Source organism: Perognathus longimembris, chromosome 1 (genome assembly GCF_023159225.1).
Source record: "Perognathus longimembris pacificus isolate PPM17 chromosome 1, ASM2315922v1, whole genome shotgun sequence".
In the NCBI taxonomy this organism is placed as follows: domain Eukaryota; kingdom Metazoa; phylum Chordata; class Mammalia; order Rodentia; family Heteromyidae; genus Perognathus; species Perognathus longimembris.
Window position 1 is genome coordinate 155,340,852 of NC_063161.1, and position 118,028 is coordinate 155,458,879.

General features: G+C 54.4%; 2 protein-coding genes and 1 pseudogene across 3 annotated transcripts; 2 read left to right on the top strand and 1 right to left on the bottom strand.

The window, feature by feature from the left end:
- Nucleotides 1-505: 505 nt before the first annotated feature.
- On the top strand, nucleotides 506-4,436 carry LOC125353162 (vegetative cell wall protein gp1-like). The gene is made up of 5 exons (XM_048348657.1): nucleotides 506-658; nucleotides 1,239-1,295; nucleotides 2,607-2,788; nucleotides 2,871-3,528; nucleotides 4,224-4,436. Exons 1-5 carry the CDS (start codon nucleotides 506-508, stop codon nucleotides 4,434-4,436), a joined length of 1,263 nt encoding a protein of 420 aa, XP_048204614.1.
- Nucleotides 4,437-4,509: 73 nt separating this feature from the next.
- Nucleotides 4,510-73,938, top strand: Lmx1b (LIM homeobox transcription factor 1 beta). Of its 2 annotated transcripts, none has more exons than XM_048343027.1 (8): nucleotides 4,510-4,671; nucleotides 5,478-5,664; nucleotides 69,933-70,165; nucleotides 71,322-71,503; nucleotides 71,649-71,726; nucleotides 71,892-71,958; nucleotides 73,141-73,305; nucleotides 73,523-73,938. In XM_048343027.1, the coding sequence occupies exons 1-8, from the start codon at nucleotides 4,533-4,535 to the stop codon at nucleotides 73,678-73,680; spliced, it is 1,209 nt and encodes a 402-aa protein (XP_048198984.1). In that variant the 5' UTR covers nucleotides 4,510-4,532; the 3' UTR covers nucleotides 73,681-73,938. The 2 variants fall into 2 exon arrangements, with proteins under 2 accessions (XP_048198984.1, XP_048198994.1); XM_048343037.1 differs by having other exon boundaries at nucleotides 73,141-73,284.
- On the bottom strand, nucleotides 30,207-30,859 carry LOC125349179 (annotated as a pseudogene).
- Nucleotides 73,939-118,028: the final 44,090 nt, after the last annotated feature.

The following is a 118,028-nucleotide window of genomic DNA, read 5'->3' on the forward strand; positions in this document are numbered from 1 at the left end:
CAGCAGCTCTCGCTAACCTGGCCTGCTGGGACAGCTCTGGTCCAGAGGGGCTTCCGCAGAGCAGAGGCCCCGGCGGCCCCGGGCGGCTTGGGCGGGCGACCCTGGGCGCACTCGGTGCAGGCTCTGGCGCCGGAAAGTGCAATCTCAAGTCTTTTCGGATCTCCCGTTTGGCTCCTTCCTGCCCAGGCCCCGGGGCAAGGCTGCGCCCAGGGCTCCATCCCTGCCGCCATCCGCGACTCCAGCCGGAGTTCTAAACCACGACGGGGACCTAGCTCTGGCTCTGGTCGGAAGCACAAAACACCCTGGACAGCCGCGCTCGCCGCCGCGCGCGCGCGCGCTCGCAGGAGGCGGGTCGCCCCGGGGAGAATCGGGGAGACGTACCGAGCCCCAGGAAGAGTTGTCCGGGAGGGAGCCGGGAGGGAGCCGGGAGGGGCGCGGTGGAGACGCGGCCCCGCACGCTTGGAACGTGCCAGGACCCTTCCGATCTTGCTTCTAGAGAACGAAAATGACCCGGAGACTCGGTCCTTCCGCAGGTGGAGGTAATCCCGAGCTGTTTCTGCAGCTGAAGTCGGAGCCGTCGCATCCCGGGTCGGACGGCAGGCTCTGTGTGAACGGCCGCTGGCGTCGCGGGTCCCCGAACTGCGGGTGGACGCGAAGGGTACGCGGGCGCGCCGGGATCGGGGCTTGGATCCCGGGGGGGGGGGGCAGGTGCCGCTTGACCACCTCGGATGGAAGACGGCCGTGAGGCTCAGGTCTCTGCCCTCCCGTCTATTCTTCAGCAAGCATCCTGGTGATGTTCAGGAAAAAAATCTGGGGGCCTCCGTGTAGCCGCGTGCGAAGGACCCGGGATGGCCAACTCAGCAGCAGGACTGGGGGGATCCAGGGAACGGAGACAAAGGGCAGGGAACGGGGCCGGCGAGGAGCGTTGTGGAGCCGTGAATAGAGGGGAGACGTGAGGGTACGGACTGAGCGCCCCCATCCAGGCCAGAGGAGGCCGACCGTCTCCCCTGTGCACGGAGTGGGCACCGCTAGGTCGCGGCCTCGCACTTCGGGGCCGTCCTGGTCACACGGGCTGTGATTTGGACAGGGGCGCGGGAATCTGTGAATCGAATCCAGCCGCCCGGGACATAGAACCGCGGTGCCACGCCGGGGTAACGGGTGCGTTCTCGTGAGCTAAGACCAGGCCTTCAGGCGTCCCCAGAATGCGCCCTAAACACCATCACTGACTCCGATCCCAGTCGGAGGTTCTGGAAGCCTCGGAAGCGGGGCCACGGGGCCTTCACTCAACCAAGCGGGTAAGGAGACGTATGGGAAGGAAGAGGGCAGGCGCAGAGAAGGTGGAAAGGGGGAAACAGGAGAATGGCAGGCTGCATAGGAGTTAGGGGCCAGGGTGGATCTGCAGGGCCCGTGACAGGACAGGACGGTCCCACGCGCCCCAAAGGAGAGGACGGGGGATCTGGGCCTGGAACTAAGACTTTCGCCCACAGGCGGTGCCCAGCAAAGGCTGTAAGGAGTCACGGTAGCCAGCAGAGGGCGGAATGCGTCCGGTCCTCCCGCCAGCTCCGCGCGGGGTTCGGCGCCTCCCGGCTCTGCACGCCCCAGCCTCACGCGCCCGCCCGGCTTCTGCCGCAGAGGCGCGCCCGGGCCGCGATGCCCGGAGAAGGCGGCCCAGGCCCAACCTCAGAACTCAAGGCCTAGGGCTTTCCAAGCTGAGCAAAGGCAGGGGAGGAAAGGCGTGTGAGGGAAACTCTTCACCCACTTATCCATCCTCCCGATACCTGCACACAAAGGCGATGAGAAAGATGCAGAACACAAAGACACACACACACACATTTAAAAAACAAAACAAAACAAAAACACCTTTGGGAGATGCATAATCATTCAGAAACTCCAGGATAGCACAAAGGTAACATGGAGATAGGTGTGTATACACACACACACCAAAATCTCCCAGACACATTAGAGAGGCTGAGACTTGCACAAAGATGTAAGTGCCCTCACAGAGTGACACAGCACAGACACACGGGGACACTCACAAAGACGTACACAAACCCCTTAAGACACAGGAATAAGGGGGGGATCTGCAGGTTTGTGTGGCACGCACAGGGATGCGAGGGAATCCGATACCGATTCACGGAGCCTGGAAAGTGGCAGGGATGCACACACACAAATGCCGGGTGTAACCGGGTGCACACGTACGCAGTAGACTCGGGCGGGAGCTTGGACACACACGGTTCCACACGGATACCCACCAACACACACGCAGGTACTGGGGTGGGACGGCAGCCTCTAATCCTCCACAAAGCCGGGCCCGCTCCGCGGGGGCCCCCCGAGGCACGGGAGGCCACTTCTGACCAAGTCTCCCCTAGGCTCCAAATCCGACCCGCCCTCTCGCCTCCAGCGGGGTCAGGGGACCCGCCCCCCCATGCCCTCCGCCCCCCACCCCCGCTGACTCCGCGCCGCGCCGCTGCACCGGTCCGGGAGGGGCCCGGCCGCCCCGCGGCGGCGCACAGGGCCCGGAGGGGGAGAGGCGGGCGGAGGGGCAGGGGACGGGGGGGGGGGGGGGGGGAACCAGCGCTTGCTCTTGGGCCGCATTCGCCCTGCAGCGCGTGGATGGGCCGTTGTCGGGGGCCGGGGGGGGGGGCCACAGCCGGGGCGCAGTCCTCGATAGCTCCGGACGCGGTGTCGTCCTCTCGCATCCGACGCTGATGTTAGTTAGGCCCAACGGGCGCAAAAGTCGCCAGCCGAGTTCCGAGGGCCTTGACCCGCGGCGTCGAGGCCCACTCCGGTTCGGCCGGTCAAGGCACCGTCTCAGACCCGGAGCAGAAGCACAGTCCCCACGGCCACCCTCCACCCCCCCCCCCCCCAAGGCCTGCCCCAACTGTCCACCCCGGGGTCCTCGGAGAGGCTGAGCCCACGTCCCTAAACCCCGCGCACCACCGCCGCCGCCACGCCACGCCTCCGAACCCCAGGAGGCCCAGCTTTCCGCCCCCGCCGCCCCCTCGGCCCGGACCCCTTCCCCATCCCGAGGGTCCTCGCAACCCCACCCCGGGCCCGCGCCTGGGCCTGACCGTCCTCCCCACCCCGCGTCGCCCAGGCTCGGCCTGGAGCCCCTTTCGGCTCACCTCCGCGCCGCCCGACCTCGGCCAGGCCCGAATCCTGGCCGCAAACCCCCGGGGGTCGCCCCGCTGGCCCCATATGTGTGTGGGGGGGGGGGGCAGGGCCACTTTGGCAGGGTCCCGGGACCAGCAAGCAGTCCTCCCCTCCGGTCCGCCTGGATGGCGGCTGCCGGAGCCTTCCTCCGAGCGCTCGGCCGACTCGTCCCCCTCGCCCTCGCCCGCCCCCCCCCCCTCCCGCGTCCTACCTCGATTTACCTCACCGGCACCCGGGGTCCCCCGGGCGGCTGCTTCCCCGGCGGCGGCGGCGGCGGCGGCGCTGCGCAACCCGCCGTCTGCGCGTCTGGCCTCGCCGCGCTCGGGGCCACTCCTCCCCACGCCGGAGCCTTACGAAATATTAATAATAAAGAAGGCAAGAAAGGAAAAAGAATGCCTTCGTTCCCCAGCTCCCAAATCAATTTTTCAAGGGGGTGGGGCAGGGGATGTGTTCCGCGGGAGACCTAAACTTCGGTGAGGGGCCGAGCGGGCCGGGCGGGCGGGCGGGCCGGGGCTCCCCTGCCCGGCACTCGGGGCCGGACGCGGCTCGGGGCGCCGGCCGGGGGGCCGCGGGGAGCCCGCCCGCGGGGCGGAGGAGGGGGGGGGCGCGGCCCCGGCACTATTTGACGTGGAGCCGCCGGCTCATCCCGGCGCAGGGATACGAGGCACACCAATGAGTTCAAATGTCAGGAAGTTTGAGGAGGGGTGAGGCGGCTCCCGGCCGGAGTATCCCTCCGCCGCCAGCCCCAGCTCTAAACCGAGCGGCTCCTCAGGCGCACCATGGCACTGGAGTAGCGCGGGGAGCGCGCCCGGAGCCCCGCGGCCCGCTGCGCCCCGCCCGGGACCCCGCTGCGCCGCCCGCGCCTCTCCCTCCCCCACCCCCCCGCTCCAGCCCGCGGGGCCGCCCTTGCACACCCGCCCCCTCCCCCGCCCGCCGCCGCCGCCGCCGCCGCCGCCGCTGCGGCCGCCGCCTCCTCCCCGCGGCTCCGTCTGCTGCCGCCGCCGTCGCCGTTGCCGCCGCCGCCGCCGCTGCCGCCGCTGCCGCCGCCGGGCTCCGGGGCTGACGAGCAGGTGACAGAGGAGCCGGCGCGCGTGGCCGCGAGTGCCCGGCAGAGCGCGGCGCGGGCTGCAGCCGCCCCGGCCCGCCCGCACGACGCCGGGGCCCGGCGGCCAGCGCGCCGCCGCCGCCGCCGCCGCCGCTCCACGGAGCTCGCCCGGAGCAGCGGGCGGCCCCGGCCGCAGCCCGAGCCCCCGTGGGGGCCGCGCCTCCCCGCGGGGCTCTGAGGCCGCCGCCGCCGCCGCGGCGGACGGGCGGACGGGCGGGCGGGCGGCGACGGGGAGCAGTCCGGCCGGCGAGGTCCACGGCGCGCCCCGCGTCCCATGGATATAGCAACAGGTCCCGAGTCGCTGGAGAGGTGTTTCCCTCGCGGGCAGACCGAGTGCGCCAAGATGTTGGACGGCATCAAGATGGAGGAGCACGCCCTGAGACCCGGGCCCGCCACTCTGGGGGTGCTGCTGGGTGAGTGCCGGGTCGGGACGGACGCCCGACGGGGCACGAGTCGGGGGACAGGGGCTTCCCGGCCGGCGGATGAAGGAAACGGGTTGGCGGGACCTGGGGAGCGGGACGGGACTCCTGGAGTGACCGGCGGAGGGGCAGCAAGCGCGGCCCGGGCATGCTGGTGGGGCGGTGGGCAGTGTGCAGGGACCTCACCCGGGAGGAGGGCACTGGACGGCTCCATCTTCCCCGGGGCCCAGATCTAGAGTTGTGGTCCAGGCCGAGGAGTGAGGCGGGACCGAGGTAGTCACCTTGGCGAGGCTAGGGGAGGTGCCGGGGCACCTGGAGGAGGAGGGAAATGTTCCCTGGGTCGTCCAGACCTCGGGTTTGGGGGGAGATCGGGGAAAGCAGATCCCCGCCGCTCCGTGTGGGGCGTGTCAGCCGGCGAAGCGCCCCGGCCTCGCCTCGCCGCTGGCGGTCCCAGCCGGCGGCCCCGCGCGCTGGGCGCCTCCTCGTTTGTAGAACCCCGAGCGCGGCATCTCCGGAGAACCGGGGGAGCGCCAGCGTCGGGCCAAGAGGCTCCAGGCCCGCGGCCTATCGGTGCCAGAGCTCATGGCCCGGGACGTACTGGCTGGAGCTGCCCGGCCTCCGCCGCGGAGGCTCGGGGACCGCTGGCGGCGGGCAGCGCTCCGGGAGCTCCCACCCCCATCTCCCGGGGGCTCCCAGCTGGGGACTGGGGCGGGGGGGGGGGAACACCGCGAGACCGGGACGCCGGGGCTGGGCCAGGCCAAGCGGCGCTGACCGCCGGGCTCTCGCTCTGTGCGCCGCAGGCTCCGATTGCCCGCATCCCGCCGTCTGCGAGGGCTGCCAGCGGCCCATCTCCGACCGCTTCCTGATGCGAGTCAACGAATCGTCCTGGCACGAGGAGTGTTTGCAGTGCGCGGCGTGTCAGCAAGCCCTCACCACCAGCTGCTACTTCCGGGATCGGAAACTGTACTGCAAACAAGACTACCAACAGTAAGCGCTTCTCGTCCTCCTTCCCCGCCGCCGCCCGCCGCTCCAGCCCGGCCAGCTCCCTCCCCGGCCTGCCGGCTTCGCGCTCCGCCGGCCGCCCCCCCCCCCCGTCCCCCCATCCCCGCCGCAGCGCCCGGAGTTCTAAGGGCCGGCTTCGGAGAATGGCCCCCTAGGTGCCATCTGTGGTCCCGGAAATCTGCGCGGGGTGGCCGGGTTGGGGTACAAGACAAAAAGCTCGGGGCCGACTGGCCGATAGGATACCTGGGTGTAGGGAAGGAAGGGCTTTGGCCCCACTGAGGCCCGAAGTGGGGACCACGAACTGGTTTTCAAATAAACGCAGTGCTCTGGAGAGCCAAGCCTGGAGCTGTGTGATTCCCCAGGCCAAAGGCAGCTATGTGGGGGGTTTGGGATTCCTGGGACTGGGAGATGGGTACCGGGTGGGCAGTGAAATGTCTTAGCAGGCTGGGAGGGCCCCATCCTACCAGGCTCCCTGCTGCACGTTGAGTCCCTGGTTGGGAGAAACGGGTATCTGTCTTTCCCCAGGCCGTTCCATGCGGGAAATTCGCATGTACAATTTTTCTTGGTTGGGGAAGCAGTCTAAGCTGAGGTGTCTCAGGTGAGGTGGGGGATTGACCAGGCTGGCCTTCCACCAGCTGCCTACTTTGTTGCAGTGTGTTGGGTAGGGGTGGCCCATTCTTCCCTGGTGTACTCCAGCTCTTGGGGATGAAGGGCGTGAGCTGTGGGTTGAGCACTAGCTGCTGACTTGTGTTTAGCCGTGACTCAAGAAGCTGGGGACAGGGCAGACTAGGTACTAGATTTTTTTTCTTTTGATCTGCTGAGGTTTGTGGGGAATCCTCTGGAGTGGCATTGCTAACACAAGTGGGTGCTTGGAGAACTTTTGAGAGATGCTCAGAAAACCTTCTTGATGGGAGTGTGGGGTGGGTAGTTGGCTTCGTTGTTTTTAGGCTCAGAGAGGGCCCTGAGTGCTCCGGTCTTTGAAGGGAGTCTGAGGTACAAAGGCAGATTCTTAATGGTGAGTGCAGTCTACCTGCTCTGCCCAAGTATTGTCTCGGAATCCAGGAGGAAAGGGGAGCCTCAAGACTGCTCTGCTGGGGCCTGAAAACAGTAGCACCTGGTCACCAGAGTCTCAGAGAGGGCCTTGGGTTTTACCACAAAGATGCTTGGCTGTGTCCCTCTGGGACACAGGGACAAGCTAGAGCTGTTTCCTACACCTTGCTTTTTCTGCTGGCTGGGGGTTTCTGTGGGCCAGCACGAGGACCTGCTCTTTTTACTGGTTCTAGAGCACTGCTGAGCCCTCGCTCCCTGTGTTCCCCAGGTTTAGGTACACAACAGCTATTGGTCTGGTCTGTGCCATGCCCTAGTGCCTGGAACTCTAATTCCTCGAAAAGGAAAAGGCACTGGTTAGTTCACTGGCAGCTGGGCTTAAAGCAGGACAAATAAAATGAGGATGATAGGATTGGGAGCTTTCGGGGATCCAGAGAGCACCATGCCATCGGGTGCCCCCAAACTTGCTTGCCTGCATGGCCCGGAGGTGTGCTCTTGGCAGTACCGCTGACCTCAGCAACTCAGTGTGTGGGGGCGAGGAAGCCTGGAAACCTAGAAATAGGCCTCTGAAATATTTGTAGAGTTTAATTTTTTTTGTTTTAACCTTCGGAAAGAGTCTTTCCAACGACCTGTATGTATTTATGCCTGTAATTGTTAAGGGGCTTCTTTTTGAAAGAAAGCAAGTATCTCCCTTTCCTTCCCCCCAAGTCCTGCTGGCAGGCATACAAGGTCACAAAATGAGAACTGAGTGGCAAACCCCCTCATTTTACAAAAACGATTAAACATTTGCAACGCTGTAAGGTATATTTGTCTTTAAAATAAGAGAAGTCTTTTCAGGTAGTCTTCAGTGCAGAATGATCGTGATGTTAGGAGTGAATTTGTCAGTCTGTGGAATCTCAAGTTGGGAGTCTGGAGTGGGCCTTGTGCTGAAGTCTGGGTGGAGTGAGAGGCAATGCTCTCTCTCCTCAAAGTCCCCTCCTTCTCCTCCTTCATCCCCTTTTTCTTCCAATAATGCCAATTAAGTATCTGCACTAGATGGGCCTCTAGTGGCTGGGCCCGATGGCCTGGCCGTTAGCAAGACAATGTTGGGAACAAATTTCCAGCCAGCTATGCTGGGGAAGCAATGTTCTTTACTCAATAAAAATATTTTTTATTCACCATTTCTTTTTTTTTTTCCCTTTGAGAATCGCAGATGCATATTTGTTTCATCTGTTCACAAATGCTTTTCAGACCAGAATCCAGGCAAGTGGCGCAGAAACGTGCCTTCTTGATTCTGTGGTGTCTGTGTCAGCGTATTGGGAAATTAACACCCCCCCCCCAACTTTCCTAAAAATGTATCCTTACGGGGCTGCAGGGAGCTGCAGGGTCTGTCCTTAGAAAGCAAGGGGTTGACATTTTTAGTGTCTTTCTGCTTTCGTTTTGTTCTCAAAGATCCCGGGCAACCCGAAGTGCAAAGTTATTTTACGCACCACGGGGGTGATTAATTGGTGTTTGTGTACTTTTTAATAGCATTTGATAAAATTCACTCGTTCCTGCTGGTAGAGCCAAAGAGATGGCAGATTATGTCATTGGGACGTTTTCACTTGTAGTTCAACAAATTCCCTTTTTCTCCTGGTGTGTGTGTGTGTGTGTGTGTGTGTGTGTTCTTAACACAAAAACAAACAAAAAGCACCCAGAGCCTCAGCCCCTTTTCCAACACAAAACCCAGTTAGGAATCAGCAGGAAACACCAGCCTCCATGGTGAACCCCTTTTTGCATCCTCCACGGAAAAGCCTGTTTTAAAATAAATAATAACAACAACGTCGTACACATGCATTTGTTTTTCCTTAGCGATTTGGCCGAGTAGAATTATGTAATTCTCGTTTCTTGCCGTCTGTTGCTGGCTGGTCTGGAAAGGGTTTTTATCCTGAGGAGGTGGCGAATTCCTGGAGGAGGCTCCGGAAAGGGGGAGGGTGGGTGGGAGAGTCCAAAAATCTGTCACAAAATGGAGTCTAATCGCTTGTAATACAGCTCCAGGTCTAGTGACCCGGGGCCTCGTTGGTGTGCGCTGGGGGCCTTTGTGCCGGCGGCGCACGGGATGGGACGAGGGGCTCCTGCCCGGAGCGCCGAGGTAGGCTGATGCTTGGCCGACTGGCAAGCCAGCAGGCAGCAGTGCCTGACTGAGTGCCTGGCCTCCTCTGTAGCCCCGATCCCTCCCTAGTTCACAAGCCCCCATGGCAGAAGAAAGGGGCATCCAGACTTTGATGGACTTCTGAGTCCTGGGCTGGTCTTTGGTTGTGTGTGTGTGTGTGTGTGTGTGTGGTTTTTTTTCTGTTTTGTTTTGTTTGTTTAAAAAAATAATCTCCCCAAGCTGGCCATGGCTCCGGTGGCTCAATCGGATTATTCCAGCACATTCCTTTCCTTGGAAGTGTTTACACCGTCATGGCCTTCTTGGGAGGCTCACCTTGCCCGCCTGCCCAAAGCCTTAGCCGTGTGGGGGGGGGGACACAAAACCACTTCCTAGCTGCTTCCCCTCTGCCCTTGGAAGGCCCTGGCAGGCCTTACTGCAGGGCATCATGTCCTGGCAGCACCCCTAGCCAGTGGGGACCCCAGCCCACAGCCTAGGGTAGAGTGGGCTTGGGGTCAGGAGCTAAGGTTTTGCTTTATGTAAAGGCTCTCTTGGCTCTTTCCGAGGACTAAGGGCTGACTCAGTCCGGGACTCTTTGGCCCCTTAGAGGGCGCCTATCCGTTTAAGCCCAGCACCTTGGGCTGTGGGCAGGAAGGTAGCAGGCAGGCCTTCCTGATGCTGCACTCATCTGCTCAACTGAGGCATTATTCACAGCAACTCCTAGTTCACCTCCTATTCCCCAAGCTCCAGGCTGGTGTGGTCTTGTTTGTTTGCTGGATTTTTCTTAAGTGGGGGAAGCAGGCTGCAAGAGTCTGTTCTGTGGTACGTGATTGATAACTCTTCACTCCTTCTTGCCTGGAAGCCGGGCTTAGAGACACAGTTCGGGCACCTACCTGATTTTCTGTACAACCTACCATGGGGAGGGGAGCTGCTACTGGGACAGAAACATTTTTATAGACAGCAGACAAGGTGCCACAATTCTTGCTTACCATGTCATTAGCAGCATTAATGTTGCTTCTGTTGCTGTCCCCCAGAATGCCTTGTCTCCAAAGACACATAGGCTAAGGCAGGTTCCATGACCAAGGTGTGGCTGACAGGCTGGGCTTGCCATGTGTGAGCTTCTTGGTGCAAAGAGGATAAGGGGCATTGCCCGGAGTTAGAGGATACTCTAGGGTCCTGCCTTACTCCCATGTAAAGAGTTTTAAACTCTGAGGCACCGCTGGGTCACCTTCCAGCCCCAGAACTCAGCCTGTCCATCCCAGAGCCTGGGTTCTCGACTGACTGGACACAATGACATCACATTGCAGGGTGGCCATGAGAATTGCATGGGGCAATGACTCATTCCAAACATATCCATTATCCTCTCCTGCACCCTGAGTACTGGAGAAACTTCTGGCTGTGAGGATGAGCACAGACACAGGATGGCAGGGCAGGGTGGGTCTGGTGTACTGCTCAGCTTCCCCCCCACCCACCCTGGGATGGGCGGGGAGGATGCAAGGAGGTTGGCTCAGAGCAGTGATGTTCCCACTGGGAAACATTCGGCATCTCTGGGGTCTGCATATCACTTGGAAAAGCATACTCAATAATATAATTTTATATTTGAAGAACTGCCTGTGCTTATTGTTTTTGTGATTCAAAGACAGAGAATAAAGCTCAGCCTACATTCCCGAGGCTGATCTGGAAGAAGGGACATGTAGAGGAGAGATTCAGGGTTCTGTGCACTTCTTAGAATGAAGGCAATGCTTAAAGGTAGAGAAGAGATTTCCATCCCCCAGGCTCTGTAGCCTTGTGAGGTTTCCACTAGTGCGGGGCTAGCCTGGCTACCCCAGGAGCCTCCTCTGTCCAATGGCCATGGAGTTTTTAAAAGAGAAAGAAATGGAAGGAGGTGGGGGGGGGCATCATTTTGGCTGAAAGACGAAGGATACTCCCAGTGACATGAGTTATAACTTCCAATTTGTTGGACACCACAATAAGGCTTTGGCTTGCAAGAGGGAGGCGGGTGGCTGGGTAGCCTTCCATCCAGGAGTGAGTACAAACTGTCAGTCAGCCAGAGATGACGGGACTCTCTAGGTCTTTGCTTCTCTGGCTCTCCAACCCTCAGACTCTATGCTGATGGCGGCAAAGAACAAAATCAAAATTATGTATATTTATTGCCACTGAAGCCAGAAGTGGGGGGGTGTAGGGAGTGAGACTGAAAACCATATTTGAAAAAGTTGATTCAGGAAGGCAGAGGAAGCAAAGAGGCAGACGTTTGCCATTTCATCAACTGGCTGGTGTTCTCCATTCATGTCATAAATGTCTCCTGTCATTTGATGCCAAAAGCAACATGATTTGGTTCCCTGGTGGCCTATAGAATTTTTCTCTCTATCGCTGGCTTTCTCTCTTTTTTTTTGCAGTAAATGTTTATTTGTTAATAATATACTTTAAACAGCCCAGCCGTGACCTCGAGTCTCCTGAAGCATCCATCTTCTCCTAGAAAAATGTTTCAAGTTTGTGTAATTTGGGGGTAAGGTGTAAATGATGGCCAGTGAAGGGCCTGTGTTTGCTCTAACCACTGCTGTGGTGTGGACCGGTCCTGCAATAAGGGGCCACTGTGCTCTAAATGGTAACTTTCTTAGGTTTCAGGCCTGGCTGACAGCACTTCCTCAATGTCCTTTACCTTCTGCAAAAATTGCCTGATCAGTACAAATAAATTTCTGCAGGAGCCCTTCCTTTGTTATTCCCTGGGCAATATTGTATCCATCCCCAAGTTTTTGACTGGCAGCCCTGGGCCTGCCCTGCTGACCCGGGAACCCAGACGAGGAGGGGAGGAGCCTCGGGTTGTGTGAGTACATACTTAGTAGGGGAAGCTTTGATTCCACGAGAGCCTAATGAGTGCCCTGGCGGATGGCTGAGCACCTGGCCAGCCTGGTATTGGGTGAACTTGCAGAAGTGCTGCTGACAGAAAACCCCAGTGCTTGAGTCTTGGTCCAGAAGAAACAAAGATTTTGCTTTTGGCCTTCCATGGTGTGGGAGGCTTCCCCAGTGCTGGGGGGAGCTTGCTAGTTGGGGAAGAAGGGTTCTCAAGACTTCCCAGAGCAATGGAGGTGCCCATACCTAAAGAAAGATGCTGCAAAGAGGAGCATGCTGGGACACAGGCCTGCCGGGTGTCTCCCCCTCCCTCTGCCCCCCCCCCCTGCCACCTTGCATCTTCCGGGTGCTTCGGTAGGGATAATGATGGGAGGGGAGGAGCAGCAACAAGCTGGATGGGACTGTGCTTCCCCTTGCCCAGGGGACTCAGCGACTCTTGTCATGTGACGCCTAGATTGCTATGTGAATGGGGCTGTGGGCCAGGGGCCCCAGTCCAGGCCGGAGCTGCCTAGACCTGTGGAGATTAGAGGTGCTGTGGGGTGATCTCCAAGTGGAGGGGCTGTGGATACGGCCCTTTCTCAAAGGCAGAATAAGATTCTTGGCAATTACATCTTTAGAATGGAGAACTTTTTCATCTCCTAGTGACACGGCCCCAGGGGCCTTTAGGGAAGGACGGATAGCTGTCTCCCTAAGAATCAGTGCCCTCTTTACCACCGGTGCTAATTCCAACCTCTCAGGGTTGCTTTGGGGATAAAGTGGAACAAACCCGAAGGTGCCGGCCTGTATGAGCATTCAGTCCATGTGCGTTTTCTTTCTTCTTACCGGGAAGAGCTAGAGGCTGCTCTGTCTGGCAGGAATGCATTGTCTGCTTTGCGTGGGAGGCCTAGAAAGTGATGCAGCCTCGAATCTGGCTTCTGAATCTTACGCTCGAAAGGGGAATCGGGCAGGTCCGGCTGCCAGAAGTGGCTCCTCTGTGGAGGGGCAGCTGTGATGGCACCCAGGCCGCTGTGGCATGCAAGGCCCATTTTCCTCAGCAGACTCTTGAGCGGTGAAGATGAACTTGCCGGAGACGCTTGGGGATGGAGAGTGGAGGGTGGGGGAAGCAGCGTCTCCTGAGTGCCTGTGAAGTTTACTGGCCCCATTGCTCTAGTCCTCTGTGTGTGCTTGGGGAAAGGGCGGAGGAGGCTCAACACTTTCTGCCCCTTGAGTTTAACTCCCTAATCCCATGGCGATCCCGAAGTCCTAGGGTCCTGACCAGGTGCTGGGTCTGGACTGTTGTAACTCTCTTTAGTGGCCGCCCTACAAGGTGGGGTAAAGGGTGTCGTGGTCGTCCACCACCAATGCGCCCCCCCCCCCGCCCCCGTTGGCCAGAGGAGGGAAAGGTTAGACTAACTCCTTCCCCTGCATGAGCTTCCTTCCCCACCCAGCTCGGGAGCGCACTGGCAGGCGGCTCTCGGCGGCTTGGGGGCCCCGCGTTCTCCTCCAGGTGATCCTCTCAGCGGCCCCAGCTTCTTGCTGTCCCTCTCCGGGAGTGGGGCGGCCCCGACGCACCTCGGGTTCCAGGGCTGCCGGGCTCCCACGTTCCCGGGCCCCGAGCGCGGGCGCCGCGGCGGTTGATGAATTTCGGTGTCACCAGGGCTTTAGCCCGGATTTGGGAACCGAGCGCTCTAATACGCGCAAGCGGCCCGCCCTCTCCAAAGCGCAGCCCTTTCACCCAGCTGCTGATTTATGAAGGAATCCGATCCCAGACCCCAGACGGGCTGGGCTGGAGCGGGCAGCCGGGGCCCCCGCGGCAGCCTTCGGGTTCCTGCGCGTTTGGATCTGAGATCCTGGGTGGAGTGAAGGTCCTGGCGGAGCGGGGCGGTGCGCGGCCCGAGGAGCGGGTTCCCCCTGGGAGCCGCCCAAGGCTCCGGCAGGAGGCTGGGGGAGAAAGGACGGAATGTAGTTTTCCTTTGGGGTTGAGCGAAGCCCGCCCCTTCCCCCCAAACCCTCCGGCCAAACCCCGCCGTGGGCTGGCCCCAAAGTCTGGGGCGAATTGGGGAGGTTTATTAAGGGAACGGAAAATTGAATGGAAAAAGTCTTAAGATTCGTCCCCCCCATACCTCCCTCTGAGAAATGTGCAAAGTCTCTGGGTTACCAGAGGCACTAGGCTGCCCGAAGCCTTCCCCAGCCCCTTCCTCCAACCCCCCAGCCCCAGGCGGTGGGCAGGGGACACCCCCCTTTCTTTTAGATTTGGTTTGCAGGGGGGAAATGCGGGTTGTATCAATCCACAAATATTTACTCTTAACAGACTTGTATCTGTGGAGATTTTGAACAAAGACAGTTTAGGGGGATTACAAAAACCCTAAAGCCCCGTTTTTTCTCCAAGACTTGGCGCTTTAAATGCCAATTACAGGCGAGTCATATCCAACAGCAACGGGGGAAGGCGGGCAGGGTCCATCCATTAAATGTAACTTTTCATTATGAAAAGGATTTCGCTGGTTTTATCTTCTAATAAGATTATGTCAGGAACACAAGTACCTAGGATGGTGCTGAGTGACAGGGCTCAGTCGTTTAATCACGGGCTGTTTGGCTCAAACCGCAGGGCCCATTGTCCCACCGAGTGAACTACGGAAACTTGCCGTCCTAATCCCCTTATTCATGTCAAACAGAGAAAAGAAGCCGAGCACCTTACAACCGTGTCCCCTCCACCCCTTCCGAGGGCTTTTGCGGGGCGGGGGGGGGGGGCTTGGAGAAGCTATGAGCCCCCTGGACCCTTTCCTTTTGGAGGGATCTGGGCCAGCAGAGGTGAGTGAAAAGATTGCTTTGCCAGAGCCTCACTTGGCAGTATCTGGGAAATGGAGGCATAGCCCCACTTTGGAGGGAGTTTTGTTTTGTTGCCTTCATTAATGAACACAACCTCCTCTTCCCAGACAAGGTGGCATTGGGGGACACCCACCCACCACCCTGGTCAAAGCAGGTTTGATTGACCAGAGGGAGGCTAAGTGGAGATCCCAGTCCTGGGTCCTCAGGGGCAGAGTTCGTTGGATCACTGGACTAACGTTGTAGCCTTTGCATGCCCATGGCTCTGCGGGGTTGGCCATTTCTAGCTTCCTAGGACAGCCAATTCTTCGGAGGCTAGATTTCCTTTTTTATTTTTTTTAACTCCCCCCTCTCCCGCCCTCAGGGAAGCCCACTTCGCTGGGTGCTGGCTTCTTTATCCCTACCCTTCCTATATCTCTTCCCAGGGCATTTCTGGCAGAGCCAACCCAGTTCACCAACCTTCCATATCACTGATTTGTCCAAGCCCCAGGTGTCTGCTTGGACAAGTAGACCTCCAGCCCTGGCAGTAGGCGGTGGAAGCATGGGTTCCAGCCCCTGGCCTTCCCCTCTGGGCACAGTGAGGAGACTCCAGAAGTGGAGAAGCAGCCACAGCCGCAGTGCACACACTTCCGGCACCAAACATCTGCCCCCCCCAAAAAAAAACCCAAAGTGAAACCAATACCCAAGTGAGATCCAGGTGCTCTCAGGGATCCACTTCGTACCAGACCTGCCTCCCGGCCCTGGGGAAGGCTCCTAGGGTTTCAGGCAAGGCCCCATTGTCTCCCGAGCAGGAGGGGAACTCTGGAGTGATATATCTCCAATACCTGCCTCCTGGCCTCCTCTGCAAGCCCTTAGGCGGGGCTCCAGGAATGCCTGACTGCACCCAGTCTGCAGTGCACAGCGGGAGTCCAGGCTCCGGGGCCCAGGGAGGACCTGGCGGAGAGCAGGGTGTCACCTCATAAAAGCAACATGCTAGGGCTGTTTTATGGGGAGGGAGAAGGACAGGAAGTGATGCTTCCATCCCTGGCAGCACTGAGACCTATAGCTCTGAAGAAGGGGGGCCAATTAGCTTCTGAAGGAAGGGGGTATGGTCTGCAGAGAATCACAGGGGCTAGGCAAGACCAGAGACGGTGGGATTTGTGATCCTTAAGTATGGGACAGACCGATGCACATGGGATGCCAGAGCTCACCTCCAGACCATCCTCAGAGCCCCCCCCCCCCCCCCCCCGTGCAGTACTCTGCTCCGCCAACCACAAGCTCTTCCTCTTGGTGACAGGGGTGATGGAGGAATGACTTTCTCCCTCGAAACACTTGATACCGACTTTGTTTTTCTGGCAAGAAAAATAAGTCTTGTTTGGAAAGAGGGGGCATCGAGCAAGGAGGGAAGGAGTGAGCTGGCGGCCGAGCAAACTTTGTGGATTAGGTTTCAGCGCCTCCGCCCTACCCCCAGCCCCACGGCGGTGATTTGTGTGCGGGGGTCTGTGACCCTGCAAGCATCAAACGGCCCGCGGGAACCGGCCGAGTTCAGAGGGACAGTGGGCAGAGGGGCAGCCTAAGACAACGCAGATGGTTCATATCAGCGGGGCTGGCCGCACCCTGGGCTCGCAGCATCTAACCCATGGTCCTGGTTCCTCCACCGGGGAGGAGCCGGGGCCTCAGCTCATCGGCTCTTGGGGGGGGGTCACAGCATGAGCTTTCAGGGAGTGGAGGACAGAAGCAGCCAATGGCCTCTGGAGGAACAGCAAGACAGTGGCTTCTTCCACCAGGCTATCCGGATTCCTCCAGCTCAGGAGGTGCCTGGGGCTCTTTGCTTGCCCAGCGCCAGCATTGGAACAGAGAAGGAGGTTCTCCGGTCCCTACCAAGTGGCCACCCTCGCCTCAGTCCAGCCCTGCAGCAGGCTGGCTAGAACTCTCCCTGGTGCAGTTCGGCTGCATACCCCCTTACACCTCTCCCCTCTGTAGGTCTTATTCACCTTTTCACCCATGGGGTGCCTTCCTAGCCTGGGTTTGGGAGGCCCCCTCCTTCCTGGGACATTCCTTCACAGGACTCTGTGGTAGAATGGCCTGCTGGCTTGCTTAGGGCCCTTCTGCCTAGCCTGACCCAAGGGAACTCTGCTGTTTTCTCCTCCTGGTCTCTCAGGAAAGCTAGACTCACACCCTGGCCCACAGCCTTGTTTGCATGTGGGAGGGGGCTGCTTAGTTGTGGGGGACAGGCTCTTCCTCACCCTCCCACCCCCACCATCGGCCTCTGAGCAGTTAGAACTAGGCATTCAACCTTAGCAAGCGTAGGCCTCCAGGCCAGGTCTCTAGCCCTTCCAAGGACCTGGAGTCCAAAGCAGACACCATGGAGCCACATGTACAAGGTCTCTGGGCTGCTTCAGCATGTCTCATCTGAAGGCTCTTCGAGATCAGTGGGCTGACAGGTGGCCTCCAAATGTAGACTTGGGAACTTTACTGTCTGAATTGGGACATTGAGGAACAGAAGCCAGGTGAGCACGGCCCTGTATCCTCTAGTCCTTGTCTTATCTGACTCCTACACTTCCTGGGCTTGGTTCTTCCTCCCCCCACTGGGTCACTAGGAGGCTGGCAGCCTGGCCAGAGCCCTCAAGGCCACTGGTCCTCAGGGACCTCTCCAGGCTTCATTTCTCCAGAGTCCCTGCCTCAGGGGAAGCAGCCGCCGGGTCACCCATGCACATAAGACACATCTGTCCTCCACATGTTAGAGGCTAAGCCGAGGACATGTGGTTTGGGATGTGTTATCTTAATCATATTTATTAGCCAATCCTGGGGAGGGGAGTTTGATATCGTTACAATTTGGAAAAGTGCTCCAAATCTATGTGACAGATGAGGAAGGGCCGCCAGTAACAACCAAGTTACGGCTGGTTTGGGAACAGCAGCTCTGAGAGTTCTCTGGGTTGCCCTCATGCAGTGGGACATCCCAGAGACTGAGCAATAGCACTTAGCATTTTCCTTTTCCCGAGCAGAGATCTGAAGCAAAATTAATTACCCTGCCTTGACTGATAGATGTGCTGTTGGAATATGCTTCTAATCCTTATTAACATTCTCTAAAGTCAGGCATGAAATATGACTATTGCACCACACTCTTTGGCATATGTTTTTCCTTTCCAGGATCTTTCTCAGGCTACCTCCAAGTCTCACTATTATTCATTATTATTATTATTAATTATTATTATTATTGCCATAGGTCTAAAGTTGCCACCCTGAAAGCCAGAGCACAGCTGAAGGGGGGTGGGGTAGCAGTGTATGACAGGATCCTGCTCCCAATTCAAATTGCTTCTGATTATTGGGCTTTGAATATTTTCCTCCATCATGTTTTTTATTTTAAAAAAAAACCCAGCATATTTACGTTTGATAGTGTCTTCAATTAGGTTTTTAAAAATGTATGGGGGCCCTTTCCATAGCAGTATGTAAGGAAAATAGTTGTTATGACCGCAAAATTACCATCTAAACCTGGTTCGAGTAAAGGCAGCCCTGCTTTGACAAGCCCAGGAGGCTGGGTGCTTTTTCTACACGTTCCAGCTGCTCCAGAGAAACAGAACAGAGAGGGATCCCCTTGCAGTCCTGAATCTGCAGGGTACCAAGGGTACCACTCAGTAGCTGGCACTTCCCAAGTCTGAGAGCCACAGAAGCAGGGCGGCTGGATGGGAGCTGGATGGGAGTTGAAGATGGGCAGGGAAAGCTCTGAGCGGTTACTAGCCTGGGAGCATGCTGGATTAGAGCTTGAGTCCCTGAAGCTCTGCTCTCTTCTGGTTTCTTTCCTTTCTTCTGTGACCCTAAGAGGCAGGTGCTATTCAGAGAAGTTGAATGATTTGGCCAAGGCCACATAGCTAGTGAGTGGAATTAGAACTGGAGCTCAAGCAGGTGGCATGAGGAAACTTCTAGAGCTCTTTTGGAAGACAGGTTCTGGTCTCTTGCTGGGTTTAGTGCCTGGGTAGCAGCCTGGCACACTGCTTCATGTTGTTTATTGAATCAACACTTGGTGATGAATGGCTGGTGTTCCTTGCGTCCATAAGGCTGGTGAGAATTGTCTCACAGACAGCCTCTTCTCACTCCTCTGGGACAGGCTTTCTGCATGCCACTTCCCCTTTTTCCAAGGGGGAAGCTTGATGGGAGAACTGCAGTGATTTCTTTTCTCCCCAAGGTCACACAGCTCCAGAGAGCGAAGTAACAGTGTTGCTGTCTACCCCAGGACAAGAGAAAACTAGGCATGAAAACCAGGACGTAGAAAATGAAGCCTTGGGCTCCTCAAGTTTGAGGAATGTTCCTGAAAGGACTCTTGATTATCTGGGTTTCCACTGGGCTCAGGGGTGAAGCCACACACTAGAGTCAAACCATCAGTGGGGGGTGGGGGGGCTCAGAAGACGTAGTCGGGAGAACATCTTTCTCACTTGACCTAAACTTCCATACTTCCATCCTCACCAATAGCAGAGCACATTTTGGCATTGAGTTGTGTACATCTGTGTGTATATGTGTGTGTGTGTGTGTGTGTGTGTGTGACCTGCCTTGTGTGAATTGGGCAGGGCATCTCCCTATCTTAGCCTCCTTTTACCAAGCAGGAACCAAAAGCACAGGGAAGTGAAGTGACTTGCCCAGGTCACGCAGCTAGTGAAGGGCTAAGGGTTTTGAGGCGGTGAGTCACTGTCTTTAATTGTCACTGTTGATCTCATGCATGGCCAGCCTTCTGCATCTTTGGGGTGCATTGTAAATACCTTAGAAGAAGACAGTGGGCTTCTCAGGATTGCGAGAAGGTGTAGCCAGCGCCCCTGCTCTGGACAGTAGAGGTCCTCTGGGCAGGCCCATGCCCTCAGGGTAAGAGATTTAAAGGAGAGAGCGAGGAGAGGAGCTCAGCCGACCGACCTCCGAGGCCAGGCCCCTCTGTACCTCAGCAGTGCCTTCCTGGCTCCCGACTGACTGCTGGTACGGCAACCCCAGGGCAGGCGCTGTCTGCCCTTTGAAGGGACAGCCTCCGGAGAGTGGCACTTTGAACTGCAGCGGGGCCTGTGGTGAGGGCTTGGCCCCTTCCCACGTGTCCCCCGCTGGCCCACTCCTCCAGGTCTGGCTCCAGTCAGCAGGCTTGGAGCCGGATGGGCGGGTAGGGAGCAGTCCCCAGTGGGATGTCAGCTTGATAAGTAAGCAGTGACAGACCCCTGTAGCTGGTAGCTCACTGGTGGGGCTGTCCCACGTGGCAAGAGTTCAGGCTGGTCACAGAGGTGCCACCCTCCTGGCTGCATGTCCCTCAGCATCCAAGGCAAGTAACAGCAATGAGGGTGATAATATTTTTGTGTGGGCATGTTCCACTTCTGATTTTTTGAGCGGTTAATTGGAAATAAGAGTCTCATTGACTTTCCTGCCTGGGCTGGCTTTGAATTACGATCCTTAGATCTCAGCCTCCTGAGTAAGTAGTATTACAGGTGTGAGCCAGGGCCCAGCTAATAAGAATAGTTTTTAAATGGAAACGTCTTGGGGCTGGGCCTGGTGAGTATCGCTGGAAGTCGACTGCCAGAGCCCACCCGGGAGCCTCAAGTTTACCCAACTCCTCAGCCAGCTGCTGGCTAAGCAGGGCCAGGGTGGCTGTGTGTTATGGAAGGAGCCCAAGGCCTCGTGTGCCCCCTCATAGTTCCTTAGCCATGTTCTTCAGCAGAGCTTTGGACCTTCTGATTTTGGAGTTTGAGTCTAGGTTCTGCTATGTGATCTCCATGACTTACCTTTCTGGACCTCAGTTTCCTCAGTGTCTATTGAAAATCAAACACCTGCCTCAGGATAATGGTGATATTTAAAGGAGAGAGTGGAGGCAATCATTTTGTTAGAAGTGGGGTTCTCGATGATTTTCTTGTGGCTGCTCTAACAGTCCTTGTGCTAGAACTCAGCAATGTGTGTTTGGGCCACAGCAAGAATAGGACCATGATGGGTGCTTATTAGCTAGTACCAAAAGGACATACAGGGGAGGGCTGGGAGTGGCTCAAGTGGCAAAGCACCTGCTTAGCAAGATTAAGGGCATGAGTTCAACCCCTCATGCCTCAAAAAAAAAATGGAGAGAGAGTAAGAAAGAGATAGGGGGAGAAGGAGAAGGGAGGGGAGGATAAGGAAGTGCCTGTTTACCAAAAGATGTATAGGGATCAGTCAGGAGTTAGACTGGCTGGGTTTAGGAATTAGGGGATTGAGCTATTTGTAGCTGTGTGACTCTGGGCACATTTCTCAGCCTCTCTGGATCTCTGTTATCTTTCTGGTAAAATGAGGATAGCCAAATAACCTCCCCTCTGAGGTGGTGAGGAGAATGAAATGGGTTGCCTTGGTGAGGGTACGGGCCTGGGTAGATCTAGTTAGTAACCCAGGAAGACAGCAAGGACCTAAGGCAGGTTCCCCAGGCAGGCGTTTGTGAGACGGGAGGATTGAGGAGGGCCTTTCATGTAAGGTACTGGACTGAGAAAGGTGGGCTGGGCTGGTGAGTCTAGCTAGAAGGGCTGCCTGGGGGCTGCTGGGACATGAAGCTGCCGAGCAGGGCAGGGGCCAGTAGCCGTGCGACAGGGTTTAGTGTTCATCCTGTGGGCAGGAGGGAGCCATTGAAGGTTATTGGACAAGGGAGTGATGGGAACTGGAGAGGCGCTTTATGGAGATGGTGGTGGTGCTGTGTGCATAAGACGAGAGGCTGGTGGCGAAGGCTGATGCCACTCTGGAGGCGGGGACAGTGAAGTGCATGGGAGAGGGGACAGGTCAGAGCCAACTGTTAGTGGCAGTTCTGCGGACTGAGGGAGGATCACAAAGGCTTGGGCCTGGACTAGGAATGGCTGGAAAACCCCAATGTACGTGGGCCTGGCTAAGGCCTTGGGGCCTGAGCAAGGGTGACTCACTTGGCTGGGTCTCTTGAAGTCTGGTGACAGGATATGTGGCCTGTGAAGTCAGCCACTCTGGGCCCCCATGTTTCTGTGCTTGGCTAATTGTTCTGTTGTCCACTAGGAAGGTCTTGATTTGTGAACGGGTAGTCCTGAACTTCTGTTTTGTAGAAGGTGATGAGCCCATGTCGGAGACCCTTGCTCATGCTGAGAAGGCTGCCCAGGTCCTTCTGCTTCTATAAAGCAGGTCTCATTTCATGGGGTCTCTCTGGCTGTACACCCCACCCCACTGTGGGCTGCGCTGTGTCCCAGGCCTGCAGAGGGAACTGGAACTCTCAGGGTGGGGCCTATGGATCCGCATTCCGAACTCACCTTGGATGGAGGGCACTTGTGCACCCTGAGCACTGGGAAGCCCTGTCCAGGGCGCAGAGACTGGCACCAGGGAGTTTCTGGGTGTCCACGAGCCATTTCACTGCAAGAGAATTGATGAGCTGGGCTTCTGTCTGCTCTTGGCCTGTGCAGCCTCCTGGCCCTGTTCCTAGCACGCAACAAAGGCAGCGGTGGTGGGGATAGTATCAGACATGGGACTGGAGGAACTGAGAGGACAGTTAGACGGGCCCGGGGATGGCTGGGAATGAGTCTAGTCCCTGAAAGCCGAGGGCAAAATTGTTACCTGTCAGAAGCAGAGGCTGGCTTGGTCTCCCAGCATATCCTCCCTCCATCTCTCCACTCCTCCAGAAGGGCTGTGTGTTCCAGCCTGCTTCTCTCCACACTGTCTCCTCAGCCTTGACAAGTCTGTCATTGTCCCCATTTCAGGGATGTGGAAATCAAGGCCCAGAAAAGGAAGCTCAGTTATCCGAGGTCATACAGCTTATCAACCCGAGACTCTTCAAGGCCCCTTGGCTCCCACTGGCAATGCCCCAGGGAAGCAGCTGGCATACAGGAGGTGCTGGAGATTAAGGAAGGTGGGAGAAGACAGCCCAGCCCACCTATCTGATCCACACGGGATAGGGATGGTACCAAGATCCACAGTGAGCAAGAGTGTCCCAGCCTGGCATGCCTGGGGACAGGAAGCAGGCTTGTGGGCTTGAGAAGTAGCACTGGCTTTGACAGATGAGCAGGAACTGGGACATTTCCTCTCCCCGAGAAGCCTTGTATAGCAAAGACTGAGAGCCATCAAGGATGGCATGGCTAGCTGTTCTCTGAATGCCACATCTCATTTCACAGGTGGGTGCAGAATCACACCTCTCCCTGCCCCCGTGTCAGTGCCTGTATGGGGGCTTGAATACCTTGGGGCAGATGGGGCCTGGGCGCTTGGCTCTAGCGAAGGGGTGATGCATGCCAGCATGTACTAGATACTCATGGACTGTCCCCACTGAGGTGCTGTGGGCCTCTGTCTGTCTGGGGTCCCTTGGCCTTTCTGAGCCCCCATTTTCTGATCTGTAAAATGACTATAGTGTTGCTCATCCCTCAGAAGTTTAAGGGCAGCGAGGAAGCGCAACACTCAGGACTTTGCATCCATCCCATTTTATAGATGAGTAGGCCGAATGCAGAACTCCAGCTCCTGACCCTCTCCCCGCTTCCTTCCTCCCACTCCAGTCCATTAGCTTGTTGCTCCTGAACTACCTGTCCCACCCACTGAGCAACAATGACCTCTGTACACTCACAAGGCAAGGGGGTGCCCTGTGGGAGCTGGGGGCGGGGCATTCGCCATGCAGAGCAGGTGACACAGGAAGGAAGGTTCAGAGGAAGCTCCATGGTGACCAGGCTCCTGACAAGGCCCAGCTGTGTCTGTGGTTGTCCACACATGACTAGTGACATGCTCAGTCACACACGACAGGTGACATGCTCAGTCACACAAACGACCTTGGTGGCCGAAAGAATGTACATTTCCAGTGATCTTGACCTTGGTTCCAACACTTCTTTCCTTTTAAGGTCATTCTCTTCACCAATAAAATAGGGATTCTAAAAATCTCACATCAGGATTTCCAGAAAACCCAGAAATAATTGCTGTTATAATTGTCATATTCCTCATGTCTTTCAACCTCATGGTGGAGGTACCTGGCTCAGAGATGTTGAGTGGCTGCACCCAGGTCTCCTACCTGGAAGGTGATTGCGTAGTGCCTTGGGCTGCACCTCTTTGCTGCCCTGAGCTACTGCACCCAGCAGAAAAGAAGCTCAGAGCCTGAGCTTATGCAGGTTGAGCCAGGGCCCCTCTTGGGGAGTCAGAGAGGACCCCACTCCTACAGCCCAGGAATGGGCCCTAGGGACAGTGAGTGGAAGAAGTGGCTGCCTCATTGTCCCTCAGTTGCCTGGGCATCCTTCCTGCTGGCCCATCTGCAGGCTTGGCTCTCTAGCATCCTTAGGGCTTCTTCCTCCCTCCTTTCTGATATTTGCTGAGAAGTCAGTGTGTGCCTTGTCCCATGTACTGGGACAGGCACAGCTCTGTCCCCAAAGATCCCACTGGCCAGTGGAAAAGAGAAACACATGTCTGGTGGTGGCTGATCAGTGCTCCCAGAAGTCCTTCAAGGCGGGGCAGGGCTGCTCTTCTTCCCCGAGGAAGGCCGTCTGTCTCAGTTGAGAGCAGATTTCAGTCAGAGTTAGCACGTGCAGGAGCCTAGAGGGGTCATCCACACAGGGTCTCTAGAAGGCTGTGCTAGGAGGCTGCTCTTTACTCCAGTGGCCCCTGGAGGCCATGGCAGGAGTGTAGGTAGGAGAGTGATGTATTGATTCAGAAGTTAGACAAGGCCCTGACTGTAGAGAGAGGCTGGGAGCTGGAAAGGAGTCTCTGGCTTCTCCTTGGGAGAGCAGGGGTGGCTGTCAGCAAGGGGAAGGGGAGCTGCAAAAGTATTATCTCACTGTGTGCACCTGCAGACACACAGCTTCAAATGCCCATGCTGGGGTGTCACTGGCTGGAGTTCCATGAGAGACCCTTGTCCCTGGTTCAGAGTTCCTACCCAACAACTAGCCCAAGGCCTGGCCAGTAGAGGGGACTTGGTGAATATGTGTGACAAATGTGATGGGACACCAGGGGTCAGCATCTATGTATGTGCATGTGGCCACGTGTGTGAGTTCTTCAGCCATGGTGGTGCTGTGTCCCTGTCTCCAGAGGGGTGGGGGGGTGGTGCGCACGCATGCATGCATGCACACAGTGTGCAGCCAAGAGCCCTCTGTCCAGTAACTCACACAGTCAGGAGCCTTGGACAAGAGAACAGGCAGCTGTGGATTATCTAGAGCTGCCCAGCCTGGCATCGACACCACCTGGTCTTGAAACCTGGCACCCAGCCACCAGCACAAGCTCTGCTTAGCATCACTGCCGATGTTGGTCTATCTAGGGGTTATAGCTTCTGTAAATTGTCCTGGCTCTGGCTGCAGTACCTGCTGGCTTGAGCTGACACAGGCAGGTGGCCCCGCCCAACGCCACTCTGAACACACAGCATCTGGAGAGGCAGGCTCTGTCTCTGGAGGGCCGCTGGCTTATTCCCCTGCATTCCAGTACCTGTGCATATGGCGGGGTGGGCAGCAGGAAGGGCAGAGCCTATGTCCACACATCCGTACATGAGTATGCACCCGCAGGCTTCGCTACGCGTGTGTCCTGGGGCTGCCCATCTCCCTCTGCTTATGGCCAAGTGTGCCTGTCTGCCACTGCCACGTGAGCACGGGACCAGAGTCAGTGCAGCTCGGTGCATGGGGAGTACCTTCCCTGGGGTGCATGGCCTGTGTGCCTGCCTGAGCTCAGGACACAGTCATTCCAGGTGGGCTCAGTCGTGGGGTGTAGTAGGGGGGTTGCCCCTGTGTGGTGGATGTGACACGCTGAACAGCCATGCCCTCTCTTGACCCATGATGCCCATGGTCAAGGCTCTGAGGCTGGCAGAACCTCCTCTCACCTTTCTCACTGGTGGTGGTAGTGGTGGGAGGTAATGATGGATGAAGTGGGAGTTGTGGGCAGCTCCTCTCCCCTCCTCTTCCTCCTCTTCCTCTTCTCAGGGGCTGGGCTCAGGAGGGCTTCCTGGCCAAAGGGATGGATACCCAGGTGGGACACAAAACCCTGAGAAGGGCAGACACCCAGCCCCAGGGTCCGCTTTGAGCCTGTGATGGACAGGAATGCCATCAATGAGTACAGACTGGTCAGGGAAACAAGAGGGGCGATGGCAGCAGGGCCTGGAGGCAGAGGCAGGTTCTGTGAAACCCCACCTAGGTGAAGCCCTCGCTGGCGGTGTCCTTGGCAGGTGGGTCACCCAGGTGTGCCCTGGCTGCTAGGTCCTCACAGGTGTGGCTAGCCGTATCCCCCAACAGGTGTGTCCTGTCAGGCGTGCCCTGTCAGTTTCTCTGGGAGGAGCCAGGGGAGTGGCTGGGCCTCCGCCCCCACCCGCGCGGGAGGCTCTCGCACCCGCCCCCCAACCCAGGAGGCCAGTGCCCTCCCAGCCACGGCTCCTGCCCTGCCCACCGCCCTGCCACCCTGGGGAGCTGACCCCAACCCCACCCGGCCCCCGACGTCCCAGCCCGGGGGCGGGGCTCACAAAGGGAGAGGAGGGAAGAGAAAAATCGCAGAGATTTGTCTTGTCTCTGGCTGACAGCAGAGCGAGTGATTGCCAGGCCCGCTTGGCAGTTTTTAATCATTTTATCTCTGTTCTCGGCTCTCGGGGGAGACAGCCAGTGCTTAGCAGTCTGCTCAGAAAGACCTCGGGGCGCATGGCGCAGCGGCGGCTCCGAGCTCCCATTATTAGCTGTGCTCTTCGGAGCGCGCTGCGATCTCTCCCAGGGGAGCCGGTGAAAAATTAACACGGGCCGGCGGCGCGGGCGCCCGATGTAACTGTAATTACTCCATTGATATTCCTCACACAATAGCGCTGTCATCAGTCATTTACATAAACTTTACTCCCTGAGACGGGCGGAGGTGCCTAATCCTGTTGGGCGCTTCCACCGCATGCATTATACATGGCAGCCAGCTCCTAGGTGAGCAGAGAAGGGGAGGGGAGGGGAGGGAGGGTCCTATTGGGAAGGAGATTTGGAGGGGAGGGGGGAGAGGAGGGGAGGAGAGATGAGGAAAGGGGAGGAGAAAGGCGAGGTGGGTTGAAGCAGGGGAGGGGAGAGGAGAGAGTGATTGGGAAGAGGAAAGGAGAGAAAGAAAGGAGCTGAGCCGCAGTAGCTGAGTGAGGCAGGCAAGGCGGAGCCAAAAGCCATCGTCGGCAATGGGGGTCTGATGGGCCGAGTCCAGTGAGGCTTCTGGCCAGGGCCCATCACCCACCCGACCAGGAGCAGGTGAATCTGGTCCTCCAGGGTTCTCCAGCCCCTTGCTGGGCTATGCCCGCCTCTTCCCACCTCCCTGCAGGGCCCATCCTAAGCCCCTCAGAGAATCTCGGCTAGGCCTGAGGCTCTTCAGCTGCTAAGGAGTTAAAACCTCCCTGGAAATTACCCTGTAATGACCTAATTAAAGACTTGGGGGGCCACCTACTCTGGGGTAGGAGCTAATAACACCCGCCCAACAATTATAATCCCCATGGAGCCCCTGTTATTGCTGTAGCCTCGCCCCCCTCCCACCACCCTCACTGACCTGCCTTCCCATTCTCCACCCCCCCTCCAGCCTGTGCAAGCTGTCAGGGACTAGGAAGGGCAGGGGGCTGAGACCCCAGCTGGGACCAGGAGGGCCAGGATGGGACCAAGGGGACGGGCCTGGGATAGTCAAATTTCCGTTGCTGAATATTTAATGAAGCCTGCTCGGTTAATTTGGTTGGCCTGTCGATTTTTATTCTTCTGTCAATAGCTTCTCATATGTGGGGCTGTGATCTTTAGCAGTGCCTCTCCAGGGACGGCTGCCACTAAATGCAATTATGGATTTTATACCTCAATGTGTTTGATATTTCCACTGATCTAATTTGCAGCCTGGTAGTTTATTGTTTGGCATTTTAATGGCGTTCAAATGCTATGGGAAATTTGATTTCTTTTTATAATTTCTCTTTAACACAGTTAATGCGGATGGCGGGATGGCCCAGATTTTAGAACTCAATGTATAGAGGGAGGGGTGGCTAAAAATAAGAGTACACCTTGGTATATACTTCAAGATATGTGCATTGAAGGAGGTCTTACTTTGGACCATGGGCCCAGATGGGTACCAGGTATGGGGAATCTGTTTGTACCAACCAAGGGCAGTCCTCTATGCAAGCTAGCTGAGCTCCAGCCCCTCTTGTAGGTCTTATCTCCAAGTGGTTTCAGTCCCTTCCTTGTCCTCAAGGAGGCCAGCCTTCCTATTGCCACCACTTTTTGTGTTTTGAATTGAGGGCAGAGACCTGGGACCAGGGAGGCTTCTGGGACAAGCCTATCACTTGGGACAAGTTCACTGCATTCAGCAAGTGTTCTAGGTTACGGGCATCTCCCTGTAGCTCCTGCCTGTACCTCACCTTCCCCTTCCTGCTGCGTTCGGAAGGTCAGGCCAGAGCTGGTTAGCATCCTAGACTTAGCTTCTTGGAAGCTGGGCTGTCCTCCTTCTCCTCCTCCTCCTCCTCCTTCTGGATAGACCAAGAGCAGAGAGGTCACCCAAGTCCTCAGAGCAGGCTGCAGGTGCTGGAGGTCCTCTACCTCCTTGGGGTAGGTGCCTCAAGCTGAGCCACTTGATAGGAAGGCTACAGCTGGCCAAGGGTGGTCTTTGCTCTTGGTTAGCAGAGTGGACCACAGAGCCCAGTCCTGGGAGCTGCCATCCAGGAGCTGCCAGCTACTTTTGTGATTCTGCAAAACATCTCCCCCGGGGTAAAGAAGGACAGAGAGGATCTTCTAAGGGGCCTGCCTGGGAGGGAGCTGGGAGAGCAGTCAGGGTGAGCGGATTGAACCCCTCTAGCCTAGGCTCCAGAACTCCACTGGGTAGAGGGCTGCATAGGGCAGACAGCCTGGTCCAGGGCCTGTTAGGGGAACTCTGGGGGTCTGTGCAAGTTTCTCTGTGCCTTCAGACTGTGAGCTGTGGTCTGGAATATTCTGTTTCCTGGAGCACAGAGAACTGGAGTCTCGGGTTGTAGGATGAGGCCTTGCTGCTCTCTGTGGAGCCCTCACTATATGCTGAACCATGCTGGGTGCTCTACCAATTGCACCCATTTTACAGAAGCACAGACAGAGTCTCTAAGAGTTCTGTTTCAGTCGCCTAAGATCACAGCTAGTACAGGACAGGAAGGACCTCAACCTAGATGCCCGGCCCCCAGTGCTGACAGAGTGATCTTCCCAGGGCTGCATCTATGCAGGGAGAGATGGTCTCCCATTGCTGGGGTTTCCCCCTCCTTCTGCATCTCTTCCACTCTGAGGCCCAAGCTTCTGTCCTGGAGCCAAGTCTGCTCCGTAACGCACAGGGCACTGGCTGAGCCTTCTGCTGGCTGAGCCCCACAGGAATCTGTACCCACTGATCTCTCTCTCTCTCTCTCTCTCTCTCTCTCTCTCTCTCTCTCTGTCTTTGTGAAATTCTCACCTTACTAACCCTACCAAGTTCCTCCTGGGTCCAACCAGGAAAGTGTCTACCTGCCTGCTAACCACACACCTTGCCCCAGCCAACCACTGCCCAGCCACACGTGAACAGTTGGGAAAATTGAGAATCCTGCTCTAGGTCCAGCCCTGGACAGGCATTTCACAAACATTATCTCCACGATGCAGAGGCTGAGGTCACCCCCTCTTACAGAAGAGGAAACTGAGGCACAGAGAGACCACATTCCTGATGGGGGCCTAGCTGAAACTTTCCTAACACTCTCCTTTTTCTCCAGGTAGGCCAAGTATCCTTCCCCATAGCATTCTGTGGTATCTAATGCTGTGACAGTTAGGTATGTGTTTCCAGCCAGCCCAGGAGGCCTGAGAACACCAGGACCAGATCTGTCCCACTTACAGTCCTCAGGTACTGCAACAGGTCTGGCCCTTCACCTCAGACCCCAGGGAGATTCCTAAACACAGGACTAAATGGAAGAATAGGTGGATGGGGTGTGAGCAGGAAAGCCACCCAGTCATGCCCTTCGCCTGTTTGAAGCCATCTCCAGGTCTCCTGGAACCCAGATGAGAGATTGAGTCAGGATTCCCTGTACTCATGGCCATCCAGTTTTTCTCCCATTTCCCCCTCCCTTGGGCCCATCGTGAGCCCTCAGCTGTGTGCTTTCCCCCAGACATGAAGCTCTTGCACACCTTGGTGCCTGTCTGCCCTGTCCACCATCAAGGACACCCCTTCTCCCCACCCGGTAAACGGCTCAGCCCACATCATCCAGCCCCAGCGACCACCCGCCGCTCATCAGGTACCCAGCCCTTGTACATGGCTCTGCCACCCTGTTCCACACACACCCTGCTGTTACCCAAGGATGGGTACACACCGTAGCAGACACTGGGGAAGAGTCCAGTGAGGGAAGGAGCGTAAGAATGGAGAGGAATGTGGGAAAGAGCTACACTTGTGTGGGTCACCTGGGCTCTGGCCTGGGTGTAGACGGGAGCTCTGTCAGCAGGTGATAGATAAGCGGCCCTCCCTTCAGGACCTGGCCCAGTGTCTAGGTGTTAAGTGGCTGCCCCCTTCCCACCTCCAGAAGGCAGTGAAATCAGAGCTGAGTAATCTGATGTTCCACTTAGGAAAGAAAACAGGATTCCCCAGCCTGGGAAGGGAGGAGCTGAGGCTGCAGTGGGCAGAAGTAGCCTGGACTCTGATAAGATCTCCACAGCTTGTTATCCTTGTGTGCACAGCTGGGGGGTGGGGCTCTCCAGGTAGCTGACCTGCTCTCTGTGACCTGCCCTGGCGGTTAGGGGATGTGTGTATTTTTGGAGACAGCTGCAGAAGGAACTAGAGTTTCGGGGCCCTTGTCTGTCCCTGGGAAACCAAGTATCCGCCTCTGCTGCTTTTTTTTTTTTAATTAATGTTTTATTTAATTTTTTTTTAAGGATGGTAGATGACTTTATTTGCCTTTCTGGGCTTTAATCTTCCTCAGATAGAACTCCAGCTCCTTGCCTTCTAGCACAGAGCCACTGGCTGGGCCACACTGGCCTGGTCCGGATATGGTGCGGGCAAGAAGCTTCCCCCGTTTGGAACTGCTCCTCCAAAAGACTGCTGATTTGGGCATTCTTTTTCCTTTCATCGTATTTCTTCCGAATTTCCTTGGATCGCTTCTTGTTTAAAATCCCTTCCTCTTCAGGAGTCAGCTTGGCCCCCTTCATGCGGCCCAGGGGCCGTGCATAGTGGGATCCGTGCCACAGTCAGTACGGTGTGCTGTCAATGAGCACCAGGTAGTTAGTTCCTCACAAGGGTCTCGGTGCGGACCAGCTCATTACTGGATGCATTGTAGACAGCATCAGTGATCCTTGTTTTACCAGTACAACACTCAGGGCCCCAGGAAAAACTGCCCACGTCCAGCCTCAGAGCACGGTATTTCTTCATGCCACCTTGAACTCGACTGTGTGTATGCGACGGGGCCAGTCTGTTGGCAGCAGGGCACCCCAGCTCATACTTCCACTTCCTGTAGTAGGGCTTCCTCTTGCCCTCAGTCTTGTGGCACGTGTACCAGTTGTCCTGAGAGATGCCCATCACTTGGCGCTGGCTGGAAAGAGATTTTTTTTTTTTAATTGAGCCACTAGAACTGATGAATGCACACAGCACAGAGCCTTGGGTCCTCCCTCCCCCCTCAAGTGGGGATCAGTGTAAGCCTGCCTAGCTTCCATCACTTCCTTCTGCATGTCCTTGGGCAAGTCACGCACCCTCCTTTGAACCCCTCTTGTCTCCTTTGTAACTCTACTCCCCGATCGCTGATGAGATTTAGTGATAGCCTCTGTCCCAGCATAGCTGAGCAGCTCAACAAATTAGAGACCCTATTGTTCATTGTCCAGCAGGGAAACTTTCAGAGTGTAAGGGGGGGATGTTATTAATTAATACTGATGCCATAACCATAGGTATAAACCAGGATGGTCCCAAGCACCTAGGACCACCTATGAGTAATGTCTCCTACAGGTCAGTGACAAGGTGCCTCTGGGAGTATCTGCAGGCTCCCCTCTCTCTGGCTCATACTTTCCTGCCCTGGGGTCTGAATGAAGCCCTATTGTGCACCCCTCATGGAGCACTTGCATATGCCAGGCAGTGTATTCTCTGGATAGTCATGGCAACCCAACGCTCCTCTGTTCACTTTATAGATGAGAAGACCGAGGCTCAGGGGATCCGATGCGTGCCAAGCCCTGGCAGCTAGGAAAGGGGTAAAGCCGACAGTGGGTCCTGCCCCCTCTGAGCTGGAAGCTAAGCCATGGATGACACTGCCCTTCTCCAGTGCCAGCAGCAGGGAGGAGAGGAGGCTGGGCTGGACACGGCCATCTGGAGGCCAGGTGGGAGGCATCGTGCCCTGCCAGGTAACCAGGCTTAGCGGCCTCCCGGGCCCTCGCTGTCCTGTACCTCACCAGCGCTCTCTCCGGCTGCAGAGTCTCCTCCATCAGCTCCACAGCTGTCAGGCTTAAAGAATGAGATGAGGAGAGAAATCTATAAAAAAAAAAATACTGTGCTTTGAAAAACCTGTTTGCTGGTGAGCTATCGATCGCCCGGAAGGACCCTCCCACTACGCTTCCTGGCCACAGAGCAAAGTGGGATCAGGCACAAACAGGGAGAGGGGAAGGTGGGACACTCTTATCCTAATGCCTTGCTCCTTCCCCTTGTGGGGTGACGGTGGGGGGGGGGGCCCTGCACCACCACCCACAGCCCCAGGACAGAGATCTGTGGAGACCATTTGATCCCTAAAACTGATACTCCCTACTTACCTCCAAGCCCCGTGGCCCCCCAAACTGTGGCTTCCCAGTTGTGGAGTGTTCATAGGGAACCCCCCCCCCTCACCAAAACTGGGCAGGAAAAAGAATAAGGAAGCCCCACCACCACCACCACCCAGATGATCCAAGTGAAGATGCTGCCCTGCCGCTTTCTAGCCGTGGCAGCTGGATGCACGGCTGTCCCTCCCTGGCTTCCTGCGCTGTGAAGCGGGGCTCCTTGGCCATGCTGTGTGTGGGTCTGGGCTCTGGCAGATGCTGAGGGAAGTCCCTGGATGGGCCCTCTGGCGTCAGGCGCTGGTGGAGGCAGGCGTGTTGGCTGGAGATTCTCTCAGGCAAGACAGGCCCTTTCAGCATGACATGGGGTTCCTCAGAACCTCTGCCAAGCGCTGACAGGGACAGAGGGCCTGGGGCTCCTCCTGCCCTTCCAGTCTACCTACTGTCAGTCTTCCCCCCAAAGAGGCTCTCAGGGGGGCCCCCTCTCCCACCTGGTTTCCTGTCTCACTGCGCTTTTCCAGCTCCCTTGTAGTGTGTGTGTGCATTTATTTGGACCTATTACCTCTGCCCCTGAGGGCCTTGGAAAGAGACCCTCAGACCAGGGAGTCCACCTCTCCAGAGTAGGTGGGTACTGTGGAGTGCCACGGGGAGGACTCAGACAGGGCCCTGTCCCCAGGGAGGCAGACATGGGTTTTCCATTTTTTCCAGACCCAGGGTGATTACTACTGTGCTTAAGAGAGGCCCCAGAGCCCAAGAGGGCACAGGACCCTCTCTGACCGCCCCTCCCCTTCTAGAAGGATCTTGGTCAAAAGCATGCTGAATACAGGTTTTCAGCCAACACACCCTTGATGAGCTGCACAGCCATCTAGGATGGCCTAAGAGGGGACACACTCCATGGGGAAGACAGTAATATAGACCCTTCAAGCCAGATGGTGCTGGCAAGGCTGGAGGGCAGACCTCCTCCCTCTAGGAGCCTCGAGCATCCAAAGAGGGAGTGGAGAGATGGTGTCACTAAGGAAACAGCTCCAAGGGGCATTAGGGAGTTTGCCTCAGAATCCTTGCATGCCATCTTGAAGAGTGTGAGTTGACTCTAGGGCCCAAGGGGAGCCACAGAAAGATTATAAGCAAGGGAGAGATGGTACCCCAACTGCTTTATGGAGGGCAGGTTGGGAGGAAGCTGATGGGGGTGGGATGCAATGTTTCCTGGGATACAAGACCAGCAAGGACAGGGCTGCTCCATTGTGCTATGAAGTAGTAGGGTAGACTATGGATGGTAAGAGGGGTGTCTAAGTGCTGAGAAGAAGAAGACAGTATGAAATCCCCTGTCTTCAGTTATCCATCTATCCTTTACACACCTATCTGTCCATCCGTCCATTCATCCATCCACTCAACTATCCAGCCATCTATCTGTCCATCTGTCCTGACTTTCCATCCATCTACTCATTCAACTGTCAACCCTAATATATATCCATCTGTTGTTCATCCTGAGCTTTCACTCCAGAACAGGTGGGCACCGTGGAGGTATACGGGGGTGGGAGGGGATTGTGTTATACAGATGGAGATACAACAGTAAAACCCTCAGGCAGAACCTGTTCTGGTGGACCCCGGCACCCAGCGGGAGCTGGCTGACTGGTGTAGCTGTCACGGGGGCTGGCTCCTGGGGGACTGGGGCTCATACGTGTGTAAAATGAATCCCTTGGGCCCCAAAAGTCCACTTGTGGCAAGTGAGCACAGTCTGGCTCTTGGAGATGAGGTTTCCTGAAGTAGACGTTTGGCCCAGGTATACGTTTTTCTTGAGTTCCCCACTATGCCAGACCCTGCCCTCCTGCTGGGACAGAGTGGACAAGGTCCCTGTCCACCTGCTGTGTGGCTCTAGAATTGCCAAGGTGAAGCGAATGGCTCCTAATGTTGAGAAGGTCGTGGTTTGATGGAGACATGGTCCGTGTGATGTGTTCATACAGTCAGGACTTGGCTAGGGAGGAGAGGCGAACACATTTTGCTCTGGTGGATCAGCAAAAGTTTTATGTCAGAGGAAACATCCTTTAGACAAACATCCTTTCTAAAAATGTTTATTATCAAAGTGGTGTATTTTAGAAAAATTCAAATAAAACAGGCTGTGTTTTGTTTTGTTTTATTTTTATTTTTGTCGGTTGTGGGGCTTGGCCTCGGGGGCTGGGCACTGTCCCTGAGCTCTTTTGCTCAAGGCTAGCCTCTACTACGTTGAGCCACAGCGCCACTTCCAGATTTTGAGTGGTTAATTGGAGATAAGAGTCTCATGGGGACTTTTCTTCCCCGGGCTGGCTTTGCACTGTGATAGTCAGATCTCAGCCTTTTAAGTAGCTAGGATTACAGGTGAGAGCCACCAGCGCCTGGCTAAAACAAGTTGTAGTTAAAAGAAGGTGGGGGGGGGGGGTAGGGCTGGGAATGTGGCTTAGCGGTAAAGTGCTTGCCCAGCATGCATGGAGCCCTTGGTTTGATTCCTCAGCACCACATACACAGAAAACGCCGGAAGTGGCGCTGTGGCTCAAGTGGTAGAGTGCTAGCCTTGAGCAAAAAGAAGCTCAGCGACAGTGCCCAGGCCTTGAGCTCAAGCCCCAGGACTAGAGGAAGGAAGGAAGGAAGGAAGGAAAGAAGGAAGGAAGGAAGGAAGGAAGGAAGGAAGGAAGGAAGGAAGGAAGGAAGGAAGGAAGGAAGGAAGGAAGGGGGAGGGAGGAAGCCTCCCTTTCTCTGGGCCTCTAGCCACATCCAGCCACTGAGATGAAGTCCTGTAGAAGGTGAGCCAACCTCCAGACACTTGGGGCCGGGTTTCTCGCGCAATCCGCTTGACCGTGTGCCTGTTTCCCTTTGGGGGCCGCTCCTTCCATGGGACTCTCGGCCCCTCCTCACTGCCTCCTGGCCCCTTATTTAACGAGTGTTGGTGGGGTTTGCATCCTGGCCAGGTGCTTTGTCTGTCACATCGATCTGCCCGCTTTGGAGAAGTGGCTCCAGGAGGCTGCAGTGACGTGGGCCTCGGGGGAAGTCTGTGATCCACACTTCCGGGAAGCCAGAGAGGCCACGTAGAGTTTGCAGTTCCTGCTGCCGGAAGTGTCTCGGCCTTCGCGTGAGGTGGCTGCCTCCTGGGAGAGCAAGCTCCACAAGCCGCGCTGGCTCCTTTGGAGACACCTGCAACTCCGGGGCAGCCGCCTTGCAGAGGCTGCAAGTGTGAACCGGGCGAGTTCATGGGGACACGGACTTCTCTCCCCAGAGATCCGACATCTGCCCCAACCCTCCATCCTCCTGTCCCCAAGGAGCCACTTTGGCTCCTGTCCTGACCCTGGCTGCCCCCTGGGAGACCGAAAGGTCACTCTCTAGCGAGTGGCTCGGGCTCTATGCAGTATACGTTTTTATTCTTCCAGCACATTGTGAAATCCATAACACCCCGGTAATGACTTCCACAGTGGACTGGATAAAGGGAAAGCGAGGGGAAAAATAAAAAGAAGCTTGGAGGAAAATGAACCATGGCAGGCGTGGACTCCATTTGTAACAATATGGAAATTGATTGTTGAGTCGGAGGAATATTTTGTAGTTTGCTTAGCTGTGCTCGGCACTAATAGCCAAGAGCATTAGTGAGCCCAGGGAATGAATTATGGGCACATTAAAGAGGCCTTGAGGCTCCGGAGCCTCCCTGGAAGGCAGGTTCCAGCCTGTGGGGCTGCCCACCCCAGGTGACGGCTGCTTCTGCTGTGGAAGAAGCAGGTAAGCTCAGCAGCTGGAGGGGAAAAACAAAAACTCCACGAGTTAATGGCACGGCAGAGGTGGGACCCACCTTCAAATATCAACTCTTCCTTCCTGCATGCTGTGTTACCTTGAGTAGGTGACTTGACCTGTCTTAGTTTTCACATTTGTGAATTGTGCCAAGTACCGCTCTCTTGTGGGGGGGACAAGATGACAGGGAAAGACCACCATGAATGCGAAGCGAGGAGCAGGGAGACTGGCACCTTGCAGTGAAGTAAACTGGACAGACAGACACGCAGGTTGATGACTGTCTACTGCAGATAATAGCCAGAGTCAGGGGGATTCTGGGCTGATTGGTGGAAAGTACCAGGCCTGAGAAGGCTGCCCGGGACTGTAGGTCACTAGAAATGAGCAAGCTGTGACTGCACAGGCTGCAGGCTAGGACTAGGTAATTAGATGGGAGGAGGCAAGGCCTTTTGCCTCCTTACAAGCAGGCAACTCCTGGATGCTGAGCTCCACCAGGCTCAGGCTTACGGTGATTTCCTGTAGTCCCTCCTAGGCCTCGTCTGAAGTTACTACCACCTAGCCCCACTCAGCCAGAACCTGAGCCTACTTCCCCTACCTTGGTGAGAAAGGCTGACAGAATTCCAGGGTCTTAGGTCAAAGCTTTGTGCGGGTCTCCCCACCCCTCGCCCCCTCCCTCACAGTCACCTGACACCTCGCCCGGCAGGCATACCATCCCCATCTCTATTGCCTTGGCCTCCCACTGACCAAGACCTCCCCATCCCGTGCCTGAACGCCTCCCTTATCCCCTTCCTGAGGTCCAAGCGAACATTTCAGGATCTGACCTTGTCTCTCCCTTGCCTAAAGCATGCCATGGTCTGTCTCTAGCATCCTTCCACAGACTCAGGTCCTCCTGGGGCCACCCAGAGGCACCGTTTCTTCCCTTCCTGCATCTTCCAAGCCTCTCCTGTGGGTTCTCTAGGAGTTCTTTCAAAACTTGAGCAGACACTGGGATCCCTGGAGTCTACTTGGCTTCCTGAGCTTTCGCTCAGCCAGTCTGAACTGAGGCCAGAGCATTTGTCTGTCTATGTGATCCCAGGTATACTGAGGCCCCTGTTCCAAGAGAATCTGCTTTTGGAAACCACTGATCTCTGCTCACACTTCATAGTTTTATTCTGGCCTCCTGGCCTTTGCACCTGTTGGACCCTCCCTCTTCCCGGCCTGTCAACTCCTGTCCATCCTCTCTACATCCTCAGCCTCCTGATGTCCCTGTGGGTCCCAAGAGCTGGACCCCCTGAGTGTACATGGTGGGGGGCAGGAGTGTATGTGGGGACCCAGACCCAGTCCAGCCCTCCCAGAAGCCAGAGGGAGTAGAAGCCTCTGGGAAGCCAAGGCTGGAGCCGCAGCTCTGAGCAGAGTGGTCAGCTGGAAGGCGGGCACAGGCAGCCCATGTTTTGTTTTAATCACGAGATGCTGATGTAGCCCTCCCTGGGGACAGTGAGGGAGAGACCAGCAGCCCCCGCCCCCACCATGTGGTGGAGGTGCTTCTGCAAACAGCCAGGGAAACCCAAGTCAGCACAAGGCAGGGTGGGAGGGCCCGCGTCCTGAATGCCAGGGTGGCTGGTGGCTGGAAAGTCCCTTGGAGGGCTGGCGGCCGCCTCCTTCTGCCTTCTCAACCTGCCTGTGGCTCAGCCCAGGGCCTCCCTGCCGGAGGGCCGTGTGGCCATGGCTGGGACCCCACAGGAGCCACCGAGAAGCTGGAAGTTGTTGGCCACAGCAAAACTTCCAGCGCATCCTTTCTGTGGGTGCCCTGGGCAGCCCTCAGCGGCCGGGAAACTGCTCGCCATACCTATTTTAAACACCAGTGTGATGGTTTATGGCCCATAGAGGGATAATTACGGAGTGCAGAACCCGGCTTTTATGGCCCCTCCTCCCCCGGGCGCACTTAGAGAACAGTATGTGTCATGTAGCCAATTTAGATAATGATTCTGATAAAGATAAACGGAATTGTTTATTATAAGTAATTGGGTCCGCTATGGCCCAGATGAGGCAGTAACGGGGAAGGACTCTCCGTTAAGATGTGGGGACACAGGGACAGGGGCCTGGACAGGGCTCCAGGGCCGAAGCGACAGGCCTGCCCTCTGCCCCCTCCCCATACCTCTCTCCCTCCTCCGTAGCTCCCCCCTCCTCTCTCTCTCTCTCTCTCTCTCTCTCTCTCTCTCTCTCTCACTCTCTCTCTCTCTCTCGGACTTCACAGATCTTCTTCTTGCATCCTGGGCAGAGGCTGCTGCTCCTGGGCATAAATAAATCATAGGTTTTTCTGTTGAGTCAGCTGGGTGGGGGAGGCACCTGGAAGGAGGGGCTGGAGGGGTCCTGCCTGCCTCCAGGCTGGGCAGCTTGGCCTCTGGGTCCCCATGATCTGGAGATCCCAGGGGGTCTTCAGTCCTTCTCATGGGGCAGCTGGCAGGTGCACCAGGGTTTGAGGTCAGCCTGAGATTACTGGTCTGTTTCTGGGGATGGGAGGGGGGGAGAGACAGCCATTCCCCCTCCGTTAGGGTCTTTGTGAACAACAGTAAGCAAAATGAGGGCCTTTGCAGTGTGTGCATGTACACACACACACACACACACACACACACACCTGAGACCTCTAATTCTGCTCAGCTCTAGGCAGGGCCATGCGCTCATTGATCCACTGATCTGACCCCTCACCCCCAGGTCCCAACCCTCTCCAGAGGCCAGACCCAGGTTCAAAACTGCAGGGTGCACAGAGATTAGAGCCTCTGAGAACAGGACCGTGTTGTAGTCTTAGACAGGAGAACTCACAGCACAGAGGTCTGAGCTAGCAATTCATTCAGCAAGCCTGGAGGTCTCACTAGGGTCCCCAGAGTCTCAGATGGAGAACCCCACCATCTAATTTGAATGGGGGGACCCCAGACGTCAGAGACATTGAGACAGAAATGAAGTTAAGAAAGAGGAAGAAATAAACCCTCAGGCCAAGGCACCTGAGACACAGGGAGTCTTTGAAGTGGGGTTCTTCTTGAGGCTCGGGTGTCCCTACAACCAGGACCCCTGCAGCAGGTTCTCTACAACAGAGGCCCCGTGGCCCTGCAGACCCAGGTGTACGGCCCCTCAGGCTTGCCTGCCAGTGGCTGCAGCTCTCCAGATTGAAACCCAAACCGGAGGAGCGGCCTGTCAGGGTGCCTGTGATCCCATGATTGAGAGGGGTTGCGGGGAGGGGGTGCAGGCCCTGGGGCAGCCCGGGGGGGGGCACAGCACACTGAGGGAGAAAGAGCAAGCGGGGATTTTCTTTCTTCCCCTGCTTATCTGATGGCACTGAGGGAAGGGAAGGGCAGGGCTTCCTCGGTTCAAAGGCAGGCAGCCTCCTTATCGGTGGGGGGAGGAGCGGATGAGTGCACCTGCAGGGACCCTTCCTCAGCTGGGGTGTGGGGGGGGCACCTGCAGGTCTTCGTCCTACGGTGGGTCCACAGTGAGCGTGGCTAACGACACACAGGTGTGTGTGCCACCGTGATGTCCTCCTGTGTGCATGCCTGGCCAGGTTGTACTGCCACGTGTGTGTGACTCGGTGCAAGTAGGGGTGGAACACGGGGCAGGCCTGTTGTGCAGACAAAAAGACAGGGCTCGGCTGTGGGCCTGGGATTGGACTGGGCACCGTTTAGCCTCTGTCTTGATGCTGTCCCCCCTCCTGGAGCCTGTGGGAGCCGGAGGGATGGGTAGGTGAGTGGGTTCCAACAGGAGAGGACACGCGGCCTGGAGAGGCAGTGGAGGATGGGGCGGAGTGGAGGGAGAAGCCAGAGTGAGGCAGAGCCAGGCCGGACAGAAAATGGGGACCCAGACAGGGGCTGCCTAGGGCAGAGAGCCTGCCACGGGGCGGGGGTCTTTTTGTGCTGGGAATTCCGTAAGCCTGGTTTGCACTTCATCCTGATTGTGTGCTCCGGGTGGCATTTTTCAAGATGTGTCGTAATTATACTTCACATGTAGCAGTGAGAACTCGCACAGGGCTTCCCGGCCCTTTTCCCCAGTTTGTCTCCGTGGGGACATATCACGTGACATCACAGCTGGTGTGGACATGAGGACCTCGTACCCCTCCCACTCAGATCTGCCCAGTGTCCAGGGATGTGTTCTGTGCATCTGGACCGCATGTCAGCACAGAACACAGAACTGGTCCTTTCCTGCAGGGAAGGCCGGGACTCCAGCCATACCTCCCCATCTCCCTCTCCAGCCCCGACTCCTAGGCTACTTGGTTCTTCTTGACCTTACTTGCGGGGACCTCCAGCCACCAGACCTCCATGCTGGGAATCGGGGTTCCACACTGGTACCTCTCACCTCCCTTCTCCACTGCTTTGCCTTCCATCAGTCCCCAAGGCCTGAACGTTAACCTTCCTGGTCCATTTTCCCCTTTTCTCCACTGTGCCTGGGCGCTGTGCCCCTGGCCTCTGTACTGTGCCTAGCCCTCACTCAGACACCGCACTGCCACATCCCACCTCACAGCCCCCCTTCCTACAGGAAGACCCTCTAGCTCCACCAGCCTCTCCAGCAGTCCCCCTGGCGACTCCCTCACAGGGCGGAGGGAGGATTGTAACCTCTCTCTTTCCAGACTGTAGCCATCTATTCCAGAATGTGGCCTTTCCCGTGTGGCCAGCCCTCTCCCTTGGCCTGACTGCCATGACACAAGTGTCATGGCCGCTGCACACCTTGTGCATACACTGGGATGAGAGCTGGCCGGTGGGAAGAGGAGGGAGCAGGGCCAGCTGTGACACTCAGCCCTGGATCTTGTTTGTGAGCTATGGGACCCTGGACAGGTCCTTTCCCCACGCGTTGTGAGGGCGGCATTGGTGTCCTTGTGCAGCTCTAGGAGAAGCTAGGTGTGGTGGTGGTGTGAGTGGATGGACCGCTGTGCTTAGTTGAGCATGAACAGCTTTAGGGAGGCCCCTAAAGATGCCTTGACTTAACGTAGGCAGAAAGGTGTGCCCAGCCCGGCTCTGACCATCCCTCAGCCCTAGGAGTCCAGCCCGAATGCCCCTCAGCTGGATGGGATGTCCCGGGCCACCTGGACGTCTGCATCCTCTAGAGGACACAGGCCAAATGAGGGAAGACAGCGCAGGTGGGGCTGGAGATGGCGGCCAGAGACACCTGCCAATTCAGTGGAATTCAGTCCCAAGATAGCAGACAGATGGTGGGGAGTTAGTAATCCAAGTTCTCCATGTCAAGGAATGGAACCCTGGCTCTGTCTCTGCAAGCCAAGTCCCCCAGGACACAGCAGCAAGGAGGTCGGGATGTTTGTCGTATTTTTCACCAGCATGTTCTCAGTGCCCAGAACCATGTTGGCACATAGTAGGTGTTTGTGGAACAGGGCATGGTGGTGTATACTTGTAACCTCAGCACTCAGAAGGCAGAGAGGGAAGAGAATTATAAATTTAAGGCCAGCCTGGGCTACATAGAAAGACTGTATTTTTTTTAAGGTGTTTGGGAAACACTGTGGCTTATGTCTGTATGCCTCCTACTCAGAAAGCAGAGACTGGAGGATCATAGTGTAAGGCCAGTCTAGGCAAAAAGCCAGCAAGACAGTTATCTCAACAAATAAGCCGGGCTAGTTGCTCACATCTGTAATCCCAGCTATGTGGAAAGCAATGGGTAGGATTGTAGTCCAGATAGGCAGTGGGCAATACTGAAGACGCTATCTCAAAAATGACCAGTGCAACAAAAGGGCCGAAGACATGACTCAGTGGTAGAACATCTGCCTAGCAAGCAGTAGGGCCTGAATTCAAACCTCAATCAAACCCCAGGACAGAGTGGCGGGGGATGTGAAAGAAGGAGGGAGGGAATTTATTGTATGTGTGAATGTGGGCAAAGCTCTGCTCTTCTTAGCTGAAGATGGCATGCTGTAGCTGTGCTGTTTTATGCATAACCCACATGACATCAATTTCTTTTTTAAGCTGTTTTTGTCTATGAGGTGCTAAGGACGCAGCCCAGAGCCCCACACACCAACCATGAACTCTGCCTCAGAGCTACACCGCCAGCCCCAGGCTCGCTGCTTTGGAGTTGGGAATCCTGTGGGGTGTTGTGTGGTCATGGAAAATGGACAGAGATGAGCAATCGGCAGGGCCCTGGCTGCTCACAGCTGCTCTGTGGGCGGTGGTTTATTTCTTCCTTCCTGATGTACACCAGCTACTTCCTAGATGCGTGGGTGGAAGGAAACTTCCAAAGGAAATAAAACCAGAAGGATCAAATCCCTGGAGAGCACAGGGGAAGTAATTCAAAGGCCAAGGCTAATAGCTCATAAAGATAGAGGATTAAGTTGAGCTCTGAGCATCCTAGCAGCCAAGACAGAAGGGGAAATAGGATGGAGTGGAGAACTTGTTCTGATGGGTGCACTGGGAAAAGTTTGTTTTATTTTGCTTTTCCTGTTATCAGATGTATTTTTTGCAGCTGTTTCGTGTGAGGAAGGAGAAGGGGCTGGTGTCAGGTCCCCAGCGCGGGCCTGTTCCCTGCTCCATGAGGCTCTAGTCAAGCTGTTGATGGAGTGAACAGGATCCTCCCGGACCCTCTCCTTGGCTCAAGGACTCAAGTGGACAGGCAGGAGGAAAGCTTCAGAAACAAGTGTGGAGGATCAGCGAGCACTGCCCTGTGCTCAAGTCTGGGGGTTGGGGTGGGGGGGGAAACACCTCATGGCGGGGGGCTCCAGCAGGCAGGAGGCGGGGAGATGGAGGAGCCCAGCCGGAGGCCCGTCCTCAGGTCCCCACGCCACCGACCCTGGGTCAGTGTCACATGGTAACACTGCAGAGATTCTCAGCCGAGGCTTTGCTGATGCAGGGGTCACATCATGGCCTGGGAGGGAGGCCATCCCTGGCAGTGGGGGTGTCTGCAGCATTCCCGCACCCCACTGGCAAAGGGCCACGGGCACCACACCCATTTGTGACCACCCAACAGGCTTCCAGACATCGCCACTGCTTGTGCCCAGGGGCCCTCCCCTCCTGTCGGAACTCTGAGGGGAGGTGCCCAGCACTCGGACCTGGCGCTCTGATGTGGCCACTTCTGAGGGCGATAGATGCTGAACCCCCAAACCACCACACTCTTCGGAGGAGACACTGGCCATCTCCTGATCCTTGCCTAGTCCTGCTCCACCGTTTCCTCCTTTCCTTTCTTCCTCCCTTCCTCCTTTCTTTCCTCCCTTTCCCCTTCCTTCCTTCCTTCCTTCCTTCCTCCCTTTCTCCTTTCCTTCTTCCCTTCCCCTTCCTTCCTTCCTCCCTTCCTCCCTTCCTCCCTCCTTCCCTTCCTCCCTTCCCCCTTCCTCCTTTCCCCTTCCTTCCTTCCTCCCTTTCTCCTTTCCTTCCTCCCTTCCCCTTCCTTCCTTCTTCCCTCCCTCCCTTCATTCTTCCTTTCCCTTCCTCCCTTCCCCTTCTTCCTTTCTCCCTTTTTCCTTCCCTCCCTTCTTCCTTCCCTACCTTCTTCCCCTCCTCCCTCCCTCTGCCCCTCCCTCCTTTCCTCTCCTCCCTGCTCCCTTCCTCCCTCCTTCTCCCTCCTCCCTCCCTTCCTCCCTCCCTTTGTCCCTCCCTCCTTTCTTCTCCTCCTCTCTCCCCTCCTCCTTCCTTTCCCCTCCTCACTCCCTTCCTTCCCCTTTTCCTTCCTCTCTCCCTTCCTCCCTCCTTTCCCTCCCCTTCCTTTCTTCCGTCCGTCCATCCGTCCGTCCATCCGGCCTGCCTGCCTGCCTGCCTATACCAAGTAAGGTTTTAACTCAGGACCTGTGTTTGCTAGGCAGGCACTACCACTTGAACTAAATATCTGTTTTTCTTCTGCTTAGTTTTAAGATTGTTTCCTACCCAGGTGCATGCCTGAGCCATGATCTGCCTACTTTGATTTAGGGTTCCTGCTGTTTCTGAGGTGACAGGCACACACCACCACGTTCAGCTTCCTCACTGAGATGGGTTCTCCCACTTTCCTGCCTGGGCTGGCCTGGAACTGTGATCCTCCCGTCTCAGCCTCCCACATCACCCGGGATGTCAGATGCATGCCGCTGCGCACAGCTTGGGTTGAAATGAAGTCTTGTAGACGTTTCTGCCCAAGCTGCCCTTTAACTGCCATCCTCCTGTCTTCAGTAGCTAGGTTTACAGGCAGGAGCCACCGGTGCCCAGCTCCACTGCACCTTTTAAGCATTCTGAGCTTTCTTTTTGTTAAGACAAAAAAAAAAGTGGGAAATGGGCAGAAGAAAAACACCTACACTAGTGAGAAGAGGCAGCCTTCTGGCAAGGGCAGATCCCCTCGGCCTGGTCGAGTAGACACCGGGAGGTCTGCCTGCGGAGGAAAATCACAAAGTTAAAAGAGTATAAACCTGGTCGTGTGTAAAAGCTCTGGGGAGTATATTTAAAAGCAAGGAAGATGAATTATAGAGGACTCAGAAAATGTGCAAAATAAGCGAGGCACACGTGGGAATCTGACCACCTCTGAGGCATCTGAGAGTGGAAGGCAGCCCGTGGGGTGTGAGTGCTCCCCCAGTGACCCCGCCTGGCTCCCGCCCAGCCTCACCTTCCCCAGGCAAGCAGTGGCTCGGGCGGGCTGGGCTCTCGCACAGGAAGACCCTGGTGAAGGCCTCCAGTGGGGTTGCTCTCAGGAAGCCTCCTGGAGAGGGTGGCAGGGTACCCTCACTACAAAGCCCTTGCCATTTCCATGGCAGCATGGGTGCCCCGCGTCCAGAGCTTTGGAATTGAGAGGATCCGGATGTGTTTCCAGTCAATAAAACAGACATTCTGCAAGCGGCTAGTGAGGCCATGCTGTGGCAGTCACAATAGTGATCACAGAGCAAGTACGTATGGAGACCTCAGGAAGCCCCCCCCCACTGCCCGCCCCCTGTTTCGTGAGATCACCTTGAGCGGTCATGCGCTGTTGTGCAGGTTGTGTTCCCTGTGCAAGATGAGGACTGGAGCCCCCCCCCCCCCCGCCTTGCTCCCCTGGTTACAGGCCTGTATCTGCCCAGAAGAAGAAGTGCTCTGTCCACTTCGCCTTGAGGTCTAGCAAGGACTAACCATTCAGTAGTCAGAGGTTCTGCAGAAGGCATGGCAAGAGGCGTTGGGTCTTCACTTGGGAGAATCAGCCGTGGAGTAGAAGAAATCGCAGGAGAGAAACCAGCAGACCTGAGCCCTGACAGCCAAGTTGGAGATTCCTTGATGTGAAGGGTACTGCTGAGTGAAGTGTCCAGAAGGCCCGGCCAGGGAGCCTGTGCTGGTGGCTGGGTGGAAGGATGGGGCAGGGAGGGCAAGGAGGAGGCCAGTAGGGCAGGAGGGGCCAAGCCTGCAGAGGGCATAGAATGCCAGGCTTGGGGGAAGGGAATGAGAATGTGTCTCCCAAGCCCTGGCTCCTTTGGCCTGGGCTAGAAGCCACCAGCCTCAGAATTAGCCTGCCCCTCCCCCAGGCCACCAGGGCCCAGGGCACCCTGCCTGCTGACCCCTCTGCCTGCCCTGCCTCCTGTCAGCCCCCTCCCTCCGGTCCAAATTCCCACCTCCTGATTAGATTTGGGAGGGACTAATTAGATATAATTCATTATCCTCAAAAATGAGATCAGAAATCAGGAGCTCTCCTCAGAAGAAGGTGGCCTCGCCCCTCATCCATCATGCCGCTAAGTAACCAATTTAAAGTCAGGCGGACGCACGCTGCAGCATTATTACCTTGTCATAAATAGTTAGGGGAAGGCCCCCGAATGAGGCAGCCTTATAAATGGTTTTTATCACATTAGTTTGCAGTTATTTGTCATCTACTTTGCTTAAGATAAATGCCGAACAAATAATCAAATTATCAAGCTAAAACCTTGCAAAGTCATTTGCATTAATTACGGCAGGAGAGGCCAGACTTCCAAATCCAGAAAGCCTCTGCCCCTTCAGGACCAAGTTTGGTGGGGAGGGAAGAAGGGAAGACTTCCCGGTGGGGACAAGGCATTCATCCATATGGGGACCACAGGGACCCTAGGCACCTAGGGCCCCACGTGGGCTGGGATGCAGGAGACAGGGAAACTATGAGGAATCTACTCAGAGCCTGGGGCTGTGGCGTTTGTGAGTGGGTTGCTGGGAGTCCGCTGTTTCTCACTTAACAGAGAGGCAGACCAACTCCCATAGACACGTACACAGACACGCTCCTTGCTGGCTTTTGCCGGCAATTCAGCCTTTTGTCTGGCCCCAGAAGGGCCCTGTCATAGGCCTGAATGGACCCCCCTCCTCTACAGAACATGACAGCTCTGCCTCAGGCCTGTCTGGTTCCTGTGCCGGCCACCAGTGCTGGGCAGGTGGTGAGGAGCAGCCCGGGCCTGGGTGGAACATGTCCAGGGGCATCCGCTGAACCCCCTCCCAGCTGGGCCCTGGAAGGCTCCCTCCAGCAGCAGCCCTGACTAGAAAATAGCAATTTCACGCTGTCCCCGGGAGGCCCTCCTGAGCCCCAGCTGGGCCTGGGCTGCAACACCTCCGGGCCCCAATAGGACCCGTCCCGGCCTGTCCAGCCTCTTCCACACCCAGCAGGACCCGGCAAGGCAGGGCAGAGCTGTAGCTGGCTGCAGAAATGGACTTTGCTTCCAGGTCTTCCTGTGGAGGGTGTCCACACCAGCCTTGGCCAAGGTTTCTGGGGGAGCTCTACGCTGGCCTTGGAAGCTGTGTAGCAGAGCCACCATGGTGTGTGTTTGTGGTGATGGGTGTAGACCTCTGGGATCTCGCAGGGAGTGGCTTCTGACATCAGGGTTAGCTCTGGAAGGATGAGCATAGGCCTCAAACCCGGCCTGTCCTTTGTGAGACTTTGGAGCAATTTATGGAACCTCTCTGTGCCTCTGTTTTTATCCTCTGTGACCTGGAGTAGCAGCAAGGGGGGAACATTTACAAGGCGCTCCCATGGAAGCCTGGAGCACAAGTGCCCTCGAGGGTGGGGAGATGCCATAGGCTGCGTGAATGTGGAGAGATTTCCATTTTCTTGTTTCACTTGTCTTCCCTTCCTCCCCAGACTAACAGCCAGTTCCCTAAGCACCCGGGGTCAGGGCAGCCGCCTTCTCCAAGTCTGTGCCTGCTGTGGTTCTTAGGTTAGACTGGGCACCCGGACAATACCATAGACAGCGACAGGGCACTCTGAGAACAAACAGGCAGTTACTGAAGAGACAAAACAAGAGCAGGTGGTAGGTGCTATGGGCACACTAAGATCAGGACACCCTCTCACCCCATGCAGGATGAGGGCCTTTGTGGCCTCTGGGACCAGCATGGACCACACAGGGTGTCTCTGAGCCAGCGCCGGCCACTCAGGAGCTCTGTCCGGGACACAAGGCTAGAAACAGTCTGGCAGGCTGGAGCCGGGTGACTGCAGACACCATCTCCTGGCAGCTGCTCCCAGCGAGGTGCACGGAGGGCTGCTGTGTGGGGGCACCAAAGCTGAGCCAAAGCACATGGTTGCTGTCTGTTTATTGGGCAGTGGAGCAGGTTTAATGGGCCAGCCTGAGGCCATGGAGAGGTGGCCTCAGAGGAGCCATACATGAAGGAGCTTCCCCCCCCCCCCGCCTCGTACTGCCCCGTTCAGCTGGGCCTGCCAGCCTGGGGCTCTCTAGGGCCTGCGGAGCCCCTGCTGCCCCTCCCACCCATCAGCCTGTATCTAGCGGACACCCGGGAATGCCTGGCCCTGGTGGGAGGGGCTGGACATGCCTCTCACTCTCTTGAAGCCTCCAGGGCTCCCTGCGAGGTGTGGTCACCACAGTAGGGGAGGGAGGACACCTGGCCAGACGTGACCTCTGCCCTAGCCCGCCCAAGCAGGCCTACAGCACCCCCAGGGCCAGTGGCCCCTGTAGCCCCAGCCACCACCATCAGTCATCCCCACACCGTGCAAACAGCTGGTGCTTCCAGGGAAATTACCTAATGAATCAACAATGCAGGGGCTGTGGGGGTGGGACAGGGCGCGCAGGGGCCTGGCTCTCAGCACCAGGCCCACAGGGCACAGGGAACACCTGCGGGGCAGCGGAGCCCTGACCCCAGCCCAGGGCTCCTTGCCAGATCGCAGCCCGTCCCTGCCCTGCCACCCCCGCCCCCCAGCCGTGGGACCTTTCACAAATCACTTGACCTCTCTTGGCTTTCTAATCTGTGCAGATGGGTTAACTGGGCATCTTGGGCTGGGAAGCTGTTTTTGATAGAGGGGTGTGTGTGTGTGTGTGTGTGTGTGTGTGTGTGTGTGGCTTAGCACAGGCCTAGAAGGTGTGCCCGCTTGACAGACCACTTGATAATCATCATTATCATTGTTACTCTATCTGCCCAGGAAGCTTTCATTCATCTGTAGTGCCCAGTGACCCTTACGGGTACGTTCTCCATGGCTCTCAGTTTCCACAGCTGTAAAGTGGGGCCAGGAACCTCTTGGCTCTAGGACAGCCAGCCTCTGGCTCCTGCCCCAAGTCCTGGCTCCCTGCCCAGCCTCAGTGCTGACAGCCCAGAGAATTCTGCAGAACAAGTTTGCTGGTCTGGCCAACTGCGCTCCCACACCCTGCCCTCAGGAGAAGGGATGCCTGCTCCCAGGGTGGGCACGGGGACCTGGGAGGTGCAGGCGGAAGTATGAGGCTGGGCTGGGAGACGGTGGGCGGCCTGCTAGAGCAGGCCCTGCACTGGGCACAGAGGGCCTATTGTTGCTGGGCCCAGCCAGGCCAGGCCCACGAGAGCAGCCACCACTGCTGAGTTTCTAATGTCTAGACAAGGCACCCCTGGGCCCTGGCCCGGGCAGCCTCCTCATAGGGCTATGCCACCCCAGGCAGGCAGGAAAACTGTGCCCGCAGCTCAGAAGAGACCCGACAGACAGACAGACAGAGGAGACTTGGCCTGAGGTAGGGCTGCCAGGAAGAACAAACAGATTTGATCCAAATACTGCTGGCCAGGAGGGCAGCCTTGGCCACGGTGACGCACTTGGGTCCTGGAGAAGGGCTTGGACTGGAAAGTTAGAACTCCCCGAGCTGCTAATCCCAGCTTTTGTATGTGGTTTGGGACAAGAGCAAACCCCTCTCAGAACTATCCCAGCCCCCACAGGTAAACAGCCTTAGGCCCAAGAACTCTGGGGTCAGTGAGATGAAGGTTCGAAGTCTAGGTCTGTCTCTCCTACAGCTGGGTGACTTTGGCAAGGGCCTTGAGCTCTGAGGACTTCCGTTTCCTCATCTATAAACTAGGGATAGTCAAAATCCCCTCTGCATTTCTACCATGCGATGTTTAGAGCGGTGCCTGGTGCGCAGTGGGCATGCGGTAAACATTGACAACGCACGCTATTGTTACCATCACCATCGTCTGTATTTGTTTTGGACCAAGCCAAGGTTGTGGATCGCTTGCCAGGTACTGCCTGGCACGCGGCCAGTGCACAGTACTCAGCCTTTTCTGAGATGGTGCCCAGGGGCCCTGACCCTACCTTTGGCCTTGGTTGCCTTGCCTGGGGGGGGAGGGGGGAGAAATGGGCTCTTCCGGGACCAGGCCACCCACAGGACAGGGGCGAAGGCCCGGCCTTTTTGGGGGAGTCCCCTCTCATCTCTGCCTCCCCATGGGGGCCTATTTTTAGCCAGGTGGGTAGAAGTTGCTGCTCTTATCTCTAGTTTTGGCACATCCTGACTGACAGCGCTCCTCTGCTCTCCTGTGCCAACCACACCCATTGAGCCTAAGGCATGAATCTTGTGCCGTGCTCTCACCTCCCAGGCCCAGCCCAAAGGGGCCCCAGGGACAGAGGATGCCTGTCCAGCCACCTTTGCCTCTCCCAGCCTCCTGACCACCCACAGCTGGCCTCAGGTCTGAGGCTGCGGGGGTCTCACATCTGTAAAGGGAGCTGCGCGCCCCTCCCCCTCCCTATGCTCTGTGTGGTTTCCATGGTGATGGGCACAAATCCCCCCAGCCCTTCACAGAAGAGCCTTGTTTGTTTTTCCTGCATAACTTTGGAGACCAAGGCACAGGCCCCCCAAGTTCCTTGCCCAGCCCAGCCCAACCCCCTACTGATCAGATGGGCAGGCCCAGAGATGAGGGAGCCAAGGATGAGGAAGCGGGAGGGGGCGGGGCGGGCCTGCACGGTCTTTCCTCACTTGCAGCCTGCTTCCCCTTGTCTATAGGACAGGGACAGGTCACAGAGACAGCACATGGCCCGTACTAGATGCTCAATAAATGTATAAGCTGTGCAAGTCTTTCCTGACCGTGCCTCAGTTTCCCCACCAGTGCACTGGAGGGCTTGAGGAGCCCACATCAGAGGGTTCCAGCATGGGTCCTTAGCATGGAGCTTACCATGAGCAGGTCCCTCTGGGTGGTTGGTGATGGCTTTGCTTCGGACTGCTACTTTCATTGTCATTATTCTGTCCAACTAGGAAGGAGGGTCCCTCCACGCCCTAGTGCCTCTCTAACTTCCTCCAGCGCCCTAAACTGTCAGCCTGGCTGGGTCCCTCTCTTTACCCGCCCCCCCCCCAGCCTGACAGGGGGAGGGGCAGTGCAGCCTGGCATGGCCCAGGACTGGCCTCCTCCCTCCAGCTGAGGCTAGGGCTGTGGGGGTGGGGTTACCAGCTGTGCAGTGACATTCCACAGCCCTGCTAACCACTGCTCCTGACTCTGGTGGCTAAATTGAGTCTCGGTTTCCTTAAAATGACTATTTATTGCTTTAATGCAGTACTGAGTATTTACTGAGTGTTAGAGGAAGGGTTTGCCCAGCACAGGGTTTGGTGGCCGCCCGCCTGCCCCTGTGCAGCGGGGCTGCTCCTGAGGGGCATCTGGGAGAAGCGGGGCAGCCGCTCTTCCCTGGGAAACAAAGGCCCCTCCCGGGCTCCGTGTGCTGGGCTGCTGGGCAGGGTCATTCAGTCTCTGTTCTGGACCCCCCCCCTTTCCCCTGGGTGGTATGTGTTCTGGAGGAAGGGGCCTGCAGGACACTCCCACCCACCCCTCCCCAGCCGTGGAGAATTGCTGGCCTTTGAACAGAACAGGCACCAGCTGCCCCCTACCAGCCCCTGGGTAGACTGCCTCCTCAGTGGGGCCAGCCCATGCCAGCCCGGGGCATCTCAGCTGTGTCCCCCTGCACAAACCAGGGGGGCCTGGGAACCCCCTGAGGGGCTACACCATTGTCTCTGAGGTGAATGCAAATGCCGACCAAAACACAGGAAGCAGTGTGCATGAAGCTGCACGTGCGCGCAGGCCGGTGAAACAAAGGTAGGAGAAGGAGAGATTCACGCAGCCTGGCTACCTACCCGCAGTTGGTACCAGGTTGAGGCGCTGTGCCCCACATGTTGTTGGTCTTCCTTACACCCTGCCCGGTGGATATGATGTTCACCTTATTTTATAGGTGGGAAAACTGAGGTGGTAGAGACCGAGTCTGAACCCAGGAGGCACAGCGTGTTAAAGCAGGAGCAAGAGGGGCCTGGTCCCCAGGCAGGCTCTCTACAGGAAGTGCCTATGCAATCTAGCCCTGGAGGGGCAGCAGGCAGTCTGGGGGAGAAGGGGGTCTGAGGGCAAATCAGAGTTGGGGCCCTGAAGATTTCAGATTCTGGAGCAGCTGAGCTGGCTGTGGAGGAGACCCAGAAGGTTGGGAGCCAGATTGGTTCAGGGAGATCAAGCCTGCCTTTGTGCAACCAGAGCCACAGCCCCTTTCCCCAAAGACAAAAGTATGAGGGAAGAGGATGCGAGATGGAGGGCAAAGAAGGGCCAAGAGGAAGGGGAGCACGGAAGACAGCTTGCTAGAGCCAGGGCAGGAGGGAGTTAAAGGCCCATGGCCTTTATGCTGAGCACTGTTCCGTACAGGAACAGCTTCACGTACAGGAAAGGTTTTGAAAGGAGAGCTCAGGCTGGGCAAGGCCTTGAGAGTCCACACTGGGAAGGCGAGCTGCCCTGCTGGTTGCGGGTGACATTTTGATTTTCAATCCCGGAGAATCTGGGGATAGTAGAAAGGGGTTTGGAGGCCAGAACAGGCAGGATGGATATCCAAGGACAGGGTCCCCCAGAGGTGCCACGCAGATCAAGTGAGAGGGGTGGACAAAGGGTCCGGGGTTCTGGACCTTAGTCCTGGAGAGCAGTTGTGTCACTTCCAAAAGAGCCAGACTTAAGTGAAAATGACGAATTGGTTGTTTTCTGTGTGCATTTTCTTCCTTTTGGTATTTCTTCCATTGCGGGCTATGCGTGTTATAAAAGTCATCGTGGCTCACTGTACATTAGTTCAGGCCAAGTAGAAGTAGGTTGGGTACAACGGGACAGGCTGAGGATGTCTGCCCCTATCCATGCACTCAGACCTACACGATGTAACCGTCCAGGGAATGGGTGAGCTTTGATTTATTAACCCATTTCCCTCTGACAGCCCTCTGGGCGGCTGCCAGAGTTGTGCTGTTCCCCCCCCCCCCTCCATGTTAGGGAGCATTGTGGACATACATCTTTATGCACATGTGCCACATGACAGGAGCCAGAGTGTGAACACAGGGCTCTGCTGCCCTGGGGCTCTCACGGAGAGGTCCAGGAGGCAGGTGGGCAGAGGGCTCTGCAGTCCCAGGAGGAGCGGAGGGGGCCGGAGGAACAGTCAAGACCATAGAACTGAAGGTGATGCTTTGAGGGCTTTTGGCATCCAAGTGACAATGGAAGACACAAGCGGACAAAACCCTGAGGGTTCTGGCCTTTAAAAGCAGGTGGATTTTTTTTTTAATGTGTGTATGCTAGTCCTGGGGCTTGAACTCCGGGCCTGAGTGCTGTCCCTGAGCTTCTTTTACTCAAGGCTAAGGTACTTGAGCCATGGCTCCTCTTCCAGCTTCTTCTTTTTTTTTTTTTTTTTTTTTTTTTGTAGTTTAGTAGAGATAAGGGTCTCACAGACTTTCCTTCATGGGCTAGCTTCAAACCCAGGTCCTGAGATCTCAGCCTCCTGAGTAGCTAGGACACCCTGCTTAAGTAGGTGGACTTCAGTCCCAGCACTTAGGAGGATTGAGAGTTTGAAGCCAGCCTAGGCTGCAATAGCAAGACTGTCTAACACACACACACACACACACACACACACGAGAAAGAGGAGAGACGAAAGGAAAGGAAAGGGAAGAGGTGGGCACCAGGAAGGAGCCTGCAGATATTCAGGGCGTCACTAAGGTTTGGCGCCTTGGTAGAGCTTCCCAAAGAATGGGGCGACTAAAGGTGGTAACAGGCCAGGGAAGATGTGAGTCAGATGTCCAGTGTCTTGCCCAGCATCTTGCTTGTAGAAGCTGTCCAGCAAACACTGGCCGGTGGCCTCCGTGAGCCCAGCATCGACAGAGAGGCCTCCGGGGGAGGTGACAGCTCAGAGAGGGTAGGGGAACTACCTTCTGAGCCTGTGCTGGCTGCTTAGCACCCACCATCTCATGGCACCTTTGTCCAGCAGGTGCCCACCAAGGCAGCTTATAGCCTTTTATTTACAGATGGGGAAACTCAGCTAAGACAAATAGAGATGTGAATCCCAAACCTTACATTGCCCCCACACACACCCCAAATGATGCTGAGAAGGGTACAATGGCAAGTGGAGAGAACAGGTTCAGAGAGTGGGCCCCATACCCAGCCCCGGGAGGCTTTGTTCTTGACTGGTAGGCCGTGGGTGCTTTCCTGGAGGAGGACATCGAGGGGTCCTGACTCTCAGCAGCTGGAGCCGTGAGCACCCTTGGCCCTGGCAGCTTGACAGGCAGGGGCAGCCTGGGGCAGGCTGGGGCAGGCCGGGACATTCCAGGTAGCCAGCCCTGCAGACCCTCAGGAGTTCAGAACCTCAGAGAGCAAAGGAAGCCAGTGGCTGAGGTGGGCACTTTCTGGTATCTAGGGGGAGCCAGGAAGCAAGGGCGTGGCAGCCAAGAGGGCTGGGAGATGGGAGGACGGAGGTGGACGGGGGCTGCCAGGCAGCCAGCAAGTCAAGGGTCCCACCTGGTCACCAGCCAGCCTCAGCCATGGTCAGGCCAGGGGACATTCCTAAGCCTCATTCTCCCAAAAAGCCAGTAAGTGCTGTGTGTGTGTGTGTGAGAGAGAGAGAGAGAGAGAGAGAGACACTAGCCTGTCCTCTCCTGTCCACGTGTGTGTGAGTGCATACCTGGGTCTCTCGTGCGCCCCGCCTGTGTGGGACCTTCTGTATAGCCTGTGTGTTTCTCAGGTGAGTTGCCGGCATGGTAGTGATCCCTGTATGTGTTCACGTGTGAGAGCACAGGCGCGTGTACTGGGGGGTGTCCCTGTGGGCGTCTGTGCCTGTATGGCTCAGGGGTCACTAACCCCCAGAGCAGGGCGGGAAAGGAGGCCATCAGAGTTCAAAGTCCTTCTCTATCTGGACAGCCTGCATCTCTGTTCCTGCTTTGCTCCAAAACCCCCAGATGACCTTCAAGACCCCAGGCCACAGCAGAACAAGAGCCACACTGTGAGGCAGAGGTCAGGAGCAGATGAGAGCTATGGAACCCCAGAGGAGGCTGTGGCGGGCTCCTGGGCAAGAGGCTGGTGACAGCTTAGGGCAGGGCCTACCTGATGGATGGTGGACAGACCCCCAGCCCTGCCCTAGGGTCTGATCTGACAGGACCTTAACCCAGACTTGAACCCCAAGAGTGTCTGTAGGACTGGCTCCCCTAGAGCAGTACCTAGGACCGCTGACACCCCTGCAAGGGGATGAAACTTCCCTGGCAGCTGGGTACACACAGAATACATAAAGATGGCTATCATCCCACAGGCTGAAATGCACGTGTGCCTGTGTGTGAATGTGTGAACATGCTCCAAGACCCGCCTGTAGGCCGTTGAAGTTGGCTTCAGACATGTGCTGTATGCGTGCGAGCACATGTGGCCAGCACGTGTGCACAGATGCAGAACGCTCGATCTGCAAGCTCATTTGCATAGGAGGCATGTGTAAACACACATGTGCATACATGCAGAACACTGAGATGTGCGGGCACATTTGCCTACGTAGCTGTGTGCACACAGCCCAGGCAGCTGCATGTGGAGAGATCTGTGTGCATTGCCGACACGCTGGAGAGCACGGCAGGCGTGTGCAGAGGACTCCGGCTCATGTACAGCACGGGTGTGCACAGGTGCTGTGTGAACATACCGCTGTGGTTGTGTATATGCTGAGCAAGTTCACGTGCTGGAATGGGTATAGGTCTGAGAATCAGACTCCAGCAGAGGAGTACTGAGCAGACACACAGACACAGCCTGGGGCACCCACTGAGGCAGCAGTCAGGGCCAGGGCAGCCTTCGGGTAGAGGGGTAGGGGGTAGGGTTCCCCATTCTCCTGAGCACAGGCCCCCACCATCAGCAGGAAATCAGTCCCACCCAGCAAATGCAGCTCAGCCTGGTGGCCACCGCTGCCTCAGAGCCACAGCTGGGGGAGGGGCCCTGCTCGGAAATCGGCCGTAAATTTCTTGAGATGCTTTAATTTTTTAAAAGCCCCACATAGATGCTTTGCATTGCGAAAACCCACAAATATCAGCTAAATGAGGTGTGCCGGCAGAAGGCCTGGCTGAGCCTGCAAGCCTTCTTTGCCCGCCCAGCAGCTGGGCCCTGGGCTCAGCTGGGGCCCCTGGCCTGGCGTGCCTGACCAGCCGAGGGGCCCATCTTTGTTCCTAGTAGGGCTCAGACTGCCGAGTGCCTGGGTAAATAGTGGCCACAGTAATCGCAGGCTGATTCCAACTAATTAAATCCTGTGCCTAGAGCCCACTCCAGCCAGCATCCCCGAGAGGCCACGAAAACACAGACACCCCAGACGGGGGCTTTGCTCCGGGTCCGGTCTGCAGCTCTAATCCCATATCTTTTGAAAGATAGGCGAGTCCCGGGATGAGGGGTCAGCGGGCCTGCCCTGTGTGGAGCGGTGGAATTTTTCAATAACCAGCAGCTGGGTCACCAGGCACACAAAGGCAGTGTAATATCCTGTGGGCTTACTCGGGGAGAGTGAGCGGCCACGCAGAGAGCCAGCTCCCTCCAGGCCGGGGGCAGCCCCTCCCCCCACCGCGCAGGCCCCCAGCGGCCAGGCCAGGGAGACACCGCCGGGCCAGGATTCCACTCCCCTCCCGCGGAAGGGCAGGAGAACCGAGGCCGGCAGCCTCTGCCACCTCCTCCTCCTCCTCCTCCACGACAGGCCTTCCAAGCAAATTCATCTTCCTTATTAAAAACCAGCTTCCACGCTCCAGGCCCCAGCTGCAGCTGAGGTGGCTGGCCGGAGCAGCACTGCTGGGACTGGGTGAGCGGCTTGAAAAGTCAGAGAGACAGGGTTCAGATCCCGCAAGGCCTGTGTGTCTGAAGAGACCCAGGCTGGTGACCTTGAACGCCAGGGCCTCAAGCTGCACCCTTGGGGAAGTGGGATAAGCAGTCACAGTGCAAGGCATGGGTGAAGTAAAAACTAGGCCAGGACCTGGGGGCTCTCCTGTCCCCCTCCATTTCTTCCACCGTGCAATGGGGTCAGCAATATTTGTCACAGACCCTCGGGGGAGGCGACTTGGTGCCCGGGGCTCCCACCCTGTAGAGGGGCTTTCCACGGCAGGCACCCCCCAACAGCACATGTGAGAATGATTAGAAGTTGCAGAGACTCGGTTGATTTTATTTTATTTTATTTTATTTCCCAGAGAAACAATAGTTGCCCCTCTCCTGAGTCTGGAATGCTTTACGCCCAGGGTCTGGGACCCCTCATTTAAATTGGCTGCGAAGGGACAGGCGCTGCGGGCCCAGGGAGGAGGTTGTTAAGGATGGAAAGCCCGGGGCCCAGGAATTTACAATCCGTTACTTGAGGGGTGTCCTGCCTCCCTCTCGCCCCATCCAGGCCTTCGCAGGCCCGGCATGTGCCGTAAAGATGTCACATTGGGCCGGGGGCTCTGAGGAGCCCTCCAGGGCCTGGCCTTTGGGAGGGGGTGTGGAGGCAGGGACAGAAGCCTGGCTGGGTGAGGCCAGAGAGCTCTTAGAAACTGCTGGTAAGCAGGAGGACTTGCTTTTATCAGACATCCCTCCCCAGTAACACCAGCTGTGAGGCAGGCTCCTTGAGGCCCCCCCCCCCCCGCCCCAGATCTATAGTGGCTTGAGAGTTGGCCTGAGTCAAATGGTGCACCTCTCTCTGTGCCAGGCTCATGGCTAGGAGGCCCCCACCAGTGCCTGCTGGCCATGGCCAGATCAGCCCGGCTTCCTCTCTTACTCCAGGCTCTAGCACCATAGCTGTAGGGCTTGGCAGGGCATAGCCTCTCCCTCAGCCCCAGTGTGCTCCCTTTGAAATGGCAAGAATCATCTCCCAGACTGGTGAGGTTGGAGGAAATGAGATGCGCGTACGGCTGTGCCTGGAGTCAGACACTGGACAGGAGGCTCTGGGAAGGCGGCAGAGCCTCTGTGTGGAGGGACGTCCAGACACTGTCACGCAAGGAGCACTTCCCAGGGGAGCTGGCATGGGGTGGGGGGGTCTAAGAGGGAATGGGGAGCCACCAGCAGAGGAAGGGGGGCTGGACTTTGTGAGTGCCAGGGAACAGGAGGGGCAGGCCCGGGAGCTGCATAGGAACAGACCTGCTGAGGGGCTGAACGTTGGGATGGGCATGAAGGGGGAAAGGAGCTTGGGGCCACGGGGGCAGGGGTGAAAGGTAGCCACCAGTATCATTGTGGGAAGCTGTGAGGAAGAGGGAGAAGGGCAGGAAGTCCTAAGAGCCTCCCTCCCACCCCCCCATGGAAGCTGCACCTGTTCACAACAGACATATAGCTCCGAAGTGGTCAGAGGTGGAACCCAGGCACTCAGGTTCTCCAGGAGAGGCGAGGAGGGCTGTGCCGTCAGCCTCTGCTCCGGGCTGCAGAGAGGGTAGCAATGAAGGGGAGGGGACATTGCTAGGAAGAGCACTGTGCTCCCTCTGCATAGCACCCCAAGGAGCCATCAGCCATTTTAGCCACCAGTCTCTGGAGATCCCAGCCCAGAAAGCTTCTTGCTCAGGGTGGTGGCAGGGGCCAAGGGTGGAGGCACAAACCCCTTGATGAGACTTCAGGGAGATGTGTGTGTGTGTGTGTGTGTGTGTGTGTGTGTGTGTGTGTGTGGCAGGGGACGGGAGCAGAGTAAACAGCCTCTGCCCTGTCCTCTCTGCGGGGCCGTGGCCAGGTACACAGGCCTGTTTGGACAGCTGCCTTGTCTGTCCTTCTGTTTGGGAGATGCTGGCTGATAGATGGTGGTGGGCTGGATGTTAACCCCTGGCTGCCTGCAGGCCCACACCGGCTCAGAACCTCCTCCCCTAGCTCCCAGTCAGGGGTGTTGTCTCTGGGTCGGGCAAGGAGGGGTACTTTGGAACACTGACAGCCTAACCCCTATCTTCATCAGAGGGCCAGGACAGAAATGGATCTCTCCATCTCTACAACCCTGGAGAAACTCCTCTAGGTTTTACAAAGGTGCTGGGCCCGGCCCAGCTCAAGGCTGATATGGGTGGGGCCACCAGAAGCAGCCCCTCATAAATATGAACAGAGAGATGGGGTTTGGGGTTGGCTGTGGGGGCCCCCGAGCTCGCACCTAGTTCCACTACTCCACACCCCCACTTCAGCTGGGGCTCCTCCAGTCACCAGGCACCTGACAGAGTCAAGAGCAGAGCACCCCAGGCTTCTCCACGCAGCACAGACACTGGGCCATCCCTCTGATAGCTCACCCCGTCTCCCGTTTGGGCACCTCCTAAGCCTCTCATCCAAGCAGTGCCAACAACAATGATTCTCCACCCCCCCCCCCCCCCCCGCCCCCGCCGTCTCCCACGCCTGCATGCACTCCCAGCCCAACCCCAAATCCTCACTCAGAGCCAGAGTGATCTTTAAGAATGGAAATAGCTCAAGTCACTCCCCACTTAGAACCTTCAATGACTTCCCAAGGCTCTAGAGATTACCGCCAAATCCTTTAAATAGCCACCCATGGGGTGCAGGTTAAATGAATTAGGGTTTGTGACCACAATGGAGGACCCTGAGATCGTAAATCCCACAGGCCTGCCTTAGAGGCATCCCCCACGGTTAGGAAGGCTCACCCCCGTGGTAGTGTTTGTGTAAAAAAAAGAAAGGAAAGTGGGCAGAACCCCCCAACCAGTCCCCATTACGAAAACAAAAGGCCAGGTGTCATGTGGAGACCAGGATTGGGGTCTCCACACTAACGTAGCGTTACCTACCCGGGAGAAGAGAGAGGCTCCAGACCCTGAAGGCTGGGAGTGGGGTGGAGGAGGCAGCAGCAGCAAACACCTTTTTGAAACATGTCTGTTGTTAATACGTCCCTTTCATTAGCTCTTCACACATAAACCCAGTCGTCCCATCTTCATGTGTGTGGTTTTTCCCTTTGCCTGCGACCCCTTTAGCTTTTCCCACTCAAGGCCGGCACACTTGCAGCTTGCCACTGGTAAATTGGAGATAAAGTCTCACAGACGTGTCTGTGCTGGGCAGCAGGTAAGGTGGGTGGCAGATCCATGCCTCTGGGCTCGGGGAGGTGCCCACCTGGGCTTTGAAGGACTGGAAGAGTTTGGGCAGAGGGCGCTGCAGGGGGCAAAGATCAGGCAGCTGGATTTCCACAGCACCCTGGGGGACAGACTTGCGCCTGCCACAGCCAGCCAGTGTGTCTCGGTAAGTTATCCCCCCCACCCCCACTCTGTGCCTCAGTTTGCCCCATGACAGAAACAAGGTGTTGGCAGGAACCTTCCAAAGTTGCTTGAAGAGGGCCCCCCTGGTCCCCGAGGGAAGGCGAGAGCGCTGGTTAAACGCTGGCGGGGCTGCTCCAGGCGCAGGGAAAGGGTTAAAGCCAGGCGCTTTTTAATTGTCAAATGACTGCGGGCGATTAGCGCTGGCAGCTTCCTCAATAATCGCTCTTCTCTGTACCTGCTGGGAGCTTAATTAAAAAACAAAGAGGCTCAATTTAAAGGCCATTACTATGCTAATGCAGCCAGGCGGGCGGTGATTAAGCGGCTCTAGCGGGCAGCAGGCGGCTGGGGCGGGGCCTGGGGTGATCAGTTACCCACTAAACGGGCGGGCCGCGGTAGAGAGGGTCCCCTCAAAACGGCCAGGTAGGCCCTTGCCAAGCAGGAACCCGGACCTGACCCGCCACACCCGCCCCAACCTGCTAGAGCTCCAGCGGAGAATAGACACCCCTCTCACAGCCCCCCCCCCCCCCCCCCCGCAGCCTGAAGTCCCTTCCGCCCCGCCCCTCGAGTTGGACCCACTTCTCACGATCATCCGTCAGGCTCCGCCGGGGGACGCGCCCGCCCACCCACTGTCGCTGTGACCAGGCAAGAAGCCGGCTCCGCACCGAGGGGCCACCGGCTCACATGCGGTTGCAGGGGCTCCTGCCTGGACAGGGCTCCGTTCCTGACCACCCTCCAGCCTCTCGGGAGTCAGGAGAGTGGCCGGTTGTTGGCCCGGCAGGACCCGGGGAAGGAGCTGTGGCTCTGAGCGCCTGGGGAGGGAACTGCTGGCTCCCCAGGTGGTCCGAAGCCCTGCTGGACAGAGCTCTGAGCCCTGGGCTCGACAGGCGAGTGTGACACTGGGTGCCCCTGGCCACTTAGGACGGGAGCCGACAGAGCTGGTGCTTTCTCGGGCTACATCATGAGGAGCATAGAGGCAGAAGTAAGGGAGGAGATGGCGGCTCTCACCGCTAGAGGAATGAACTACTGGGCCCTATGCCTTAAGGGCTACTTGGACAAACTCCAACTCAGGGTGACCACAGTATGAGAAATGGCCCCCAGGAACCTAAGGAGCATGCGGGGGGTGGGGGTGCCACTACTCTTCGCAAAAAGGAACACAAGTAGGCATTTGCCTCATTTGCATATGACCCCCCCTCAAGTCTGTCTTGACCCCCACAGTTTTGAACATGCTTTCATTAATTGCCTGGTATATTTTGTAATAATAAACTTCAGTAATTTTGTTGCCAGCATGGAAAGAAAACACCTTGCCTGAGCCTGGAAGATTTAACTTGGCTTTCCAAGGGCGGGGGCCGGGTGGCGGGGGGGGGGGTGGGGGGGGGTGGGGGGAGTGGGGAGAATAAAGATCCAGGTGCTTGTGGCTCAGGTCTGTAATCCTAGCTAGTCAGGAGGCTGAGATCTCAGGATTGAGGTTCAAAGCCGACCGGGGCAGGAAAGCTTGTGGGACTCTTATCTCCAAGTCCACAAAAAATTGCAAGTGGAGCTGTGGATCAAGTGATAGAGCACTAGCTAGCCTTGCCCACAAAAGCTGAGGGAAAGGACTCAGGACCTGAGTTCAAGCTTCAGGACTGGCTCACACATGGGCATGCGCGTGCACACACACACACACACACACACACACACACACACACACACATTACATAAAACAGTTGTCAGTGTGACGCCTCCATGGCAGAACCTATGGCTGATTACAGTTCACCAATCCACGAGGTCCAGTATCAGGCACAAACCTAACAGCAGACCAAAGGCCTTATTGAGAAATTCTTCATGAAAAAAATCATTTATCTCAATGAAAATGATTTTAGTAAAATAAAAAATGAAAACGCAAAAAGTTGTAAATTATTTAACTGTACTAGAAAGAAATTGATCAAAGAATTAAATTGCCTTAATGGAGTTTGTTCCAGAAAACACTTGCTCAAAGCAAGTTTATCAATGTTGTTATAACCCTAATTAAAATGCTACTATTCACATATAGGGAGACCAGAATCCTTGGGTCTGAATGAGGGGGGCCACATACCAGCTTAATCAGGTGTTCTGCTTCCATGGTGCCCTGGGCTTCTCCTGGGGCTGGGTGTCCTGGGTCTGCTCCACTGGCTCCACCAATGGTAGACATTTAGTAAATGCAATTGAACCAACAAGACTGATACCGTGAAAACTTTACAAGACAAGCATGCTCAAGAGGAGCAGTCATAGCACAGGGTTTGAAACAAGCAAGTGCTCAAGTATTTGCTGCTGGCTAGATGGATCCATGCTTGCAAGGATGTTTGTATGGATGGGGAAATGGTGGAGATGATCAGTAAATGGGTGGATGGGTGGGTGGATGAGAGGATGGATGGGTGGGTGAATGTATGAATGGCTAAATGGTTGAGATGATTGGTAAATGAATGGATGGATGGATGGATGGATGGTGAATGGGTGAATGAGAGGATGGTTGAACTGGTTGGTGGGTGGATGGATGGTTATATGGGTGGGTGAGTGGTTAGATATGTCAGATGAAAGGATGGATGGATAGATTGATGAATGGGTGGTTGATTGGATGGATGGATATGTGGGTGGGTAGATAAATGTATGAGATGAAAGGAAGAGTAACAGGTGGGTGGATGGACAGATGGGTAAACAGTTGAGATGATAGGTGAATGGATGGATGGGTGGTGAATGAGTGGATAGTAGGTGAATGGATGGATGAGTGGATGGGTGATGAAGGGATGGGTAGATGGATGGATGAGTGAGTTGTGTGGTTAGACTGCTAGGTATCTGAGTGGCTGTGAATGTGATTAAGAACAAAAAAGATCTGGTCTGTTCTCAGGTCTTTAATATTGGAACTCCAGCCCCATCTTTCTTACCTAGCCTGATCTTTCTTACCTGCTCTGACCTGTTTTCCTGTTTCCCTAATTTTGCGAAGGACCTCCATCTTCTTCATGCTTTACCTGTCTTTTTTTCAGCTTCTCCCACCCAGATGGCCTCCCTGCTTTCCTGTCCTTCCTTACTGAACCCAGCTGAAGAATCAGACACACTCCTGGGCCCGCCCCAGCCCCCTTGCTTCCCACAGCAAGTCTTCCCTGACACCCAGCTTACTTTCCAACTGGCTGCATTTGCAACTCCATGGTCTGTTCTGCCCACGTGGGACCCCAGAGAGAAATCCAGGGCTTCTCTGTATCATGGTGTCTGGGTTGTGAGCTCCTCCCTGCCCTCTGGCACCTCTAGCCCAGGGTATGAATTTCAGCGGTAGTGAGAAGACAGGGCAAGCACAGCCTTCCCAGAGGTGAGCTGAGTGGCAGGTGCAGCAGCAGGAGAGGACAGGTGGCCTGGCAGAGTGAGCCACAGGCATCTACTGGGTTCCAAGTCATGGTGCCACCTTGCAGGTCCAGTGCACCGCGGGAAACCCTCAGTCAGTCCTGGTAATCATCCTAGCCATGGCTGCTCAGTATGGCACCGGGGGATTGGCTGCTTCCACGAGGGGCAGGGGGAGAATCTGAATCAGCTCAGAGGGGTTTGATGGGGCAGGGAGCTTAGCTTACCCTGCAGGACCAGTACAGAGTCTGAGCTCAGAGTAGGTGCTCAGCAAATGTGCCATGGCTGATTGAATAAGAGAATCAGTGAAGGAATTGAACTGGCCAGGGAAGTGAAGAGTCAGCCCCTGTGCGCCCCCCCCCCCCCGCAATGCCTCAGCCCTGCCCTCCCGCCCACCTAAGCCCCCAGGCTTCCAACATCCCCATATCCCCATCCTCTGTCTGGCATCATTTAGTGGCCCTGCCCACCTTAAGATCCGGTCCTGCTTGGACCACTTCTTGGCACCTCTCCTACTGTCAGCCCACTCCCACTTGGGCCCCACAGCTGCCTGGAGAGCCCCAAGATGCCAGTCAGATCACATCTTCCTCTGCCTAGAACCCTCCCAGGGCCCCCATGTCAGGTGATCCAGCCTGACCCCCAGTCCTCTGCCTGTACTTCCTGTCCCCTCCAGCCACACTGGCCTCCCCCATTTCCCCAGCACTGCAGGTATCTCTGTCCCCAGGACCTTTGCACTTGCCCTCTCTCTGGATCTGCTTTGCCTCAGGTGTCAGGTGTCACATAGTAGCTTCCCCAGCATCTGCTCCGATGGCTTCTGACGTTTTCTGGCTATCTTTTCCAAAACTACAGCCCTGGCACTCATAGGACTTCCTGTGTCATCGAGTTGCCATCATTTGCTGTGCTGTGTGCGGTGGCCCTGTTTGTTATAGCGGTAAATGCACGTTGTTGTCCCTGCACCTAGGAGAAGGGAAGCGGGAGGAGGTGGCCTGGGCACGGGCTGGCCCTTGTAGCCCATTCTGCCCCTGCCTGCAGCGTGACAGGCACACAGTAGGTGCACATTTGCGGAATCGCCAAATATGTTCCTGCTGGGGCCTGGCTGGCTTTTGGATGGCACCTGGGGCTTGTGGCTGGTTGGTCCCTCCCTGCCCCTGGCGCCTGACCTCCAGCCTGGGCTGGGGGCTCCCCACTGTGCCGGATCAAAGGGCCGAGGGCCTGGGTCGGCCCAGCGTCTTCTGCCGCGTTGCTGCCCGCAGGAAGCGCCTTCAGCCTCCGCGGCAGACCGGGCCCGAGGCAGGCGCTGGAGCCCTGCGAGGCCCATGGTCCGGCGAGCAGCGAGTGCCGGGCAAACTGCACATTCCAGCCGCCTGATTGACACGCACCAGGGCCCCTGCCTGCGGCTCCCGCCGTCACCGCCCGCCTGCCGCATCAAAGCAGATGTTTGCAGCTGGTTTGAGTTGGATCCCCGTCAACAGGCCCCTTTTTGTCTCCAAATAAAAACCAGCTACGCCCGGAATGATAAGGACGCGGTGGGCACATGGGGAGATGATGGGGAGTCTGGTCCAGCCGGGCGGAGGCCGGCAGCCCCCTCTGCTGAGTGACAGCTGCAGCCCCGGCCGGCAGTGTCTGGGACCCTGTCCCTCTGGCTTCTGGGACATCATGGGCATTGCTGCCTGCCTCAGTGAACTAATGCAGTGCCGTGGTGAATTCTTACCCAAGCTGCCACACACCAGTCACCCCCAGGACCCTGCCAGCGACCTGGGGGTGGCCCCGGGGAGGTGACCACCTACCTGCTTATAAGGTGGATCTCCTGGAGCCTCTGCCTTCAAACAGGAAGACAGGTTGGGCAGTGGAGGCAGCCACCCCACGAAAGGCAGCCAGTAGGTGGCAGAGCTGGGATTGGAACCCATTCCTACTGCCTCCAGAACCAGCTTCTTAAACATGTGTCGTGTCCAACCAGACATATGGGGGAGGGGGACATCTGTAGTTTCAGCATGCAGAGGAAGGGAAGGGCAGGAAGATCACAAGTTTGAGGATAGCCTGAGCTATCCTCCCTTTCCTCCTCCCCAAACCCCAACCTCCTCCCAACCCCATCACACTGTGCCGTTCCCACGGGGCTGAGCTGTGGCCTGACTGTACCCAGGCTATCCCAGGAGCCCCAGGGCAGCACCAGAAAAGGCTTCATGGGGTCTTGAACGATTAATAGGAGTTCAGCAGGAAGCAAAGGAATGGGGGAGAGAAGCAGACCTGGGAGGGCGATGGCGTTTGAGGAGATCAGAAGGAGCTGATGTGTGGCAGGGAGTGTGGCAGAGGAAAATCGAAGCCACTAGGGGAGGGCAGCTGGACTCCCAGCATTTCCTCAAGGCCAGGCTCCAGTGACCTAACTTTCTCCCACGAGGCCCCGCCTCCCACAAGGCCCCGCCTCACCTTCTAGTCTGAGCCTTCCTGGGCCTCTTCCACAGGAAGTCCGCATGACTGAGCTGCTTCTCCAAACTCCTTAGGAGCTGAAAAGTGATGTTTGCTCAGTCAGGGGAGTGCAGGAGTCACAGGGCAGGGGAGGCGGGGGCTTAGCTACTGAGGCTGGAGGAGGACATGGGGTGGGATTGTTCTGAGAACCCACTGTGGGGCTGGCGTACGCGGTAAAGTGCAGCAGTGGAGTGTGCAAGTAGGAATGTGTGAGGAGGAGGAGGCAGGGGACCTCCCCCTCAGCAAAGATGGTGAACAGGTGCCAGGAAACTTGGAGAGATGGGGCTAGCACTCATAATTCCCACTGACCAATCCCATGCCTGGTGCCTCGCCCAATCATGAGGCCCGTCCTTATCCCTGTGGGGCCACCGGGACTCCAGCACGGTCCCGGTGCTCGGAAGTGGCCGTGTCAGGCCGTGTGGACCCTCAAGACTTCTCAGAGAAGGTGGAGGGAGCCCGGGTTGCGGGAGGAGAAGGAACCCCGCACCATCAGTGCATCTCTGCTGTTGTCAACGGCGGAGGAGAAATTAATCTGATTCGTAATCCATGTTCAAATGCTCCCAAAAAGATTGGTTTTCAGAATTTTGTTTATTAGCTTTATGAGTTTAATAAATTGAGCATTAAACAAATAAACCAGAACAAACCAAGAGGCGCTGGAGATAATGTACTCACAGCCTGGGACTCCTCAAGTAGGGGTGTCCCTACCCACGGAATTCCTCACTCCATAATCACCGTGGATCTCATCAGGAGGAGAAGTCATTATGCGTTTATAGGTAGGGGCATTCCATTTTTTTTTAAACAAAAATAAAAACCCAGGTGCTCAGCCTGCTTCTGGGGCCAGGCGCACGAAGAGTAGGAAGCGCCGCGTGGGTCGAGGAAGCTCGTGGCCTTGGCAGCAGGCACGGGGTGAGCTGCCCCGGGAGAGGGCGCCCCGCACCCGCAGAGCAGGGGTGGACCCACGGCGCGCGACCCCGCACAGGCGGCCTGCCTGGCATCCGCCCGCCAGCCGTGATAGGAAGCGTCTTCTCTCAGGGTCTGAGCACAGAGTGAGAAGCAGCTCAGCCCTGCCCCCCCCCCCCCAGCAGGCCAGGCAAGGAAGGCGGCAGGGCCCCCAGGCTCGGCAAGGGAGGTGCAGTGGAGTGCCGGCACAGCCTGTCGAAGGAAGCCTGGAGACCCCAGCCAGGGCACAAGGGGGACAGACCCGAGGTTTTTATGCCAAGGGCCCTCCAGGCATCAAGTCTGCCCAGCAGATCCGTCCATAGTCGACGATGGTCATCCCCACGTTCCAGGCGAAGAATTTGAGTCTCAGAGAGGCTAAAGGCCTTGCCAGAGTTACCCAGCAAGGAAACGATGGTGCTAGAGAGCTCGTGTGGCACACGAAGGCCCTAGGTTTGATTGTTTTTTTTAATTGTGCCAGTCCCGAGACTCGGCCTGGGCACTATCCCGGAGCCTTTTTTCTCCAGGCTAGCATTCTACCACTGGACCACAGCTGGCTACTTGGGGATAAGAGTCTCACGCACTTTCCTGCCTGTGCGGCTTTGAGCCTCACCTCAATCCTCAGATCTTGGCCTCTTGTTGAGTAGTTAGGATTACGGGCTTGAGCCACTGGCGCCTGGCTTGATTCTTTTTTTTTTTGGGGGGGGGGGGCCAGTCCTAGGCCTTGAACTCAGGGCCTGAGCACTGTCCCTGGCTTCTTTTTGCTCAAGGCTAGCACTCTGCCACTTGAGCCAAAGTGCCACATCGGTTTAAATATATATATATATATATATGGTACTGAAGAATCCAGCTCAGGGCTTCACGTATACAAGGTGAGCACACTAGGCCTCATTCTCAGCCCCTTGATTCTTTTTTTCAAAAGAGGAAAAAAATGAAGGTACAGAGCCGGGCTCTGTACAAAGAAAATTACACAGCCAGGCTGCGCCTTTGGTACTGCCTGCCTTAAATGGGCAGGACAGGTGGCAGCTTGCCGAGCCCACTACACTGGCGGCTAAGCTGAGGATTGGGGAGGGGAGGGAGTGTTGTGTGTCTGGTCACCAGCCAGCAAATGGGCCTAGAACTCAAGTCCCCCTGAGTCCAGAGCCGTCTTTGGCCTATGGCTGGCCTGCGTCCCCGGGGCCTTGGAGACTTCTTGACGACTGGTTGCCCTCCCCCCCCCCACCCCAGATGAGTGACTGAGGGAGGGAAGGGGGTACGGAGAGGAGGGAACACACACACACACACACACACACACACACACACACGCCCTGCCTGCCGGTGAGCAGCTCTCACTCAGTAGACAAAGGCAGCCCCGTAATTGGGAGTGAGTATTTCATGCGTCCCCCCCTGATGTTTTATTGGGTGGAGAGATGCTTGGAGACCAAACGGATGGCACATTCCGTTTATAAAGTGCACGCCGTTTGTTTTATTTCCCGGGTTTTTGCAATCTAGATAACAGATGACGCCCCCAGTGGCTGTGCTGCCTGGTAATGGCGGCACGGGGCCTTCGGAGGAGTATTAATAATAGATTGTGTTGATGAGCTGGGAGAAAGTAGCAATCGACCCCCTGCTGCCAAGGCATTAGTGCGCCTCTTCCCAAACACAGCAAGTGTGTGGCGGCGGCGGCACCCTCCCACCCTGCCGCCCCCTCCCCAGCCTAGCAAGGTCTCCTCTTCGGGACACCCCCCCCCCATGTGCTGACTTTGACCTGGGCCCCGAGCCCTGCCCCTGCCACGCTGGCAGAGCCTGGGCCTGCCCAGACGACTACAGAGCTCGATGGGCACCTCGGCCAGGCACACGGGGAGTAGGGGCAGGGCTAGGCCTCCTCCAGGATGGGACAGCGGCCTCTGCACACTCTCAGCAGAATGCACGGCCAGCCGGGATCCCAGGGCCCTTGGTCTATGACTGCCGTGGACCGCGGGGCAGGTTGTGTGCTGAGAAGAACATCCCTCGGAAGGGCCAGCTCAGAGCTGAAACCTCCTCTTGCAAAAGCACACCCGTGTGGGTTGGAGAGCCAGACTCGAGCCTCTGCCCACTTCCGGTCTTTGCCTCCCTGCCCCACAGGCGCACACAGGGGCCTCCTTGAGGAGTAGGTGCAGCCAGGCCCTGATTGGAGGGACCAGGTGGAGCTGAGCCTGGCCGAGGCTCTGTGGAGTCACTCCACTGTGGGACTTGGCAAACTGGCCCAGATCATCCAATCCCAACCACAGCCTATAGGGGAGATCCTGTTGGCACCCCCATGGCATCAGAGAGTGACCCTCGGGGCCCAGGGGAGCTCAGGGGAACAGGGGAAGCCACCTTTACTACACTTAGGCATCACAGACGGCTTCTCAGAAGAGGAGGCATTGGAGTCGGGCACTGCAGGATGAGTAGGAGCCTACTGGGTCAAATATTGGCAGGTGGCAGAGTTGCTGGGAGTGTCCCCACGGGGAGTGCTCTGGCCAGTGCCAGGATGGCAGGCAGAGCTGGAGGTGGCCCTGTCTGTATACCCCCCCCCTCAGCTCACCGTGGGTGGTACTGATGGCAGCCCCCCCAGGAAGACAGGCAGGCCTAGAGTCTTGCGTTTATGGCCGTGCCTGTTCCAGAACCGATTAGCAGAGAATTGCAGCTGTAATCTGTGCCCAGGATGGCGGGCCATAAAGAGGGATGGGATGTGTACAGCGCTCCCAAGGTGGCGCCCGCAGACGTGGCCCGGGGACGCGGGGAATGAAAAATGGTTTTAATTCCCTCCCAGCAGCAATAATTTGATTCTTCATAAATTTCTCCATCAAAGTGTTGTTGAGGCTGGAGTTCCCACAGAGCAGGCGCGTGATGGGCAGGGGAGGCATCGGGAGGAGCGGTCAGCCACACGGCAGGAGGGACCGCGCCCGGGATTCTCCCGCCCAGGCTGGCCAGAGGCGCAGAGGCCCCAGGGGCCTGGCTCACGTCTGGAGGTGGCAGATGGAGCCACGATGTGATCCCAAGCCGAGAGTCCCCTCTAGTGCTTGTGACCTCCCTAACCCGTCCCGGCTTCTCTCCACACCTTCGTTTCCTCATCTCTCAAACGGGGCGGTTATTCGGGAGAACATCTCACAGGACCGTTGCAAGGATCAAATGCACATCTGCCCGTGAACTGCACAGCACTAGGCCTGCCCCGCTGGGCATGCTCACTAGATGCCTGTCCACTGGTGACGCCTGAGCTGAAAGGAAGAGCAAGAAGAAGGTGTCAGCCAAGCCATAGGGCAGGGACAGAGCGTGCCCAAAGGTGTGGTGCTGTGTGGGGCCCCCCGCGAGGAAAGCGGAGGATGGTGAGGGGCCCGGAGTGCCAGGCTCAGGAGCTTGGACGAGGGCGCCATGGCAGAGCCTGGCGCAAGGCAGGGTCCGGATTGTGTTTTATGAAGGTCCCTCAGGGTCCTCTGCTGTGCGAAGGTGAAGAAGAGTTGAAGGTCCCAAGGGTCCAGGAGCCCCCAAAGGGGCCTGGCTTCTTTGGTAGGGGAGGAGAGGCGCAGACTGCAGGGCTGGGCAGGACTTTTGGAAGAGTAGGGAGAGGACAGACAGAGCAGGCCAAGGAATGAGGCAGAGGGGACCCCATGTCCCAGCCACTTTGGCCCTGCACACTGCCCTCTAGTGGCCATCATGGCTCTGCGCAGGCGGGTCCTGAGCTGACCCCAGGAGAGACGATCCCGGGCCAGAAGCCAGGTGCCCTCCCCGCGGCTGCTGAGGTAGGGAAGAGGAGGGTTGCAGGGGCTCCGTGCACAAGGAGGTCCAGAGGCGCCCGGGGGAGGCCCCCATTGCAGTGGCCTCTCGGAGAGACACCCCTCCCCCAGCCCAGCCAGCGTGTCCCCCTTTGTGCCCACAGACTCTTCGCAGCCAAGTGCAGCGGCTGCATGGAGAAGATCGCGCCCACGGAGTTCGTGATGCGGGCGCTGGAGTGCGTCTACCACCTCGGCTGCTTCTGCTGCTGTGTGTGCGAGCGGCAGCTGCGCAAGGGCGACGAGTTCGTGCTCAAGGAGGGCCAGCTGCTGTGCAAGGGGGACTACGAGAAGGAGAAGGACCTGCTCAGCTCCGTGAGCCCCGACGAGTCCGACTCTGGTGAGCCCCGGCCCGGAACGGGCAGCTGCTGTCTCCATGCAGCGAGCGTGGCACAGTGCACATTCACATGCACACACCTGTGCACCCTACCCCAGACCTCAACAGGTGCCTCTGGAAGCCAGCCCCAAGACGCACACACACCCACACACACCAGGACACATATACCAGTGTGATCACATATACACACACAGGTATGACTGGGAGCTCACATGCCCAGGTACACGCGTGTGCACACACACGGCGACTGGCACACTCAGGGAATGTACACGCTTGTTCTCTAGGAAGGGCTGCCAGGTGGCTGGCACCCTTGCTGTTCCTGGAGGAGGGGGTGGGGAAGGACCAAGGCAGGCAGCGTGGGAGGTTCTTGGTCTGCTCTTCCGGGGGTGTGAGACCCCACAGTCCAGAGAGCTACCCCTCTGTGGATGTTGCGTAGCCTCAGAGGTCCCAAGCTCCAGGGCCCCGGAAGCCGCGGGTGTGTGCTGGGCGGATGCACACCCCTCCCTGCTGTGTGTGTGTTCGGGTGTGAGCATGCCGGCGCGGCGCTGCCTACGCACACGGGCCGCTGTGTGCTGTGATTGTGGGTCCGTGTGAGCAGCGTGGGCGTGGGCCCCCATGCAGTTCAGGCATGCACATGGGTGCGTGTGTCCATGCACGTGTGTGCGCACATGCGCGTGCTCCTTAGTCTCCTTGGGTAAGGATGTCTGAGATGTCCTTAGCTGTCAGTTCTGAGCCCCAAGGCCCCAAGGCAGAAGGCGGCGGGCCACCTTCTCCTGTCCCCTTCCTCCTCCGCGCCACTGGGAGGGGAGGCCGCCCCTCTGCAGGGGCTCCTTGGCGGATCCGCCCTCACGCGTGAGCATCCGTGGGCCGCTCACACTCGCCAGGGTGTCTACGCCCCGGGCACAGGCGCAGCCGTGGACTGTGCCGCCCGTGGGCCTGCCTCGGTGCCTTCCTGCGTGCGGTGCCCCCGTGTGGCCGTGTGTGCACCTGCCTGGGGCCTGCGACGGGGAGAGGCGGGAAGGGAGGGACAGGCTAGAGGAAGAGGTGGACTTGATTCTCAGGGCGCCCGGGAGCCACAGCAGGTGACAGCTGGGGGTAAGACGCCAGGACGCAGGACTGCCGTCGGCCGTCACTGACGGGCCGCTCGTGTCCCCCACAGTGAAGAGCGAGGATGAGGATGGCGACATGAAGCCGGCGAAGGGGCAGGGCAGCCAGAGCAAGGGCAGCGGGGACGACGGGAAGGACCCTCGGAGGCCCAAGCGGCCCCGGACCATCCTCACCACCCAGCAGAGGAGAGCCTTCAAGGCTTCCTTTGAGGTCTCCTCCAAGCCCTGCCGGAAGGTGAGCGCGCCTGCGGGGGGCGGGGGGGGCTGTTTTCTGTCTGCTGAGTATACCCCACCCAGCTCTCACGGCGGGGGGGGGAGCAGGGTGCTCTCCCTCGAATGGCCGTCCCCAGAGGCCTGACCCGTCTCCTCTCCTGGGCTAGGTCCGGGAGACGTTGGCGGCTGAGACGGGCCTCAGTGTGCGTGTGGTCCAGGTCTGGTTTCAGAACCAAAGAGCAAAGGTGAGAGACTAGGCGCCTGGGCAGACCGGGAAAGATGGGACAAGCAGGGGCCGCGGGGGGCGGGGAGCGACACTGATTAGGGGTGGGCAGGTGGGGAGGGGGTGCCTGGTGGTGTGACTGAGGGGGGCCAGGGAGCCAGGGCCTCTGACCTGTGTCTCCCCACAGATGAAGAAGCTGGCCAGGCGGCACCAGCAGCAGCAGGAACAGCAGAACTCCCAGCGGCTGGGCCAAGGTAGGCTGGCTGGGGCCAGGGGGTACCTCGTGCTGGGCTGGGGCGCAGGGAGCCCCCGGGGAGCATGGCGGCATTCCCGCAGGAAGGGCAGCCGCCGGGACCTGGCTCTTCCTCAGCATCCGCCTGCTCAGCCTCACCGGGTGCGCGGAGGGAGATGGGCACCAGGCAAAGGGGCTGCCATAACCGAGGGCCCCCCAGGCCTGTGCTCTCCCCAGGGTGACGATACCCTGCCACCCCCCCTCCCCAGTGCTCATGGGAAGAGTCCGGGGTATTCTCCACCTGGGTGCTAAGGGACCGCCCCTCCCCCCCAGTATTGGGCTTTGCCAAAAAAGTGAATCTGGGACCAGAGCTGCTCCGGGGTCCCACGGGAGCACTGAGCGGTGAGGGGAAGAGGCAGGGGGCTCTGAGGACTGCCAAAGAAGTGGGGAGGGGGGGGGGCAGGCCAGGGCCACCTTCTCCCAGTGACTTGGAGATACCCCCCACCCCCGAACAGATGCCAGGGCACTCAGGGTGGGGGACCAGGCCTGTGTCCCAAACGTTCTCTCCACTCCTCTCTGCCTGTCCCTTCCCGGGGTCCTGCTCACGGCCCCCAGGCTCCAGGCAGGCCTGCCCCATGCCCTTGCCCGCCCTGCAACCCCTGCCTAAGAACAGCCCACACCCCAGCCCGCTCCAGTCCTCACGCCCCCCCCCCCCCACGCGGCACCCCGCACTCCGACTGCCCGCCATGCAGGGAGTGTTTTTATTGCTCCTCTGTGGGAGCCCCCCCCGCCCAGCCCCGCTGCCTTGGTCCTCAGCCTACAAGCTCCACTCTCCCAGCCCCTCCCCACGCCTTCTCGGTGCCCAGCTCAGCCCCCAAACTCCCCTTCTGACCTCTTGAGGGCACGCTGGTGGCCTTCCTCCCCATCCTGACCCTGCCCACACTGGGGGCCCGTGGTGAACGGCTCCTGCCTGCCAGGGCAGCCACGTCCAGTCCTGAGGGGTGGGAGAGATGGAGAAGAGGGGGCAGGAGGGGCGGAGGGAGCCCCTGGGGCTCTTGGAGAACTGATTGGGGGAGAGAAGCTGGCGGGCATGTCCAGAAGGGAGCCAGACATCTGGACAGACTCGGGCCAGAGGAGACCCTGGGGCCCCTGGGGCACTGGGGGGTGGGCAGGGCCCATCCGTGAAGACGCGCATTGTCCCCAGAGGTCCTGTCAAGCCGCATGGAGGGCATGATGGCCTCGTACACGCCGCTGGCCCCGCCGCAGCAGCAGATCGTGGCCATGGAGCAGAGCCCCTACGGCAGCAGTGACCCCTTCCAGCAGGGCCTCACGCCACCCCAAATGCCAGGTGACCACATGAACCCCTATGGTAAGCCGCCCCACCCCGCCCCACCCCCCGCCCATCCCAGCACTGCCCACTGCCTAGCAAGGCAGGCCCGGGGCCACGGTACCACCTGCTACCCCGAACCCCAGGGCCGGCACCACCCCTGGCTTCCCCGGCCTCTGGCGACAGCACCTGCAGGGCTGACAGGACCCCTGGGCTCCTGGCCTGTACCCCCAGGTCCTAACCCCACCTCTGCCCCCAGGAAATGACTCCATCTTCCACGACATCGACAGCGACACCTCCCTCACCAGCCTCAGCGACTGCTTCCTTGGCTCCTCGGACGTGGGTTCCCTGCAGGCCCGCGTGGGGAACCCCATCGACCGGCTCTACTCCATGCAGAGTTCCTACTTCGCCTCCTGAGAGCCAGCGGGGACACACGGACGCTTGGGCGCGGGCCTGGGGTGGGACTACAGGCCTCAGCCGCCACCCCGACACCCCACACCTGCCGCCCACACGGACTCTGCAGACAGCCATACGGTGCCCTCCCCTGGGCCGGCTGGGGCCTGGCTCCAGTGCTCATTTGAGCACAGCTGGACGGGCAGATGGGCAAAGCGTGGGCAGGGGCTGTCTCCCGCCCTCAGAGACCTTGTCACCCCCAGGGACCCAGAGCTCTCGGACAGCCCCATCTCACCTCCATTGACTCCTTCGCCCCCCTCCCCTCTCTTTTTTGGGAAGCTTAAATTCTCTCTATTTTTTTAAACGTCCTCTCTGTGTCCAGCCAACCTCCATGCCCCCCCCCACCACCATGCCACCCCAGGGTGATGATATCCTGACACTGTGCCTGGTACCTGAGAAGCCTGGGTACCAATGCCCTGTGCTGGTGCCCACTTCCCCATCGGCTAGCACAGGCTCACCCCTCCCAGCTGAGCCTGGACCAGAAGTGGGAGGGGCCAGGCACCTGTGACACGCCCACCGCACTCTGCCTGATTGGAGAGTCATGGGCAAGAGGTGGGGGTATGGGTGGAGCCAGGCAAACACCAAGGGACTGAGGTGCACGTGCAAGGGCATGCACAGATACAGGCACACACACACAGACACACACACACACACACACACACACACACACACACACTCCCGATGCTGAAAGCGGTGGAGGGATGACCTGTGGCTCTGTCCAGCCTTATTAGGAAGCAGAAAGGCAGCCCGAAGGGACAGGGAGCCCCCCTCTTACAGCAACTGGCCAGAGGAGGAGGGAAGAGGCCGGTGGGTTTGGAGCCTGTAGAACCCTTGGACTTGCTGGGGGCTGGCCAGGTGGGGAGGGGCAGCCCTCGACCTGCCTGCCTGGCCTGGGGCGGAAAGAAGCCTGGCAGTCAGAATCAAGGCAGATGCAGAAGCTCCAGAGGGAAAGGCACCTTAAAAGTTGCCTGCTGGGCACACTGTCTGATAGTGGGCTCCGTCGGGGCCCCTCTGCCTCCCCCACGGGAGGCGCCCACTGCTCCCGTGAGCCCCGCCCGTCAGTTCTCCAGCTCTTCCTCCTGGAACTGCACCTTGGCTGGGAAGTTCGGGGCCGGGCTCACCTGACTCCCACTGGCGCTGGGCCGCGGGCTCACAGTGAGCACGCCCGTCCCCTCCTCTGCCGGCACCCCGGCTGGCCCTAGCGAGTGTTTGGGGCCATCTGACCTGGGGAACTCACCGTGCCCTTCATCCCAAGGCCCCCTGTCTCTGTGAAGGGCCTCGGGGTCCTTGTTTATGGCCGCCTTCCCTCCACCTGGTTCAGTCAGCCTGTGGACTTCTCCCCCACCCCAACTACTTTTCCTTCCTCCATCCCAAGCCCTGTGCCGCTGAGGGGAGAGCGTGGGACCTCTTCCTGCGTGGCACGGGTCCCTTGCCTCCTCCTCGGCTGGTGAATCCTGAGGCCGTTTTGGCCCCTGGGCCGCAGATAGCTGCACAGATGTCAGGTGTCGTGCTGCAACAGTGTCACACCAGCTCTTCCCCCATCGGACGATGGATCGGGGTGGGCTGGGGGGCTCAGTGGCCCCACACGGGCCCCTGGTGACCTCTGTGTCCGTGCCCAGGTGCTCCAAACCCTGCCTTGAACTCTACAGCCAAGCCCTAGGCCGGCACACCCTTCCCACATCAGCCTGGCTCGGCCTCTGCGTGAACGAGATCCGGTCCCGCTGCCCGGCCGCCCCCTCGGCTCAGCCCGGGGGTCTCGAGTCCTCCCCCCTCGGCAGGTCGCACACTGACCGTCAGAGGGCAGGATGTGGCGGAGCAGTCTCCCCCTGACCCCCGCGGGGGAGCCCGGCCCTGTGCTCTTCATGGCACAGAGAGACCTTTGCCAGGAGCTCCATCGATGCCCGCAGCCTTCCGGGGCTAGCCCTGGTCCTCAGGCCCCACAGCTCGTTTCCAAGGACCCCTCCCCACCCCCGCCCATTTCTCCCCTGTCACACGCATGGACACTGAGAAGGAGGAAGAGCACTCGGTGCCCCTCCCCCGCCCTGGCCTTCCCACACCCTCTAGATTGCAGCCAGCACCCATAATGTCTCCTAGCTCACCCCTCCCTCGTGTTCCAGCCCAGCCAGCAGAGGGGAAGGCACCTGCCGGAGGCCCGACAGCAAGCTAGTGACCGCTGGGGGCGAATGAGGACAGCATGCCACACCGGCCCCAGGCCCACGTCCCGAGTTCAGCCCTGGCCTCTGCCCTCTCCTTGCTGGGGTGGAGGCGATGGTGCCAGAAGGGACCTCTGTGATCCCCTGGTGTCACAGCCGAGCCGTCGGCTGGGGGCCGGTGGCTCGCGCCTGTCATCCGAGCTACTCAGGAAGCTGAGGTCCGAGGAGCATGGTTCAGAGCCGGCCCAGCCAGAAAAGCCCAAGAACCGTACTGGAAACGCTTATCTCCAATTAAGCAGCAAAAAGCCAGAAAGCACAGGCGTGACTCAAGTGGTAGAGCACCAGCCTTGAATGAAAAAGCCAAGGGAGGGTGCCAGGCCCAGAGTTCAAGCCCCAGTACCAGCACACACACGCACACACACGTACACACACACACACACACACACACACAGAGGACAGGCCCCATCAGCGGGGCTCAGGTGACTCCTCACTGTGGCTCCCTAGGGCTCCTCACACACCGAACCACACCCCCCCCCCCACGTGGACCGCCCAGGACAGGCGGGAGAGGCAGCTACACCCAGGATGCAAGGCTCAGAGAGGGGGCGGCTAGCTGGCCAAAGTGGGGGGTGCCTGGCTCCACAGAGGCCCCTCGTGTCCAGCACTTTAGGGCTAGGCCAGGGGCTAAGAACGCCAGTAGAAAGTGAAGTGAGGGCGGGGCGGGGGGGGGAGGCCTTGAAAAAAAAACCAAGTTCCACCCCCTACTTGGGAAGTAGAGGCTGGAAAAGAGGGAAGAGCCCGGCCCAGGTAACAGGCGGCGCAGGCACAAGAAGCCAGGCCGTGCCCAGCCAGGGCCTTCCCTGCAGCTCCTGACACAGAAGCCGCCCGGACAGGGACGCTGGGCTGCAAGGGGCAGAGGACACGGCCTGGCAGGCAGGCCGGCACTCACAGGCTTCCTTCAGGGGGGCAGGTGGATGTGGACGCCCCAGGCGCTGCCCGCAGAGGAGCAGGGCCCCAGCCGGTGGAGCCCCCCCCCCCCGCGCCCAGGGTTGGGGCTCATCGACCTCTTCTCCTTTGAGGAGCCCCTGGCAGTGAGTCTGCCCCCCCCCGGTTCCCCCCCCCACTGCACACAGGAGACCAGGAGAAGGGGTACCCCAGGGTGCCCTGTGGAGAAGGGGCCCCATGCTCATACACACACAGCACACACACACCTGGCAGCCCCACTCCCCCAGGCAGGCGCCATTGCCCTCGTGGGGCTTGTGACAGGTGCCCCCCCCCCCCCCGCGTGGGGTCCCAGGGGAGAGCTGGGGCCAGGGCGTGGCAGGCATTCCTGTTTTCCTTGTACAGACTCCGCCCACCCGCCACCCCCACACACATTTTATTTAATGACGTGTCATTGTTAAGTTATTTATTAGCGTTACCATACCACCACCCCCTCCCCCGCCCTCCATGCTCACCTCTTCCCACAAAAGCAGAAAGTGGAAACCACAAGAAAAGATGAGACATTGGTATATTTGTAAATAAACAACCTGTACACGCCCGCGTGCCTCTTGTTGTGGGGTTTGGGGTTGGGTGGCGGGGGGGGGGGGGTGGCCTCAGCTGGTCCTGCCTGGGACTTGCTCAACTCCCCCCACACACACACCCCATAATCCTCCTCTTCCCTCCTCCCCCGGGGCCTCTTCAGCCCTGGGGCCCCGCGCACTCATTTCTTCACCCAGCCGGCCGGCGTGTGTGAAGGGGCCAAGCGTCACTAGACTGAGAACAAGGACGGGGGGGGGGGGGGGGGGCAAAGACACGGGCAACCAGAAGGCTCCCTGAAAGAAGCGACATTTGCAGCTGAGATCATTGTAGCCTGGGATGGTACCCTTGGGGAGCAAGAAGGGACCAGACCCCAGGGATATTGGGGAGGGGGTGGTCTCAGGTCACTAAGGTGGGGGGGGGGGAACACACGAGGATGTTTGGGGGACGGAAGAAGGCTTTACATCCAGAAGATCCAGGTGGAAATGAGCAGACTGGGGGCGCCCAGGAGAGATGTGGGGGGAGGGGCGGAGCTTGGTTCTCCCGACTATGAATCCGGAAGTCTCACAGCTCCTTTGAGTACCTTGGGGGAGGGGGGGTAAGTGTGTGTGTGTGTGCACGAACACGCGTGCCGAGTGTGTGCATGCGGATGCGTTGGCGTCTACGGGAATACCTCATTCATTCCTCAGCACTTTGTGTGTGGCCCGGGGGGTGGGGGGGCCGTGGCATGTTGGCGATGCCTGTCTGTCCATATGGGCACATGGCGGTGTGCCTCCCCGTCGGGGAAGCCACCAGAGTCCTGGGCCCGGTGTCCCACTTCTTCCCTCCCCCCCCCCCACCTTCCCACCCTCCTCCTGAGATCCACCAGAAAGCTGCTCTGCCTCTGCCTGTGAGCACCAGCGCCCCCTCGGGGCAGACTCTGCCCCCCCCCCGTCCTGCTGGGCTGACCCCCGGTTCCAGCCTGCCCTGCCTTCCAAAGGGGCTCCACTGCACCCCTCATCTCCAGGAGGCACAGCCCCATGTCTCGGAAGGGACGTCGAGGCCCCAAGGAGGAAAGGATCCATGTCACAGAACAAAGCTCACAAAAGCAGAACCAGGGTGGAAAACCAGGTTCGCTGGAGGGACCTCTCCGGGGACAAAGGAACTCTACCTTGGGAGCGCCCCACTAAGGTTTAGGGGAAACTGAGTCACATAGCTGGACTGCATGGCACAAGACAAACCTTGGTGTGGGAGCCCCAGGCCTGGGCTGGCCAGGAGCTTCGCGTTCTGCCCCTCCCCACCCCCTCTTACCTTTGGCAATGTTGAAAACCCCATCACTAAGGCGTGAGGGGGGGCTATGGGGGGGCCATTTCTCCCTGTCACCTGCCTGTCTTCTCCTGGCCCAGAAGAGGGGAGCGTGGGATGGGGGGAGACCTCTGGGCCCGTCCCCCAGGACAAGCATGAGGAAAGAGACTGGTTGATCCTTAGAGTTCCACTTCTGGGGGCGGGGGGGGGGGAGGGCAGGGAGGGTAGGTTTGGCTTCCGAATACCTTCAGGCGATGCTGGGCAGCCCTTGACCTTGTGTGAACCTGAACCGAACCTGATGTGTTCTGTTCCCCAGTTCAGCACACTCTGAAAGACTGACGAACACGAAGGGACTCTTGGCATTCTCCAGTCTCCATGGACAGGGATAATAAAGCCCCCCTAAACAAACAGCTGCAAATGCCCATTTTCAATTCCTTGGAGCCCCCGGGGTCCCCGCAGCCCTGGTTTCTTCCTTTAGATTGCAGAGAGCAGCTGGGCTGCACAGGCCACTCTTGGTTTTTGCATAGAATCCAGGAGGACAGGGCCAGCGGCAGGAGGCCCCAAGGGCATCTCACATCTGCAGCTAAGCACGCAGGTGGCGTTCGTGGTGAGCAGCACCTCCTTTTCACCCCTGGCCCCATGCCAATCCTTTGATAAGGGGGCGCTTGGCGGCCAAATGGCCCAGACCCAACAGAAATGGGATTTGCATTTCCGAAGCTGCAGTTCGCCTGCAGGCCACGCGGTGGCGCTTGGGAGTCAGGCAGGTGAGCGTCCAGATCTGCAGGCACCGCTGGGCAGCTCGGCAGGCTCCGTTGCCTGGGGGTGGTGGGGGTGATTCGCGGGGTGGAGGAGGCTCTTACTGGGGAGAAGGTGTGGGCACCCCATCCTACAGGACCAGAGTGTCTGCGGGGTGTGTGTGCAGAGAGGTGAAATAACTTTCCAGGAATGCCCGCCCCCACCCCCCAGCACCATAACCAGGAGCCTCCGAACCACCCCCACCCCCACCCCATGTGTCATTCTAATAACTGCAATCCCCGAGACTCACCACAAGGGGGCGACCGATCCCGCAGAGGCCAGATGCCCCACACCCTTGCAGGCCAGGGCTGTGTGTCCAATGACCTCAGCGCTGGTGGACACTGAGGGAGAGGGGGCAGACATCTGAGTCTCCCCAAACCCCAGGGGCCTTGTGGGGGTGGGGGGGGCTTGAGGGCTTGGGCACTGGGATCCTGTCCCTGCTAGCCAGCCACACCCGAGTCTGTGACCTCCTCCGTGGCAGGCCAGAAGCTGAAGCTGGAATTACACAAATGCTTGCAGCCACGTTTCCTAACCAGGGAGAGGGTGCACTAGAGACTAGGGCACTCACGGGATGAAGAAAGAGGGGCAGGCTTGTGGAGGCGTCCAGGGGGCGATAATTAAGTGACTGATAAAAGCCCTTTGTTATTTAAGCCATTCGGACTCTCTATCCACCTGTCACCAGAGCCCTGACCAAAACCCACACACAGATACCGAATGCATAAAGAAGATGAGAATTCCAAGTCGTGGCATAAAAATTAGTGCCCGAGAAAAGTGGCAACCAAGATGATTCTTCACAGAATATATTAATAGCCTCTGCGGCTTTTCCTCCGGTATCAGCTCTGTTTGAAGATGCTCTAACAAAGTACCCAATGCTCCATACTTTATAAAGAAAGAGGTTTATTTAGCTTATGGTTTGGGAGAATAAAGGTCCAAACCGTGTGGGACACGCCTCACGGAAGATATGGTTGTGATAGGATGTGTGTGTGTGTGTGTGTGTGTGTGTGTGTGTGTGTGTGAAACATGATGAGACAGGAGATGCACTCTTACCATGACCCTTTTGTAGAAACTAACCAGGACCTATGGAGCTACAACAGTTCCTTCTGAGGGCTGAGCTGCCGATAACCTAAGCTCTTTCATTTTTAATTTTGTGCCCATGCGGTGGTTTGAACTTGGGGTCTTATGTTCTTTGCTCACAGCTGGCTCCCTAGCACTTGAACCATGCCTCCAGTTTGGCATTTTGCTAGTGACCTAGAGAGAGTGTCTCACAGACTTTTTCTGTCCAGGTTGGCTTTGAACCAAGATCCTCCGGCTCTCAGCCTTTTGAAGAGGTAGGAAGGAATTATAGGCATGAGCTACCAGCACCTGGCTCCGGCCTCCCTTAAAGCTCCATTACCTCTTAGCTGCTGCCGTCGGCGCTTCCATGCATGAAACCCTGGGGGGTGCACTCCAACCACAGGTAAACACAGCACCCCCAAGTTTTGCAACACCACTTCACTTGGTAAGATTTATGACCATTCTGCCTAACTATATGTGCAGGTGTTGAGTTGGTACTTAAGGGCCAGTGGTGTTTTGAAGGTGTTTTCTCTACCAATTGCCAGAGGTTTCCTAAGAACAAATGAAGACAGCGATTGTTGGCATAAAATAGACAATGGCAACCCACGCGGTCACTGAGAGCCCTCCGGACACCTCCTCCGCCCCTGCGCTCACTAGCTCCTACCTGGGGTGGGGCTCTCTTGGTGTTGCACTTATGTACTTTATGCATAAAGAATTTACCTGAAAAGGTAAATTACAGGGCTGGGAATATGGCCTAGCGGCAAGAGTGCTTGCCTGAAAAGGTAAATTACAAAGCCAGGGACTGGCAGCTCACGCCTGTAATCCTTGCTACTCAGGAAACTGAGATCTGAAGATTGCAGTTCAAAGCCAGCTGGGGCAGAAAAGTCCATGAGACTTTTATCTCCAATTAATCAGCAAAAAGCTGGAAATGGAGCTGTGGCTCAAGAGATAGAGTGTCAGCCTTGGGGGGGGGGGGGGAAGCCAAGCGAGAGAGTGAGGCCAGAGTTCAAGCCCTTATACTAGCAAAAACACACATGAAAAATGGTGAATTACTGGTAGGGAGAGGTTAAGAAGCAAACCCTGAGCTTATGCCCGGCGTGTCCACAAGCAAGCCGCTGTGACAAAGACAGAAACTTAGAATCATGTTCTGCAAAACTGAAAGGAAGCGGCAAGTGTGTGGGAAAGCACCTTCTCACACCTGCTGAGACACCTGGCCATCGCGAGAACCGCGTCAGCCATGACAATCATGATAGCTGCACCGCCTCATTTCAATCTCACTCTGTGGCACGGTATCCTTGTCCCATGAACACAGGTGAGCCAGGAGGGTGTGAGTTCACACAGCCAGCGAGTGACAGCTCCTGAGAGCAGCTCCCCAGACCCAGCAGCCCCCGCTTAGAAGGAGAAACAGGAGAGGAAAACAAACCCCACATTTCCTGCAACTGTGCCATTCTGGGTGTGTGTGGCCCTGACTTAGGCCCTGACTTAGCGCTCCTGAGAGGGCGGCGGAGAGCTCGGGCTCAGCATGAACTGGGACGATGCTCTGTAGAGATCAGGTGACCGTCCTCCCTCCCCTCCTCCCCGTGAGAGGACACTGGGCACTTCAGGAGCCTGGACAACTGGCGGACATCAGGCAGGAAGGAGGCGGGACTGTTCATTCCAAAGCCATGACTGGAGCAGACGCAGGAGCTGGGGAGCTGGAGAAGGTCAGGCCGGGGCCCCGGGGAAGCCTGGCCTCCGTCCTTGAGCCCTTTTCCAAATGAATGAACAAAATGGGGACCCGTGTCCAAGGTCATTCCTCAAGGCCAAGGCTCTGCTCCGGTGGGGACCAGCCCTGCAGAAGGAGGTCCCCACCCTCTGAGCACAAAGATGGGGAGGCCAGCGGGTGAAATAGCTTTCCTGGAGTTCTTTGTTCTGTTTTTGTTTTTAAGACACATTTATTGCACTTCTTGTGCAACCTTCAGTCCCCTCGAAGCGGAATGTGTAAGTTTGAACAACTATATGTAGTCACGTAATTATCCCTGTGATCACAACATAGAAATGTTCCAGAAAGTTCTCTTTTGCTTCCTCCTAGTCAAATCTTAAACTTTGGTTGTCTGCAATCAGGCTGATTATTCCCCCACATTTTATAGACTCTCCTAGAAAGGGACTCCTCTGGTATCTAACCATCAGTGTCCGACTACTTTCATTTGGTTTGCTTCTGAGTCGCATCCACGGTATGGAGTGCATTTTCCCGGAGTTTTTGCTTCATATAATTGATTGCTTTGTTGTGTGGCACAACAAGGTTTATGACTGTTTATCTTCTTTAGAGGATGTGTAGTTCTTTATTAAGTGATGCCTCTCCTTGTGTGGTTTAACGTTTTGGCCTTCAATTCCACTTTGATCATAATGTTGGCACATTCTTACGCCCCGCCCCCAGCCCCAACCTGTCAAGACCTTCTCTTCCCCTACGTTCGTGTGTGTGTGTGTGTGTGTGTGTGTGTGTGTGTGTGTGTGTGTGTGTGTGTACCGGGGCTTGAACACAGGGCCTGTGTGCTAGCCCTTTGCTTTTTATCCCTCAAGGCTATCCCTCTACCATTGAACCACACCTTTACCGCTGGTTTCTTGGTGATTAATTGGAAATAAGAGTCTCACAGACTTTCCTGCTCAGGATGGCTTTGAACCTCAGTCCTCCGATCTCAGCCTCCTGAGTAGCTGAGATTACAGGCTTGAGCCACATTTTATAACGTCTTCATGGCATCTGGAGCAGGTTCTCCCGCAGGTTTGAGACAGCCAATCTTCCATGTTGGTTTAAAATCCCTTTCTAAAGCACCTTTCCAAGTCTTGCCAGGAGTGTGGCTGGGATTTCCTCATCTGGGACAGTTGATGAGGCTGAAGGGAACGGGTCTGCCCCTCCTTGAATGGAAGCGTTTTCTCAGGCGCCTGTGTGCTCGCTCATGCTTTTCAGTAAAACCCTCACGCCTCCCACATCAAGTGCTGCACCTCTTTTATTAGACTTATTTTGAGGTTGCTTTCTTTCTATCTATCACTATTCTAAATATTACCTTTCTCGGAATTGTTTGCTTTTATAAGCAAGTGTAAAGAAAACCAATTTAGTGTTGAGCACTGATCTTCTATCTTGCCATTTTGATAAACTCTTTCATTAATTCTAATCATCTAGGCGATTAGATGACTTCGGATTTTTGTATATCATATCTTCTGGGAGTAATGAGAGCTTCTGCCTCTTTCTAATCATTAGACGTTCCCTTCCTTTTGACTTAGACACTCTGGCTAGAAGTTCCAATAAAGCACTGATGAGAAGTCACCCGTTGGGTTCTTGTTTTGTTCTTTAAGGAGCTTGCCTCTTAAGGCTCTGCTGCTACGTGTGATCGCACTACATTCTGCAAGTTAAGAAATCTGTCTACTGTTTCTAGCAAGATAAGAATTTTAACCTTGCCTCCCCCAACCCACCCCAGGGCCTTGTGCATATAGGCAGATACCTCTCCAGCCCAAGAATTTAATCTTGAAAAGATATTCTTATTCAATGCTTTTACTGCATAGATTTCTCTCCTTTAATCTGCTAATGGCTCTGTATATCCTTATGCATTTTATACTTATTTTATATTCCACTGTTATATAACCTATAAGTTAAATGTATGACATATATTAATGTCAACACAGCCATAATTTAAATCCAGTTTGGTCGTGTTTATAAAAATATTTATGTCATTTAGTTTTCACCTTTATTTGAGGTATTGGCAATCAAACCTAGGACCTCACACAGGCTAGGCAACTGCTCTGCTACTGAGTCACATCCAACTCTGCCCAGAGATTTATTCTTAATTTTTGTTTTGTTTTGTTTTGTCAGTCCTGGTGCTTGAACTCAGGGCCTGAGCACTGTCCCTGGCTTCTTTTTGCTCAAGGCTAGCACTCTGCCACTTGAGCCACAGCGCCACTTCTGGCTTTTTTCTATATATGTGGTACTGAGGAATCGAACCCAGGGCTTCATGTATAGGAGACGAGCATTCTTCCACTAAGCCATATTCCCAGCCCTCATTCTTAATTTTTATCTAGGTACAAGACTGAGGTTGTCCTAGTTTGAGGAATAAGATTATACATTCCCTCTGTTTTCATCTCAAAAAATTGCATAAAATTACAATCTGTTATCCAAATATTGAAATTATCTTTGCTTGGTGTTCTCTCTCTCTGTATATACATATATGTGTATGTATGTATGTGTATGTATGTAGCATGTATATATGCGGGGGGGTGGTCCTGGGGTTTGAACTCAAGGCCTGGGCACTGTTCCTAGGCTTTTTGCTCAAGGTTAGTGCTCGACCACTTGAGCCACAGCTCCAATTCTGGGGGGTTTTGTTGTTGTTGTTTTGGGGGTTTTGGTAGTTAATTGAAGATCAGAGTTGTCCAGTCTTTCCTGTATGGGCTGGCTTCAAACTGCAATCCTCAGAGCCCAGCCCCTTGGCTACTTAGGATTATAGGCATAAGCCACCAGTGCCCAGCCTATGTGGAGATATTTTAATGAATATTTTATGATTATTTTTATTATGTCTACTGGATGATGCTATTAAAGTTTGTTTTATTAATTTAAATATTTACTTATTTTGCAGGTAACAGATTTGAACTCAGGGACTTGTGCTTGTTCAATTGGCACTCTGCCACTTGAGCCATACCTCCGGAGAGCCAAGCCTAGCCAAGGAGCTACGATTACAGACTCCATTCAGGATTTTTAATTCTTCTTGTTATGTTTTTTTCTATTAACATTTTTAAGTTATTTTTGCTGATTTCTCCTTTTTGGGTTTTTTAAAGCTATATATTTCAAGGAATTTGTCTGTCTTACCTGTTCTTAGGGCTACGACTACAAAGCTGTACAGAGCATTCTTTATGGGCTGGGGGATATGGCCTACTGGCAAGAGTGCTTGCCTTGTATACATGAAGCCCTGGGTTCAATTCCCCAGCACCACATACACAGAAAAGGCCAGAAGTGGCGCTGTGGCTCAAGTGGCAGAGTGCTAGCCTTGAGCAAAAAGAAGCCAGGGACAGTGCTCAGGCCCTGAGTCCAAGCCCCAGGACTGGCCAAAAAGAAAAAAAAAATGTATCAGAGCATTCTTTATCTTTTAAGTCTCTGTAGTAATATTTCCTTCCTTCTTTTGGTTCTTTGAGAGCTTGAACTCGTAGTCTGGGCAATGTCCCTGAGCTTGTTGCTCAAGGCTAGTGCTCTACCTCTTTGAGATGCAGCCCCACTTTGAGGTAAGAATCTCACAGACTTCCCTGTCTAGGCTGACTTTGAACCACAATCTTCCAATCTCAGCTTCCTGAGTAGTTGAGATTACAAGCATGAACCACTAGCATCCTGTGAAGATAATTATTCTTAAAAGATAGTTATACTAAGTACACAGTTTAGGTTGATGATGATTTCATCTCATTATTTGTTACTGATCATTATTTGGCCTAATTTAAATAGTCCTTTAAATTATCATTTTAATAAGTTCAATGTCTCTAATAACATTTTCGCAGTTCTGGATTTCTGTTGAGACTATTGATATATACATGGCTACCATTCTAAATTGGTAGGCAATTCTCCCCATCCCCACCGTTGATTCCAAGGTTCTCTTTATTTTACAATTACTTCAGTCTCTTAAATTATTAAAAGTTCTTAGCCATAATCTCTCCCAATTTTAGCTCTTTTCTTTCCTGCGGGTTTTAATTCTTTCTCGGTATGTCTCTGTCTCTCTTTTTCTCTCTCTCATGCTCTCACTTGGCTTTTTGGCTCATGGCTGCCTCTATCACTGAGGCTATAGGTCTACTTCCAACTTTTTGCTGGTGAACTGGAGATAAGTGTCCCCCAGGTTTGTCTGCCCAGGCTGGCTTCAAACCACAGTCCTCAGATCTCTGTTTCTTGGGTAGCTAGGATTATAGTGGCGCCCAACTCATTGTTCTATTTTCTTTTTTTTCTTTTTCTGCCAGTCCTGGGCCTTGGACTCAGGGCCTGAGCACTGTCCCTGGCTTCTTTTTGCTCAAGGCTAGCACTCTGCCACTTGAGCCACAGCGCCACTTCTGGCCGTTTTCTATATATGTGGTGCTGAGGAATCAAACCCAGGGTTTCATGTATATGAGGCAAGCACTCTTGCCACTGGGCCGTATTCCCAGCCCTTCATTGTTCTATTTTCATATGCGCAAACAAACTCCTTCTTCATTCATGCTCACTCATCCTCTCTGTTCCCTTAACTCCTTCCTGCTGATTCTTTTTGACAGGTTCTGGCTATGGAGACCAGGCTGGCCTTGAACTTGAGATCTTCCTGTGTCAACCTCATTTATTTATGCCAGGATTATAGGCAGGTACAACCATACTTGGCTCCCCTCCTGCTTTCTTAATCTTCACTTACATTTATATCTCCTTCCCTCTCAGTTTTGTATTCTGATCATTTCTGCAGGCTTGTTTTTTTAGTTTATAATGATCTCTTCATCTACATCCAACTTGCCATTTAATCGGACTGATAAGATTCTTACACCATCAATACAACGTTCATCTCCACAAGTTCTATTTGGCTTAGTTTTCAATCTTCCCAGTCATTCTTGAACTTCTTTCTACATGCATATGTGTGTGTGTATGTATGTGTGCACGTGTGTAAATCCATCTTGCCTCTTTTTGGTCCCAAACCAGAATTCAAACTTGCTATCTGGTTTGCTTTTCCACATCAGCTGGTGCTCTCTCTACCCCTAAGCCGTGCCTCCAATGCTATCTTGTATCTCGTTAGACATTTTCTGTATGAGTTTATATATTCTGTATTTGGGAATTCCAGTTGCTGCAGTATAATAGGAGGTGTCTAAGTGTATTGCTTCACTGCTGCCTCTGACTCCTGGTTCTTTGTTTCCTTGTCATTTGTCAATCACCAGCTGTGAGCTCATATTTGGTTGAAGTGAACCCATGGGAATCGTGACATCCTGAATCGCAGATCCCTTCTGAGTGAATATGAGTTTGCTCCTGGCAGGCGCCACCAATAGTGATGATTGGCAGCACTTTGGTCACCTTTCAGAGACTCTGGCTTGGAGCCAGGGATAGGGGAAGTGGTAGGGAGAAGGTGGAAGGGGTTCAGTTCAGAGTCCGGGGTCTCACCTTGCCTCTGGCCTAGACTCAACACTTACTGTAAATGTGTCCCCATCCACTCCACGCTTAAGCTTCAATTCCCCCATTGCCTCGCCATGATTTTCTTGGAAGAGGGAATTTAGTCCCAAGGGATTTTTCTAACTTTCCAGTACACCCCACAACACATGAAAAAGAGTGGTTTGCACTTGGCACTGGTGGCTCACACCTGTAGTCCTAGCTACTTGGGAGGCTGAGATCTGACAATCGTGGTTCAAAGCCAGCCCAAGCAGGAAAGTAAGACTCTTATCTCCAATTAACCAGCCAAAAGAAAAAGAAAAAGAAGAAGAAAAAAAGCCTTAAGTGGAGCTGTGGCTCAAGTGGTAGTATGCCATCCTTGAATGAGAAAGGCAAAGGACAGCACCTAGGCCCTGAGTTCAAGCCCTAGTACCAGCATACACAAGATAAACACACAACACATACACGTTCACTTTACTCATCATATTTTCTTGGAATATCACTTCCCATGTCTTGCTGAAAGTGGATCCCATAGTGCCTCTCTCCTCCCCATTTCATAGATGAGAAAAGGAAGGTCCAGGAAATTAAGTATCTTGATTGAAATTATATACCATACCAGTGGCAGGCTGAGGATCAGAACCCCGCCTCTCAGACTCCAGAGCTTGCGTGTTTAGAGAGTTGTGGCCTTGGCCAGGACTCGGGACAGATGGACAGACGGAGGAGCCCAGAGCTCCTGCTGGGAGGAAGAGCGAGCCCACCAACCCTGGCTGGGAGCTGCTGTCTTCGTCAGTTCTCCCCGCCCTGGGAAGGAGCCGGCCGGCATGCTCCCGCACTCCTGTTTCCAAGGCAACCCCGGGCCCTCTGCAAGGAGATGCAAAAGCCACAAGCAATGTGTGGAACATTCCCGAACTGTGAGTCCTCATTACAGCTGAGGACTCAGAGGAAAGGGAACATACCAGAAGGGACAGTGTTCAAGCTAGCCACCCTGCCACTCTTTAGCCCCTCTCTCCTCTTCTACCTCCCAATTAGGATGCCCCGGGGTCCCAGGTCCAGACACAGGCTGTGGTCAGGCAGGTGCTAGGCCCCCCACAGGGCCCGGTTTCCACTTGGCTTTCAACAACAGCCCCCATACACACCTCCTCCATCCTGGTAGCTGAGGACCCCATCCTCCATGAGCAGACAACTGCAAGACCCAATCCGGACCCTCACAGCCAATGAAGACCAGGAGACCAGGGGCCGTGGAGGCCTAACACTGCCGGGGGTCCGCACAAGGCTCGCCAGCACAGGGATAGGGAAGAGTGGGCTTAGAAGCGTGCTGAGAACTTAGTCTGGTAGAGAAGGGAAGGAAGGGCATTCCGGGCCCAAGGAATCACAATGGGGTAGGCTGAGAAGCAAGAAAGAGCTTGTTTTCCTTTGCAGAATGAGGTGGGATAAGCGGGAAAGGTGGCCCCAGGAAGGAGCCAGGACTGAGCTCAAGGCATCTTAGAAAGCTGCTGGGGCGGGGGGCTGCCTGTGGGAGGAGAACCCAGCCCTGGCTTTACAAGGGCACAACCAAGCCCCACTGCCGTCCCTGGATAGAGCATGGACGGGGAGTCAGGGGCCCCAGCAAGGAGAAACCATGAGAACAGGGAAGACAGTGACTGGTGGCTCGAGGAAGGGGTGTACCTGAGCCATGGGTAGAAGGGAGGAATGGACACACAGGGGAAGAAGTTGAATCAGACAACTCGGAGACAGGAGGGGGCCCTCACCGGGTCACATGGAAACCATCGCTCCTCCTAACACGCCAGCAGCTGAGCTCCCTCAAGTGTGGCTGCCCAGACATTTCCCTCCAGGCCCACAGGGGAAAAGAACCTTCTAGAGACTCCAGCAGCCTCCAAACACCAAGTGAGTTTTGGCATACCTGAACTGCCTCGGCGCTGAGACCCACAGTCCTGAGATGCACCCTGGGTGGCTGGAGTCGCTGGCTGGCGGGGTGGCTGGGCCCCGGCTCGCAGCTCTGTCCCCGGCCTGTGTCCCTGCTCTGAGGACATGGCCGTCGGCACCAGGGCTGTGTGGGCGCTGGGCAGCTCAGTGAACACGAGTCCATTGAGGACGACTGAACATTTCAGAATGGTGGCCCGGCAGAGAGAACCCTACCCAAGTCCTGCCTCCCCGGAATGGGCTGCAGGCCTTTGAACAGCGCTGAGCCTGGCTTGCAGGGTATTCACACTCCAGAGAATCATTTCCTCTGGGGTTCACACCCTCCCCTCAGCGGTTCACACCCCTCGGATATTCACACCCCTCCCCCTCAGCTGTTCACACCCTTGCCCCTCAGGTATTCACACCCTGCTCTCCCCCAGCTGTTCACATCCCTCCCCCTCGGCTGTTCACACCCCTACCCTTCAGCTGTTCATACCCCTCGTCCTTGGATATTCACACCCTGCTCTCCCCCAGCTGTTCACACCCCTCCCCCTCTGGTCCCTCCTGCTCTTCACACCCTTCCTCTGCTATTCCCACATCTCCCCCTCAAACTCCCTGTTCTACTCACACCCTCCCTCTCAATTCCCCTCTGCCATTCACACCCTCCCCAGGCTCTTCCCCTCCCCTCCTCCCTCCTTGCCCTTCCCTGGTTCACACCGGCCCCAGGCTCTCCCCCCTCCCCGTCCCCCCCCCCCCCCCCCGTGCCTTTGCCCCCAGGCCGCTCTGCTCTCCAGCCACAGCAGGCAGGTTCGCAGGTCTCTGTCTGACCCGGGTCAGGAGTCCCCTCAGCCCGAGGGAACACAGCAGGGACCCAAGGGCTCCGCACTGCCACTCTTTATCTCCAGCTGGGCCGGGTTTCTAAACAGGTCCCAGCCTTGCCACCAGGGACTAGAGTCGGCTAGATGGCCAGGTGCACTGGACCCCCACCCCACCCCACCCCACCAGGGTCAGCGGGGGTCCTCGGCGTGGCTGGCTCCACACGTGCGGCTCTTCGGGCCCCCACAGTCGTGCTCCCATCACACACACACCAAGCGGGGAGCAGGAGAGGGGGCGTGGCCGGGGATGGGCGTGGCCGGCGAGGGGCGGGGTCATGGAGAGAGGGCGTGTCCTGGGCGGTGGGCGTGGCCCGCACGGGATGGGCGTGGCCGGCACGGGATGGGCGTGACCGGCGCGGGATGGGCGTGGCCCGCGCGGGATGGGCGTGGCCCGCGCGGGATGGGCGTGGCGTGGAAGGCCAGGGGCGGGGCCTCGAGGGAGGAGAGGGAGGCCGGCTGAGATGCTCCCCGGGCCCTCGGGGTGACCAGTGCCTCCTGCCGCGGGGCCACCGCAGGCCCAGGAGGGTGGGGGAGCCCAGCCAGCACCCGTTTCCTCCCTGGGGTGAGAGCCCAGAGGCCCCGGGCCAAGCGCCATAAAATTTAAAGAGGTGAGAGAGACACTCCGCAGAACCTCCACATCTCAGGGAAATGAAATAAGGCCTCCCTCCGGGGCGCCCGCCCAGCCCGCAGGGTCACCCCGCGGGGTCCAGGTGCGGGGGGGGGGGGCCGGCCGCGATCAACACGGCCTCCCCTCCCCCCCCCACGGGGCGGGAACACGGGTGCCCCGCCGGCCTCCCTCCCACCCTGAAACCGCCCCCCTCCCGCGCCGTCCCGCGCCCGGCCCGCCCCCCTCCCCCACGCGGGAAGCACACCCCGAAGCCGCCCCCCTCCCCCCCCCCACCCGGGTGATGGATGGAGCCTTCGGGGAGCCAGCGCGGGCGGGCTGGGCGAGAGCGGAAATGAAGAGGATAAGATCTGAGCGCTGCGCGGCCGCGACACCGTGATATCCGCCCGCCCGCCCGCCCGGCTCGCCGCGCCCCGCTCCGGGTGATGGATCGGGCAGGGCTCCCCCTCCCCTCCTCCCCTCCTCCTCCCCCCCCTTCCCTCCTCCTCCTCCTCCCCTCCCCGCCGGCGCCCCGCACCCCCGCGCACGCGCGCCGCCGCCGCCGCCGCCTCGCACCTCCACGGGGCCCCGGCGCACCCACCCTCCGCGCCCGAGCTTTCCCCCCCACCCCACCCGGCCCCCGGCATCCCCTAGACGGTCCCGGGGCAACGCGCCCCTTCCCCATCTGCCCTTCCCAGGGCCCCAGGGGCGCGCCGCTCTCCAAACCCGCCCTCCCCTCGGCGCGCGCTCCCCGGCCAGAGGAGGGGAGGGTGAGGCCGGGGCCGTGCGGCTCAGGCCCGGGGCCGTCCGTCCGTCCGTCCGTCCGAAGGGGAGTCGGACCAAGCGGCTACACCGTGCTTGGCATCTTCTCGGGCCACCGAACAGGGTCAGGCTTGGCGTGGTCCGGGGGCCAGCTGCCGGGCCAGCGGGGTCCACGTTGGCCTCGCCCTCCGTGTTCCTATGGTTACCATCTTCCCGGATCCCCCCCCCCCCGTCGTCTCGGTTGCTATGGTTACAGGCCCAGCAGCCCTCGGCTCGGCCCGGCCCGGCTGCGGCTTGATTCCTCTCGCCGCCAACTTCGCCTCCGTCCATCCATTCCCGCATTCTGTTCGCACGCTCACCTCCTCAGGTATCCATCAGCAGCCCGGGATGCAGCGACGGCTGCTGCTACGTCGGTGGCGGGTGGCGCAGCTGCAGCCCGGGAGAGGTAAACAGCCAACAGGGCTGCGCCTTCTGCAGAACGACCCGGGAGGCCTCCCTTCACACCGAAGGGTTGGCTTGGGAGGAAGAATAATGGGGGGTGTCACCAGGCCAGGGAAGAGCATCGGGAAGAAGAAAGACACAAAGCCATCCATCGCCAGCGGCCTTGCCACTTGGAGAAATATACTCTTCTGAGGGTGTGTGCAAGCATAAGGAGGGGAGGGGGGTGCAGTTTGGGTCCCTGAAGGGTCTTTAGGGATCCCACTTCCCCCCTCCCCCTCGGCCTGTGGTTTAGGGCAGGGTTTTGGAAATCTGACAGATCCAGGGTTGAATCTTGACTTTGCCACACCCCAGCATAGGAACTTTGGGCAGATTTGTTTCTGCACAGTGTCTGGGAGTGCTCTGGAAATAATTTGGATTTCTTCACATCCCCCTCTCCCCGGCTTTAGAGAACCACTGGCATTGATGCTTTGGGCCTGTAGAGTCCCTCCCCACCCCCACCCTGCATTCCTCTTTTCCCTCATCTACTCCATTAACACCCCCCCCCACACACACACACCAGAACTAAGATGGGTTGGGATACTTTTAACCCTCCCTTAGTTGAGTGTGCAGGCATCTGAGATGAAGGCCCAACTGTAAAATTAGGTGTACCTTTGCATAAATGAACTCATCCCTAACTTGTTTTTCAGTCAACGCTATTTTCTGTTTATATATATATATATAGCCCTAGGTCATTTATTCTACATGGCCGTGAATGACAAGGCCTCTGTGTGAAGACACCATAATCTCTTAGTGTATGCCATGGCTAGACAGTTTTCTGATTCTGTAGCAATTGCAAATGACCCTGCAGTGAACATCCTTGAGCGCCTGTGTATCTCTTCATGTATAGTAACAAAATAGCTCTGCTGTGTGCACAAAGGGGAGAAATTGCTGCCCCCCCCCCCCGCAATGTGTAACTTGCCAAGTTATACTATTTCCCAATTGCTTTAATTTAGCTTCTACCTGCAGTGTAGAAGAATAATTTTCATTGCCCCACATCCTCACTAATATTTGGTATCGCCTGGACTTTCAAATTTTTGCCTATTTAAAGGATCATTTTTTAAAAATCTGTGTGCGTGTGCTTTGCTTTCCCTGTTATTAGTGAAATTGAGCAACTTTTCATCTCTTACAGGAAATTTCCATTTACTCCTTCCCATATTAGCCGTTTATATCTTTTGTTTCTTTTGGCTGTTTGCCTTTATCTTATTGGACTGGAATTATTTATATAATATTAATATTAACTTTTTCTTTCTTCTACTTTATGGTTTAAAAATATCGTTTGCTTGGCTGGACACAAATGGCTCCCTGTCTTCAGTCTTAGTTATTCAGGAGGCTGAGATCCCAACAATTGAGGTGCAAAGCCAGCCTGGGTAGAAATGTCCTGGGACTCCATTTCCAAAAGAACTAGCAAGTGTGGGTAGGATTGGGAAAGATGTAAGTGGATGGAAGGGCCGATGTAGATCAGAGGCATTGTACTTACAAACACCTTGGTTGTACTGAAAGCCCTTTGTACAACTACATCGAGATAATACACTAATTAAAAAATAACCAACAAAAAACATGGCTGGAGGTGTGGTTCAAGTAGTAGAGCACCCACCAAGCAAGCTTAAGGATTTGAAATCAAACCTAAGTACCAGCAAAAAAAAGTATTCTGAAGTATCATTTCAAGCATTAATTTTATATCAAAATGAAAACAATAATTGTGTATATTATGAATTTGTAGGGCTTCAGGTAATGCGCTGATAAATGTTTACATTATAGAATGATTTAAGAAGCGGAAAAACAACAGATCCTTCACCTCATATATTTTTCTTTTCATAATGAGAACGTATAAAATACACTTTAGTAATTTTGGTAAAACAACTTTTTGGTTGTTGTGGCTAGATCTCATTGTAAAACCTATGCAGACTTCAAATTTGCTCACTGGTGATAAAAACAAACAAACAACCCCTCCCCCTTTTATTTAGGATGCCTTTTTTTTTTTTTTTTTTGCCAGTCCTGGGGCTTGGACTCAGGGCCTGAGCACTGTCCCTGGCTTCTTGTTGCTCAAGGCTAGCACTCTGCCACTTGAGCCACAGCGCCACTTCTGGCCATTTTCTGTATATGTGGTGCTGGGGAATCGAACCCAGGGCCTCATGTATATGAGGCAGGCACTCTTGCCACTAGGCCATATCCCCAGCCCTAGGATGCCTTTCTTTATGTACAGTAATTTGGCAGAGAGATAAGCAATAGAGCTGAAAGGAGAGTACAGTTCCTTAGTGTTTATCTTTATGGCAGGTGCTTTTCCTCCTGCTTCCTTCTTCTTCTTTCATTCTCCATCACTTTCTACCCTTTCTCCCTCCTTCTCCCTCCACCCATGCTAAGATCTTTCCTTAACCAAGAACATAAGATCACTTTCAATGCGTGTGTGTGTGTGTGTGTGTGCTTGCTTGCCTTGCCTACTCAACTGGTACTCTACCACCTGATTTACATCTTCAACTGTGCTTTTTTTTTTTTTTTTTGTCAGTAGTGGGGCTTGAACTTGGGCCCTGGGAGCCGTCCCTGAGCTCTTTTTCTCAAGGCTTAGTGTTCTACCACTTTGAGCCATAATGCCACTTTCTGGCTTTCTGGTGGCTAATTGGAGATAATAGTCTCGCAGATTTTCCTGCACAGGCTGGCTTTGAACTGCGATCCTCAGACCTCAGCCTCTAGGATTAAAGGTGTGCATCATCAGCTCTGCTTTTTGCCGGTTATTTTGAAGACTCTTGTGGACTTTTCTGCCTCAGTTGACCTAGAACCATGATTTTCCAGATCTTAGCTAGGATTACAGGAGTCAGCGCCACCCAGCTTAGAATTTAATTTGACACATGGCTCTCCGTATATTATATATTACTTTATGTTCATACGGGTGTTGGCCAGTTGTCCAAGCACTACATGACACATGGCTCCCTACTTCTCTGCTGGCTTATGAGGTGACACTGTTATATTCAAACCTCTCTACATCTCACTCCGTCTCTGGACTCATTTGCTGCTGTTATTGTTTTTCTACTGATCCATTAGTTTATCCCCTACCAAGCAGCTTGGGTTGATTATATCAATATAAGAAATCCTGACAGATGGCGGATGTGAAAGAGACCAGCCTCCTCGCGGCTCTGTGGAGCTCCGAGTCTCCGCCTTCCTTGGAGGCAGGTGTGGCCACAGAAGTCAGTTCCACTCCGTGATGTGAACAGAAGCAATGCATACTACAGTTAGGCATGGCTAGAAAGCTTCCCACTCGTGGCCTTCAGCCTATCTCTCCTTCCACCACGATGTTTCAGACAAGAATGGTAAAACTGGAAAGATGGGAACCAAAATAAATAAATAAATAGAAGCGTGGGTCTCCCAGTGTTACTCAAAGAGTGCTTCGCCCTGATCAGGAATCTTGGATTACACACCAACTGGAAGTAAACTTGTATTTGACACTTAAGCATGTTGGGGTTTGTTTGTCTCAGCATCCGGTGGCAGCTGCATAGCGTACAGCTAAGTACCGCCTGCTGTACTGGTGTTCCGATCCAGTAGACTGGACTGGGAATTGGGCAGGTGAGAGAAAATGAGTGGTATGGAAGAATGGTCCACGCCCTCTGCCCACAGACTGTGCTGCGGCCGTAGCGCCCTGTCCAGCAGCAGTACCTGTGTTATACTCCTGCTCGACTAAAGTAGCATCTGGCCCAGTACATGCAGTACATGCGCTCATTGTTTCAAGGTTATTTAAGGCAGCAAGTACACACAGGACATCAAGGTTACGGGATTGTGCTGGACGAGATGCATCACAGCCCTCTGGAAGCCCGATGAGGGAGCCCATGGACTCCATTTTCCCTTCCCTTCGCTTTCCCCTTTTCCCTCTCCTTAAAGTTTTGTGGGCTGTTCTTGCTTCCTAGCCTCATACTCGTCCTCAGCAGTCTTCAAGTCAGCTGAGTTCATCTGAAAAGCCCTTGCTCTTTTCTTTGGTTGGAATCCTATTTAATGACAATATTGATTTCTTGATATTTATTATCTTTGTAATGCTGAGTCTTTTCATTAACAAAGACAACCCATTTATTTAGATGGCACTTATTAGATGTTAGACATTATTTTATTAGGTCTTATTAAATCAATAAACAATTGTGATTTATTTTAAACATAGCTTTTCTACACTTTCCATTGTGTTAAGATGTTTTTGTTGTTGTGCCAGTAATGAGGCTTGAACTTAGAGCCTCACACTCTTGCTTGGCTTTTTTTGCACAAGCCTGGCGCTCTTCCACTTGGGCCACATTCCATTTCTGTCTTTTTTTGCTGCTTAATTGGAGATAGGAGAATCATGGACTTTTCTGCTGGCTTTGAGCCATGATTCTCAGATCTCAGCCTTCTGAATAGCTGGGCTTATAGGTGCAAGCCACCAGCACTGACTTTTAGTTGGCTTTAGTTGGTTTTATTGCCGCTTACATTTTTAAGCTTGCATAACCTAATTGAATGGTAATTCAACTGAAATTCAATTCAATGGTAGTTCTATTGAAAAGTAATTCTATTGGTTTGTAAATGGTAACTGTTTTTAAAAATATTGATTATCTAGTATCCAGAAACCTGGCTAAATTCTCCCTTTAGTTCTAACAATGTATATATTTTAGATTTTTTTTTTTTTTTTTTTGGCCAGTCCTGGGGCTTGGACTCAGGGTCTGAGCACTGTCCCTGGCTTCTTTTTGCTCAAGGCTAGCACTCTGCCACTTGAGCCACAGCACCACTTCTGGCCATTTTCCGTATATGTGGTGCTGGGGAATTGAACCTAGGGCTTCAAGTATACGAGGCGAGCGCTCTTGCCACTAGGCCATATCCCCAGCCCCTATATTTTAGATTTTCAACACAGAAAGTCATATCAGTGATCGCTCCTCATGCTATTGCATCTGTCCAGAACTTGTGTATCCCAGACCTGTGCAGGCCACATCTTTATAGCTACCAGGTCTCTGTTTAAATGTCATCTAACTAGTCAGACCCTGACCTCCTGCATAAAGTGCCGCACGTACGGAGTGCTCTCTATAACCCTGCCCTGTGTTTTTTTTTCCTCATAGAATTAGCATATTATAAATTATTGTATACTTTTTCTCTTCACTCCCTCCATTCCTTTTCAATATAGTCCCAGAACTCCTAGCCAGGTCAAAAGGGCATGAGAGAGACATGGTGGGGAAAAAAAGTCAAACCATCCCTGTTTGCAGGCTACATGATCTTGAGCTAACCAATAACATTCGTTGACAAAATAGCAGCACACAAAACCAACCCATGAAAATCAGTAGCCTTTACGCATACCATGTGCAATGTACACTGTGCGGAGAGGGGAATCAAGAAAACAATCCCATCTGAAATAGTGTAAAGAAAATTACTGGGGCTGGGAATGTGGCCTAGTGGTAGAGTGCTCGCCTCATATACATGAAGCCCTGGGTTCAATTCCCCAGCACCACATATATAGAAAATGACCAGAAGTGGTGCTGTGGCTCAAGAGGTAGAGCGCTAGCCTTGAGCAAAAAGAAGCCAGGGCCAGTGCTCAGGCCCTGAGTTCAAGCCCCAAGACTGGCAAAAAAAAATTACTTAGAAATAAACCTAATCAAGAAAACAAAAGACCTTTACAGTGAGAACTATAAAAATCCAAAGAAAGAAATAAAAAATGACATCACGAAATGGACGATCTCCCATGTTCATGGATAGGTGGAATTAACATTGTAAAAATGGCCATACTGCCAAAGGTGATCTACACATTTAACAAATCCCCATCAAAATACCAATGGCATTCTTCACCTAGATATGGGGGGGGAGGGGGAATCAAAAACATCATATGGAACAACAAAAGGCCTTGAATAGCCAAAGCAATTTTAGGCCATAAATGCAATGCTGGTGGTATCCTAATCCCAAACCTCAAGCTCTACTACAGACCCACAATAACAAAAACAACTTGATAGTGGCACAAAAACAGGCCTTAAAGATCAATGGAATGGCATGGAAGAGCCAGAAATAAAGCCATATGCTTACAGTTATCTGATATTTGACAAGGGAACCAAATATACGCTGGCAAAAAAGATAGTCTCTTCAATAGTTGGTGTTGGGAAAACTAGGCATCCATATGTGGAAAACTAAAATGGGTGCCTTTTGTCATCATGCACCAATATCAACAAGGACCTCAACATCAGACTGATACTTTGAAACTGCTATAAGACAGAGTAGGAGAAACACAGAACTTATAAAAGGTCAGACCTGATACTCTGAAACCATCACAAGATGGAGTATGAGAAACATTAGAACTTAAAGTATAGCCAGAAACTTTTTGAAGAGAGTCCCAGGGGCACAGCAAATAGGAGAGAAATCTGACAAATGGGATTGTATAAAAGTAAAAAGTTTCTGCACAGCAAAGGACATTGTTACTAAACTAGGAAATGATTGGCTAGGAGAAATCTTTATCAGCAGTATATCTGTTGGAGGCTTAATATCCAAAATATGCAAGGAGGTAAAAAAAAAAATTATCCCCCCCCGAAAAAATGAATAAACCAATTAATAAATGAGCAAAGGAGCTAATGAGAGACTTCTCAAAAGAAGAATGGCAAATAGACATCCTGGATAAAAGGAATGCAAATAAAAAAACTGTAAGATCCCATCTCACCCCAGTTAGATTGGATGACATCAAGTGTTGGGGTTCAGCTTTGGCCTTGAGGGGGAAGGGCAATGGAGAGCGCTCTCGAGATGCCGCCCTTCCCCCAGCCCTGGGGGAATGCGGAAGCAGGCCACAATTCTCTGGGTCCAGAACCAGAAGAACTGGCTTTGCGAACAGCCCCCCAACTTTCTCGCCAGCCCATGTGCCCCCCAGTCTCGTGGGCTTTTCGCCCCTGGGGTGGTGCTAAGCAAGTGACGTTAGCTCATGAGGGGGTCCTATGACAAGCTCGCCAGCCTATCGCCAGCTCTCTGATCAACCACCCCTTCTCTCGTCGCCCCCTACTATATCAACTGCTGGCCACTCCCTTATTAAATCAGATTTGCTCTCAAAGCGTCTCCGAGATCCGCGTACGCCTGGCTTTCTTCACGAGTAAGGAGGGAGGTAAAGCGATCTCGAATGGCCGCGTGCACCTGAGGTCTTTCCTGAGCCCCCCACTCCACTCTGGCCTTACCTGCGGGTCGGGTGACCAGGGGAGAGGGTGAGAAAGGGAGCGATTAGAGTAGAGTAGAGCCTGACCCCCCGTGCCAGGGGAGGTGACCCGAGCCCGGCAATCAAGAATTCAAACAAAAATGAAATGCTGGCAGGGATGTGGGGGAAAAGGAACCATACTGCACTGTTGGTGGGAATGTAAACGAATGCAACCACTCTGGATAGCAGTCTGGAGGTCCCTCAAAAAACCACATAGAACTTCCCCATGACACAGCCATACTACTCCTGGGCATCTACCCAGAGCATCACAAGTCAGGACATGGTAAAGACACTTGCACTTCCATGTTGCTTGCTGTTCCCTCCTCTATGTAAGTTAGGTATTCTATTTGTAGTATTTGGGCAGTTATCCTTAAGTGGTTTGTTTTTTTTTTCCTCCTTATGGTGATTCTGGGATTGAGCTTAGGTCCAGATATTTGCTAGGTAAATACTCTACTACCTGAACTACACCCCTTAGTCCTGTCCTTAAATTTTCACATAAATAATTGACACAAACACAATCAAGTATTAATGCAATATCTTTAACATTACCCATAATACTATAAGGACTAAGATACTTCATTCATAGATCATCCACATCATCTGTATTTTTATTGTCTAGCATTTAGAGGAATGTTACTTTCAACTCTCCCATTAGTGAGCTAGTTAAGTTTTATAGCTAAGACTTACCATCTTTTATCAAATCTAGGATGTCATCGATCGTAAGAAACATGAGTATTTTATGTGCCCTCTGAGAAAAAGGGGGTGACGTCAGTAAAAATGGCGGAGCAAGGATGTCTGAAAATTCTTTCTTCCATAAAAGCAATGAAAATGTTACCAAAAAAATTGTCAGAAACAACTTCTTCAGGGCTCTGGAAATTAACCAAAGGTTTGCAGCGGTCTGGGGAATGTTTATTTAAGCAGAAAAAGGAAAGTTCCAGGGGCTGAATTTCAGTGAGGTCAGTGAGCTTTGTGGCAGCTGAACTCTCCCTCGTCCCATCCACCCCCCTCCACCCGGCAGGAGCCTTTTCCTGGAATTACTGGGAAAGCCAGCAGCCTGGAGCTAATCGAGAAGGCACCATGGCCTGGAGAATCTTTGAAGCCCGGTTCCCAGAGTTCCTTACTCAGTGGTTCCACAAAGGGGCCCACTCACAAAGCTGTCTTTATTCAACTTGAATGAGAGCTCATTTCAGTTCAAATAACTTTTTTTCAGGGTTTTGTGTCTGTAGAATTAGAAATAGGTGCAGGTGGCTCACAGCTATAATTTTAGCTACTCGGGAGTCTGAGATCTGAAGATAATGGCTCAAAGTCAGCTCAGGCAGGAAATTCCATGAAACTTTTATCTTCAATTAACACCCCCCCCCCAGAAAAAAAAAAACAACCAGAATCTGTGGAGCTGTGGCAGCCATGAGCAAAAAAGCTCAGGGACAACACCCAGGCTCTTGAGTTCAAGCCCCAGGACCCACAGAGAGAGAGAGAGAGAGAGAGAGAGAGAGAGAGAGAGAGAGAGAGAGAGAGAGAGAGAGAGAGAGAGAGAGAGAGAGAGAGAGAACTAGAAGCACCAGTATCTTGCACCTGTAAGCTTAGCTACTCAGGAGGTTAAAGATTAGGGAGGACTGGGTTCAAGGCTAGCCTGGGCACAAAAGTTCACGATTCCCCATTTCAACTAATAGGTTGGTTGGGACAGCTATAATAAGAGGATCAGGGTCTAGGCCAGCTCAGGTAAAAAGGAAGACCCTATTTAAAAAGATAACCCAAAAGATATGGCTCAAATTCTCACCTAGCAAGCAGGAATTCTCAAGTACAAACCTCAGTCCATCCCTACCACCTACAGACACAAAAGAATTCGAAGCAACTGTTGAATAGTGGCTGTCCAAGGCTGTAATGACAGTTGGGGAAAGCCAACCGTAAAGGTCAATGGGAAAATAAGAGAGGCTTGGGAAAGCTCTGACATATACCAAAAAATAAGGAAGGCCACACACACGTAGAGCTTTGCACATGCTCAGGAAAGATGTGAGAAGGATTTAAGATCTCACCCCTGGCTATCCCTGAGGTTTTGTACAAACAGGAAGTCACGGTAAGGTGTTTCATTCTGTACATCTGAATGTTGAAGGCCTAGCCCACCTCACACACACATACACAGCTTCTCCAAAAGACCTGGAAACTTACTTTCTGTAAGTATGCAAGGAGCTGACCAAGCAGAGATGCCAGTGACCACATATAACAAAGAACATAGACTTTACACAACTCGTTCACCAATTATGCAAAAGCTCACTAGACAGGCAAACAAAAACTGGCACAACAATAAATCTGGGAAGAGGGAAAAAAAAGAGTGATTGTGTTTCCAGAGTTGCCACATTCAATTATTTGAAAGTTTTTCTTTTGTTCTATTTTTTTTTATTGTCCTTGCTGGTACCAGGATTTGAACTCAGTGCCTTGTGCTCACTTGGCTTGCTTGCTCCTAGATGGGACTCTGTCACTTGAGCCATGACTCTAGCCAGGCCTTCTGCTGGTTAACAGGAGATGGAATCTTGAGGACTTTTCTACCCAGGCTGAACTCCAACCATGATCTTCTGGATTTCAGCTTCCTGAGTAGCTGGGAATTACATACACAAGCCACTGGCACCCAACGAACGTCCAGTTCTTAACACAAAACTGAGACACACAAAGAAACAAGAAAATATGGCCCACAAATGGGAAAAAAGTCAGTCAATCAAAGCTGATTCTATGAAAACCCAGACATCAAATTTAGGAATAAAAGACTTTAAATCAGCTATTCAAAAGTATGTTAAAAGCTGTGTGCCAGTAATTCTCATTACTTGGTAGGTTGAGATCTGTAGACTGTGGTTTGAAGCCAGCCCAGGAAGGAAAGTCCATGAGGTTCTCCAATGAACTGCCAAAAAAGCCAGAAGTAGAGCTGTAGTTGAAATGGAGTCCTTGAGCAAAAAAAAAGCTCAGAGACAGTAAACAGGCCCGAGTTCAAGCCCCAGTACCGGCACACAAACACACACAAAGAGCATGTTCAAAGAAATGAAAGGGAACCACTTTAAAAAAAAAAAGAAAAGAAAAGAAAAGAAATATGTCTAAGAGCAAATATCAATAAGTAGAGATGTTGTAGTAAATAAAAATTCAAAAAAGTAAAATAATTTATGTGAAAGGTTCACTGGAAGGACCCAAAAGTAGATCTGGAAAAAAATGGAGAAATAATAAACAACCCTGAAGATAGGTCAACTGAAATTCTCCAGTATAGGAAACGGCAAAAGAAAATGGAGAAAAATAAAGGGTTGAAGACCTCTGAGACATCACCAAAGGTACTAACAGATGTAAAATCGGAGTTCATGAAGCAGGGAGAGAAAAGGAACCAAAAGAATATTTTAAGGAACAATAGCTCCAAATTTCCTAAATTTTATTTTTTAATTACATCTATACATTTAAGAAACACAGTGAAGTCCAAATTAGATTCAATCAGATCCATACTTAGACACATCATAAATTGTTCCAAAATAAGGGAAGAATCTTGGGGTTGGAAATATGGCCTAGTGGTAGAGTGCTCGCCTCATATACATGAAGCCCTGGGTTTGATTCCTCAGCACCATGTATATAGAAAAAGCCAGAAGGTGCTGTGGCTCAAGTGGTAAAGTGCTAGACTTGAGCAAAAAGAAGCCAGGGATGGTGCTCAGTCCCTGAGTCCAAGGCCCAGGACTGCAAAAAAAAAAAAAAAATTAAGGAGAAACTAAGACATTTATACCAGAGAAAGAATCCATCACTATCAGATCTGCTCCAGCCCTGAAAGTGGTGCTGTGGCTCAAGTGGTAGAGCGCTAGAGCTAAAGAGCTCAGGGACATCACCTAGACCTAGAGTTCAAGCCCAAAGACTGAGAAGAAAGAAGAAAAAAAAGAAATAATTAAAAGTAGCTTCCCAATAAGAAGACTAAACGAAAGGACACTAAGTAGTAATCTCAATTCATACAAAGAAATAAATATTAAGATGGAATAAATTCAACAGAAAATAGAAAAACAATAAACAACAAAGCCAAAAGCTGTTTTTAAAAAAAATTAATAAAATTGTCAACCTTTTAACAAATTTGACCAAGAAAAAGAAAAACTCAAATTATTAAAATCAGAAATGAAAAAGAAGTATTACTGATCTTTCAGGAATAAAAAAAAGACTGTAAGAATACTATGAACAAATTAAATAATCTATACAAAATGGATAAAGGTATGTTTGAGGAAGACACAAATTATTGGGAATAAATTAAAAATGGAATAGGTAGACCTGAATAAAAATGTTCTGCAAAGAAAAGCCTTGAACCAGATAGCTTTACCACTGAATTATATCAAATATTTAAAGAGAAATTCACATAAATCCTTCATAAATTGTTCCAAAAACATAAGAGGAAACACTTTTCATGATTCAATGAAGTCAGTATTATCCTGATACTAAGACCAAACACATCACACAGAAGGAAAACTACATAACTTCCTTTACTGACATATAAAGTCTTCAATGAAACCCTAGCAAACCAAATCCATCAGTGCTTAAAAACCATAATATACCATGACCAAGGGAATTTATCACAGGACTCCAGGTTGGTTCAACATGTGGAAATCTATCGATGTACTACACCATGTTAGTGGGTGACAAGTCAAAGGCCACAAGAACAATAACATCAAAAAGCATATAACAAGAAAGTTTAAGGCTGATGAACTGGTTCATTAGCAGGAGGAACTCCGTGTGGCCAGTGGCCATGTCAAACTTCCCAGTTTAATGAAATCACTATGCTATGCCAACCCATGGGAACAGGCCTCTTGACTCCACCATTCCAGCTGGAGCCAGCACCTCCAAATCAACATAGTTCCAGGCACAGAGATAGGAAGCAACAACTGTGTTAGTGGACCACTGAGGTAATAAGGAAAGGAGCCATTCCTACTCTCACCTTTTGATTACAGACCCTTGGATTCTGTTTAAGCAATAATTGATACTATTGGTCACAATGTATCACATCCAGGGAGACTGCCTTCACCCTACAAGATGTTGCCATACATACCTCTGGGTCATAATTGGGTCTCCAAAAAAAGTCATCTCTTTCTTTCATCTGGCCACTGCTACAAGGTAACAGGAACATGGAAAAAGCAGAGAGTTCCACGAGCTACAAGCCTTCTTCCACATTTATTTTATTTGCTACATGGAGTCAGAAGCAATGCTATGTGATGGATAAGACTGAATGGGGGATTTGAATGGAGGACAGTAATCAGGGAAGATATCAGAATGAATATCCATTGCAAAGACAACAGTGGTTTTCCACCCATACTGGAAGTGGTCCCTACATCCATCCTGCAGCCTTGTGGCTGTTCCTTCCAGAAGGAATGGTACCAGCTGGGAATGTAGCTTAGTGGTACAGTGCTTGCCTTGCATGCATGATGCCCTGGGTTCCATTTCTCAGCACCACATACACAGAAAAAGCTGGAAGTGGCGCTGTGGCTCAAGTGGCAGAGTGCTAGCCTTGAGCAAAAAGAAGCCAGGGACAGTGCTCAGGCCCTGAGTCCAAGCCCCAGGACTGGCAAAAAAAAAAAAAAGTTACAAAACCATTGGATGTAAACCACCTGTACAACTCATCAGCGAGAGAAGGAAAGGGGGAAAAATGAGGGAGGAGGTAACAAGTTGAATAAGAAATGTACTCACTGCCTTGTATGAAACTGTAACCCCTCTGTATATCACTTTGACAATAAATAAGTAATTATTTTTAAAATAATTTAAAAGAATAATTTTTTAAATGTTAAAGGATGGTACCATAGCAGCCCAGTGCTGCTCTCACCATGAGCAATGATTGTAGCCAGATTACTTTTGATGAGAAGTTCATGTTTCCAAGCCCAAGGCAAACCTCCGTCCTAGCCTGCTCAGCCCCTATTCATTGTGGAAAGAAAGAAATAACTGGGGAAGGAGACTTAGTGGAATTCAGAGAATGGGACATCTTATTCACTGGAGTGTTGATTCCTCTCTTCGAAGGTTGCACTAAACATGAGATGTGATACTTGTGAGAGATGTATATGTATATCTTTTCCCTACATTTCTTTTCACCAGTTTTCCAATCTAAGGCCCTCACTACCCAACCAAACTATTACTATTTCCTGCAATTGTTTTTGTTTTTTTTTAATGAATCGCTAGATCTATGTTAATTCTGTACCTCTCGCCCTCTCTCCTTCACGGCGAAATGAGCACTGAGGTGCACTGCCCAGGAGCCCACTGGGAAGCTTTCCCTTTCCTTCTGCTCGTCATAACTGTTCTAAAGCAAGGCTTAGCCCTCCAGGGGCCCCTTGCAGCCAGTTCCAGCATGCCGTGCAGAACCATTAATTTTCTAGTCCAAATGTTCTCATTCTCAGTTCACTGGCCACCATGAGTGCAAAGGTGAAGAGTAGAAGGAAGGAGGAAGAGTAGCAGAAGTGGGAGCTAGCAGCTCCTCCAACAACACTCATCCTTCTAACCCGCTGAAGCCCCCCCCCCCCCCGCTATAAACCACTTCCACCTGAAGATAGAGTGCCGTGATATGGATCATGAGAGTTGTTTGGGAACCTATTTGGGCTCACAATAAAACAGACAAAAGCCGAACCCCTGTTAATTGCCCAGTGACTGCAATCCTCTTCTCTAATTGTTAGGCACAGTGACATTTTGGGTCCTTAAAGTGTACAATGACCCCCAACCCCAAGTCTAGTTATTTCCCTTCCTCACTACATCAGCAGAGCTCTTTAGTGAAGAAAGCCTGGGAGGAAGAATTATAGTGTGTTATAAAAGTTGCAGAATACAGTTTTGGCAGTGTGGCATTTCTTCAAAACTCTTCCCATTATGTTCAAAAAGTCTCAGTCTATGAATTGGCCCAAGTTGAAGTCTGTTTAGAGAATGCAACTCCGGATTGGGTCATTTCAGGATAAGACTTCTCATCACCAGGCCCGCAGCTTCTTTTCCTCATACACATCGAGAAAGACTGTGGAAGGTTGCCCATCTATTTCGGTCCTAGGGTCACTCCAATCAACCAGCCTGTGCTAAAGCATTCTTCATGTCAGACTATTCTGAACGCTGCTTCTGTCTCCACTGTGGCAAGCATGCCTCCCTCGTCTCCGTCTGCTAAACACCACCACGTCCCTGCCGCCCCACGATCCCAGGGTCTCTGAAGCTCAATTAGCATTTTGAAGTTGTTTGTTCATTCAAGATGAGGTCTCACTACATCGTCTAAGCTGGCCTTAAATTCCTGGGCTCAAGTAATCCTGCTCCAGGTTCCCAAACAGCTGCATCAACAGGCGTACAGCCACCACATCAAGCTGACCAGTGGATTTCTCCTTTTCAAATTGTTATTATAAAGGTATACAGAGGGGTTACAGTTCTGATAAGTCAGGTAATGAGTACATTGCTTTTTGGACAATGCCACCATTTCCCTTACTCTCTCACAGTTTGCCAATGTCTGTCTGTTTGTCTGTTTGTCTGTCTGTCTCTCTCTCTCTCTCTCTCTCTCTCTCTCTCTCTCTCTCTCCTCTTTCTTTCTCTTCTTATTTTGTCAGTCATGGGGTTTGAACTCAAGGCCTGGGCTCTGACCCTGAGCTCTTTTGCTCAAGGCTAGCACTCTACCACTTTGAGCCACATCTCCACTTCCGGTTTTCTGGTGGTTAATTGGAGATAAGAGTCTCATGGACATTCCTGCCCGGGCTGGCTTTGAATCGTGATCCTCGGATCTCAGCCTCCTAAATAGCACCCAGCTCCAATGTATTTTATAAAGCCTTGGTGAACCCTTTGGGCTCTAGATGGAGACAGAACAAGAGAATGAATAAACAGGCTTTACTAACAAACCCAGCATAACATTCTGATTTCCTGAACTCTCATATCAAGAAAAGTTATCAAACTTTATTCAGTATGAATTCTATTGAACCACTGCAATCAACCGGGACTCTCTGCTTATACGTTCTTATCAGTAAATTAAGATAGATCCAGTAGTGTATTCCTTCCTTCATGTCCTGACACCTTTAGGATCTATTCCCTATGTTGATTTAAGCTGGAGGCATCTTACATTTCTTTTTGGTATACACAAGGCCTCTTCACATTTTGTACTTGATCCCATTAAGTTTGGGGACTTTAGGTCTGGGTATAAGCCTAGAAATAACGAGAGGAAAGGGGTGTGGAGAGGTCTTGACAGTGACCACTCCCCTGCATGGATATGCTCCCAGGTGAGGGCAAGCAGAGTGTATTCTCCTCAGAAGTCCTACTGCATGGGAAATGTACCAGATAAGGCGCTTAGGGATTTCATGGCATTAGAGTGTCACCTGTCAGTCAGGGGAGGGGGGAAGGGAAACTGAAGCGAGGCTCATCTTAACGCTGGCCTGTTTGTGAGGATGTTGAAGCATGGGCCGGGGAGTGAAACTTAAAAATGGACATATCAGAGCTGGAGAAAGATAGGGGAGAATGTGAAGAAAAGTAAGAAGCAGGTGTGACGGAATATACTGGGATTTGAGCACCCTGGAACACCCTGGGGTCCTCTCTCTCTCCCTCTCTCTGTCTCCCCTTTTACGTCCTTCTTCTCTCTCCAGAAGAGCTAAGGCAGCTGGGCCCCTCTGTGGCTCAGTGGTTAGCGGTTATATATTACTGGTCACATATTTTACGCTCGGCAGCATGAAAAAAAGGGAGGCATAAAACTGCAATTAAATGTCTGAACTGTTGCTATTTTGGAAATTAAAACCGCCTCCATTATCCTCCGTGCAACTTACGATTACTGACTCAGGGCTGAGGAGCGGTTATTCCTACCACTTTAACCGACTTCTTTCCCATAAAAACCCGTTGTTAATGGGTCCCCGGGGACCTCTGAAAATAACACAATCTGTAATAAAGAAATTAATAACATGCAGAGCAGGCCACAGCTAAAAAGCTTTTTAGAATGCATTAATGGTTCTGTTCCAAATGAGGAATCCTTGCACCCAAATTCCTCCCTCTGATGTTTGATGGTCGTTTGGTGCCAGGGATGGGAGGGGCAATGAATGAGTGGCTTTCTTGGCATCTGAGATGGCAAGAGGGTCATCCCCAGCATGAGAAGGGCAGTCACCCCCAAATCAGTACCCCCAACTCTGGCCTCTCTACTTCCTCTGTCTTCCATCCTACCTCTCTCCCTTGTCTTCCTGTTTCTCTATCTCTGTCTCTGTCACTTCCTGTTTCGATCTGTTCTGATGCTTCTCACTGACTTCATTCTCCTCCTCCTCCACCTTCTCTCGTTCTCTCTTCCTCCCTCCTTCCTCACCTCTCTCCTTCCCCATTTCTCTCCCAATCTGTCTCTGCCTTTCTCCTTTACGTCACCTCCCACCTCTCTACTGCTGCCTTTGTGGTTTCAGAATCACCCCCATTTTCTTTTCTCGGCTTAATCAATTTGCTGTTTTTTTTCTCTTTATTCCACATTCTGTGCTTGGTCAATGTCTGCCTCTACTGAAATGCTTCTCTATGTGCCTTTCTATGTTCCTCTTGCTCTCTGTCTCTAGCCACACACACCTCTACCTTCACGCAGGGCTTAACGATGACATACATTTGGAGAAATGCCTCTGAGGTGATGTCATCATTGTGTGACTCTGCTAGACTGAATTCATCCAAACCCAGGCCCTCTGACATCACTGCGCTGTGTCTTATGGGGCGGTTGTGGTACATGCAGTCCATCATGGACTGAAACATTGCTGTGTGGTGCATGACATAGAGGGGTATGCGTGGAGATGCATATGAATATGCGTATATAAGCAAGTTTATGTATTCATAGATATCGCACACAGCTATGAGTATGTTAACCTCAATTTTTTCATCCACCCTCCTTCTACATCTTAGCTTCCCTTCCTCCTGCTCTACCCATCTGCCTCTGCCTCTTGAAGCCTTTCTGCTCCTCTTTCATGCCCCTGGGCCTGTGCCTCCCAGAACCCCACATCCACTGTATGAATCCCAAGCTCCTGACACTGTAGTTCACTTGAGGCAATGCTGTGATGTTTCTAGACTTGATTTAGAAATTAAGTGGCCACTGAGAAAATGTAATTGCCTAGAAAGGGTCAAGCTTTCTGCTGAATTCTGTGACCCAGTGCACCTGGGGGGCCAGGAAATCGCAAAAGAAGTGAGGGCCAATCTCCACATCGGTCCCCTCCCCAGGGCTGAAGATAGAGCTTTGGAATCTGACAGACCATTTCCCCTCCATGCCATTGCTTACTTCTCCACCGGCCTTGGGACCTCAAGGAAATCGATAGCATTCTCTGGATATCAGTTTCCTCATCTGGAAAATGGGAAGGTAAATAGTTGGTGCACATTTGTCCTTTCTAGAATACATCGGTGGTTCTGTTCCAAATGAGGAATACCTGCTTCCAAATTCTCCCCTCTGCTGGCATGGAGAAGGGAAAACAGAAAGAAGATGGCAGAAACCCCTCTGCAAGTGATGTTGCACCTCCTCCAGTGAAGAGGCAGCGCCTGGCTCCTCACCCTTAAATCTGGGCTGGCCTTGTGCCCTGCCACCACCAGTGGAGAATGGAGTATAGTGGAGCGGCCATGTGTCATTTGGGACCCTGATGTTCTCTCTTGAGGTTCCTGCCCTGGAGGATGAGAAGCAGTGTGGGCTGGGCCAAGCTGTCCCGGCTACGCCATCTGAGGGTCAGTCAGCCCACAGCCGACTCTCTCCTCTCCCTGTGCCTGGCGGTCACCATGCCACTTCCCGTCTAGATGAATTTGTCTCTTCTTGGGCCCTTCTGTAAGTACATTCATACAGTAATTGTCTTTTTATGACTGGCTTATTTCACTTAGCATGAGGCCCAAAGGATCTCCATGTTTGGGTTAATGTATTTAAGAGTAAATAGAGGTGATAAAGCTGCCTTCCTCTCCCTCCTCCCCAAAGAACACAGATTCTATTTTCTACTGCTAACCTTGTCCTCTAGATCTTTGAAAGTCATGCAGTCAGTATGTGTCCTTTTGTTATCCTTAAGCATTTTTTGCCTCTTGCATTTTTAAAAAATACTCCTTCACAAAGATAGACCTAGTAAAATATTAATCCAAATTTATGTGATTCACCTTAAAAATGAGAACTTTGACACTTTCTTATTCTATCCTCCACAAAGATACACACTCACAGATCCTTTGGTGTTTGAATTGTGATTTCAACTTGTTATTTAACTTTGTTTTGTTTTTATTGCCAGTACTGGGATTTGAACTCTGGGCCTTGTGCTTATTATGCGGGGGGGGGGGGGGCGGTTACCACTTAAGCCATAACCCCAACCTTTACTGTATAAAAAGAAATAAACAAAAACTAGCACTAAGCCAGGTGCTGGTGGTTCACTTCTGTAATCCTAGCTACTCAGGAGGCTGAAATCTGAGGACCATAGTTCAAAGCCAGCATGGGTAGGAAAGTCTGTGAGACTCTTATTTCCAATGAACTTCCAAAAAGTCCTCAATGGCGCTGTGACTCAAGTGGAAGAGCACTAGCATTGAGCACAAAAGGCTCAGGGATAGTGCCCAGGCCCCAGGCTCAAGCCCCAGAACCACAGTGGAATTGTGGAAGGAAGGGCTTGTCTAACGGGGAGGAGCTTACTAGGAGTGTGTCTTTAAAAGCTGTATCTTGCCCTGGCTTTGTCTCTCTGCTTCCTGGCCATCGCGAAGTGAGCAGCCACTGCTACAGGCTCTCCCTCCAAGACATCTGCCTCAGCTCAGGTCTGGCTGACCTTGAACCAAAATCTTTGAAACTTTGAACTGAAATAATGTGTCCTCTCTTAAATGGTTTCTCTCAGGTATTTGCCACTGTGGCAAAAAAAAAAAAAAGAAAGAAAGAAGAAATGAAGGTCTAACATCGCCCTCTGCTTTCTTTTAACTTCATTTTTCTTCTTTCTGGAATTCACTTTGTATTAACTCTAAGTAGGCCTGGGAGTAGCATTCTTTCTGTTTCTGGGTGTATGATAAGCCCTCATTTCATTTTGCCTTGAGTAAGCACATTAAAGACATTATTTCTTCTTCCGTCCAGTGGAGCTGATGAAAAGTCTGATGTGCATTTGATTTTCATTTCTTTGTATGTAAGTTTTTAAGTGTTTTTGGGGGAGGGGAGGCACTTTTATGATTCCTATAATTCTAGTGGATAGATGTTTGCATTTTTAAATCTACTAACTTTCTCTTAACTTTCCCTTCATACATTTCTTTTCCTTTTTTTTTCTGTTCTAGAAAGTTATTTCATCTCATTATTTCACACATCAGCATAGGAAGTGCCTAGTACAACGTCTCTTGCCTTTCTGGGTTTGATTCTTTTTCTAATTAATGCATTATTAATTATAATAAAGTCACAATTAAAGCACTACCTTCACCATGTCTAAATGTGGCCCTAACTACAGTCTCATGGATATACAATCATCACCATCACTCTTTACCTTGCAAAACGGAAACTCTGTACCCATTAAACACCGACTCTCCCTCTTAAACCCAGATGTTCACTACACACACACACACACACACACACACACACACACACACACACACAGAGAGAGACTACATCAGCACCTGCTGAAGACAGAGCTCGGGTGCGATTCTTTCAATGTCCAATGAGTGCCTTGCCCTGAATAGACAACCATGGGTATGAACTACAAGGGCCAGGCATGGGGTGGCCCGGGGAACACAGGGGCTCTGCCTATTCTCATTCCAGAAGTGCACAGACTTCCTGAAGGTGTGTGTTTTGTCAGGTGAGACTGCTCCCACTGCCTGAATCCCCTGCATCTGTCCAGGCTCCCCGGGCACTGGCTAGTAAGGAAACATCCTGAGGAGTTGGGACAGGATGGGGACCAGGCCAGTGAGGCAGGCGGAGCGCACCGTATAAGGAGGTACCCACTTGTGGGCACCTGCCCTGACTCGCACACCCCTGAGAGTGCATGCCTCCTCGTGTCACACTCCCTGGCTCCCTCTTCTGCCTCTCCTGAGCCAGCTCTGTAATAACAGTCTGACAGCCACATCTGGCTTTCAGGACACGGCCACCAGGTGCTGTGCTCTGAGCCAGTCACTCAGCCTGCACTAAGTTCCTTCACCCACCTTTGCACACGCCGGGCCAGGCACCGGGTGAACAGGTGCTATGCTACCCCACATCCTCACAGCCAACCCGGGCAGGGGGGGCCTCTGCTCTCTCCATTGCGAGTGGCTGACCCGTCTGGAGCTGGGCAGCAAGCATCCATCCCACGGCCACCCCGGGGGGTATCAGCAACAGCACGTGGGAAGGCTTCGCTTCTCATCCCGCCCACCCCACCCACCCCACCCACCCCACCCCGGATGTCTTCGGTGAGACCTTCCACCAACCCTCACCTCATCCGGTATTTATAGCTTTGCCCATAAAAGGACAAACCGTCCCGATAAGATAGAAACATTTTATGGGGCAACAAAAATATAGATAAAATTTTATAGTGCAAATCAGGAGGAGGAAAGTATTAAGTTCCACAAACACCTTTAAATTTTAAACAGCCCCCATCGCAGGGTCCCTGGAGCCAAGCTTAAATAATGGATCAGAAAAGGGATAAATCTCCCCGGTCCCCCGTGTGGCTCTGGAAGAGGCCTGATCGACAAGCAGACAGGAAGGGGGAGGGCGCGGGTCGGCCGGCGCAGCACCGGGCCCTGGTGGGCCGCAGTGCGGGCACACAGCCTCGTCTTTATTGTACTTATAAAATATACATGGCCCTTTATTGAATTGCCTGCTGTCGAAATCTGCAAGAACGTTATTGCCTTTTACTGTCCTGGAGAGAGGCAGAGCAGCAACATCTGTGTAATTTCATAAGATGCAGGAGTCATAAATCTGATTGTGCCGGATATAAGATCGATCGTAAAAAATCACGCATTGAACAGAGATTGGGGATGCTGGGAAAACAGCAGGGGAAGAGCCATTCTGGGGGTGCCACTCTGCACCGTGTGTGTGTGTGAGTGGTGGGGTGCCAAGCAGGACCCTGGCCAGCAGGTGCTTTGGAGGAGCAATGCCCTGTCTGGGGTCAGAGCCTGACCATGGGGTCCCAGGGTGGGCTCAAAAACCCTCTCCAAGCCCAAGATGGAAGCAGGAGCTAGAAGAGGCCAAGGAGTCCCTGGCCTTAGCTCCTAAAGTGGACAGGAGGATGTAGACACTCACACAGCCCGGTCTCCTTCTCACCGTGACCTGTCCTTCCGTGGACACTCCCACTCTAAGGGACATGCCCAAGGACACAAAGGTAAAATGGAGACACACACATACACCATAGCCCCTGTTCCAAGCCCTCTGACCACCACCCACAAAGACCTAGTTGCCTGATTCTTTCCTTCTGTCAAAACATCTTTGGGACAGACATAATGGTTTGTGCCTCTAATCAAAGCTACTTGGGAAGCAGGGATCAAGAGGATCATAGTTCAAGGCCATCCCAACCCACCCCCCCCAAAAAAGTTACCCAGATCTGATCTTAACCAACAGGCTGAGCATGGTGGTGCATGACTGATTCCAGCAACCTAGTGGTGGCAGAATTCCATTTCTTGTAAGCAAAACTATCCTTTCTTATGTACTATAGGTACTATTGGAAGCATAATTTGGCTTGGCCTTATTAGTGAGTATTTTGGGTATATACCTCTCCTGGGCACTCTACCCCCTAATCCTCACCTGTAGCCCCTAGTTCTATTATACTAGACAAACTCTCTGACCTCGAAACCTTACTTCTATACATCCGTCCCAGAGGAATCAGCACATGCGTGTGTGACATGATAAGCACAGGATGTTCATTTTTCATGGGGCGCTCTGTTTCCGTCAGCGTGCACATAGGTAAGTAAGTTATAACTAAAGTCCACGTCATCCTGCAGAGCAGTCACTGTCCACATGTGGCTACTGAGCAGCCAGGTGTAACGAGCCCTGGGATCTAACTCCCACGCCAGCTTCAAAGACTAGTGTTCCCTCCAAAATGTAAACTCTCTCTCTCTCTCATTCTACATTGTTTGCACATTGGCATTGTCCTCTACTGTGCCTCTTGGGTGATAGAAGAAACATTAGTAAAATTCATTCTATTTGCCTCGTTACATTTTTCTTGGTGGGTCAACTAGAAAATTTAAATTACATGCGCATTTCACACTGTATGTCTATTGGAACGTGCTCTTTCAATATAGAACACTACACAGCCTTTGAAACACAAGCACATTTGAGGAAATGTTTGTAATATATTATTAAGGTAATGAAGAATGTGTAGAACTAGGTAGTTAGGATGATCTCAATTCAGAGAAAATTGTTAAAACGACAAAAATTCAGGTGACATATAAAGTGACACCTGTAATCCTAGATACTCAGGAAGCTGAGATCTGAGGATAACAGTTTGAAGCCAGCCTGGGCAGAAAAGACCATGAGACTCTTATTTCCAAGTAACCATCAAAAAGCTGGAAGTAGAGATGTGGCTCACGTGGTAAAATGAAAAAGCTAAGCATAGAACAAGAGGACTTGAGCCCTAGTATAAGGACTCATGCCCTAGTATAAATATTAAAAAAAAAAAAGACATACAAACCACAACTTGGGAGTTACTTGGGGAATGGAAAATCATTATTTAATTGTTTTGTGCCAGGTGTGTATTTCTTCTGTGTCTGACATATTTTCAGTGGGAAAGAGAAGAAGGAACAAGAGCAGGCCTAACAAGCTGGGCACCAGTGGCTCACTCCTGTCATCCTAGCCTCTCAGGAAGCTGAGATCTGAGGTCGCGGTTCAAAGCCAGACCAGGCAGGAAAGTCTGTGAGACTCTTATCTCCAATTACTATCAGAAAACCAGAAGCAGAGCTGTGGCTCAAAGTGGTAGAGCCTTGAGTGAAAGAGTTCAGGGAGAGTGCCCAGGCCCTTAGTTCAAGCCCCACAACCACCACCACCAACAACAACAAAGAGCAGCCTAACAGCCATGCCAGTCATAGGCCCTTGCTCTTCGGAAAGCAGGTTCCTGTAAACACAGAGGGACTGGTGAGAAGGGAGAAGGCCAGTCAGGGCCACCTGCCCCCTACTCAGCACCCCGGCCCTACTGCTGGCTCTAAGCACTTGCAACATTTCTGACTTCCGAGAAGTCACAGCTGGATACCAGGACACCATCTTGAGCCAGGAGCCAAGATGCGCATTGTGTAGGGGTTGCTATTTGAAAACACTTCCTGTCATATGGTAGAGGAGAGGAAAGCTTCCTGGACCTGGGAGAGGGACAAGATGGTGTCTGCTCCCAGATGGGCAGCAAAACCCATTGTAAGCCCTGTCCCCAATCCTCCTAGGCGAAAGCAACTATGTGCCCACTAAATGCTGGCCGGGTCTTCATCTCCATCTTGTCCTCTCCCCCACCTGCCACCCCTGAGCCCTTGCACACCAGATGAAGGTGAGGCACAAGGCACAGGTGAAGAGGACAGCAAGGCGAGAAAGGACATTATTTCTTAACCTACGGCCACGAGCCAGTAGGCATGGTGTAGGAGTCCAAAGGTAAGCATTTGCTCAGCTCTTTTTTTTTTTTTTTTTTTTTTTTTTTTTTTGGCCAGTCCTGGGCCTTGGACTCAGGGCCTGAGCACTGTCCCTGGCTTCCTTTTGCTCAAGGCTAGCACTCTGCCACTTGAGCCACAGCGCCACTTCTGGCCGTTTTCTGTATATGTATGTGGTGCTGGGGAATCGAACCCAGGGCCTCATGTATACGAGGCAAGCTCTCTTGCCACTAGGCCATATCCCCAGCTTGCTCAGCTCTTAACATGGTCCCTTGAAAGACCTTCAGACACAGGGTTCTCTCCCCTTGGATTCCCTGACCCAGGTGAACGCCACTCCCCTTCCCATTTCAGCCGCCAGGTGTCTCCCTTCTCAGCTCTGATGGTCTGGGCACTACCCTCAGAGTGGCTCTTTGAGGTGTTTGCAGCCTGCCATGCTGCTTGAGCGAAGGCCAAAGACAACCCCACATCTTGTCTTCAGGACAAAGCTCTCCCGCAGGTGCGTCTGACTTAGTTCCAGCAACCAGCTGGCATTAGACTCTCAGATGGGGGTCAGACACAAGTTCCTCTTTTGGGAGGATGTGAGAAACTCTCCAGCTAGCTCATTGGAGCCTGCCTTCCTTCCTTCCTTCCTTCCTTCCTTCCTTCCTTCCTTCCTTCCTTCCTTCCTTCCTTCCTTCCTTCCTTTCTCTTTCTTTTCTGGTGCCAGTCCTGGGGCTTGAACTCAGGGCCTGGGAACTGTCCCTGAGCTTCGCTGGTCAAGGCTAGCATTCTACCATTTTGATCCACGGCTCCATTTCTGGTTTTTATGGTGGTTAGTTGGAGAAAAGTCTCACAGAATTTCCTGCCTGGCCTGGTTATGGATTGCAATCCTCAGATCTCAGCTTCCTGAGTAGCTAGGATGACAGGCATGAGCCACCAGCTTCTGGCTTGGAGTTTTTCTTACTAGACTTTGGGTGAGGGACAGGCCTTCCCTGTCTGTGCATATGGGTTTGGGGACCCAGGCCCACAAGCAGTGGCCTCTCGAGGTCATGTCACAAATCTCCTCTCAGTGGCCGCCATCCTGCCCCCTTTGTATAGCGCATCTCTGTCAATGCCTCCCCCTCCTTCCCGCGGGTGTCTGATGTCTGTTGCTTAGTGCTGAGCCCAAACTCCACCTCCACATCCCATGTCACTGTTGTTGGAATAGCAGCACAAAGATCACAGCTACAAATTTCCAGAGTGGTGAAACTGGCTACCGACAAGAGGAAAGAAGAAACAACAACAACAAATTGTCCACAGCAAATGCTGCACCAACCATGAGATGGAAAACATTATTCATAGAGTTTTACAGAGGACAGGATTGCTAGAGTGCTATGCCCAGTCAGAATGTTATTCATATGTGATAAAAGAATTTCAGATGTGGGAATGTAATTCAACCGTATAACATGCCCTTGGCAGGTGCAATGCCCTAGGTTTGATCTGCAGCACGCGCACGCGTGTGCACACACACACACACACTCAATCACTCACTCTAAGATCTGCATCATCAGATACTTAAGTGTCTGGTCAATATAGACTTTTGTAAACTGTGATCTGCAAGAAATACGGGTTAAAAAATAATCAAACCCAGAAGCCGGTGCCAGTAGCTCATGCCTATAATCCTAGCTACTCAGGAGGCTGAGATCTGAGGATGGTGGTTCAAAGCCAGTCTAGGCTGGAGTTACTTATCTCCAATTAACCAAAAAGCTGGAAATGGAGCTGTGGTCCAAGTGATAGAGCACTAGCCTTAAGCAAAGAACAACAACAACAAAAAGTGGCCAGGGACAGTGCCCAGGCCCCGAGTTCAAACCCTACAACTAGTACATCATCTTCATCATCATCATCATCATCATCATCATCATCACCACCATCGTACCTCTTAAGTTGATAGCTCATTCTAAACAATGGCTACACAACATGAGCTGTGAGATTTCAAGCAGTTTTCAAAAATAACTCTTAACCTTGGCCCCACACACCAGCAGCCACGAGGCCCACACCTCCATTCATCCGAGGCTGCTCTGCTCAAGCTAGGGAAGGAACTCGGTCCGGCAAGCAGGCCTCTGGCCACCAGAAGCCAGGTAGGATGGCAAGCAAGCCCCCCACCCCACCGTGGGGGGACCGGCCGGCCCAGCCCATGCCTGATGACTCCAGCACAGGAAGGAAGGGCGAGAGGGGACAGAGCCAAAGA

What these genes read in the sequence shown, in the direction of transcription:
- LOC125353162 (XM_048348657.1), top strand. Translation starts at nt 506, where the DNA reads ATGACCCGGAGACTCGGTCCTTCCGCAGGTGGAGGTAATCCCGAGCTG. An exon ending in CGGCGTCGAGGCCCACTCCG is followed by an intron (nt 2,789 to 2,870) that starts GTTCGGCCGGTC and finishes CCCCCCCCCAAG; the next exon opens with GCCTGCCCCAACTGTCCACC. An exon ending in AAATATTAATAATAAAGAAG is followed by an intron (nt 3,529 to 4,223) that starts GCAAGAAAGGAA and finishes GCTGACGAGCAG; the next exon opens with GTGACAGAGGAGCCGGCGCG.
- Lmx1b (XM_048343027.1), top strand. Translation starts at nt 4,533, where the DNA reads ATGGATATAGCAACAGGTCCCGAGTCGCTGGAGAGGTGTTTCCCTCGC. An exon ending in CACTCTGGGGGTGCTGCTGG is followed by an intron (nt 4,672 to 5,477) that starts GTGAGTGCCGGG and finishes TGTGCGCCGCAG; the next exon opens with GCTCCGATTGCCCGCATCCC. An exon ending in CCCCGACGAGTCCGACTCTG is followed by an intron (nt 70,166 to 71,321) that starts GTGAGCCCCGGC and finishes TGTCCCCCACAG; the next exon opens with TGAAGAGCGAGGATGAGGAT.